At 44.0% G+C, this 121,896-nt stretch overlaps 4 long non-coding RNA genes across 6 annotated transcripts; 2 read left to right on the plus strand and 2 right to left on the minus strand.

Moving 5' to 3' along the window:
* Positions 1-5,970: 5,970 nt before the first annotated feature.
* On the minus strand, positions 5,971-47,368 carry LOC133052509 (uncharacterized). 2 transcript variants are annotated; one of them, XR_009692060.1, is made up of 5 exons: positions 46,444-47,368; positions 41,882-41,992; positions 30,275-32,084; positions 14,668-14,764; positions 5,971-7,740 (listed from the first exon to the last, which is right to left on the minus strand). It is a non-coding gene; the product is annotated as an uncharacterized LOC133052509 (long non-coding RNA). The 2 variants fall into 2 exon arrangements; XR_009692059.1 differs by lacking the exon at positions 30,275-32,084 and having other exon boundaries at positions 46,444-47,332.
* On the plus strand, positions 10,497-18,114 carry LOC133052511 (uncharacterized). Its single transcript, XR_009692063.1, has 5 exons — positions 10,497-12,625; positions 13,537-13,617; positions 14,113-14,251; positions 14,660-14,785; positions 17,962-18,114. It is a non-coding gene; the product is annotated as an uncharacterized LOC133052511 (long non-coding RNA).
* A 13,286-nt stretch (positions 47,369-60,654) lies between the features above and the next one.
* On the plus strand, positions 60,655-118,768 carry LOC133052510 (uncharacterized). Of its 2 annotated transcripts, XR_009692061.1 has the most exons (4): positions 60,655-61,053; positions 70,376-70,486; positions 109,975-110,071; positions 116,999-118,768. It is a non-coding gene; the product is annotated as an uncharacterized LOC133052510 (long non-coding RNA). The 2 variants fall into 2 exon arrangements; XR_009692062.1 differs by lacking the exon at positions 70,376-70,486 and having other exon boundaries at positions 60,657-61,053.
* Positions 106,625-114,242, minus strand: LOC133052512 (uncharacterized). Its single transcript, XR_009692064.1, has 5 exons — positions 112,114-114,242; positions 111,122-111,202; positions 110,488-110,626; positions 109,954-110,079; positions 106,625-106,777 (listed from the first exon to the last, which is right to left on the minus strand). It is a non-coding gene; the product is annotated as an uncharacterized LOC133052512 (long non-coding RNA).
* Positions 118,769-121,896: the final 3,128 nt, after the last annotated feature.

Here is a 121,896-nt window from a genome sequence, read left to right on the forward strand (position 1 = left end):
GAGTCAGTCTCCATGATGTGAAGTATCTGTGCAGTTCTCATTTCTTTCTGTCTGGAAGACTTTGGGCTGTTTGCAGGGTCTCTGTCACAGTGTGCATGCTTATGGTCTCCATTCTGTTTCACCGTCTGAGTCTCGAGCTGTGCTCTCTCTGTGCAGAGGTTCAGTGAGCTCTTTTTGGTGTCTCTGGGTATCTATGAGCTGTTTGGAGTCTTTGTGTTAGAAGTTAAACCTCTTATGTTCTTGGCTGTGAGGTCTCTGTCCGGGAACTGAGGTTTTGGAAGCTGGCAGATATGATTCTGAAGCCTGGAACCTGACATGCTGACTGTGTGTTGTTGAGTGAATCAGTTGTCTCCTGAAATCTCAGTTTGTTCATAATTAATACAGTGGGGCCAGTGCCCATCTTGGAGGGTTTCTGTGGGTGTTAGCAATGTGTGTAAAGGGCCTGGCACCAGACTGTCCCTCAGCAAATGTTTTCTGAGCACCTGCCATAGACTTGAGCACTGTTGGAGGAGTTTGGGAGAAGACAAAACTAACCAAGTCTCTCATTTCATAGACTTGGTGGTCAGTAAATAATCAAGGGTGGCAGGCACTATGAAGAAAGATATTGCTAGATCAGGGGAAAAGGTGTATGTAGGCATGATGTTATTATTTTATTCAAGATAATGAGGGAAAGACTCCCTGAAAGATGGCAAGTAGGCAGAGATCTGGAGGAAGTGAGGGAGCAGGCTGTGGGGTTATCTAAGGGAAGAGCATTCCGGGCAGAAGGAACAATAAATGCAACAGTCCTGGCATGGAAATCTACTTGGCTTGCTCCTGAATGTCAAGGAATCCTGTGATGCGCTGGTTTGGCACGTAGCTCTCATTGAAAGGGGCCTGGTGCTGCTTTTTCTGTTTCTCTCCCAGTTTGTGGTCATCGGCACTTCACAGATGAAGGACTGAGGGCTCCAACATATGGCTGCACCTTCTCTCCTACCTATCCCTGAAATTAGGAGTGAAACCTTCTGGTCCATCATGAGAGACAGAGAGCTTGAGTGTACCAGCTGCAGGGATGATAGCATCCACGATGAATGTCAGCCAAGCAGTGGACATCAGTTATAATCATGGGTCGCTCCTCTTGATGGAGGGCAGGACTTTAGAAAGAGAAAGGAACTGGGACAAAGGAGAGAGGCAGGAAGGGGAAGCTGGAGGACAATGAGAAAAAAAATGAGTGGTTTCATCACTTTGCTTGGATTTGGCCCAATTCATCTTGATTAAATGATTGGATTAGGATATGTGTGTGTGTGTGTGTGTGTGTGTGTGTATTCACCTTTTCCCTGTCCCTACCCTTTCTTTCCCTCCCCTTCTCTTTTGTGCCTGGGATACTATCTGGGGCTGGAGATTTCTTTTCTGTAAATTTTTCAACCATAAGCTCGGTTTTAATATAGATTTTATGTTTCTTTTTCACTGAACTTTGATAGTTTGTTCCACTTCACCTAAATTGCCAGATGAAGTTATGTAGAATTATTCATAAAATCCTTTTAATTTCTGTGGGATCTGTAACCTATTTCTTTCCTGATATTGGTAAGTTTTGTCTTTAGTTATCTTTTTTTTTATTCTTGTGGATGGAAATTTATGAATTCATACTGACCTTTTGAAAGAGCCAGCTTTGGGTTCTGTTGATTATCTATATATTTTTTCTAATATCTGTTCCAATCTCTATTTCCTTTATTTTGCTGACAGTCTCACTCCAAAGGGGTTTAATAAAGTCCCTGAGAGTTTCCCAAGTGTAGTGAAATCTCACAGATTCTACGGCACTGTTGTAGCCGCACTGAGTGAGATTCACTGAGTGTAGATCATGGAATCTGCACTTTTTAAAAGAATTCCTCAGTTATGATTGACATGGACAACTTGTCTAGGCACTACCGGAGCAGAGGCATGGTCTTATTTTGCCTACTGCCAGGCTCATGTCTCTGCGAGCATGTGACAGGGGTTTCCTGCCTTCTCTGATGCACAAACTCAAGACCTCCAGTCTAGGAGACTCACTGACATGCTGTCTGTTGTTCTGAGGAGGCTCTCAGACCATCATTTCCACAAAACATCCTGTCAGGCCTCCATTTGAAAGATTTCTGAAGAAATTGGATATCTATTTAGTGTGCATTTCTATGATGTAAGATCAATTTGTCTTATGTGGTTGCTGTTATTCTACATATTTTGCTCTAGCTGTTGGATTCTACCCTTGACTGAGTAAATACAGAACACACAGATTTCTACAGTGTGTCCAGACCTGTGGCTCCCTTACTGCTGGATGACACTGAACTAGTTACGTCGCACCTCTGTGCCTCATTCCTCTTTTCACCACATGGGAACACTAGCTTGGAGTAAATTTAACTACTTCATGGGGCAGTGTAGATAAGACATGGGAAATTGTCAGGACAGTATGTGCCGTATGGTATGTTCCAAGTCAATTCTAGCTGTTGTCATTACTGTTAATATTATTGCTGCTCCACATTTCCCTGGAGATTGTTCCAGAGACACAATGTCAAGACCACCTTTGACCCACTGCATGGACCTTGCACTATCATTTTGGGCCTTTCAGGGCCTAAAGATTGGAGTGTATGAGGCATGAGGGAGGAATTTTTTTAGCATAATGCATATCCCTCTCTTCTTATTGGGATATTGTGAAGCTTAAATGAAATATTTAGGTTTCATCATGTGCTCGTATGAAAAAGTTTAGTGAATTTTCTCTATGAAGTTAGAAGTTAATGACCTCTTCATAGGATTTGCACCATGACCGGAAAGCAAGTGGTCACTGAACAGTTATAGAACATGAGTATACAAATTTTAAAAAACATTGTCCAGGGAAATTAAAAGGCCAAGAAACCTCATCACATGGCCTTTTTTTTGCCATTATTTTTATCAAGTCTAATTTTCAATCAAATTCTGAAAATCTGAATCTGGTGAAGATATGAAAATGTTAATAGTCAAACGTTCATCAGCAATGTCTTCTTTCTTGTGTAGTTTTCACATTTTCAGTATTCTTGTGTTTCTTATATCTTCCACTAATACTCATGATTGTTTAATCCAAGGGTGATGATATGGATATTTTCTGAGGTAAGTCATGAGGAGTTGTTCAGCTGTGTTTTGGGATGGAAAGTCTGAAGACAGGGGCACAGATCAGAGATGACACAGATCAGTTGGGATTGGGGAGGTAAAAGCATGGGGGCAGGCACAGGGAGATATGAGTACAAGCAGAAACGGAAGTGAAAGGAGACAAGAAGAAAAGTTCACCCTTCTGGATCGTGTTTAGCTCTCCATATGTACACAATGTACATATGTACTCCATATGTACTCAAAAGTCTTTCAGTACTCATAGCAACACTGTAAGGTAAGCATTTTTCATGCTATCGTCCCTTTTGGCAGTTGAGGAGCAGAGACACGTAGACATTAATGGGTGGATGAATTTGCACAAAGTCACCTACCTGGCAAGAGCTGAGTCAGATGGGTGCCCAGGCCAGAGAGAAACAGACAGGTGTGGTATCTGACTCCCAATCTGGAATACAGTGCAGTGTCTAGTCTACTGTGGATCAGAAGGCAGATCAACATGTCCATCCGCATGAAACATTATGATGGATCTGTAGATGGATTAAACACTGTTTCTCCTAAGTTCGTGAAAGACCGTGGGGTGTCATGTCAATATGCATACATCACAGAAAACAGTTCCTAGTCCATATCAAGCTCTAAACATGTATTTTCCATGACAGACATTAGTGGAGCACCCTCATCATTCTGGAAAGTAGCCTAATCATAGTAATAATATAATGATAAACAGAACAAGAAATACAATATCATGAAGACCTTACCTCCCCCATCTCATAATTTTCTTAAATGCAGATAACAAAACCTGAAAGACAATAGACCACGTACTAAAGTTTTTTCTCTTAAGTGTGACATTCTAAATAATTTGCAAAAAAACATTTTATTAGTATTTTAATTTGCTGTATCTTCATTGTTACATAGGCAGTTTTTCTATTATAATTGAAAGATGGACTTTCTGAAAACTTGTTCTCTTCAGGTATCTTGAGGTTTCAGCATAAAAAGTTGTGTTTGTATCCCTGCCAGGTGAAAACCCAATCGGCACACTGACATCAGAAGTGATATCTTTGGTACCGTAAGTGGGGGGCTGTAGGGGAGGAGAGAGATCCTGATGGAAGGCTAGCTAAGCCTGCAAATGTGAAAAAGGTCATTGACTCTATAGGCCCAAACCAACCAACAGCTCACAGGTCCCTAGGAAGACACTGGTGTTCTATCCACATAAGTGTCTGTGTTAGGACTTTCAGACTATTGCTCTTTTGGCTCCCATGATGCAGTGGGGCAGCTTGTACACTTATAACAAAGTCCTGCTTTGACTCAGGCTGTGGATGAGAGTCACAGCCTTCCCTGCAGCACCGCCCCTTTTGTGGGTGACCTGGAGCCCTTTTTGTGATGTCGACAGATTCCAATGGGAAAGGAGAAAGAAAATACACAGCACAGGGGATACATGCACCTTCCCTGACAGAGCTGCAGGTACAGCTTGTTACAGTTACCAGTTGAGGATGAGAAGAGTTCTATTTGGTGACTCAAGGAAGAAATGTGGAAGTGAATTGAATGCAAAGGGAGAAAGCATATTAAGAGAGGGTAAACAGCTAAAACTCCCATTTCTGTAGCAGGGCAGGGTGCTCCATTACTGTTGTGAGAAGGGTCCATGCTCTGAGCTCTGGGAGGGAGTGATGAGCGTTCTAAGGATCCACCATCAACCCTAAGCAGGGGGTGCTGAGTGTGTGAAGACATAAGTCTCGGCCCTTAGCACTGACAGACACAGAAATCTTAGTCCCGCTGAGACTGGGGCTGTCGCACCTTAGTGAAACTCAAAGGTAAGGTGGTGGTGGTTCTTCTTTTTCAATCGCTCAGTTGTGTCCGACTCTTTTTTTGAGACCCCATGGACTGTCCAGGCTCCTCTATCCTCCACTATCTTCCATGGTTTGCTCAAATTCATGTCCGTTGAGTCGGTGATGCTATCTAACCATCTCATCCTCTCTACTGCCCCATTCTCCATTTGCCTTCAATCTTTTCCAGTGAAAGGTTGTTGCTGAACCACAAAGGACACCAAGATTCTTGGGCTCTGGAGGAGAGGAATTCAATCCAGGGCCAGAGATGAGGCTTGATCACTCAGAACTTTTCTGTAATAAAGTTTTATTAAAGTATACAAGAGATAGAGAAAGCTTCTGACATAGACATCAGAGGGGGACAGAAAGAGTGCCCCCCCTGCTAGTCTTTAGCTGGATGTTATATAGCTACTAGAAGTTTGTTAATTAAGGAAAGGAAATATCTCAAAACTCAGAGAATTCTCAAAACCCAGGCTCCTCACCCACAACATGCATTTTGAAATAACATTGGCACCAGGTGAGTCATCCTGGACCATAAAATGATTGACATGAATCTTGAATAAAGGCAGATTTCCATACAAATATATAGTTTCATTAACATAGATTAGATTAGGAGAACAAGGTATGAGTATAACATACTTGTTTGTCAAGTGGGTTCTGAGCCTTTAGGCAGAACCCCCTTGAAGACAGAGTCTAGGGTAAGTGCATAGAACATTACATAGCTTAAGACAAGCATTTCCATAAGAAAAATGCATTGGTTACTTCAAGGTTTGAGAAAAGTTAGGTTCAGGTGGAACCAGGGGTCATTATGGCAATACAAAATTTTAAGAGAAACCTCTTTTTATATTTGTATAGAGAAGGGGAAAATATATAGCACTACTTTGTTTCCTCCTGCCTCTTACTGCTGCTGCGGCTGCTAAGTCACTTCAGTCGTGTCCGACTCTGTGCGACCCCATAGACAGCAGCCCACCAGGCTCCCCCGTCCCTGGGATTCTCCAGGCAAGAACACTGGAGTGGGTTGCCGTTTCCTTCTCCAGTGCATGAAAGTGAAAAGTGAAAAGTGAAAGTGAAGTCGCTCAGTCATGTTCGACTCTTAGCGAGCCAATGGACTGCAGCCCACCAGGTTCCTCCGTCCATGGGATTTTCCAGGCAAGAGTACTGGAGTGGGGTGCCATTGCCTTCTCCGCCTGCCTCTTAAGAGAGAGAGAGAAAAAATGTCTGACACTTGCAGCCTATTTCCTCCATTTGGAGACCCCTCGCCTTCCTGCCTGTTATCCTCTCATTCCCCCCCCTTTTCTTTTAGGAGAATTATGTTGCCTAGGGAAAGGGGCATCAGTCTCATTCCATAACTGCTTCCAAGCTGATAAGGGGCATTGTCCCTAAATTGATGAGGCAACATATTCTCCTAACCCTCGTACTGAGGGTCTCTGATCCAGGAGCTCCAAGTAGTAGTTAGAGGAAGCTGCAGGAGTCACAGGAGTTTGAGCAACCATTTGTAACTTAAAAGTCTTCATGCAACTAGAATCAAATCCAGCTACACAAGTTACAGTTGCAGGGAGCAAACAGCAAAAACAGAACAAACAGAAGTATTGTAATTCAGATAGTTTTCCACCATGGGGAACTAGTTAACATCTCCCAAAGTGAGGCAATTGAGGCTGCAGGAGTATCCATAGCCTGAATCATCTTATTCCTGTGTTTAGTAAAATGAGTAACATTAGTGCTTATATCAGGTATATATGTACAGCACTGGGTATGAATAGTGGCACAAGTTCCTCCTCGTGCAGCTGTCAGAATATCTAAGGCCAATCTGTTTTGTAAAACCACCTTTCTAATTTGTGCTTGTTTGGCATTAAGAGCTGAAATAGCTTTTTGAGAATCTTGTAATACCTGTTGAGTAAAATTAGTCAAAGCATCCACTCATAGCATAACATCTGTGGTTCCCAGAGAGGGAACAAACACTGCAGCCAAATAATCACACCAGTGAAATACAGACCTTGCCCACCGAGTTTTAAGGTATGGTAAATTAGCAGGCTTTTCTGGAAGCTCTGAAAATATGAAGCCGTGAGTAAAAGCTAGACCTAGGGTGCATCTCCCTATCCAGCCAGGGGGAAGCCATGCCCATAGGTAAGAGCCACATATCCAATAGGTCCCATTTGGAGCAAGCCAGCGTGACTGAGATATCCAGTCCCAATTAGTGCCTGGCCAGGCAAAGGGAGGACCTGAACTGGGGTTGGGAAGTACGGGAATGATTAACTTGCATATTTCCTGAGGCAAAAATCCCAATTGTTTCCAATCATCATAATTAAGTTGTTGGCTAACTTCTGGGGATGGCTCTATTTGTTCCCAGCATATAGGGGCAGTAGATATTAGACGTCCTTTTTCAGGAGTTCGCCACATAACCTTATATCATCCCGTATTTGATAAACGTCAGGTAAAAAGCCACTAGATCTAGATGTGTAGCGAAATAGTCATTAAACCAAGACAATGTATAATCAAAATGAAAAGTCACGTTATGTACATAGTTAAAGTACAAAGTGTTGCACCAGTCCATCTTAGGGTTGTTAGATGTCATCAGATGAAGACGAGGCATCACATATGATTGTTGTCGAATGTATTTGCAGACTTGGAGAAAGTCTTTTCCTCGAAGTGGAGATGTCCCCCATGGGCAGCCTTCCACTGATGAAGAGGGGAGTGCTCCACTGATCCAGCAGTTAGACTGATTGTGGGATGCAGCGTAGGAGGGAGCCCAGGACAGGAAGGCATTGTCTTGAGGATCAAACGGCAGACTCAGGATCTTTGGAGTCAGCAGAAGTAGGCTCACATAGATTATCAGGCCCATCTGAAAAGTACAAAGTCAGAGCATAGAAAGTAAAGATGTAAAATGATGTCATTTAGTTCTGGTCAGGATGCCACCTCTTAACTCCAGTGTGATGCACCAACAAATGAATTCCTGGCACTTTGACAGCTGTGGGAGAAGAAAGAATAACCTGGTAAGGGCCTTCCCAGAGGGGCTCGAGGGATGGGCCCCCAGGGACCAGTGTTGTTATGAGGACCTCGGTTCCTGGCTCAAAGAGAGGCTTGCTTGACTCAGAGGCTGGGTCAGTAGTCGTCTCCCAGAGTTGTGTTAATGCCTGTTGAAAAGCTGAGAGCTGAGTTACATAACTAGTTAATTCCAAGGCTTCAGGGTCTATAATGATGTCTGTGTCTAAGAAAGGCTTTCCATATATACATTCAGAGGGAGACAGTCCCTCCTTTTTTGGGACAGTTTGAGCCCTCATTAAACCTATGGGTAGGACTTTAATCCAATCGTCCTGCATCTCTTGAGTTACTTTGATAAGATGTCTTTTGATAATGTCATTAGCTTTTTCAACCTTTCCCGGGGATTGGGGTCTCCAGGAACAGTGTAAGTGATATTCTATTCCTAGAGCTTTAGACATCCCCTGAGTTACAGCAGCTGTAAAGGTGGAGCCATTGTCACTCTGAAGGCTCCATGGCAGCCCAAACCTGGGGAAAATTTCATGGATTAAAATCTTTATAATCTCTTTAGCTTGTTCACTACGACAGGGGAAATCCTCAATCCATCCAGTAAAAGTATCCACCCAAGCTTGTAAGCAAGACTATCCATTAGCTTTTGGAACATGAGTAAAATCAATTTCCCAGTTCTCTCCAGAATACTTTGCACTTCATTGTAATCCAGATTTTGCTAGCTTTTTAGTCTTTGGGTTATGTTTCTGGAAAACCTCACACCTTTTGATAATGTTCTTTAAAGTTTTCATTACATTTTTACCTTCAAACAAATGAGAAGCCATTTGGTAAGTACTGTCTACAACTAAATGAAAACTCTGGTGTAAACCCTTAAGAATTTTCCACTGAGCATTTTCAGGAATTATTAATCGTCCATCCTCAGACTGTAACCATCCGTTATCAGTAATCTTTGCTCCTCTTTTCTCATATATTTCTAATTCTTCCTCAGTATATTGTGGTTTTTCCTGTTCCACAGGACCTGTCCAGATCAAAGGCAGACGTCTGCAGTGAAGGGGTTTCATAAAGTGCCACTTTTCTGGCTTGACAGTCAGCTAACTGATTACCTTCAGCTACTTTACTCCCATCCCTGCTGTGCCCTCTGAAATGCATAACAGCTACTTCTTTAGGACAATATATAGCAGTTAAAAATCTCTCGATCTCTCTGAAATGCTTAATAGGTTCTCCTGTTGCTGTTTTAAACTGTCCTTCTTCCCATATTGCAGCATGAGCATGTAAAGTCAAATAAGCATACTTAGAATCAGTGTAGATATTTACCCGCTGCCCTTTGCTTAACTCTAGAGCTCGGGTCAGAGCCACAAGCTCTGCTAACTGAGCACTGGTTCCCTGGGGGAGAGATTTTGCTTCTAAACCCTGTTCAGCAGTCACCATGGCATAACCTGCTTTACGACCAGCATCAGGGTCTTTTCCTGTGAGTTGGCTCTTCCCATCACGTGGCCAAAGTATTGGAGTTTCAGCTTCAGCATCGGTCCTTCCAGTGAATATTCACAGTTGGTTTCCTTTAGGATTGGCTGTTTTGATATCCTGGCTGTCCGAGGGATTCTCAAGTGTCTTCTCCAGCACCAGAAACCAAAAGCGTCAATTCTTTGTCACTCAGCCTTCTTAATGATCAAACTCACACATCTGTACACAACTACTGAAAAAGCCATAGTTTGTCAACAAAGTGATGTCTCTGCTTTATACTATGCTGTCTAGGTTTGACATAGGCTTCCCTGGTGGCTCAGTGGTAAAGAATTCTCCTGCATGGGTGTACCTACGACTGATTCTTGTTGATGTTTGACAGAAAACAACAAAATTCTGTAAAGCAATTATCCTTCAATGAAAAAATAAATCAAGTGGCAAAAGAAAAAGAATCCCCCTGCAATGCATGGGATGCAGGAGACATGGGTTTCACCCCTGGGTTGGGAAGATCCCCTACCATGCCCCATGGGCAGAGGGCATGGCAACCCACTAAAGTACTCTTACCTGGAGAATCCCATGGACAGAGGCACCTGGCAGGCCACAGTCCATGGGGTCATAGTCAGACCTGACTAAAGCAATGAGCATGCATGCATACTACCTTTGTCATAGCTGTACTTCCAAGGATCAAGTGTCTTAATTTCATGGCAGCAATCACCATCCACAGTGATTTTGGAGCCCCCAAAATTAAATCTGTCACTGCATCCACTTCCTCCCTTCTGTTTTGCATGAAATGATAAGACTGGATGGCATAATCTTATGTTTTTGAATGCTGAGTTTTAAGTCAGCCTTTTCACCTCCTCTTTCACCTGCATCAAGAGGTCCTTTAGTTCCTCTTTAGTTTCTACCATTAGAGTGGTATGATATGCACATCTGAGCTTGTTGATATTTCTGCCAGCAATCTTGATTCCAGCTTGCGAGACATCCAGCCCAGGATTTCCCATGATGTGCTCTGCATGTAAGTTGAAAAAGCAGTGACAATATACAGCCTTGTCTTCCTCCTTTCCCAATTTTGAACCAGTCCATTGTTCCATGTCTTATTCTAACTGTAGCTTCTTAGCCCTCATACAGGTTTCTCAGGAGACAGGTCAGCTAATCTGGTACTCTCATCTCTAAGAATTTTACAGTTTGTTGTGATCCACAAAGTCAGAGGCCTTGAGGTAGTCTAGTGAATGAAGCAGAAGTAGATGTGTTTCTGGAATTCCCTTGCTTTCTCCATGATCTGAGGAATGTTGCAATTTGATCTCTTGTTTCTCTGCCTCTTCAAACCCAACTTGTATATCTGGAAGTTCTCATTCCATATACTGTTGAAGCCTAGCTTGAAGGAGTTTACTAACCAGGAGGCTTCAGAAATATGGGACAATCTAAGCTTGAGAAATTGGAGGGTGTGAATGAAGCCCAATAAGAGAGACAAGAAGAGGATTCTCTAATTTGCATGTTGTTAGCAAGCTGGGCAAGGGCTAGACCATACCTTCAAGTTCTTGTGTAGGACAGTAGCCTTTATCTAGAAAGTCATAAACAGTTTCGCAACTGTAAGAGAGGGAGGGAGAGGGCGGTGGGTGGGAGACAGACACCCTGAGTGGATGTGAGAGACCATTAGAGGGGGTTGACAATTAAATGAGGGAGGCTTCGGACCACAGCAGATGTGGTGCACATGGGAAAACGTAGACGTATTAGATATTTTCAAAGTAAAATGGGCAGAACTCAGCAAGTATATGGACTTGAGCTGAAGGAGAGGGAATTGTAAACATGGTTAAAATCAAGTTTCTGTGTCCTGTCAGAAGAATACAAAGGTGGAATGGGGAATCCTGGAAGTTGGCCAGGTCTGGGAAAAATTCCAAATAAGATTTTTATGTTTATGAGCTCATGATCTAGATGGATATGATAACCAATATTTAAATATGTAAAATCTCCTTTTCCTTTAAAAAAGTGAGAAGTGTTGAGATATAATTTATATACGATAGAAGTCAATGGTTTAATGCATTACAGTTTGTCGAGTTTTGACATATGCATACCATCGTGTAAATGCTACCACAGTAAAAATATAGAAAATGTTCCACTGGTTCGAAAATGCTCCCTTGGGCTATTTGCCATCAGACTCCTTCCTCCACTCCTATACACCGGCAACCACAGATATATTTCTGTGCCTATACTTGTGCATTTTCCAGGAATCCATTGACATGAAATCATATAATACGTAGCTTTCTGTGTCTGACATCTCTCATTGGCACAGCTGAGATGCATCCTTGCTGTTGCATGCATTAGTAGTTCCTTTTTAAGTGACTGTGTAGTATTCTTTTGTACGAGTATATGCTTTTGTTTTTCTTTCATCTGTATACCAGTTGTTGAATAGCTGGACTGTTTCTAGCTTTGGCTATTAGGAGTACATGAGTAGAATATTTGAGTAAATGTCCTTGTGTGAGCATGTTTTCCTTTCTCTTGGGTAAAATTAAAACTCCTAGTAAGTATGAAAATTCCCACTATAATAGATGAAGAAGAAGTATGTGCTACTGGAGAAGAGTGAAGAACTAGCTACAGAAGGAATGAAAAGGCTAAGCCAAAGTGGAAACAACACCCAGTTGTGGATGTGTCTGGTGGTGAAAGTAAAGTCTGATGCTAAAAGAACAATATTGTATAGGAACCAGAGGTATATTCAGAGAAATCAGTTACCAGTTCAGAGATTTAAATGTGCAGTGCTCCAAGCAAAAAATGGAAACAGAGGTATGCATTTATGTATTTATTCCATGGAAGTGAGTAAAGCCATTGCAAGCATGATGGAAAACCCAGAAGCAGAGAAAGAAATGGTTCATCAAAGCATGTTTAAAAATAGGTATTAAAAACCTTAATATCTATTTCTGTCATGAGTGTCTTCCCGGGACACATTCTCCACTAAGGGTAACCTGGGACTACCTATCACCAGAGTTAGTGGATGCATAGGAAAGATTGCCCTGGAAGGAAAAAAAAATAGTCTTTAAGCCCTTTTCTCATCCAACAGAACCCTGCAGTTCCAGGACTCCACCTGAGTGGCGGGAAAACCTCAACCTGCACTGCACATGCCCAACTCAGGGAGCATGCGCAGTGTGTGTGCGCGCGCGCGTACCCCTTGCTGCGCATGCGCCTTGGTGCTCATACGCCTTCCTGAGCGCATTCTGTGAGAACCGTTGGGCGTGAGACGGGTGTGTTTATTCAGTCCCGGTTCTTTCTCACTACTTGAGACTCACCAGGTAGGTTCACAGATCTGTCTTGTCTGGAGTTTAAGTGTGCGTGCATGTGAGGGGGAGCCAGCGAGTTTCGGGCGGGTCGGCAGTGCCATCTGGGGCCTTTGAGGAGGAAGGCCCTCGAGGTCACCATCTTTCTCTTCACAGGTGTCACGACGCCCTAGTTCTTATCCTGGTGGCGGGAGAGGAAGGGCGGTGGGCAGAGGAGGGCAGGGGGTCAGATGACAGTGGGGGGAGACTTGGGGCTGCTGTTTGAGATATCTGGCTCATTGGGGCCCGGGAACTGACGACAGAGCACAGAATCTGGGGCCGGCAGTGGGACCTGGGCAGGGGGCAGGGTGGGCGATTAAGGAAAGGCCTAGAAAGCGGACCGCGGTGGGGTTGTGACCTTATCGCTGCTTTTGTGGTAAGATGCTAAGAGGGAAGTGGACCGGTATGCTCTGTATGCAGACTCACCTCAGCCACAGACGCTGAGAAAATCGCCATAGTCAGGCTGTAAAGACTGAGCCTTTTCTCGTGTTCCAACTGAATTCCAAGGGAGTTGGGGAAAATAGGTCTGGTGAATAGGAGTGTGACAAGAGCAATAGTCCTGAATTTTTAAATTCCTAGCAGTATTTCACTAAATATCTTCATGATGGAGAATTCTGTTGTGAAATCAAACTTGCTCACATCAATTCTCTGTCTTCCTGTGTACGTTAAGGTGATTTCTCTGCCAGCTTAGTGAAGATACAGATGGCTTTGCAAACAACTGTATTTGGTGTAATTGGAATGCGTGTACACTCATACTTAACCGGAGTTTTCTTTTGAACGTATTTTCACACTTTTGAAACATAGTAAGTCAACATATGGTCATAAAAGTGATCAAATATAGCTGTGCTCTTAAATACATTTTCTAAATCACAATATTCTACTTTCAGGGAGAAATATGAGTGGGCAAGTGGCATCAACATTGGGACCTACAGATCAAAGATTCCTCCCAGCTGGATGAACCTGTGGTTGTGAGTACCTTACCATTTGATAGTTTCTATTAGGGAGTCCCTGGGCACATTTCCAGGGAATTTACTTTTGAGAAAATGATGTTAAGTAATGCAGATGCAGTGATAAAGGACTTCCATGCTGATAAAGGGTGACAGTTTGTCTTAGGAAGGAACACTGATCCAGATATATTACAGTCTGGTGTTGCCTGGATGAGTATACTGTGAAATTCCCTGGAAATGTGCCCAGTGACTCCCTCCTCCTGCTTATTAACAACAGATTGCATACTTAAATCCTAGCATAGATTTAAATAGCTTCCGAAATCTTTCTGGGTAAATCTTATGGGAGCTAACTCTTCTCTTTGGGAAGAGTAACTTTATTAAAAGTAAGTACATAGAATTGTGTTGGGAAAACGTTGTTAGGTTTACTTATAATTAGATATATCTGTGTATTATGTATATTTATGCTGTTAGATGTATTAACAACAAAAAGTTTGATTTGCATGCACACTCCACTAGGACCAGCAGCCCAGTGTTGAGCAACCTCAACAAGAGGAAGCACCAGCTGAGAATCAGGATATCACACCTGGAAAGGAGGAAGTCAATGGAGAGGATCCAGTGAATCATGGTGAAGAGAAGGAGAAGGATGCCCCTGGAGGTAAAGTGTATGTGTGCATCATGTCTTAAGACATAACCAGTAAGAGGAGGAAAGGAAACATTAGCAAAGGACTTCAGACAGTTCCTAAAAAACTGAGGAGAGTATAGTTTGCAGGTTAGTGTGGTCGCTCAAATGTTACCTTGTTTTCATGACAAAGAGAAGGGGGCAACTGAGTTGTCTGAGGACAGCCCTGGGAAAGGAAAATGGTCATAACATCTGGAAAATTCTGCTTTCCTTTTTCTCCAGCAAAACATTCCTGGAATAATGCTCCTGAGGTTCTTATTCATCACATTTTTACCAAACTAGCCCAAGGCTTTTAATTCATAACACTGAGGGGATCAATATTATCATTCTCTTGTTTATAGTGTATGCTTTACAGCTGAATTGATACATTTTTTTTTTTTAAAGATTCTGACCTGGAAACTGATCTCCAGGAATTGGCTGTGGCAAAGACTGGGGGTCAAGGCGGAGATGGTCCCGATGTCGAGGAGGAGATTGCATCAAATACAGAGCCTGTTGAAATGTCAGAAGCAGGTATGTCATCCATTCAGAAAGTAATTTATGTGGTTTCTGTTTTTCCTGAATATTATATATCTTTAATAATATAGAGGAAATATTACTATTATTTTAATAACAGAGTTCACATATTCTTTGAAAGATAGTTCAGACTCCAGATGCCTGAGTGCCTGACTTACAGACTTGCAAATAAAGAAACAGACAGGATCAAAGCCATATTGAATTGAAAATAGGAAACCGTTTCCTTCTCTTGAGTATAAGTACTTTAACCAACAGCTAATAATTTTCAGGTTCTTTTATAATTTCTGCTTCTAAGAAGTATGCAATGCATTTGTCATAAATATCAGTTTATATGAAATATGCTCAGGCATTCAAGTAGGTTCTAGTACCAGCTTTAACATAATGTGTGTGATTCTGTGAAATCCCTTAACTTCTAAACTCAACTTTACTCATATAAGTTGTGAATTCAGAACAGATACACTAAAATGCTAATTTTTCAATGCTAATTTTTGCATTCTCTGGTTCTCTTCGATGGAATGCATACAAGAATACTCTGTTTTCCATGATTTATTTATCATAAAATAGCATCTTGAGTCAAATTATAACAGGGAAATTGAGATTTCATTTTCTGATGGGGAACGCATATACACCTGTGGCTGATTCATGACGATGTATGGCAAAAACCATGACAATATTGTAAAGTCATTAGCCTCCAATTAAAATAAATAAATAAACATTTTTTAAAAAAAGAAAATGAGCCAACATTCTGCTTAATGTTTGTTAAATTCTCTCAAATTCTGAATTCTCTAGCTCTTAAAAAGTAGTTGCATTTTAAATCCTTTCCCCAGTGAAGCATGAAATGACTGAACAATGAAATGGCAAAAGATAGTCTATAGTTTCCTGTGTCTGGCTGATCAAGTTGAGAGAGTGAATGTAGTCAGTGATATTCAAGGCAGGTGTGAGTAAGATACACATGCTAAGCACACTACCTGTCCCCACGTTTGGTCTGTTTTTTTTTGGGGGGGGGTTGCTTATTTTGGAGAAGGAAATGGCAACCCACTCCAGTATTCTTGCCTGGAGAATCCCATGGAAGGAGGAGCCTGGCAGGCTACAATCCACGGGGTCGCAAAGAGTCGGACACGACTGAGCAACTTCACTTCACTTGCTTATTTTAATTGGAGGATAATTATTTTGCAATACTGTGATGGTTTTTCGATGATGGTTTTTGCCATACATCCCACTGTCACTCTTAAAGAACTAATAAAACTCTGTGCCTCATGATATAATCATCTCTAACCATATCAAATATGTTATTTTTCCTCTTTGATGTAACAGTTTAAAAAGTTTTGAAGGTCAAAGTCTGTAACTCTAGTTCTTCCCACGTAATCAACTTACTATCTCACACATACATGTTTTCCGAATTGCTGACAATTAATTGCATGGTTCCGATTTCAAAGGAAGAACTTCATAGTTAGGGAAGAATTTACTGTGTATTAGGCTTCTAAAAATTTTCACTTTACATTTTTGTTCCATTCCATTAGAACATTTAGACGAAAATAGCACTTCCAGACTACCTCCAAGTAACTACAGAACATGATTAAAATGTTCTCATAGAAAAATCTTCGCCCTAAATATGTGTGGTACTTGAAAAGACCAATACATAAATTACAAAGTACATAAATATAAAATCCTACATCCAATATAAAAGGTAAGAAAAAGAGCAACAGAAGAAACCGAAGGGAAAAAGAAAAAGATACTTAATAAAAGACAGGTATCAATTGTTAGGAAGAAGAAAATAAATTCAACTAATAAATAAAGACAATGTGCTAGTTTACATAATTTTTTAACACACACACACACACACATATATATATATATATATGTTTTAAATATTCTTTTCCATTGTGATTTATCACAGGAGATTGGACATAGTTCCCTGTGTGGTATAGTAGGATCTTGTTGTTTATCCATTCTGAGTGTAATAGTTTGTATCTGCCAACCCCAAATTCCCAGTCCATTCCTCTCAGTTTACATAACTGTGAAGAAAATGGACAAAGCCCAAGTACACATAACAAGAAATGTGAACAAGACACTTAACAGTTAGTATATTACAGAATTAAAACAGTATAATCTGGAATTCAGATATTTTCAGAATATTGATGAAATGGCTAATAAGATAGAAAAACAAATATCATTTTGCATACCCCACAGTAACTAAATAACTAAACATCACAGATCCCGTGAATGAACTTTTGAAATCGGTCAGAGTTGTCTCTCACAAACCATTATCTTTTAGAAACAAAAAAAAAAAAAAATGTGCTTTTCCAGACTTTCTTTCTGTCTTCCTACTTGCTTTCCTGTCTCACTCATACTCCCTCTTGCTCTCCCTTTTCTTCTCTTCTCTCCTTTTTTTCTTTCTTTTTTTGGTGTGGCTGTGAGAAACAGTCCTATTTCTGCTTCACATTTTGATGTCACCATGTCGCCAGTGATAGTAATGACATAAAATTAGTGTCACCATCTAATCTATTATACCAACTTGAATGCTTTCCAGGGTAAAAAGAAACATTTAGAATTATACGAGGGCCACAAGGAAAGGGTGGGGGGGCAAATGTTGAACCAACTTAAAACAACCGTATCAAGGACAAACTAAAACAAATGAAAACTTCTATACTTTTCCACAGTAGAGAAGAAACAAATGTAATACTGGCCTTTTTATTTGCTTCACTTAAGCAGTAACAGAGGTAACAACTATTTAGCTATCCTATATTCAGAATATTATTTCAAATCAATACATGTAAATGATACTTTGGGGGGATGTTTTTGTTTCATTTTTTGTGTATTTTGTTTTCCTTAGGTTGTTGTTTGTTGTTAGATATTTTACTGAATGTGTACACAGTTTTGCCTTCTACTGAAAACTGCATTCTGATAGGTTCCATTGATTTCATTTGTTCTGAACTCAGTGTCCTTGTTTTCTTGTATAACTAGGAAGAGTAGTGTGTTTTTAAAAATACTCATAATGTGCCTGAAAAGTCTATAAAATTTCTAGAGAGGATGAGCTGAAGGTAAGCCAAAGGGTTGCCCTTAGTGTTCTTGCTTTAGTCCATTTTATAGAACTACAACTGCAGTGAACTTTGCATACCTCTCCTCTCATAGAAATAAAGTTCTGCTAAGTAAGTTTAATGTTTATATTATAGGTGAAGGGGAACCAGTTGCTTGAAAGAAGATAAACTGAAACCATCTATGCTGTTCTTATGCTGTTTATTTGACTGTTAAAAGTTCTGTCAATAAAGTTTCATTTTCTACTTGCACATTTTTTGTTAACTATTCCCTGGATATTTAATGTTATTGAAACTTCATGGTTTGTGATTTTTATTGTCTAGTTGAGGATGTATGTAGAGATAGAATGTTTGTATATAGACTTTCTGTCCACCAATTCCTCTAACTATGCATATTAATTCCACAAATTTAGATCTAGATTGTTTTTGCTTTTCAAAATATACTATTATATTTGATATCAACAATTTCTACTGGCTTAAACCTTAAACCTTTCCTCATTTTGCAGCATTGAACAAACCTAGCCAGAATAGTCTTGACTAAAACAGGTGATAATTGGCATTTTTCCTGATAGGAAATGAAAAATCTTCTCCATTTCAACCTGTTTACATTGCTTTTTTGTAGATATACTTTATCAGAGTAAGTTCCATTCTATTCCTAGCTTGCTGTCTTAAATATAGATTAATTTTCATCAAACACTTACAATGCATCAATTGTGATGATCACAGAATTCTTTTCCTTCCATTTTTCTATTACTGTGGCGAATTGCATTGGTAACCTTATACATGTAAACCACCCTTGCACTTCTAGGGTTAACAAGATTTGGTCATAACATATTCTTAGGTGTAATCTACATGTTAATACATATACATACATATATATATATACCACACATAAAAAATTCATAAAAGCCTTTGGTCTTCTCTTGAATATATGGGTTTACAAAATGTGCCACCCAGATCTCATATGGTCCCTGATGAAATCATTGACAGAGAAACATTTTTTAATACTTAATATACTTGTATTGTCCTATAGAGAAATGAAATGCCAAAGCCATTGATAAAGGTTCTAGGGAGACAGAGAATAAAAACTGCTGTCAAATTCCATGGCAAATGCCACAGCGTTATCTTTCACACACTTCTGACTTGCCTTCCAAGTTTTTTTGGGTACAGGGAGAGAGCAGCCACAAACGTCTTTTCTTTTCCGTGACATCCTCCATTGGCTTGATAGTCACCAGATCTCAGACGCCCTCCAGCTGTGCTGTGTGTGTGTGTGTGTTAGTCACACAGTTGTGTGTGACTCTTTGCGACCCCACAAACTGTAGCCCGCCAGGCTTCTCTGTCCATGGAATTCTCCAGGCAAGAATACTGGAGTGGATTGCCATTCCCTTCTCTAGAGGATCTTCCCAACCCAGGGATCTAAGCCTGGTCTCCTGCATCACAGGCAGATTCTTTTACTGTTAGAGGTACAGGGAAGTCTTCCAGCTGTCTGATTTCTGCCCTGATATCCTTATTATTACATAATAACAAAATGCTTACGTCTCTGAGCCCGCATCTGTATCCTCATGCACCAAAAAATATATTTATGCAACAAACGACCTATTCAGAATGCACTCTGCTTAGGGACTAAGAGGGGAATATAAATAGCAGCTGTTGTGCCCTTACAGAGGTGTGAAAATCCAGGTCCAAAATGACTGAAAATGGGAGGTAAAGAATGGAAAAGATGGTAAAGAATCCACCTGCAGGTTTGGAGACCTGGGTTCGATCCCTGGGTCGGGCAGATCCCCTGGAGGAGGGCATAGCAACCCCCTCCAGCATTCTTGCCTGAAGAATCCCCATGGATAGAGGTGCCTGACGGGCTACAGTCCATGGGTCGCAAGGAGTCGGACACGACTGAGCGACTAGGCACAGCACGTGACCTAATTAAGAGTATGGATACTGGCTCTGACACATAGTGTGTGAAGGTGAGAAAGGTATTTACATCCTTTGGATCCCTTTCCCTATTTCTAAAATGGAAATTACAAGTTTACACTAAATGTTCGTTACGAAGAATAAACAAAATAACATGTGAAATAAGCATTCCTTTGAAATTGGATAGCCTCCAACTAATAAAAATAATTGAGGGAAAAAAAGAAAATGGATTTGGCTTATTCTACTCCAGTTTTCATTTAAACTTTCAAAATTTTTAGTTTCATTTACCTTTACAATTCTCTCAAGTGATACAGATATTGAATTTTAAGTAGACTATAAGACTAACTTTTAAAGTGAATCGCACTTCAGAAACACACTTTGTCTAAATAAATATATTGACTCAATAGCGGTGCAGCTGGTATCAGACATAGTATCCATTCTAAGGTTGGTTTGTAAATGAGGACTGACAAGGCTACCCTAAGTCATAGTATGTAGTGAAAACTATGATCCTTGCTGTGTGTGATGACAAAGAAAATAAGCCGATATTCTGGTCACGCAACATCACACAACTCAACACCAGACTCTGTCACGTAGTCAGGCAGCCAGTCCCTAAGTAACACTGCAGGGGCTACAGGACCACACAGTGTACCAATGAGTTGTTAGTTTGTCACCTTCTAAGGGCTTGGCCAGTAAGGAGACAATGAATCCGAATGGATTCAGATTCTAACTGACAGACAGTGCAGAAGCAATATGCCCCTGGTGTCAGTTGCCTTGTCCCTAGTCCCATGGTTTGACACTGAATTGGAAGGCCTCAGTAACAGGCACTGCAGGTGGTGGGGCTCTGCCGGGAAGGAGCCCACAGCTGTGCCCTATGGACTGAGCAGCTCTGTAGTCCACAGGTGTACTCTCAGCTGGGGCTAGGGAGACCATCCTAGGTTCAACGGAAACCAGAGGTGGGTGAGTAGCAACTTTGTGTCACCTCCAGCTGGAAAAGGAGGCAGGTGAGAAATGGCCTCATAGTAGTTGTTCATCAGGCTGCTTATCTCTCCTTGCTACAAGAGCAATCAGTAGATTTTCTGCCAAGATTCAAGTCAGCCTGCAGTTTAGCCTTGCCTACGTAGCCTATGTGGGAACCTGCAAGGTCACCAGGCCACCAAGACAGAGCTACACCCCTACAGTGTCTGGAACAAGACACAAGGCTTTATGTATGGTGCTACAAATAGGACACCTATATACTGACTCCTACATGGAGGAGATGCTTTTCCTGTCAGTCATTTAAAATATCCCTTCATTTAGTAGACACACATTGATTACTAGCATGTTTCAGGACCTATCTGCAATGCTTGAAATAACAAGACCAGTGATGTGAGGTGGATGATGGGAATATCACACTGGTGGACCAGACAGACACATAAACAGAAAAGAAGTGCAAAGGAGATACACAGGGAATGGACCTAAGGGGATGGGGGGACACAGTGAGTGGGGTGGCCAAGAAGCAGGAGGAAAGCTAGAAGATAAGGTTCATTGTAAGAGTGAAAGAGGTTATACATAACACAGTCATGCTTTGACCGAGGCTGTGGATGAGAGTCACAACCTCCCCTGCATCACTGCCCCTTTTGAGGGTGATGTCTGGGAGTCTACAGATTCTGAAGGGAAAGGAGAAAGAAAATACATAGTGCAGGGGGTACATGCACCCGCCTGATAGAGATGTAGGTGCAGGTTGTTACAGTAACCAGGTGGGGATGAGCAGAGTTGGATTTGGTGACTCAAGGATGAAATGTGGAAGTGAATGTAAAGGGAGAAAACACATTGAGAGGGGTAAATAGCTCCAACTGCCATTTCTGTAGCAAGGTAGGTGCTCCATTACTGTTGTGAGAAGGCTCCCTGGTCTGAGCTCTGGGAGGGAGTGATGAGCATTCTAAGGACCCACATCAAACCTAAGCAGGGGGCGCTGAGTGTGTGAAGACATAAGTCTCAGCTTTCACCACTGGCAGACACAGAAAGCTTCTTAGCCCTGCTGAGAGTGGGGTGGTGGCACCTTAGGGAAGCTCAAAGGGAAGGTGGAGGTGGTGGTTGTTGTTCAGTCGCTCAGTCGTGTCCGACTATTTACGACCCCATGACCTGCAGCACGCCAGGCTCCTCTGTCCTACACTATCTCCCTGAGTTTGATCAAATTAATGTCCATCGTGTTGGGCGATGGTATCTAATCATCTCACCCTCTGTCGCCCCCTTCTCCTCTTTCCTTCGATCTTTTTGCATCAGGGTCTTTTCCAATGAGTCGGCTATTTGCACCAGATAGCCAAAGTATTGCAGCTTCAGCGTCAGTCCTTCCAGTGAATATTCAGACTTCATTTCCTTTAGGACTGGCGGGTTTGTTCTCCTTGCTGTCCAAGGGATTCTCAAGGCTCATCTCTAGCACCACAATTTGAAAGCATCAAGTTTTTGGCACTCAGCCTTCTTCATGATCCAACTCACACATCTGTACATCACTACTGGAAAAACCATAGTTTTGACTCTACAGACCTCTGTCAGCAAAGTGATGTCTCTGCTTTTTAATATGTTGTCTAGGTTTGTCATCGGCCTCCCCAGGGGCTAAGCAGTGAAGAATCTGTCTGTAATGCAGCACACTTAGGAGATATGGGTTCAATCCCTGGGTCAGGAAGATATCCTGGAGGAGGGCATAGCAACCCACTCCAGTATTCTCGTCCAGACAATCCCCTGGGGTCGTGAAGAGCCAGACACTACTGAAGTGACTGAGAATGCGTGCAACCTAGGTTTGTCATCGCTTTCCTACCAAAGAGCAAGTGTCTTTTAATTTTGTGGCTGAAATCAGCATCTGCAATGATTTTGGAGATCAAGAAAATGAAATCTGTCACTGCTTCCACTTCCCCCCCTTCTCTTTGCCATGAAGTGATAGGACCAGATGCCATGATCTTAGTTTTCTAAATGTTGAGTTTTAAGCCAGTTTTTTCACTCTCCTCTTTCACCCTTATCTAAAGGTTCTTTAGTTGCTCTTCCCTTTCTGCCATTAGAGTGGAATCATCTGTGTATCTGTGTATCTGAGCTTCTCGATATTTCTCCCAGCAATCTTGACTCCAGTCTGGCATTTTGCATGATGTACTCTGCATATAAGTTAAATAAGCAGCATGCCAATATACAGCCTTGTCATACTCCTTTCCCAATTATAAAGCAGTCAGTTGTTCCAACTCTGGTTCTGTTGCTTCTTGACCCACATACAGGTTTCTCAGGAGACCGGGCGAGTAGTCTGGTACTGTCCTCTGTTTAAGAATTTTGTGTATTTGTTGTGATCCACGCAGTCAGAGGTCTTAGCGTAGTCGATGACACAGAAGCAGATGTTTTTCTGGAATTTCCTTCCTTTCCCCATGACATAAGAGATGTTGGCAATTTGATCTCTGGCTGCTCTGCCTCCTCGAAACCTAAGTATATCTGGAAGTTCTTCGTTCACATACTGTTGAAGCCTAGCTTGGAGGAGTTTTCTAACCAGGAGGCTTCAGAAATTGGGGACAATCTAAGTGGAGAAGCTCAGGAAATTGGATGGTGTGAAGGAAGCCTGATAAGAGAGACAAGAAAAGGAAGATCTCCTTTCAATGTTGGTAGCAAAGTGGCCAGAGGCTAAACTATGCCTTCAAGTTCTTGTGTAGAAGAGTAGCCTTTATCTACAAAATCATAGACAGTTCTGTAAGAGAGGGAGGGAGAGGGCAGGAAGAGGGAGACAGACACCATGAGTGGATGTGAGAGACCCGTTAGAAGGGGGTTGACAATTAAATGGAGGGAGGCTTTGGACTAGAGCAGATGTGGTGGAATTGGGAAAAAGTAGACGCATTAGACATTTATGAAGTAAAATGGACAGAACTCAGCAAGAATTTGGACTTGAGGTGAAGGAGAGGGAATTGTAAACATGTTTTAGACTAAGTTTCTGTTTCCTGTCATAAGAGTACAAAGATGTCATGGGGAATTCTGGAAGTTGGCCAGGTCTGGGCAGAAATCCAAAATGCGATCTTTATGTTTTTCAGCTCATGGTCTACATGGATACAATAACCAGTATTTAAATACTTAAAATTTCCTTTTCCTTTAAAAAAAAGTATTGAGGTTTTTTTTATTATTATTACCGTGTAGTGTTCCTTTGTATACTCGTATACTCTTTGGTCTTTCTCTCATGTGTATACCAGTTGTTGAATAGTTGGATTGTTTCTAGGTTTGGCTATTAGGAATACATGTGTGGAATATTTGAGTACAGGTGTTTGTGTGAGCATGTTTTCATTTCTCTTGGGAAAGTTGTCTAGGAGTAGAATTGCTGGGTCATATAAGGCTTCCCAGGTGGCGCTAGTGGTAAAGAACCCATCTGCCAATGCAGGAGACTCAGGTCTGATCCCTTGCTCTGGAAGATCCCCTGGAGTAGGTAATAGCAACCTGCTCCAGTATTCTTGCCTGGAAAATTCCATGAGGAGGGGTCCTGGCAGGTTACAGTCCATGGGGCCCCAGAGAGTTAAACACGACTGAGCAACGGAACACACACGCACACACATACCTGGTAATTTATGTATCTTAGAATCTAAACTGTGTCCTCTGTAGACAACATACACATGGATTTTTTTTTTTAAGTGTTCTCTCAATGTCTGCCTTCTGGTTGGATTGTTTTATCTATTGACATTAAATGTTGATACAGTCTTACATCTGCCAATATATATTTCTGTCTCATGTCATTTTGTTCTATGGTCCTCACTTTACTGCTTTCTTTTGCATTCAATGGATATTTTCTAATGTAGCATTTTAAACTCTTTACTGATTTTTCCACTACTTTTAAGTTATTTCCTTAGCTGTATGCCACCGTAAACATCTTACTTCATCACAATCAGCTTGAAATTTACACAAATTCTAATGAGATACAGAAACATTACTCCCATATCGCTCTATTCGGGTTTCCCTCTTTTCCTCATATTGTCACATATATAATAAATCTATAAAGAGAAAGTCCATTAATACACTCTTGTTGTTATTATATATAACATTATGTGATGAAAAGCTGATATACGGCAGGATATCAGGTATCTATAGCTTCTGTTATATTCACATTCTTTGTCATGATTTCTGATTCTTTGCATATGTTTGTATGGATTTGACACCATCCAGACTTGTTTCCTTACCTAATACAGCTTTGCTCCCAACCACCTCCTTTGTGCTGTTACAGCGAATATATTACATTCCATGTGTCATTGGCCCAACGACAATTGGGCTTCTATGATGGCTCAGACAGTAAAGAATCTGCCTGCAATGCAGGAGACCCGGGTTCAGTCCCTTGGTGAGGAAGATCCCCTGGAGAAGGGAATGGCTAACCATTCCAGTATTCTCGCCTGGAGAATCCCATGGACAGAGGAGCCTGGCGGGCTACAGTAATGGGGTTGCCGAGAGTCAGACACGACTGAGCAACTACCACTTTCACAAGAATAATTTATGTGATATTGTTTTAGACAGTTGCTTTTTAAACACAGGAAGAAAGGAGTGGACTATGTATCCATAAAGAATTTTTGTTCATATAATTACCTTTACCTGTGCTCTTTGCATTTTCACATGGATTCTGATTAACATCTGAATGCACTTATTGCAGCCTGAAGAACTTCTTGTAGTTTTTCTTGTAAGCCATTTCTACCAACACATACCCTGAGTTTTTTTTTAAATTTGGGCATACCTTTACTTTGCTTTCATTTCTATTTTCTTAAGCCACTTTATCGTGGTGTGTATGACATGTAAAAAGCTGTGTACACACCCGTGAACTCATCACCAGCTTCAACATACAAAACTGAACTGTATTTCTATACTAGTGGTGAATACTTCTAATAAGTAAGAAAATTCCAGTTAGAATAAAAAGAACTTAGGAATTGGTTTAAGCAAGGAGGTGTAAGATTTGTACATTGAAAATGACAAAACCAGTTGAAAGAAATTAATGAGAATTTAAGTAAATGGTAACTGATTATCAGTGGGCACTAGAGTTTCCTTTACAAATTAGCTGTCATTGTACACACATCTCTGAGCATGTGGGAATATCTCCTTAAGGCACATTCATAGCAGTGTGACTGCTGGATCAAACACTTCCTTCGCTAAACACACATCTGTGGAGTACCTACTATGTGCATGTGCCTGACACTGTTCTAAACGCCAAGGAGGCATCACAGAATTGGACTAACACATGTCCCTCTTTCATGAAGGCAAGTGCTGCTGAGGGTGAGGGCAGGATGGAATGTAAATTCTGATGAGTACTGCCACAGACCCCTGCAAAGGTGTTTTACCAGTTCACACTGGCCTCAGTGGGGCAGGGGAGTGAATGTGCCTTTACTGGCATCTTGGCACCATTTGCAGGGTGGGAGGTCTAGGCAGGAGGCTGGACTCCTTATGTCCAGTTCCCTAGAAGACCTTCAAGTCCACAACTAGGAATGATCCACATAGGGATTTCAGGGGACGTGAACACCCTAGGTGTCCATACCCTCGGTTGTGACATCACAAAGTGTATTTGTCAAAGCATGGGAGGTATCTGACCCTTTGGTGGCACTGCACCCTGAGTGTGCCATCTCTGACCTGGAGATAAGTCTGTGAGCCAGGGACTGAGGGTGCTGAAACCTTGAGAGGTTTACTATGTCTTGGGCTATGAACTTTGGAGATTGGAGAATGTGGGGTACCATGGTCTGAGGTCTCTTTGTGGTGGCTGCAGGAAACATCGTGACAGAGCTGTATGCGTTCACCATACCAGTGCTCTGTGCAGTTGGTGAGACCGTGTCCTATGGTGTGAGCTGTGTGATTGCGACTTCTGTGTCCAGGGTGTGAGGTCTCTGTGCTGTCGGGTTTCTCCATGGCCGCTTATGAAGTTGCTAAAATGCATGTCGGCCTGTATTCGAATTGTGAAATCGGTGGGTGGGGAAGGGGCGAGACGGGGCGGGGGGTGGCCTCGGGAGTACAAGTGAGCACACTGGCCATCTGATGACCAGAGGGGTCTGGGTGGGTGGAATATCAAGTAGGACATGGAGCAGAAGCAGGGGGTCTGGTGAAGATCAGGCATTTGGGGGCAGACCAGACCTGCTGCGCCTAGTCCAGGAGGCTGGACAGTATCCTAAGAGCAGCAGGCAGCCCTGCAGAGTTTTGAGCAGGGGTGGTATGCCCAGATTGCACTGAAGAAAGCTTCCCTTCCTCAGGCAGCAGGACAGACCATGTGTTGGAAAGCATCAGGATTGCTGGTGCTTATCAAGGAGAGAGACGAGGGTGACCTGGCCTAGGGAACTCACTGTGCTGACGGAGAGAAGGAACAGAATCTTACTTAGACTGAGGGGGCAGAGAGGTGAGGCTTGATGACTGAGTGTGGTGAGAGAGAGGCAGCAGGCAAGGATGGCTTTCAGTATCTCTGGCCTAAGCAGCTGGGGAGAAGCTGCCTTGCACTGAGTCAGGTAACAGTAAAGGAGGTGCAGCTGTGTGGGGAGTCGGGGAGATGGGCGCAGTTTAGACATGTTGAATATTCCTTGCCTGTGGGACTCAAACACGTACTATCAGAACGACTTGGGGGAGCTGACCTAACTTCTCTGTGCCCATGATGCCTCATCTGTGATAGGGAGAATGAGACTGATAATTAAGAAGAAGACTCATTTCCTGTTTCATTGCTTTAGTCTAGGAGAATGTTCCCCTTTTACAAAGAAGTGCTGTCTTCCTGTCAGGTACTGACTGTAAAATGGGACTGTATCTACTTATCCATATATCTGCTTGGTTTTACATATCTGCTTTGTGTATTTTCATCATGTGGTATGTATTGTCAACTGTAAAAAAAAAATAAACTCAAAGGAACAAGTGTTTCTTCTCACATGCATGCAGATCGGCAGTCCATCAACCTGTCTCTCAGAGAAACAGCCCCCTTTAGAACCTCCAGTCTTCCTCCTGTAGCTCCTCACTCCCTCCAGGGGGTGGGTAGAGGCCTGTGGGACCCACTGTGTCTTACACTTCTCTTCCCTGTGAAGGCATCTCCGGTGTCCCAGAAGGTGCCTAGCACCTGATGAGTGCAGTTTCCCTGCAGACCTGTCAGTTGACTAGGGAAGTCTGTAGTCAGGAAGAGAGTGCTGAGCCTGATGTGTGGATCTGGAAACCATCACTGTGTGGTGCCGAGCTGGGAAGTGATGAAGCCACAGATAACCTAGATTGGAATCAAGGTCCCACCACTTATCCCTTCTGCGACCTTGGGCAAGTTACTTACACTCTCTGTGACTCAGTTTCCTCAATTGAAGAGGATGATCCTATTCTGTGATAATGACTCCTTTTTGCTGCCTACATTTAGATTACCAAAAACAACAACAACAACAACAAACTTTTGAGAACTATAGAGTGATGTCCAGGTGTCGATTACTTCCAGAGTCAAAACGGAACCTGTCAACAAAGACATGAAAAGATGTTCAACCTCGCTATTCAGGAGAGAAATGCAAATCAGAGCCACAATTAGGTACCGTGTCACAGCGGTCAGAATGGTCAGCATCAGAAGTCTACACATGATGTTGGAGTGGATGTGGAGAAAAGGGAATCCTCCTATACTGTTTGTGAGAAGAAAACTGATAAAGCCACTATGGAGAACAGTGTGGAGATTTCTTTAACAACTGGGAATAAAACCACCACGTGCTCTGCTGTGCTTACTTACTCAGTTGTGTCCGACTCTTTGCAACCCCATGGACAGTGGCCCACCAGGCTACTCTGCCCATGGGGATTCCCCAGGCAAGAATACCGAGGTGGGTTGTCATGCCCTCCTCCAGGGGATCTTCCCAATCCAGGGATCAAAACCCGTCTCCTGCATTGCAGGCAGATCTGTTATTGTCTGAGCCACCAGGGAAGCCCATAAATACTTGAGTGGCTAGCCTGTCCCTTCTCCAGGGGATCTTCCCGACCGAGGATTTGAACTGGGTTCTCCCACACTGGACATGTATTGGATACCAGCTGAGCTACCAGGGAAGCCCATAAAACTACCATATGACTCAGAAATCAGACTATTGGGCATACGCCCTGAGAAAACTATAATTCAGAAAGACACATGTACCCAAATGTTCCTTGCACCACTGTCTACTATATCCACTATATGGAAGAAACGTAGATGTCTGTCAATGAATGGATAAAGATGTTGTGGCACATGTATACAATGGAATATTAATCAGTTATAAAAGGGAATGAATTTGAGTCATTTCTAGTGAACTGGATGAAATAAAGCCTGTTATACAGGGCGAAATAAATCAGAAAGAGAGAAAAGATCATACATCAACACATATATATGAAGTTTAGAAAAACGGTACTGATGAACCTATCTGCAGAGCAAGATGAGAGTCTCAGACATGGACAAAAGAACTATGGACACAGCAGGCAAGGAGAGGATGGATTGAATTGAGAGAGTAGCACTGAAATATACAGATTCCCATGTGTGAAATAGATAGCTAGTGGCAAGCTTCTGTATAGCACAGGAAGCTTAGTTTGGTACTCTGTAATGACCTAGAGGGGTGGGGTGGGGGGTGGAAGAGAGGTTCAAGAGGGAGGGGATATATGTATATACTTATAGCTGATTCACCCTTGTCCTACAGCAAAACTTATATTTAAAGCAATTATAATCCAGTTTTAAAAGGTGGGGGCTGTTCAAACCTCTCTGCTTTTATACTTATCTACTGGGAATGTCATGAAAGTTGCTCATATTTACCGTGCTGACAAAGTTCAACTTCACCTGAGCTGTTAATCAAAGCCACAGAGAAGAAATCTCTGCAGACTTTCATGTCCCCAAAATGACTTAATGCAAAGCACCACCCTTCCCCGTCGGACTTCGGTAAGACTTGTCCAAAGTATCCAGTGACTCCTGGGTTTACCTACTACCAGGTCAAGTACAGCCCTTCCTACTTGTCATTAAAGGGCAGACACAGACCATCCAACTCCTTGTTTTCTGTCTCGTGACTAGGAACGGAGATTAAAAGTCAGTTCTCCTGAAACCAGTTAGTCACAAAGATCATCATTTCCTCTTTTGTCGACGAGATTCCCCCTAAATGTTTTCCCACCTGCAAAGGCCCCCACTGTAACTTCTCTACTACTCTCTGTGGAATGATGTACAATGCAAAACCACCTTGCTGACAGTCTGATCATCAGGTCTGTGGTGATCTCCCAATTGCAATCGGTAGAAATACAGTCAGTGTCTCTATTAGTTTGCTTTTACTCTTTCTTAGGGTGTTACTAGTAACAATTGGGAGAGAAACATTCAACTAACAGGAGCTGCTCCTCACGTTGACAGGCGACAACACAAATTACCAGGCAATCAGGGAAGAAGCCCCCGCCTTCCAACCCCAAGAGCCGACCATCACCAGCTGTCGTCTGTGTGGAAGGAAACTCTTCCTGCGACTCTGGCAGCGATGGTCCCTCCTAGCCTCCAAGCTGCTGGGAGATGCGCTCTGGGCAAGCGGTGGAGAGGGCCGGGCACTAACGCCTCTTCTCCGAATCCCCCCCGCCCTACTGCCGCCGTCCCCGGGGAGGAACCTACTTTTCTTCAGGCCATTCCAGGCTCCCTCTCAATCCACTACAACGCAGGGAATACGCAGGAAGGTCCTTCTATAAGGAGGGGAGGGGTAAATGTCCCATCTTTGTGACGTTAAAACCAGGCCCGCAGACTCCTCCCCGCTGAAGGCCGGGTAGGCTCTATAGGACGCTGGAGGACTCCTCTCGGTGGTCTTTACCATTTTATTCCACACGCACTAAGGATGGGAGGCCGAGCCCCGCCCATTCCCAGCTTCTCGCATGGGCTGAGGATGGGAGCCACTGCATTGGCGTCCTGCTGTTGAGAACCTGATCCTGAGAAAGAAGGTGTGAGAGCCAGGGGTAGAGAGAGGGACAGACGCAGAGGGAGACATCGATCTCTCTAGGACCCACCAGGTGTGCTTTTGTGTCACAGGACCAGAATCCTCTTTAGCCAAGTGGGATCCGTGTTCTCTCAGGACAGTTATTTTTCGCAGATGCCCCACCTCTTCAGTATCAGATGGCGGTTGGACAGTCTTCAGTTAGTTCAGTCGCTCAGTCGTGTCCCACTCTTCGACCCCATGGACTGCAGCACACCAGGCTGCCCTGGCCATCACCAACTCGCAGATCCTACTCAAACTCATGTCCATTGAGTAGGTGCTGCCATCCATCCATCTCATCCTCTATTGTCCCCTTCTCCTCCCACCTTCAGTCTTTCCCAGCATCAGGGTCTTTTCCAATGAGCCGGTTCTTCTCATCAGGTGGCCAAAGTATTGCAGTTTCAGCTTCAGCATCAGTCCTTCCAATGAATATTCAGGACTGATTTGTTCTAGAATGGACTGGTTGGATCTCCCTGAAGTCCAAAGGGCTCTCAAGAGGCTTCTCCAACACCACAGTTCAAAAGCATCAGTTCTTCTGCACTCAGCTTTCTTTATAGTCCACCTCTCACATCCATACATGACTACTGGAAAAACCAAAGCTTTGACTAGATGGACCTTTGTTGGTAAAGTAATGTCTCTGCTTTTTAAAAGTGGTCTAAGTTTGTCATAGCTTTTCTTTTGAGGAGAAATCGTTTGCCATGAAGTGGTGTGTCCGGATGCCATGATCCTAGTTTTCTGAATGTTGTTTTAAGCCAACTTTTTCTCTGTCCTCTTTCACTTTCATCAAGAGGCTCTTTAGTTCTTCTTCGCTTTCTGCCACAAGGGTGGTGTCATCTGCATATCGGGAGTTATTGATATTTCTCCCATTAATCTTGAATCCAGCTTGTGCTTCATCTGGCCCAGCATTTCGCATGAGGTACTCTGCATATAAGTTAAATAAGCAGGGTGACAATATACAGCCTTGACATACTTGAGAACCCCATGAGCAGAATGGAGAGTCTATATGTGAGTTATTTCTCTTTCTCTCCTTGCTGATTGGCATTTTTGAAACAATATCGAAACATCCTGTGGACATCAGTCGATGACCAGGATAACTGGGCTCAAATCGGTGTTCACCAGGTTCAGAAGTAGGCATCTTTCCTTGGCATCACCTTCCTCCATGCCTCCTGTCCCACGTCACAAAGTGAGACAAAATAATGAAGTATTTTCAGGGGAAATGTTTCCCATATTGAAATCATCACAGGTGTTCTTTCTCAAGAGTGTGTGAGTTAGATCTTGATGTGACATAGGCATAAGTACATACTTTTAATAGTCTCTCTGAGTCCTGCCTTGGTGTGCAATGTGTTTGAAAACTTTTATCTCCTGAATCGTCCAGTGGCAGTGTATAGTAATTTAAAAAGGAACGTATCTTTGGTTGTCTGGTTTCCTGGAGTACAGCTGATCCTGGACAGTAGACCTCTGCTGTGGTCAGAAATTTGGATATATGATTAGTGAGGGGTTTCCATTTGTATTTCGATTGTTGTTGATTAGTCCCCAAGTCGTGTCCCATTCTTTTGTGATCCCATGGACTGTACCCACCAGGTTTCTCTGTCCATGGGATTTCCCATGGGATCTTCATGACCCAGGGATCAAACCCCAGTCTCCTGCATTAGCAGGTGAATTCTTTACCACTGAGCCACAAGGGAAGCCCCTGTATGTCCAATACAATTGCCTTATGTTTGACATACATCTATTGGATGTATTACATAAGTCTATGCACCTGTGTGTTAGGGTTGCTTTGCTTGTTTGTTTTTTCAGAAACAGAAAAGTGAAGTGGCTTTGCTTGCTTAAGTCTCTCAGTGAACGAGCAAGAGTGAAAATGTATTTTTTAAAAAAGGATTTCCATATCTTAAGGAAATGAATTTCCACAGCTCCCTATGCAAGGGGTTTAGTCTCCTGTCTAGAAAGTACTGACATTGAATGAACTCTTTCATGAGTCGTCATTTTAGGAAAGAGGTGGTTCTACTGTTTTTAATTGAATATTGGCTACATTTCAAATTATGCTTGAGATTCTGTGAAATAGGTAAGTAAAACTACAGATCCCAGTGATCCATTTTTTTACCCTGCATATGGGTGGAGTACAGACTCAGTGTAAACCATCAGAATGGGTGGGGCCAATGTGTCCTGCAAGGAAATTTTGTTTACAAGGTGGACAGACTGGATGTGCTAACAGGAAATCTATACTTTGCTCAGCAGATTATTTATCTAATAAATGAGGACATAGAGCCAAGGGAATGTGTAACGTGGTGATTGTGAGCTAAAATAGGTGACAACATTGAGAGAGAGAGAGAGTGGTATAATGAATAGTGCAGAAACCTGCACATTTTAACCCACACAGATGAAAAATGGTCAGCACCACTACCAAGCAGTGTGACCTTGAGTAAGATGCTGACCCTCTCTGATCCTCGGTTCCCATGTCTGCAAATGTGGACAATATTATATGTTATGCCACCCCCAGGTAAGCCCATTCCTGACCCTCTGATCCCGGCCTCTGCTGGCTCCTGAGGCCAAGGCTCTCATCACACTTGTTTCACCATGGTCTTCAGTCTGGCTCCCTGCCCACCCCACGGTGAGCTCCTTGAGGACTCTTTTGCTGCATGAAATATTCCTGTCCTCACAAAGTCTGGAAAGCACCCGTCTGGGAGTCTGGTGCCCCACGGGTGCTCAGAACACGATCACCATCTTATGAGTGATGACAAGGTGAGGTACACAGAGCAGTGCTGCTGTTGATATGCTGTCGATTTGTTTGCTGCAAACAGCACACAGGAAAAAAGTGGCTAGAGCAAACCTCTCGGCTCAGTTTACATAGGTCCAGGGCTGTTCCTGTCTTTTATTCCCACATTGTCAAGAACCTTATTGTACCAGAGCAACACTCGCCTTTCCCCTTCCTAGTGCATCACCATCATAGCAGCTGTTTCTCAACTGAATTGCCAGTGAGTGAACCCTGAAAATTCTAGGCTCACATTTCTGTTCCTTCGAGCGGGTGTGGGACATCCTGTCTTCTATCCCCACTCGGACAGGAGTGTCTAGTGTCCGTCTCTTCCCACTTGGCTTCCCCTTTATTCTATATCTTGGACAGTCCTTTACCTCCTGAGACTGAGTTCTGTCCTAGGCTATAGCTGCTTTCAGCACTGTGCTGAGGGCATTGATGACCAGGTGGGCGCTGGGGGGATACTTGTGGGATGAATACAGTTCGGAGAGCCGGGCTACTTTATTTCACGGGTGAGAGGTGGAACTTCCACTCAGGCTGCCATCAGCAAGATGGACGGTTTGAAGGTGCTGATCAGTGTCCTTGGGAAAGCCCACAGGAGCTCTGTCAACTCTGCTCTCCTCATCTTCCTCTTGCTCCCATAGCTACTTCTACTCCTTGCCTTCCCCCGTGCCCTCCTTTCTTCTCTCACTGCTCTCCATGTACATGTACACTGTGCCTGAGCCTCTCCTGTCTCCTGACTCCATGCTGTGTGATTGTCAGTTACCTTTCTGATTAGGTTCTTTGAAAAGTTTTCCCTTTACTCACAGTCCAGGGTGGATGCCGCAATACAGTAAGCATCATGGGTCTCCTTTTATTCTTTTCCCCTCATTTTCTCCATTTTCTTCCTTTCCTCCCTTTGATGAGGAAACAATACAGTGTGTGGGTATGGACACTAGCTCTGATTCTTGACAACCTTCCTTGCACCCAGTTCTCCCACTTGCTATCATCACATCTTGAGAAATTAAATTGGCTCACTGTGCGATACCAGCCTCACCTGGAAATGGGTGAATTATTCTGAATAAAAACCTGAACTGAGCAGGTTGTTTTTGTGAGTATGGAATGGGGTTATTAGAGATGTGCTGGCACCTTCCCTGGCGTAACAACTACTGAGTTGCCACAGGGCAGATTACAGGTCAGGCCTTACCTTCAAGCTTCACAAAGCACTTCAAGGTCACATTAGACATCTGTTTCCAGCCCTAGAGGCTCCTTCCTTCTCAGCCACAGTCCTCGAGCTTTGCCCTCACAGCTAGACAAACCCTCACCAGGAGGCTGACTTCTCTGTTACACCTCTCCCACCTGGAAACCACTCACAGACTTCATCTTCTTTTGCGTGCATGATGCTGTTCCTGGTAATTTTCGCTTCAGATGGATTGGGGCTGCTCCTATTGCAAGGAGATGCCCAGAACTGATAACAAGGGTGTGATGTTTCCTTGCTCCCCTAATGGCATAGAAATGATCTGCGACCTGTGCCCAAACTCCTCTCCCCATGTCACCTCCCTCCATCCCACAGTTCACAGTTTACACTCAAGCTGGGTTCCAGTGCAGGCCCTACCAGCCCAGTCACTCTCCTTCAGCCTCAAATTCCTTATCTGTAAAATGGCAATAACTCTACCTGTTGGTGAGGTTTATTGGGAGAGCTAGTGGAGAGAACAGATATAAAACACCTAGCGCCCATGACCTGGCAGGTGGAAGGCACTAAATAAATGGCTGTATCCTCTATCAGCTTCTTTAATGCACAGCATCTGGTGTGGGATGATACAGTGACTCAGTCACTGTCTTTGGATTGGATTGAGAAAGATGTGACATATTAGGGGTGTATTAGTCAGGCTTCTCCAAAGAAACACACCCAATAGAGAGAGACTTATTTTAGGGAATTGGATCATGGGCTCGTGGGTGCTGACAGTTCTGATATCCTTAGATATCAGTCAGCTGGCTGGAAATCCAGGTTGCAGTCTAGAGGCCCAAATCTGCAGAACAGGCCAGTAACTTTGAGCCTCATGCAAAGTTCCTCAGGCTGTATTCTTGAGGCTAAACTGTTTCATGCTCAGGAAGCTTCCGTCCATGCTCTTAAGCTTTTCAACTGACTGCATGAAGAAACTGCCCCCCGCCCACACCCCATTATGCTGGGTAATACAATCCCCTTAAAGTCTACTGGGAGAAAAGTTATGACCAACCTAGAAAGCATATTAAAAAGCAGAGGCATTGTTTTGCCAACAAAGGCCTGTCAAGTCAAAGCTATGGTTTTCCCAGTAGTCATGTACAGACATGATAAAGAAAGCTGAGCGCCAAAGTATTGATGCTTTTCAACTGTGGTGTTGGAGAAGACTCTTGAGAGTCTTTTCATTGCAGGAGATGGGACTGAGGAAAACTTCTTTTCCTTCCCACACTCAGAGCCCAATGTTGCATAGCCAGCAAGTGCCCGTGAGAGTCTTCAGAAGTGAACATGAATTCTGCTGTCTGTCAGTGTGTGTTCTCAGCTAGTCCCCAGAGCTAAATTTCTCATCTCTGATTCCCCTACCTGAAGGGAAAATATAATAGAACTGTCTAAGGACAGGTGCTATATCTTTTGCTGTGTTTTCCTCACACCAGTATTTGCAGTATCAACCAAGCAATGACCAGCAGTCTGTTCTCAATATGCAACTGTAGACCCAATGAAAAGTACCTGATTTGTTCCAGGTGCTTTACTTTGTCATTGTCTTGTGTCACAATACTGATAACAGTGGATGAATCGTTTTCTATGTGGTCCTCTCCGTCTTCATTTAGCATCTTATTGTAATAACCATGTTATTATACATTTTTTAAAGTTTCCAGGCTATTTTTACATTCATTTGGGCTTCCCTGGCGGCTCCAATGGTAAAGAATCTGCCAGCAATGCGGGAGACCTCGGTACAATCCCTGTGAGACCCAGGGTCAGTACCTGGGTTGGGAAGATCCGCTGGAGTAGGGAAAGGCAACCCACTCCACTCTTCTTGCCTGGAGAATCCCCATGGACAGAGGAGCCTGGCGGGCTACAGTCCAGGGCTTCTCAAAGAGTCAGACAGGGCTGAGCGACTACACTTTGACTTTACCCTCATTCCCATTATTTTATTTCCTTCTCCTATTGGGGATAGGAAAGCATCCTGCAAACCAGTGTGCAGACTACAATCTGACAGACTTGAGACCTGAATGGAGGGACACTCTTGGAGGAACCCAGAGAACCTGGACAGCTGACTCTTCTTCTGTGGGTTACAGTTCCCAAAGGCAAAAATGAGGGTAGTAATACCACCTGCTTCTGGGTGGTGTCCAGCATCAATGAGCCAGCAGGATCTTAGCTTGCCACTTGTCCCTGTCATGTTATTATTGTAGGAGGCTCAGATAGTAAGGAGTCAGCCTGCAATGCAGGACACCCAGGTTCAATCCCTGGGTTCGGAAGATCTCCTGGAGAAGGAAATGGCAACCCATTCCAATATTCTTGAATGGAAAATCCCATGGGCAGTGGAGCCGGGCAGCCTACACAGTCTAGTTCAGCTCAGTCGTTCAGTCGTGTCTGACTCTTTGCAACCCCAGGAACCATAGCATGCCAGGCCTCCCTGTCCATCACCAACTCCCGGAGTGCACCCAAACCCATGTCCATCGAGCTGGTGATGCCATCCAATCATCTCATGCTCTGTCGTCCCCTTCTCCTCCTGCTCTCAATCTTTCCCAGTATCAGGGCTTTTTCCAGTGAGCCAGCTCTTCGCATCAGGTGGCCAAAATATTGTAGTTTCAGCTACAATATCAGTCCTTCCAGTGAACACGCAGGACTCATCCCCTTTAGGATGGACTGGTTGGATCTCCTTGCTGTCCAAGGGACTCTCAAGAGTCTTCTTCAACACCACAGTTGAAAAGCATCAATTTTTCAGTGCTCATCTTTCTTTATAGTCCAACTCTCACATCCATACATGACCACTGGAAAAACCATAGCCTTGACTAGACGGACCTTTGTTGACAATGTAATGTCTCTGCTTTTTAACATGCAGTCTACGTTGGTCATAAGTCTCCTTCCAAGGAGTAAGCGTCTTTTAATTGCATGGCTGCAATCACCATCTGCAGTCATTTTCAAGACACCCCCCCCCCAAAATAAAATCGGCCACTATTTCCACTGTTTCCCCATCTATTTGCCATGAAGTGATGGGCCCAGATGCCATGATCTTAGTTTTCTGAAGGCTGAGCTTTAAGCCAAGTTGTTCACTCTCCTCTTTCACTTTCATCAAGAGGCTCTTTAGTTCTTCTTCACTTTCTGCCATAAGGGTGGTGTCATCTGCATATCTGAGATTATTGGTATTTCCCCCGGCAATCTTGATTCCAGTTTGTGCTTCATCCAGCCCAGCATTTCTCATGATGTACTCTGCCTATAAGTTAAATAAGCAAGGTGAAAATATACAGCCTTACATACTCTTTTTCCTATTTGGAAGCAATCTGCTCTTCATGACCAGTTCTAACTGTTGATTCCTGAACTGCATACATGTTTCTCAAGAGGCAGGTCAGGTGGCCTGGTATTCCCATCTCTTTCAGAATTTTCCACAGTTTATTGTGATCCACACAGTAAGGGCTTTGGCATAGTCAATAATGCAGAGATAGATTTTTTTTTTTTTGGAACGCTCTTGCTTTTTCGAATATCCAGCGGATTTTGGCAATTTGATCTCTGTTTCCTCTGCCTTTTCTAAAACCAGCTTGAACATCTGGAAGTTCACGGTTCACGTAACCGTGGCTTGGAGAATTTTAAGCATCACTTTACTAGCGTCTGAGATGAGTGCAATTGTGCAGTAGTTCGAGCATTCTTTGGCCTTGCCTCTCTTTGGGATTGGAATGAAAACTGACCTTTTCCAGCTCTGTGGCCACTGGCGAGTTTTCCAAATTTGCTGACATATTGAGTGCAGCACTTTCACAGCATCGTCTTTCAGGATTTGAAATAGCTCAACTGGCATTCCATTACCTCCACTAGCTTTGTTCATAGTGATGCTTCCTAAGGCCCACTTGACTTCACATTGCAGGATGTCTGGCTCTAGGTGAGTGATCACACAGTCATGATTATCTAGATCGTGAAGATCATTTTTGCACAGTTCTTCTGTGTAGTCTTGCCGCCTCTTCTTAACATCTTCTGCTTCTGTTAAGGCCCTACCATTCCTGTCCTTTATCGAGTCCATCTTTGCATGAAATGTTCCCTTGGTATCTCTAATTTTCTTGAAGAGAGCTCTAGTCTTTCCCCTTCTATTGTCCAAGGGGTCTTAAAGAATCTGACAGGACTGAGCAACTTTCATTTCCACGTCACTTAAACATTTTCAAGTCGAAACTCACTGTCATAATAAAGTTCTATTTAAATACTACATTTCCTCTAGGATCAGAAGACGGACAAGGGAGCTCACTCTCTCCACCATTATTCAATATATCAGTTTATATTATTTTATTGTAATTTTCAGTGTCAATGGCCTTGTTCAAAGTTTTCACAAGGGGCTCTCTGAAGGGCTCAGATGCAGTTTGAAGCAGCCAACCTGATCAAGCAGAGAAAACAATGGAGTCCTTCTTCTGGCAAAAGGTTTCCTGGCATTTTTTTGAATCACAAAGGGCGGGGGAGAAACGGGATGGTGACAGTTGGAGCAACACTGCCACCTGCCGACCAGAGAAACCAAAACGCCACAAGCCCAGAAGAAAACCCAACGTTTTACTTGGGTTTTCGCGGAGGACTGGACACCGTGGATGCGGAAGTTAAGGGGGATTCCCATGAGGACCAGAGAAAGGAAGGCAAGCTCTGGAAGGGGCCAGGCCAAACCACCCGTGGACCGCGGACTCCAGAGGCTCGTGGAACCGAGGTAACACAGGCAGGAAGTCAGGGAGTCTCAGAAATCAGGAGCTTGGTGGGCGGTACTGCGCCCCCATTGGCTGGTTCTGGGCATGCGCGGAAGAACCCACTGAGGCCCGTGCCAGTGTCCTGGCAGGGGTTGGTTGGAAGTTTTCTCCTGGACCCGGTTTCAAAGTCTTCACTGAAGAACCTGACCGTGTATGTCCGGGTCCTGTCGCCCACTGCCGAAGCCTCACAAGTGCGGAACACGTACAAGTCCCCTGTATTTCCCCTTCCGCCCACCCCAGCCCTGTGAACATGTTCCTCCTGTGGTATACTCACTGTTCTCTCAGCCCTCACTCTTCTGATCCGTCCTCAGTGCCCACAAGGCTCCCACGGTCACCCTGGAGACTCTCCGTCCTCGTCGATGTTCCCCTCCTCCCTACCCGAGCATCCCCCTGCCCAAGGTCTCCCCGCCCCTGCCCCTGGCCCCGGGCATCAGGAAAGACCTCGCCCCGCATGGTCTGCGGTTTCTAGCCTTCTTCCCTCTCATCACCCTCAACATGATGTCCTGTCCTCCAGCTCCCTAGCTCTAGTGCCAGTGTACTGATACCAGAATATCCTGGAAACCCTCACCTCCACTACCACACGTCCTTCCATTACCATCCACCAGGCCCCGCCCCGATCGGATCCGCTGAGCCAGGGCTGGAAGTTGTCCCCCACAAACACACCTCCTGTGCTCCTTGCACACTCCTGACTACTCACTCCCTGCCTGTGTCTGAGCACCTGAGCGTTGAGCACACAACTTTACAAACTTTACACAAGTGTTTTATCTTAAACCCGTGGCCAGAGTAGAACTGCTGTTCATTTTCATTCTCACCTACCTACACTACACTACACAGTACTAACCTTCCTCCATCCTAATGACTACCAGCCCCACCCGCCAATAATTCGTGGAGAAGAAAGAAGCAATCCCGTGGGATTTCTCAAGTCTCCCAATCCCAAAGTGCATGTTTCTGCCCTGGCAGTCTGCTGCCCATCTGCCCGAGTGCTCCTGACTGCACCCAGCCCCTCACCTCTGCCCGGGATCCCATCCCTTGCACCTTCCCAGGGACATCCAACCTGCAGTTATCACCCCCTCTCGCCTGAACCAGGACCTGCTCCCTCTACATCACAGCATTCCACAACACAGGGGGGAACCCATCCTCTTCTACCACCCTCTTCTGCAGCTACTGGCACATCACCGGTTGTCCTTCAAAGCAAAACTGCTTCAAAGTCTGCTGAGACATTCTTTACTCAGCCCCCTTCCATGAAGCTTTTGTCCCAGTCACTCCACTGTAACTGGCCTTGCCAAGCCCATCATTAATATCCATTCTTCCTGATCCCACAGACACTCTTCAGTGCTCATCTTAGCCAACATCTCTGGCATCTTTGACTCTTGTGTTCTTTATCCTTGTTTTTATATTTCAGGGGTGTGGGGCTTATGTGACACCAAAGTATCCTAACTGTACTTGACAAGGTACACATTCTACCCTATGCCCCCTTTGACCTGGATATTGTATTGGAAGTCTTGTGTCAAATGAAAGAGAAGCCAAAGAAAAGAGCGTCCCAGTCACAGCGGGGGAAACGGCCCACAGAGGCAGTGGCAGGCAGAGGTGAGAGGGCTCAGACAAGGGAGGTGTGAGAAGAAATGAAGAGGAACACCAGGGAAAGGAGGATTCCACCCCATTCACACTTGGGACTCACAGGGGGCACACTGTGCAATGACCCAATGTTGTCTTTGGGCAGATGGGTGGCTGTCGTTTAGGAATATCGTTTTCTGGAGCTGATCTTGGCGCTTGCTTTGCTGCAGGTGAGATCCAAGGGAGGGCTCTGAATCAACTGAGGGAGACATGTGGAAAAGGACAGAATCCACACGAAACCTAAGCAGGCAATTGGCTAGGAGACCTTGCAGCTGAGGCTGAGGAGTGGACATCCCTGCCCAGGGATGGGCTGGACGATGAGACCCAGATTCAGAGGGGTCTGCAGATGCCAGCAGAGTGGCTGAGGCTCAGTCAGCCAGGGAGCACTGGATCCACAGCAAGAGGACGGAGACAGAAATGCAAGTTTCACCACCCCCACCCACGGGCCGTGCAGGTGAGCATCAACAGCTGGAGCCAGGAGAGGACAGTCATCTTTCCCTCAGGGACCGCTGAGGCCACTGTGAGGAACAAAGGTGTTATAGACTACCCCTCCCACATTACCACAAGCCTTGTAAGTGACACATACCCCTGCTCCATGGCTGAAAGAAGTAGAGAGCATTTTCACCAGAATAGACTGAGCATTTCTATCTATGGACATTCAGTTGGTTGCATGCAACCACACTTTCCATGTTAGAAGTAACTTCAGTAGGAGTTTTCTGGTTACTAACCAGTATGAAGGGTGAACACTCATGAGGAAGATCAGATCAGCCAGGGAGAACAAATACACTAAAGTGTCCATGGAATCTGAGGAGCATACACTGAGACTGTGATCTCAGCAACCCATGTCCCCCCCCTCCACCATGGCTCTTCCTGTGACCATGGGTCGCAGAGGCAGAGTGGGGCCCAGAGGGAGAGGAAGGTCTTCCTGGAACTCCAATGCTGCTTTGAAACCACCACTCTCCTTGACTGCAACGTGAATACTCACCTGTGAAGATCATTCCAATTCTCCATTCTGTCTTCTAGTCAACAGTCCTGATGATTCCTTTGGAACTGGCATCCTGGTCTCTTTGGTTTGGAGAACAGAAAATAGCATACCCTGCAAGCACACAGACCTCTACTTCCAATACGCTGCGTCTTTGATTCCTTTCAAGCCATGCTTCTTGAAAGTACAGACTCCAGGAGCATCCTTATCTGGTTAATCTCTTGATTCCTCCTCTGAGTACCCATCCACAGAACATCCCCTTGCTAACACATCCCAAGAGCTCCGTGGGCCAAACCGTAGTACCCGGTGGTGTCTTGGCCACAGACACATTCTGTCTTCAAAAAGTTTCCTTGGTCAGAGTCTCTGACAGAAGCACATCCTGGCTTTCCTCCTCCCTCTTAGTCCATTACTTCTAAGACTCCTTGTCTGTCCATTTACTTTAACCCCCTCCTAAATTTTGGTTTTGCTTTCCTCTGGTTTCCTACCTCTGCCCTGTGCTCTTCCATTCTACACATAATCCTTGGGTGACCACGTCACCCCCCACACCTTTTACCCATCTGACTTGTTTTCATCCGTTATCCCTCTGTATGCTGATGGCTTTTCCTATCACCAGATCTACCTAAGACGTCCCAACTGGGCCCCACTTCCCCCACAGGCTGAGACGTATAGGCCATCTGCACTCAGATGTCCCATAAGCCCTGCAGACCTGCTAGTAGCCCCAGGCCAATGTTCCCTGGGGTGTCACATGGATGGGCATGGCCATCCACCCAGTTCCTTCAACCACAATCTCGGACATGCTGCTGGGTGTGATCTTCACCGAGCCATGACATCCCTGGAGCTGCTCTGGAAAAGGCTGACCCGAGATAGTCCTGTTGCCACAGGTGGGGATCCGTTCCTCTCAGAGGCCCTGTTCCTACACACACACTCTGAAGGTGTCCTGAGCACAGGCCATCACCCTCTTTTGGATCTCCGAGAGAACCTGGCCATTGTAATCCATCTGAGAGGATGAAAGCCTTGTCTTTAACAGGACGGTGAGTCAGGACACAGCAGTGTAAGCCCATCATTGGGGAACATGCCAAAGAATGTCCAGAAGAGATTCCTAAATTAGAACGTTTCGAGAGGTGGGTCTTAAAGGGTGTGCATCAAACAAGGGATTGCTTAACTGTATTTTTCCCAATAAACGTCCTGTTCTTATTTGGTCTTCACCTGAGCATGGGAGTTAATTTGATGACACAGGAAACAGTTTAAGAATACAGCTGAGCCCAGGCAGCAGATATGCTGACAGCCGATCCTTCCACATCAACATCAACAGCGACAATTCTCAGCCATCTTGAATATTTTTTTGAAGCACTCTTTTGATCTGTCAAATGCAGTAATCTCCACAGTGTTTTAGAAATGTATTCAACTAACTAGGCACAAGGGATCCTGACAAGAACTAAAACATACTGAGTTTCACTAACAACAGCAGGATTTTAACTGTAAAACTTTGGATTCAGGAACACCCAGCAGAGCAAGCACAAGGTCAGTTTTGAAGCAAGTATTTATTTGGGCAAGTTGTCCCTTTCCTCAGCCTAAGGTGCCTCTCAAGCATAGCGGGCCACGATGAAAGCCTGCTTTGCTTGTAGAGAGTTGGAAGTTTTCGATGTTCGATTTCTTCCAGTAAGAATGGGTTCTGTTTCCACAGCTGCAAGCTCGGCTTTTGTAAGAGAACTTTTTCAGATGATGCTCATGCCAGGGCCACACACCAACCCTACTACATCAGACTCTCCTGGGATGTGCTGCCAGCATCAGCTGTTGTAAAGCCTCTCCAGGGAAGATTTGATGCACGGTTAAGATTGAGAAGCACAATCACATGATGCTTCACCTGTCCTGGTTTTAAATAGAATCCTGAACTGAAGAGCCATGTTTGCTACTAATGAAATTTTTAAAAAATTTGTAATCAAAAATTCCCTTCTGAGGGATTTTGACATATTTATTCACAGCCATATTTAGAACAATTTCAATGACTCAGTGGTGTGTCATGCCTCCAAGTCACCTTCCTTACCAGACACTCAGGAAGATGGAGGGGAGGGAACACACCTCAGTCCTGGTGGCAGAAGAAGGATAGATCAAGTTCCGTTGTCTTGGTTACTGCTCTGCTGAGCATCCCTCCTGGGTTGCTGAGCTCAGGCAGGGGGCCTCACACCAGGCTACAGGTATTCCTGTGACCAGAGGTTGGAGCTAGGGGCTGACATCCGTTACCAGGGAAACGGAATCTGGGTCCAAGTGATTTGAGAAGAATGGGAAAACAACTAAGTGGAATTTCAGATGCAGGGTGGGTTTTGGGAGCCCGTCCAGAGTCACTGACTTGTGGTCACACAACGGGCCCCTTGAGTCAACACAGAGACACATTAGACGTGTGTGCTCCCTGGGGATTCTGTCCTGACGTGCACAGTGACTGTTTCTGGAGGGAGCATCTAGCACTCGTGGAGGAGGCTAGACCCAGAACGTGGAAGGAGCAGGGGCACTCCTCGTTGTGACAAAGCAATGGCATGTCTTTCCCCACATGTCTCACTTGGACATCTGCATTACCTTCCTAAACTGCTTTCCTGAGGTATAATTACGTACCACAAATCACACCCATTACTTCCAGGGCAGTGACATTTAGCACCTTCACACAGTGGTACAACCCCCACCACAGTGCAGGTGTGGAACACTGCCAGCGCCACTAAAGGTTCCGTGTACCCATCAGCAGTGGATCCCCAACAGGACCTGCAGGCCCAGGCATCATCTCGTCTGATCTCCCTCTCTGTAGATTTGCCCTTTCTGGGCATTTCATATCAACAGACTCCTGCAGGAAGTGGCCTTTTGTGTCTGGGTTCTTTCACTTAGCGTAATGCTTTGGAGGCTCACCCATGTGGCAGCAGAAAGCAGAAGTCCATCACTTTTCATCCATGTATGCTATTCCACTGTATGGCTACAGAATACTTTGTTTACCACTCTCCAGCTGACAGACTTTTAGGCTGCTCCACTATTTGGAAATTAGAAACAGTGCTGCTGTGAAAGACCTGGAAGGAGAAGTATTTGTGTGGACCTAGGTTTCGCTTCTCATTTCCCAATGATGTCATTTCTCCTTTTGCACGGTGCACAGGCTAGACCCTTCCGGCAGTGTGGAAGAGAGGTGGTTGAAGCAGACCCCCTGTCCTTGGTCTGGATCTCAAGAGGCAAGCATTCACTCAGACACTACTCGATGTGACGTGACGAGAGCAGGATGGTTCTCGGGGATGTCCTTCAGCACCACGACGACGATCCCTTCTATCCTGAGTTGGTTGACCGTGTTTATTGATTTAATTATTTACTGATTTGTCATGAACGGGTCTTGAACTGTGTCAAATGCATTTTCTTTGTCTGTCAAGGTGACAGGTGGTTTCCGTCCTTCCTTATATCAATACACTGTTTCCCATAAGTTGAGTGTTGGTCCAATACTGCAATCCTGGGAAAAATCTTGCACAGCCCTTTGCAAAATATTTCTCCATTTGGTTTCCTGATACTGTGTTGAGGGTGTATGCATCGCTATTCATGATAGGTATGGATCTGTAGCTTTCTGGTGATGTCAAGTCTGGCTTTGGTTGTGGGGTAATACTGTGCTTATAGGATGAATTAGGAAATGTTCCCTCCTCCCTCCTGTCTATTCAGGAAGAATCTGTGAAGCATGCGTGCTATTTCTTCTTCAAACATTTGATAGATTTCATTGATGAAACCAGGAGTCCCAGGACTTCCCTTTATGGGAAGGTCTTTAAATGAATGGTTCAATATCATTGCTTGCTATAGGTACATTCAGATTTGTTATTTGGCCACTGCATTTAAGCCAACTCCCATCCAGTATTCTCTGGCCTGTTGGTTCCTATGGCTCAGTCTCTGGTCTAGGATTTGACATGTTGGACATCTCTGCACATCACAGGATTCTGGCTCCTACTCTGTAACTGGGGAGACTATGCTGTCTAAGAAGTCACCCCCAGACCACCAACACCCAATAGGCAGGTTGGGGATACAGACTTTGAGGTGGGGAGGGGGTGGCACTGCTGATATCCTCATTTACAGCCGCCATCCATCCTCCGGGTGCCCTCTTGCAGTCTGTGGGTAATTCTGCAGTCGGGACTGGCACAGCAAGGACCCAGAGTACCCTGTCCCCTCCCCCGCCATGTCCACTTCATCTACCCTGATCCGCCTCACTCCTCTCATCTCCTAGCAATGCAGCCTCACAGGGGATCCATGACGCACTCGCCACCACATCTAAGGGTGTCAGATCTCCTCTCTGCTTAATGACTCAACTCTCAAGGGCAGGGAGTGGTTATGCAATTCCTCCTCACCTCGCCCATCTGAAAAGCCAGCCTGGCACGGCATGGAGGGGATGTAACATCAACAGTGAAAACGTTCGTGATTGGCTAATTGAGGGACTGTGGATGGTGGGATCAACCTGGGTTGGCTGCTGGAGTGAGCCCATCGCATCCCACCCTGGGGAACTTGTGCCAGGTGGGGATGACCATCCCTGCCCCAGTGCATTGTGGCTAGCATCAATGACGTACCTCATCCAGACTTGGTGTGCCACCAGCAGTGGACGGACATTGAAGTCACCGGGTCTTCTCACTTCACCCCAGCCTTTACAGAGGGTAGAGTTGGGGATGCTCTGTCAGAAATAAACCTGCGCTCATATGGCCTATTAGTCTATGACAAGGGAGCCAAGAACATCCGTCAGGCAAAATGCTGTCTCTTCAATAAATGGTTATGGGAAAACTGGACCCCTTTCTTATACAACATTCAGAAATCAACAACAACAAGGGAAGATTAAAGACAAAATTGATAGACCTTAAACCATAAAGCTCCTAGAAGAAGACGTAGCCAGGACACTCTTTGACATAGGTCTTAGCAATAGTTTTTTGACATGTCTCCTCAGGCAAGAGCAACAAAAGCAAAAATAAACAAATGGGAGTTCATCAAACTAAAAAGCTTTTACAGAGCAAGGGAAATCATCAACAAAAGAAAAAGGCAACTTGCTGGTGGGAATGTAAACTAGTACAGCCATTATGGAAAACAGTGTGGAGATTTCTTAAAAAACTGGAAATAGAACTGCCATATGACCCAGCAATCCCACTTCTGGGCATACACAATGAGGAAACCAGATCTGAAAGAGACACGTGCACCCCAATGTTCATCGCAGCACTGTTTATAATAGCCAGGACATGGAAGCAACCTAGATGCCCATCAGCAGACGAATGGATAAGGAAGCTGTGGTACATATACACCATGGAATATTACTTAGCCGTTAAAAAGAATTCATTTGAATCAGTTCTAATGAGATAGATGAAACTGGAGCCCATTATACAGAGTGAAGTAAGCCAGAAATATAAAGAACATTACAGCATACTAACACATATATATGGAATTTAGAAAGATGGTAATGATAACCCTATATGCAAAACAGAAAAAGAGACACAGAAGTACAGAACAGAGTTTTGAACTCTGTGGGAGAAGGTGAGGGTGGGATGTTTCGAAAGAACAGCATGTATATTATCTATGGTGAAACAGATCACCAGCCCAGGTGGGATGCATGAGACAAGTGCTCCAGCCTGGTGCACTGGGAAGACCCAGAGGAATCAGGTGGAGAGGGAGGTGGGAGGGGGGATCGGGATGGGGAATACGTGTAACTCTATGGCTGATTCATATCAATGTATGACAAAACCCACTGAAATGTTGTGAAGTAATTAGCCTCCAACTAATAAAAAATAATAATAATAATAAAAAAAAGAAAAAGGCAACTTGCTGAGTGGGAGAAGATATGAGCAAGTGATACACATCCGAAAAAAGATAGATATCCAAAACAGCTAAAGGACTCTTAGAATGTATTGGCAATGGGAAAACATCCAAAACTCAATTTTAAGATGGGGCAAAGCAGTGAATAGACATTTCTGCAAAGAAGAGGTACAGATGGCTAATACACATATGAAGAGATGCTCAACATCTCCTCATCAGGGATTAGAAAATGAAGACCTCAGTGAAGTACTTCCTCATACCTGTCAAGTAGCTATTATAAACAAGACAAGAAGTAAGAAATGTTGGCGAGGATGTAGACAAAAGGAAACCCCCGTGCGATGTTGGTGGAAATGTATATTGGTGCAGCCGCTATGGAGACAATGAGGGTTTCCTCAAAAACTGAAAACAAGAACTACCATAAGATCCCGCAGTTACACTTCTTGGTGTTTTTTTCAAGAATAGAAGAAACACTTGTCACAAAGATATATGTGCTCCTCTGTCCACTGCAGCGCTATTTACAGCCAAGGGGATCCAAGATATGGAAGGAACCTAAGTGCCCATTGATACATGAGTCAAAAAGGAAGAAATGGTGTAGACACACACACACACACACAGTGGAATATTACTCAGAAAAAAAAAAAAAGTGAAATCTTGTCAATGTCGACAACATTGATGGACCTAGAGAGAGGGTATGATGCCAAGTGAAACTAGGCACACAGAGAAAGACAAATACCACACAGTTTTATTTATATGTGGAACCTCAGAAATAGGTAAGAGAGCATGGGAAACAAGACAGAAATAGAGTCAGAGACAGAGAACAAACTGGTGGTTACCAGAGGAGGAAGGAGTAGGGAGATGTGTAAAACAGGGAAGGGGTTAGGAGATACAAACTTCCAGTTATAAAATAAGTCAGGGAAATGAAATGTACATACAGGGAATATAGTCAATCTGATAATAAATCTGTGTGGTGACACATGGTAACCAAAATTATCATAGCAAATCATTTCATAAAGTTTAAAAATATGGAATCACTTTGTTGTGCACTTGAAACAAATATAATATCATATGTCAACTTTGGGCCTCCCCAGTGGTTCAGCAGTAAAGCATCCTCCTGCATTGCTGGAGCTGCAGGAGGCATAGGTTGGATTCCTGGGTGGGGAAGATCCCCTGGAGGAGGGCATGGCAACCCACTCCAGTATTCTTGCCTGGAGAATCCCATGGACAGAGGAGCCTGGCGGGCTACAGTCATGTGGTCACAAAGAGTTGGACATGACTGATGTGACTTGCCATGCAAGCACGCGTGGCAACTTTACTGAAGAAATAAAGAGTGGGGGCTCTGAATGGAGGATGCCAAGGTTTGTGGGTCACTTTTCCTCTGGCGGCCTATATGACTCTGAGCAATCCCCCTGACTTCTCTGTCCTCTGCTTTCTCACCTCATCAATTAGGATTGAAATCTTCCAAAATAATGGGTCTTTGAAGGAGGAGTAAATAAGGTGACAGAAAAAAATACATTGAATGTGGTCTGATACCTGGTAAAGGATGAACAACCTTGAAATGCCATGTTCGCCCTGCTAAACATGCCCACACTGACTAAATTCACGCCTCTGAGTTTCAAGAAGAAAAGCTCCCTTGGGAGACAAGTCCTGCAAGATGGGTTGAGCTCTGAAGCTCTCTGATGAGATCACAAGTTCAGACTCCAATAAATATACCTGTTCTCAAGCGCCTCTGTCTGCAGAAGACTCGTGGATTTCTGCAGAAATACAGCTCGGGGGGCTAGCTGAGAGCACAGACTGACTGACAGACAGCAAAATTCATTTTTACTTCTGAAGAATCTCACAGGCACTTGCTGGCTACACCACATTGGCCTCTGACTGTGGGGAGGAAAAGAAGATTTCATCACTCATGTCTCCTGTAATGAAAACGGAAGCTATTTGTTATTAGGGGAAAGATGATCGTGAATCACAGATCTGAGAAAGGTATTATACTCAGAATACGTAAGGAAAGTTAAAATTGCAGAGGACAAAATGTAGTGAAGGAGGACAGATCCTTGTGACAGGGGTTGGGGTGTGGGAGAGGAAACCAGAAAAGTGCAGCACATGGGCGTTTTGGGGGTGACGGACATGGCCTGTGTCCTGGTCGTGACGGTGATCACTGGAATCTCTCTGTGGGTCAGAGCCCAGACAACTGCACATGCAAGGACAAGCAGGCCAGGAATTTCCTGGTGGTCCAGTGGTTAAGAATGTGCCTGCAATATTGTAAAGTAATCAGCGTCCAACTAATATAAATAAAATTTAAAAATTAAAAATAAAAAAATTTAAAAAAAAGAATGTGCCTGCCATATAAAATGAACGCACAGAAATCCCTTGCACTCCTATAAAATAATAAGGAAAAATCAGAAAGAGTAATTAAGGAAACTATCCCATTCACCACTGCAATGAAAAGAATAAAATACTTAGGAATAAATGTACAAAAAGAAACAAGAGATCTGTATACAGAAAACTATTAAAAAAAACTGATGAAAGAAATCAAAGATGACACAAAGAGATGGAGAAATGTACCATGTTCTTGGATTGGAAGAATCAGCATAGTGAAAATGACTCTACTACCCAAAGCAATCTGTAGATTCATCACAATCCGGATCGAACTACCAAAGGTATTTTTCACACAACTAGAACAAATAATTTCTCAGTTTGAATGGAAACACTAAAGACTCTGAATACCCAAAGCAATCTTGAGAAAGAAGAATGGACCTGGAGGAATCAATGTTCCTGACTTCAGACTATACTACAGACCATACTACAAAGCTACAGTCATCAAGACAGTCCTCAAGACAGTATGGCAGAAAGACAAAAATATAGATCAATGGAACAAAATAGAGAACCCGGAGATAAATCCACATACCTATGCACAGGTTATCTTTGACAAAGGAGGCACAAATATACAATGGCGTAAACAAAGTCTCTTCAACACGTGATGCTGGGGAAAATGCTCAACTACATGTAAAAGAATGAAACTGGAACACTTTCTAACACCACACACAAAAATGAACTCAAAATGGATTAAAGATCTAAACGTGAGACCAAAAATTATAAAACTCTTAAGAGGAAACCATAGGCAGAACACTCTCTGACATAAATCACAGCAAGATCCTCTATGGCCCACCTCCCAGAGTAATGGAAATAAAAACACAAATAAACGAAAGACACCAAATTTAACTTAAATGCTTTCACACAATGAAGGAAACTGTAAGCGAGGTGAAAAGACAGCCCTCAGAATGGGAGAAAATAACAGCAAATGAAATAGCTGACAAAGAAGGAATCTCCAAAATATACGAGCAGCCCATGCAGCTCAATACCAGAAAAACAAACAACCCCACAAAAAGGGGCAGAAGATCTAAACAGACATTTACCCAAAGACACAGAGATGGCTACCAAACACATGAAGAGATGCTCAACATCACTCATTATTAGAAAACTGCAAATTAAAACCAGAATGAGGTATCATCTCACACAGGTCAGAATGGCCATCATCAGAAAGTCTATAAACAATAAATGCTGGAGATGGTGTGGAGAAAAGGGAACCTTCTTCCACTGTTGGTGGGAACGCAAACTGATACAGCCACTATGGAGAACAGAGTGGTGATTCCTTAAAACACTGGGAACAGAACTGCCACACGACCCAGCAATCCCACTGCTGGGCATACACCTCGAGGAAACCAGAAGTGAACAGACACATGTACCCCAATGTTCACAGCAGCACTATTTACAACAGCTAGGACATGGAAGGAACCTAGATGTCCATCAGCAGATGAATGGATAAGGAAGTTGTGGTGCGTATACACAATGGAATATTACTCAGCTATAAAAAGAATGCATTCAGATCACTGCTAATGAGGTGGATGAACCTGGAGCCTGTTACACAGAGAGAAGTCAGTCAGAGAAAGACAAATACTCATATTAATGCATATATATGGAATTTAGAAAGACGGTAGCAACGATTCTACATGCAGGGAAGCAAAGGAGACAGAGACATACAGAACATACTTTTCGACTCGGGGAGAGAAGGTGAGGGTGGGATGATTTGAGAGAATAGCAGTGAAACATACACATTCCCATATGTAAGACAGATGACCAGTGCGAGTTCAATGAAGCAGGGTATCCAAAGCCAGTGCTCTGGGACAACCCAGAGAGATACGGTGGGGAGGGAGGTGGGATGGGGGTTCAGGAGGGGAGGACACATGTATACCTGTGGCTGATTCATGTTGATATATGGCAAAAAGCCATCACAATATGGTTTAGTAATTCTTCTCCGATTAAAATAAATTAATGATTAAAAAATAAAACAGAACCCACCTGCCAATGCAATGGGGCAGGCGTTCTGTCCGTAGTTCAGGAATATTCCACGTGCCACAGGGTAACTAAGACTGTGTATCACAACTACTGAACCCACCTGCTTCGACTACTGAAGCCCTCGAGCCTAGACTCCATGCTCCACAACAAGAAAACTCTCTGAAATGAGAAGCACATGCACCGCCACTAGAGAGTAGTCCTCCTTCTCCACAACTAGAGAAAGCCTCGTGCAGCAACAAAGACTCAGTGCAGCCACCAATAAATAGATAAATAAGAAAGAAAACCAGGCCAGTCTTACTGTATGTTCATTTGAAAAATCCAATGGTAGATACCGAAGTAGGTGCATCTCTCTAGATTCTTTGAATGATCATATCTTGGGTGAAGCTAACAAAAATTAAATCACAGGCTATATTAAAATTTTAGATCAGCTTCCCAGGCACTGCTCTTTTCTAGAGAGCTACATTTCTCAGAGAATTGTTACTTAGGAACTTTAGTATCGGAACTGAGGCCTCCACCACATTCAAGGGCAGAAAGCAAAAGACATTAGGAAGACACAGTTCAAGTTCTATGACTTTTAAGAGTTGCCTGTGACCACTGGCTAGGATGAACACACATCCCAGAGTCTCTTCACATTTCAGAAACTGAAACCTGTATTTCAACCACTTAGTTCAGTTATTTAAGGGCACTGCTATCCCCTTAAACAAACACTTTATGTGAAACACTTGGAAAATGTTGGAAAACCTTTGGAAAATCTTGGAAAACACTTGGAAAATGACCTTAACCCAATTCACTCCCACCCTCTTGTCACATGTCACAAGGAGTCTCTCACAATGATATTTCCTCACCTAGAAAGCCAATTCTCAGATAAAGAAAAGAATTTGCACACACACCCCTTGTGAAGAAATACTGAGATTTTAGAAACTGACTCACAACTAACCCATGGTTCATCATTCTTTTCTCTCATCTCCCTCCATCCACTCTGAGAAATGAGTATTTGGCCATGCTGTCTGATTTGCCCACCAAGTTGCTCATACCACACACAGGATGTTGTTACAAGTGAGCCTATAAACTCGCCATTGACACCAGCCAGCCCTACTTAAGTCATCTACCTGGGGGCAGGGAGGTGGCTGGGGCAATAAATTCATCATCTCATTTCCTTCATCACCCTACCCCATTTCATTCCCTGCAGTCACTTGGCCCAAACGAATAAAGATCTCGCACCAAATCGCTGCTTAAAGCACCACTGCCTCAAGTTTCCTTTGTTATCTCACGTGGCTTCTGAGGCCAGGGAACAGATTTTACTTGAGATGAGTAAAGCTAGAGAGACAGCCCATTGGCCAGAGATTCTGTTTGGGAGGTGATGTCTCTCAGCATACTCTTTACGAGCCCATGGACCAAGGCCCGCCAGGCTCCTCTGTCCAGGGGATTCTCCAGGCGAGAATACTGGAGTGGATTGCCATGGCCTCCTCCAGGGAACCTTCCCGACCCAGGGATTGAACCCAGGTGTCCTAATTCCCCTGCACTGCAGACAGATTCTCTACCGCTGAGCCCCCAGGGAAACCCATGACGAACCTATACCACATACTTAAAAGCAGAGACGTCACTTTGCTGACAAAGGTCTGCAGAGTCAAAACGATGGTTTTTCCAGTAGTTGTATACAGATGTGTGAGTTGGATCATTAGGAAGGCTGAGTGATGCTTTCGAATTGTGGTGCTAGAGAGATGACCTTTTAGAATCCCTCGGACAGTAAGGAGCACAACCCGGCCAATCCTAAAGGAAATGAATACTGAATACTCTGCATCCTCACTGGAAGGACTGATGCTGAAGCTGCAATACTTTGGCCACCTAATGAGAATAGCTGACTCATTGGAAAACACCCGAGTGCTGGAAAAGATCGAAGGCAGGAGGAGAAGGGGGAGACAGAGGGTGAGATGGTTAGATAGCATCACCAATACAATGGACATTAATTTGATCAAACTCAGGGAGATAGTGTAGGAGAGAGGAGCCTGGCGTGTCATGGGGTCATAGGGGTCGTAAATAGTCGGTCATGGGGTCGTAAATAGTCGGACACGACTGAGTGACTGAACAACCACCACCACCACTTTCCCTTTGAGCTTCCCTAAGGTGCCACCACCCCACTCTCAGCGGGGCTAAGAAGCTTTCTGTGTCTGTCAGTGGTGAAGGCTGAGACTTATGTCTTCACACACTCAGCGCCCCCTGCTTAGGGTTGATGGCAGGTCCTTAGAATGCTCATCACTCCCTCCCAGACCTCAGACCAGGGAGCCTTCTCACAACAGTAATGGAGCACCTCCCTGCTACAGAAATGGGAGTTGGAGCTGTTTACCCCTCTCAACGTGTTTTCTCCCTTTACATTCACTTCCACATTTCTTCCTGAGTCACCGAATCCAACTCTGCTCATCCCCACCTGGTCCCTCTAAGAAGCTGCACCTGCATCTCTAGCCCATCTCTAGCACCACATGCACGGGGTGGGTGCATGTACCCCCTGCGCTATGTATCTTCTTCTTTCTCTTCGGAATCTGTCGACTCCCAGACAGCACAAAAAGCACTCCAGATTGCCCACAAAGGGGTCAGTGCTGCTGGGGATGCTCTGACTCTGATCCACAGCCTGGGTGTGGATAACAGCAGGACTGTGTTATAAGCACCACAAGCCACCGCACTGCATCATGGGAGCCAAAGGAGCAAAGGTCTGAAACTCCTAACACAGACATTTCCGTGGACAGAACACCAGTGTCTTCCTTGGGACCTGTGAGCTGTTGTCTGGTTTGGGCCTATGGCGTCAGTGACCTTTTTCTCAACGCTTGCAGGCTTAGCTAGCCTGGATCAAAAGACCTGCCTTTTGATCCAGAGTACACATCAGGACCTCTCTACTCCCCACAGCCCCCCACCTACGGTACCAAAGATATTATTTCTGAATTCAGTGCACTGATTGGGTTTTCACCAGGCAGGGATACAAACACAACTTTTTTATGCTGAAACCTCAAGATACCTGAGGAGAACGAGTCTTCAGAAAGTCCATTTTTCAATTATAACAGAAAAACTGCATATGTAACAATGAAGATACAACAAATTAGAATACTAATAAAATGTTATTTGGAAATTATCTAGAAAGTTACACTTCAGAGAAAAAAACTTAGTATGTGGTCTATTGCCTTCCAGGTTTTGTTCTCTGTATTTAAGAAAATTACGAGATGGGGGAGGTAATGTCTTCTTGATACTGTATTTGTTGCTCTGTCTGTGTATCATTATATTATACTATGGTTATGCTACTTTCCATAATGATGAGGGTGCTCCACTAATGTTGGTCAGAGGAAACACTGTTTAGACCTTGGTATGGACCAGGAACTGTTCTCTGTGATGTGTGCCTGTTGACATGACACCCCACAGTCTTTCACGCACTTAGGAGACACTGTGTCCAATCCATACACAGATCCATAGTAATGTTTCATGTGGATGGACATGTTGACCTGCCTTTTGATCCAGAGTACACCAGACACTGCACTGTATTCCAGATTGGGGGTCAGATCCCACACCTGGCTGTTTCTCTCTGGCCTGGCCACCAATCTGACTCAGCTCTTGCCAGCTAGGTGACTTTGTGCAGATTCATTCACCCATTAACATCTACATGTCTCTGCTCCTCAGCTGACAAAAGGGATGATAGCATTACAGATGCTTACCTCAGAGTGTTGCTAAGAGTACTCAAAGACTTCATTATGCGTATATGTACGGAGAGCTACGCACGGTGCAGAAGGGGAGCTCTTCTTCTTGTGTCTCTTCACTTCTGTTTCCACTTGTACTAGTAGCCCCCTGTCCCTGCCCCCACGCGTTCACCTCCCCCACCCCTACTCTGCTCTCTCTCCCCTTTGTCCCTGTCCTCAGAGTCTCCATCCCAAAACACAGCTGAACATCTCCTCATGATCTACCCCAGAAAATACCCATACCGTCACCCTTGGATTAAACAATCATGAACACAATAAACAGGCAATGTAAAAACTACAGAAGAAATAAAGCATTACTGATGAACGTCTGACTACTAATATTTTCATATCTTCATCAGATTCAGATCTTCAGAATTCGATATATGAGAATTAGATTTGATAAAACAATGGCAGATAAGGTAATGCAATGTGGCTCCTTAAATAAGACCTAAGAAAATGGGGGCACATGGTGTATTCATGGGTTGAGAAATTCAATACAATTAGGATGTCAGTAGTCCCCAGATACATCTATCAATTTCACACAATTCCAGTCAGAAATTCCAGCAGGACTCTATTGTACATATAGACTAACTGATGATGAAATTTCTGTGGTAAGGCAAATGAACTAGAATAGCCAAATGATTCTGAAAAACAACATTGGAGGAGTAACACTAACTTGAAATTTACTTTGCAGCTTCAACCAAAAGTTGTAAGCAACTATGAGTCTATGAAGGGATGAATGGATACAGAAAACGTGGTGACACAGATCAGAATGGCCACCATCAAAAAGTCTACAAACAACAAATGCTGGTTAGGGTGTGGAGGAAAGGGGAACCCTCTTACACAGTGGGTGGGAATGCAAACTGGTCTAGCCACTACGGAGAACAGTGTGGGATTCCTTTAAAAACTAGGAATAGACCTGCCATGTGACCCAGCAATCCCACTGCTGGGCATACACCCTGAGGAAACCAGAAGTGAAACAGACACATGGACTCCGATGTTCACCACAGCACTGTTTACAATAGCCAGGACATGGAAGCAACCTAGATGCCCACTGGCACACAAACGGAGAAGGATGTTTTGGTACATATACAATAGAATGTTACTCATCTATAAAAAGGAACGCACTTGAGTCAGTTCTAATGAGGTGGATGAACCCAGAGCCTATGACACAGAGTGAAGGAAGTCAGAAAGAGAAAGAGAAATACTCTATATTAACGCTTATATATGCAATCTAGAAACACGGTACCAATGACCCTACATGCAGGGCAGCAAAGGAGACACAGACGTAAAGAAGAGACTCTGGGACTCAGTGGGAGGAGTGGGTGGGATGATTTGAGAGAATAGCATTGAAACATGTATATGACCATAGGTAAAACAGATGACCAGTGTTCAGCTCCATGCATGAAGCAGGGCACTCAAAGCCGGTACTCTGGGACAACCCAGAGGGAAAGGGTGGGGAGGGAGGTGGAAGGGGTGTTCAGGATGGTGGGGACACGTGAATCACTATGGCTGATTCATGTTGATGTATGAAAAAACATTACAATAGTGTAATTAAACTAAATTAATTTGAAAAGAGGAAATGTGGTGATAGACATAATGGAATATTATTCAGTCACAAAGAAGAAAATTCTGCCTTTTGCAACATGAATGGACTTCAAAGGCTTTATGCTAAGTGAAAAAAGTGAAAGAGAGAAAGACATATATTGTATGTTCTCAATCATATGCAGAACCTAAAAATGTCAAACTTACAGAAATTTCCAAGAGTTTAGAATGGTGGTTTCCAGGGCCTGCGGAAAATGCTGAATACAGGGTACAAACTTACAGGTAAGAGAAAAATAAGTTATGCGGATCTAATGTATAGCATGGTGAGTATAAATAACAAAACTGTATAATACAGTGAAAGCTAAGAGGGTAGTTCTGAGATATTATTTCGTCAACAATTTTTAAAAAGGATTATGTGAGGGCATAGAGTGCCAACTCTGCTGTGGTAAACGTTTTGCCAAATATGTGTGTATCAAATCATCACATTGGCATCTTAAACGTACAGGTTATATGTCAATAATACCTCAAAAAAGGTGGAAAAAATAAGAGAGTCCTGAATGTGTCCGGGAGAGCATTCAAGCTATATTCTGTGTCCCTCTGACATCTCCCCATCATTCTTGAACTTTCCCTAGTTACTGACATGACAAGGTGAACCCGGCTCATTTATCCTTTCCTTCCTCAGCCTGGGAACCCGTCATTTAGTGGAGAAAGGTGTTCAGAAGCTAGGATCTGGGGACTGGTGAAATTATTGCCGTTGGAATGTTGCTATTTCCAGTAACTTGGGAATATATGTGCGTACACAATCACACACACAAACACATAGATACACATCTATAGCTATATATCAGTCTAGCCACATACGCACACCTATCGAATACAAGAAGTTTGTATGGAGAACTTTAATTCCAGTAGAATTCCTCAGAATTTATTCTAGTTTACTTCATTTCCATATTGGAAATTCCCTTTTCCAAAAATGAAAGACGTGGCTCTCAGCATTCTTATGTATTTGCTGAGTTGATGAATCCCAATGCATATAAGTGATCCCTCCTCCACAAAAGGGTCCTCCTCACAATCTATGCAGAACCATGCCTTGCCCTTGAGTTCCACACCTCACTCAAACTAGAATCCATGAAGCCGTTAGCCTCCTTCACACTCAATCCCCAGGGATATTCTTTCCACCTTGGGCTCTGACTCTCCAGGCAGGGATGCCCCTTTACACATACACATGCCTTACCTGGCGACACCTAACGGTTTTAGGACTGACTTGCTCAGGCACAAAAAAGGGAAGGGAAAGAAAGGGTAGGGACAGGAAAAGGTGACTATGTCTTAATACAGTCAATCAACGTGAACTGGGACAAACCCAAGCAATGTGATGAAGCCAGTCGTTTTTGCTTTTCTTTCTCATTGTCCTCCAACTTCCCTTCCTGCCTCTGTCCTTTGCCCCAGTTCCTTTTTCCTTCTTAAGTCCTGCCCTCCATCAAGAGTACCAATGTTACGAGGCATGATTCCCACATTATAAGTGATCTCTGCTGCTTCGCTGACATTCAGCGTGACATCCCTGCAGCTGGGACACTCAAACTCTCTCTCTCTCTCTCTCATGATGGACCAGAAGGTCTCAATCCTAATTTCACGGATGGGTAGGAGACGGTGCAGGGCACACATTGGAGCCTTCAGTCCTTCATCTGTGAAATGCAGATAATCTCAAATTGTGGGAGAAACAGAGACATCAGCAACCAGACCACTTTCGATGAGTGCTACATGCCAAAGCCAGTGCATCACAGGACTTCTTGACATTGAGGAGGACGCCAAGTAGATTTCCATGCCAGGACAGTTGCATTTGTTGTTCCTTCTGCCTGGAATGCTCTTCCCTTAGATAACGCCATGGCCTGCTCCCTCACTTCCTCCAGATCTCTGCTTACTTGCCATCTTTCAGGGAGACTTTCCCTCCTTACCTTGAATAAAATAATAACATCATACCTACATATACCCTTTCCCTTGATCTAGCATTATCTTTTTTCACAGTGCCTGCCACCTGTGATTTATTTACTGACCAACAAGTCTATCAAAGGAGAGACTTGGTCAGTTCTGTCCTGTCACAAACTCCTCCAACAGTGCTCAGGTAGATTACAGGTGCTCAGAAAACATTTGCTGAAGGATAGTCTGGAGCCAGGCAACACACATTGCTAACATGCACAGGCACCCTGCAAGACGTGCACTGGCCCCATTGTAATAATTATGAACAACCTGAGATTCCAGGAGACAACTGATACATTTAAGAACACACATACACACATGCTGCATGTCAGGTTCCATGTCTTGGAATCATGTCTGCCAGCTTCCAAACCCTCAGTTCCTGGACAGATACCTCACAGCCAAGAACATAAGAGGTTTTATTTCTGACACAGAGACTCCAGACAGCTCAGATTGATACTCAGAGACACCAAGAGCTCACTGAATCTCTGCACAGAGAGCACACAACTCCTCTCAGACCCTCAAACACAACTGAGACCATCACCATACACGCTGTGACAAAGACCCTCCAAACAGGCCAAAGTCTTCAAGACAGAAACAAATGAGAACTGCACAGATACTTCAAACCATGGAGACTGACTCCCAAACCACTCGACACTTACCAAGCTAATACAAAAACCCTAAACGGAAAGAGAACCTTTCATAACTCAAGAACATCATACGACCTTTAGATAAAGTGCCCAGACAAATGGAAAACCTGCACCCTGTGCACAGATCCCCAAGCAGCTGAGACTTCACATCTTTAGACAAACCCATCCTTAAAGCAGCTCAGAGACATCACAACTTGGGACCAGAATAAAAAATTCACAGGTCTCACAATCTCAGGTGCACACGCCTACAAAGGGATCTCACACCCAGGGACTGAAAGGCCAGAAAGCTCCAAAAATGCACACCCCGGAATACAGGCACACATATCTTAGGGGCGTTGTAGTATGGCTCACAAAATCCACTCAGATCAAATATCCCATCACTCACGACTCTGCCCAAAGGCTCAAGGAGATCAAATGTACCGAAATAGGACCTGTGTTGCAACACGTAGTGATACACAAACCCAGGCTCCCTGGCACAGGTTAGTCTCCAGGGAGAGACAGCCAACACAGAGACCTATCCCTGGACATGAATTGCATGCATTTGTGCGAATATCCGTGCGCTGCCACACAATCCAGACTGAGCGAGAGCTAAACAAGACCGAAACGCCGTCAGCATGCACAGCCAGCGACTGCGCCAAACCTCGCCACTAACCAGGGCAGCTATTCGACCCCTTCGGGAAAAGCAATACAACTCGGAGAAAAACTGTATGCTCTAGAAAGCCGCGAACGGCAACATGCCTCTCGTCCTCAGGTCCAGCTCTGCCATCTCACTCCTGTAACAGCCAGCCAGCCAACTGGAACTGGGCCAGAGACGAAGCAGGGCGGGACTCGCGGGACTTCCGGCGCCTATGCGCGCCCCGGAAGAGCTCATTCCGGCGACCTCGCGGTGACCAATCAATGCCCAGAACGCTTCCTGACGCTAGACCCCAAAATGGCAGCCCAGCACGCTCCGTAGCCGTCCCCCCTTGGATGTAACCATGTAGAAGCGAAGGGGTGGAATTGGAAAAGAGACGAGGACAGCTGCAGCTTAATTCCGGTGTCTACTCGGACTCAGATGCAGCGGGAAGACGGAATGGAGCGAATGGGGATGGAGCCAGTGGTGCCATGGGTGCCTCCGCTAGGAACTCTGGTCGATGCCCGACGCGGTTTAAAGGTACTCTCTTAATTGTCATACGCCTTCTACATGGTACCTTCCAGAGTGGGTGGTCCTCAGTGCCACATCCCTGGACCGAACTGTTTCATGTGGCGCGCCCCTTGGTGGTGAGCCTGGGGAACAGCCGATGTAGATGCCGGTGGACCGTTAGAGGGTGGATGATCCTCCAAGGGTGGAAGGGCAACGTGAGGATGAAAACCCCGCGGATTGCCGCAATCTTGGACTCAGAAAAATGTCTCCATAAACTGAAGATTACTTCTGTGTAGTGGCCACTATCATAACAGGAAGCATGGAAAGCATTTTCTGTGTGCTGGGCATTGTGCTTGTTTGTGCTTTCCTGTTTAATACAGAATAGGTTTCAATGGGGAAAGCCAGCCACAGGCCCCCAGCGGGCAGGGCAGAGAAAGCTTCGGACTGGGATCTGAAGGTCTGGGGTGGGGAAGGCCTCTGTCGTTGACTCCGAGTAATATGTGAGATGGACAACAGGACATTCCATTCTGTTCGGAAAGGGGTCAACTCTGAGGGGAGCCAAGGATAGTGCATAGGTGAGATAAAGACCATGGCTTTGTCACCATCTTGTCATCCCTGAATATGTTTTCTAGCAGAATCCTCAGCCTGTCTAGCTATGCCTCTCTCAACAAGTTTAAATTTGCTTATTCATTCCGACTTTCATCCATCCTCTCCACAGTTTCTGTCAATCACAACAATGTGTGTTAGGAAAGAGAAAATCAACCTTGGCTTCATGGAACTTACATTGTGTTGGGGTCATACAGCCCCAAAAGATAAGTAATTTATCGGGTGTTCATAACTGCTGTGGTTAACATTAAAGCGGGATAGTGAAATAGAGAGAGGGGATGATATCTAGAAAGAGTGGCCAGGGAAGTTCCTTCTAAGATTGTGACATTTGAGCAAAAGCCTAGAGGAGATGCTTGTCTGGGAGAAAAGTGTCCCAGACAGATTTAAGGCCAGTGGAAAATCTGGGGAGTGGAAGTCAGTGTAGTGTGTATGAAAAGAATGTGGAGAGCTATGTGACTGTCACAGCATGATGGAGGGAGAGCCAGGAGATCCGATGAGAGTGGTGATGAGGGGCGGGTCCCCTAGGGCCTTCTGTCCATAGGGGGGACTATGACTTGAGCCCAGGAGGGTTCTTGCCAGAGAAGCCCCCAGGGTTCTTTCAGAGGCCCAGATCACTCAATGATTGTTGAGGAATTCTAGATTCATCCCGGGAAAACCATAGACCCTCTGCAGTTGAACATACCTTTCCTAGAATCCCCTACACTCAAGTGGAATCCCCCCTACTGCTCCCAGTGGACATCCGTGTTGATTGATGATACCCTCAGGAGAGACAGAGGAAGGACCCTCACGGTATGAGTGAGGTCACAGTCAGTTTCATAAAGGCAAACAGGGAGGATGTAATAGGCACAGAGATGGCAGGGAGAAAGACAATGATAGAACATTGGACAGGGACAGAGAGACCATTTCTGGCAGCAAAGGATCCCCAATTAACACCCACCTATGGGCCCCCAGCCCTGCTACTGGATGAGGTACTATCTCTACAGGAGAAAAGAAGCTGCTCCCCTTCCCTGCACCCCCCCACCAGGGACTGTCTCTAGGAAATGACTCAGCTGCCCATGGCCTGGGTCTTAATCTTGCTCCCTTGGCACACATCAGGGTCCTCTGCCCTGATCAAGACATGGAGATGATCCAGTCATGGGGAGGCTCATGCTGTACACAGGGTCCCTCACAAGGTGTCCAGCCCTGACTGCCCTCCTGCTGACCTCTGTGCCAATGAATGCTTTAGTGGGGGAAAGAGAGGCAGGGATCGCTGCATTTGTGGTGGAGCCTCATGCAACTTGGTGAATGTGAGGTTTCTCCCACCTGCTTGGAGGCTCACCTCTGTATTTTCTACCACCACGTCCCCCGGGAAAGTGCGGATTACATTCAATACATTAGGTAAGCAGCTGGGCATGTGATGGGGAGACACAGAGGCATATCGTGACAGTGAGACAGTCACGGGGTCCTTGTGGCCCTGTGCCAATGCCCCCTTCCCCCACTACATGGCCAGGGTTCTGCTGAGTCTTCCCTGCCTCCTCCAAGGAACCCAAGCCTGCATCCAGTTCCTCCTGTCCTCATGAGCCGAGACCTTCCATCTGCACTGAGCCTTGGGCTCCCATCTACCAATGGTGGCCACTTTGTCATGGGTTAGGCAGATTGTCTGAGTGAGTGTGTGTACACAGATTTTTCACAGGGCCCCTATCAAGGGTGGTAGTCTTGTCAGGAAGTATTGTTCTTCCCAGTATTATTACTGTGGGCTCCTGTGTACTGCACATGACTTGCCCTCCCTGAGGATGGGGCTACAAGATTTTATCTCTGTAGGGAGGCATGGTAGAAATCATAGCAAATGTGATATCATAGGTCTACTTCTAAGACCCATGAGAGTGGGGTCCATCCAGCCTTCCGCCTAAGACCACTCTCATATGCAGATACATGAACAACTCAGAGACCCAACCCTCTGGACAAAACCCTCCCAAATAGTTCAGAGACTTCATGTCTGGGACACAGATCCATGAACATTTCAGAGAGCACTCATCCTGGACAGCACCCCAAAACACCTCAAATATGTCACACCTAAGGACACAGACCCTAACCATCTTAGGCAATTCCAACTCTCAGTTCAATTCAGTCATTCAGTAGTGTCCAACTCTTTGAGAGCCCATGGACTGCAGCATTCCAGGCCTCCCTGTTCATCACCAACTCCCGGAGTTTATGCAAACTCATATCCATTGAGTCGGTGATGTCATCCAACTATCTCATCCTCTGTTGTCCACTTCTCCTCCTGCCTTCAATCTTTCCCAGCATCAGGGTCTTTTCAAAACGGTCAGTTCTTCGCATCAGGTGGCCGAAGTATTGGAGTTTCAGTTTCAGCATCAGTCCTTCCAATGAATATTCAGGACTGATTTCCTTTAGGATGGACTTGTTGGATCTCCTTGCAGTCTAAGGGACTCTCAAGAGTCTTCTCCAACACCACAGTTTGAAAGCATCAATTCTTCGGCACTCAACTTTCTTTATAGTCCAGCTCTCACATCCATAGATGACTACTGGGAAAACCATAGCCTTGACTAGATGGACCTTTGCTGGCAAAGTAATGTCTCTGCTTTTTAATATGCAGTCTAGGTTGGTCGTAATTTTTCTTCCAAGGAGCAAGCATATTTTAATTTCATGGCTGCAGTCACCATCTACAGTGACTTTGGAGCCCCCCAAAATAAAGTCTGTCACTGTTTCCCCATCTGTTTGCCATGAAGTGATGGGACCAGATACCATGATCTTAGTTTTCTGAATGTTGAGTTTTAAGGCAACTTTCCCACTCTCCTCTTTCACTTTGTTCAAAGGATCCTTTAGTTCGTCTTCAGTTTCTCCCATAAGGGTGGTATCATCTGCATATCTGAGGTTATTGATATTTCTCCTGGCAATCTTGATTCCAGCTTGTGTTTCATCTAGCCCAGAGTGTCTCATGATATACTCTGCATCAAAGTTAAATAAGCAGGGTGACAATATACAGCCTTGAGTTACGTCTTTTCCTATTGGGAACCAGTCTGTTGTTCCATGTCCACTTCTGGCTGTTGCTTGCTGACCTGCATACCCATTTCTCAAGAGGCACATCAGGTGATCTGGTATTCCCATCTCTTTCAGAATTTTCCAGAGTTTGTTGTGGTCCACACAGTCAAAGGCTTTGGCATAGTCATTAAAGCAGAAGGAAATGTTTTTCTGGAACTCTTTTGCTTTTTATATGATCCAGCGGATGTTGGCAATTTGATCTCTGGTTCCTCTGCCTTTTCTAAATCTACCTTGAACATCTGGCCACTGGTAAATTCAGATCCTTAAGACAAACAGCATTACTCACCGCCAGTACTACAAGTGTTAAGTTGTAACCACTGTGGTTGCTGACCTAAAGTGCATTCTGAAGGAATTTACGGTGAAAAACAGTATGAGGCACTCTGTGCTTTGGACAGGTTTGCCTTTATTTATTTACCGATACCTCAGGAAAAGTTTCAGTGACCCTAGATTCTTGCATCTTCCCCACACAGAAAAGCATGAAAATAATGAACTTGTGACATCTGATCTCTGTGTTTCACAGCACTCTTTAACCAATGTGCACGCCTGACTGCGTGTACTTCCTAGGCAACAATCATACTGACTTCTCCGCTACCTCCTCCAAGCAGTTTCCTCAGAGCTAACGGAGAAGCTGTGTCCTGGGTTGTAGTTCCCAGAAGACTCCAAATCCAACTTAAACTCACAACTCGCCTGGTATATGCTTTTCTTTAAGTAGACACTACTCTAGCTCACAGCTCTCCTTTAGCTCAGAGGCTTCACCCCTCTCCCCCAGAGCCTACAGCCTGCACCCTGGGACACAAAGCCCCACATCTTTCCCTCTGGGGTGCTGTGTTGGCATTTGGACTGAGTCTCTGTTCAGTCAACCCCAAGGGAGAGAGGCCTCCAGTCCTGCAGTCCCTGCAGTCTGCATTCACCAGCATGTCATCCTGAGGAAGGCAGATTCATCCCAGGGGTGGGGATTGCCTGAGAGCTGAGGGGTTCTGAAATCGATTTCCCATGTCTGGGTCCTCAGAATGGACTAAACCCACCCTGGTCACCTCCAGTTGTGGTGACTTGATATCCTGCCCCACGGGACGTTCAGAGTGAATCCCAGATCCACAGAAAGAGTCCAAGGGACCTTGTTCTCTCTGTCATGTCTCAGCACACACTGTGGGCTACTGAATTCTGGAGATAGGAAAGGTCTTCCCCTCACTGTGCCTATGACAGCTCCCGTACATCCCTCTAGTCATCTGTCATTTTCCAGAGTTCCTCCCCTGGTGACAGTTGCCACAAATCCTCTCTATCCCCAAATCCCCACCCTCTCCCCTCACCTTCCACCAGGCCTCCCTCCCACTCCAGGAGCCTCTTTAGCCCCTCTCTAGCCCTGCTCACAGGGCCTCAGTTACATCCTCACCCCATCTGTGGCCTCTCACCCAGCACCCTCACTGCCTCAGACGATCCCCTGTGGACCTTGCCTGCTCCCTGCATTCTGCAGGACACCTCTCTACTGCCCACACACAGGTGTCTGTCTTAATGTCCTGCTGAGGGCTGAACTGAAAATCTCTCTAGGATCCAGAGAAAGTTCAGACCCAGTCCAGGCATTCAAGGCACTTCCCTCAGGGCTGGGGGAAAAGGTAGGGCATCTCTGAGAGAAAGAGCTGGACTCAAGGTCCTGCAGGGGTGACAGGGTTTTCTTCAAGTGAGATGACACCTTAGAAGTGGTTAGGACACTGCAACTCAGATGACTGATTATCTAAAACTCAGAGGTGCGCCCACGGATGCCAGCTGACTCCTAGAGTGACCTCACTAAAGCACCCACTGACTGGGGAAGCGTCTCCAGCCTGTTTACTGGGCAGTGAACACTCCTGGACACTGGGTTCCACTGGTCCTCCAGTGCTCAGGCCCAAGACCCCCACTGTGAACTCTTGCCCATCAACCTCAGCACCTGACTGTGTGAGCCCCGGTCTGATCTGGGGTCTCTGTCCCTGTACCCCGTGAGAGCCTGAGCCTGTGTTTTCCACGTGGGCTCCCCAGAGTGGTCTGGGATTCCTTGCCTCCAAATCCCCACAACCAATCACTGCTGCTTGTGTATTCAAATCTGCACGGTGTTGGCATGACCAAAATGGGCCTGGAGTGTCCTCCTGGACATCTGAGAAAGGGGACTCCCCTCGGTCCAGGTTTGAGGCCTGGGTCGCCAGGGTAGCATCTTCCCCATGTGTGTCAAAGGCTGCGGTTGGTCACCCTGGGCAGTGGTGGACAGTTTGTCCTTCCATCCACAGTACTTGCATTGTTACCAAATGGAACCCTCTCCCCTGTAGTACCTTCTACTTCCTGTGGTTGTGCTTCCCATCTCTGCAGCCACAATGGTGTGTTTGTCTCATACCTCACCCTCCAACACCCCCAGGAGGTGAGACCCCCATGGGGAGCCATTTTTCACTGAGTCTTGTTGGTCCTGGGTGGGATCCGACTATTTGCATTTCTAACAGTGCTCAGCCTCCCTCCTACACAACTCTGGTTTCATTTGCTGTTATTTTCTCCCTTTCTGAGGGCTGTCTTTTCACCTTGCTTAGGGTTCCTTCATTGTGCAAAAGCATTTAAGTTAATTTGATCCCTTTTGTTTATTTGTGTTTTTATTTCCATTACTCTGGGAGGTGGGCCATAGAGGATCTTGCTATGATTTAAGTCAGAGAGTGTTTTGCCTGTGGTTTCCTCTTAAGAGTTTTATAGTTTTTGGTCTTACATTTAGATCTTTAATCCATTTGGAGTTTATTTTGGTGTGTGGTGTTAGAAAGTGTTCCAGTTTCATTCTTTTACATGTAGTTGAGCATTTTCCCCAGCATCACTTGTTGAAGAGATTTGTTTACGCCATTGTATATGAACTTGGGTTTCCTTTTCTCTTCATCCTCACCAACATTTCTTACTTGTCTTGTTGATAATAGCTACTTGACAGGTATGAGGAAGTACTTCAGTGAGGTCTTGATTTTCTAATCCCTGATGAGGAGATGTTGAGCATATCTTCATATGTCTATTAGCCATCTGTATCTCTTCTTTGCAGAAATGTCTATTCACTGCTATTCCTGTTGGGGATCGACTGCTGATGGGTACACGGAACCTTTTTGTGGTGCTGGCGGTGTTCCACACCTGCACTGTGGTGGTGGTTGCAGCACTGTGTGACAGTGCTAAAAGTCACTGCCCTGGGAGTGATGGGTGTGATTTGTGTTACGTAATTATACCTCAGTAAAGCAGTTTAGGAAGGTAATGCAGATGTCCAAGTGAGACATGTGGGAAAAGATATGCCATTGCTTTGTAACAACGAGGAGTGCCCCTGCTCCTTCCACGTTCTGGGTCCGGCCTCCTCCACGAGTGCTAGATGCTCCCTCCAGAAACAGTCGCTGTGCACGTCAGGACAGAATCCCCAGTGAGCACACATGTCGAGTGTGTCTCTGTTCTTACGTACAGGTGCCCTTTGTGTGACCACAAGTCAATAGCTCTGGACAGGCTCCCAGAACCCACCCTGCATCCTAAATTCCACTTAGTTGTTTTCCCATTCTTCTCAAATCACTTGGACCCAGCTTCCGTTTCCCTGGTAACGGATGTCAGCCCTTAGCTCCAACCTCTGGTCACGGGAATACCTGTAGCCTGGGTGTGAGGCCCCCTGCCTGAGCTCAGCAACCCAGGAGGGATGCTCAGCAGAGCAGTAACCAAGACAACAGAACTCCATCCATTCTCCTTCTGCCACCAGGACTGAGGTGGGTTCCCTCCCCTCCATCTGCCTGAGTGTCTGGTAAGGAAGGGGACTTGGGGACATGACACACCACTGAGTCCTTGAAATTGTTCTAAATATGGCTGTGAATAAATATGTAAAAAATCCCTCAAAAGGAAAGTTCCCTCAGAAGGCAATTTGTAATTACAAATTTTTTAAAAATTTCATTGTAGCAAACATGGCTTATCAGTTCAGGATTCTATTTAAAACCAGGACAGGTGAAGCATCATGTGATTGTGCGTCTCAATCTTAACAGTGCATCAAATCTCCCCTGCAGAGGCTTTAGAACAGCTGATGCTGGCAGCACATCCCGGGAGAGTCTGAAGTAGTAGGGTTGGTATGTGGCCCTGGTGTGAGCATTATCTGAAAATGTTCTCTTAAGAAAGCCGAGCTTGCAGCTGTGGAAACAGAACCCATTCTTACTGGAAGAAATCGAACATCAAAAACTTCCAAGTCTCTACAAGCAAAGCAGGCTTTCATCATGGCCCGCTATGCTTGACAGACACCTTAGGCTGAGGAAAGGGACAACTTGCCCAAATAAATACTTGTTTGAAAACTGACCTGGTGCTTGCTCTGCTGGGTGTTCCTGAATCCAAAGTTTTACAGTTAAAACCCTCTGTTGTTAGTGAAACTCAGTATATTTTAGTTCTTGTCAGGATCCCTTGTGCCTAGTTAGTTGAATACATTTCTGAAACACTGTAGAGATTACTGCATTTGACAGATCAAAAGAGTGCTTCAAAAAAAGAGTAAAGATGGCTGAGAATTGTAGCTATTGATGTTGATGTAGAAGGATCGGCTGTCAGCATATCTGCTGCCTTGGCTCAGTTGCCGTTTTAAACTGTTTCCTGTGTTAACAAATTAACTCCCATGCTCAGATGAAGACCAAATAAGAACAGGACGTTTATTGGGAAAAATACAGTTAAGCAATCCCTTGTTTGATGCACACCCTTTAAGACCCACCTCCCGAAACGTTCAACTTTAGGAATCTCTTCTGGATATTCCTTGGCATGTTCCCCAATGATGGGCTTACACTGCTGTGTCCTGACTCACCGTCCTGTTAAAGACAAGGCTTTCATCCTCTCAGATGGATTACAGTGGCCAGGTTCTCTTGGAGATCCAAAAGAGGGTGATGGCCTGTGCTCAGGACACCTTCAGAGCGTGTCTGTAGGAACAGAGCCTCTGAGAGGAATGGATCCCCACCTGTGGCAACAGGAATATCTCGGGTCTGCCTTTTCCAGAGCAGCTCCAGGGGAGTCATGGCTTGGTGAAGATCACACCCAGCAGCATGTCCGAGATTGTGGTTGAAGGAACTGGGTGGATGGCCATGCCCATCCATGTGACACCCCAGGGAACATTGGCCTGGGGCTACTAGCAGGTCTGCAGGGCTTATGGGACATCTGAGTGCAGATGGCCTATACGTCTCAGCCTGTGGGGGAAGTGGGGCCCCGTTGGGACGTCTTAGGTAGATCTGGTGATAGAAAAGCCATCAGCATACAGAGGGATAACAGATGAAAACAAGTCAGATGGGTAAAAGCTGTGGGGGGTGATGTAGTCACCCAAGGATTATGTGTAGAATGAAAGAGCACAGGGCAGAGGTGGGAAACCAGAGGAAAGCAAAACCAAAATTTAGGAGGGGGTTAAAGTAAATGGACAGACAAGGAGTCTTAGAAGTAATGGACTGAGAGGGAGGAGGAAAGCCAGGATGCGCTTCTGTCAGAGACTCTGACCAAGGAAAGTGTTTTTGAAGACAGAATGTGTCTGTGGCCAAGACACCACCGGGTACTACGGTTTGGCCCACGGAGCTCTTGGGATGTGTTAGCAAGGGGATGTTCTGTGGATGGGTACTCAGAGGAGGAATCAAGAGATTAACCAGATAAGGATGCTCCTGGAGTCTGTACTTTCAAGAAGCATGGCTTGAAAGGAATCAAAGACGCAGCGTATTGGAAGTAGAGGTCTGTGTGCTTGCAGGGTATGCTATTTTCTGTTCTCCAAACCAAAGAGACCAGGATGCCAGTTCCAAAGGAATCATCAGGACTGTTGACTAGAAGACAGAATGGAGAATTGGAATGATCTTCACAGGTGAGTATTCACGTTGCAGTCAAGGAGAGTGGTGGTTTCAAAGCAGCATTGGAGTTCCAGGAAGACCTTCCTCTCCCTCTGGGCCCCACTCTGCCTCTGCAACCCATGGTCACAGGAAGAGCCAGGGTGGTGGTGGGGGGCATGGGTTGCTGAGATCACAGTCTCAGTGTATGCTCCTCAGAATCCACGGACACTTTAGTGTATTTGTTCTCCCTGGCTGATCTGATCTTCCTCATGAGTGTTCACCCTTCATACTGGTTAGTAACCAGAAAACTCCTACTGACGTTGCTTGTAACTTGGAAAGTGTGGTTGCATGCAACCAACTGAATGTCCATAGATAGAAATGCTCAGTCTATTCTGGTGAAAATGCTCTCTACTTCTTTCAGCCATGGAGCAGGGGTATGTGTCACTTACAAGGCTTGCGGTAATGTGGGAGGGGTAGTCTATAACACAGCATACCTTTGTTCCTCACAGTGGCCTCAGTGGTCCCTGAGGGAAAGATGACTTCCTCTCCTGGCTCCAGCTGTTGATGCTCACCTGCACGGCCCGTGGGTGGGGGTGGTGAAACTTGCATTTCTGTCTCCGTCCTCTTGCTGTGGATCCAGTGCTCCCTGGCTGACTGAGCCTCAGCCACTCTGCTGGCATCTGCAGACCCCTCTGAATCTGGGTCTCATCGTCCAGCCCATCCCTGAGCAGGGATGTCCACTCTTCAGCCTCAGCTGCAAGGTCTCCTAGCCCATTGCCTGCTTAGGTTTCGTCTGGATTCAGTCCCTTTCCACATGTCTCCCTCAGTTGATTCAGAGCCCTCCCTTGGATCTCACCTGCAGCAAAGCAGGCATGAAGATCAGCTCCAGAAAATGATATTCCTAAACGACAGCCACCCATCTGCCCAAAGACAACATTGGGTCATTGAGCAGTGTGCCCCCTGTGAGTCCCAAGTGGGAATGGGGTGGAATCCTCCTTTCCCTGGTCTTCCTCTTCATTTCTTGTCACACCTCCCTTGTCTGAGCCCTCTCACCTCTGCCTGCCACTGCCTCTGTGGGCCATTCCCCACTGTGACTGGGATGCTGTTTTCTTTGGCTTGTCTTTCTTTTTTTTTTTTTTTTTCACTTTTTTTTTAATTTTTATTTTTATTTATTTATTTTTTTTATTAGTTGGAGGCTAATTATTTCACAACATTTCAGTGGGTTTTGTCATACATTGATATGAATCAGCCATAGATTTACGCGTATTCCCCATTCCGATCCCCCCTCCCACCTCCCTCTCCACCCGATTCCTCTGGGCCTTCCCAGTGCACCAGGCCTGAGCACTTGTCTCATGCATCCCACCTGGGCTGGTGATCTGTTTCACCATAGATAGTATACATGCTGTTCTTTTGAAATATCCCACCCTCACCTTCTCCCACAGAGTTCAAAAGTCTGTTTTGTATTTCTGTGTCTCTTTTTCTGTTTTGCATATAGGGTTATCATTACCATCTTTCTAAATTCCATATATATGTGTTAGTATGCTGTAATGTTCTTTATCTTTCTGGCTTACTTCACTCTGTATAAGGGGCTCCAGCTTCATCCATCTCATTAGGACTGGTTCAAATGAATTCTTTTTAATGGTTGAGTAATATTCCATGGTGTATATGTACCACAGCTTCCTTATCCATTCATCTGCTGATGGGCATCTAGGTTGCTTCCATGTCCTGGCTATTATAAACAGTGCTGTGATGAACATTGGGGTGCATATGTCTCTTTCAGATCTGGTTTCCTCAGTGTGTATGCCCAGAAGTGGGATTGCTGGGTCATATGGCAGTTCTCTTTCCAGTTTTTTAAGAAATCTCCACACTGTTTTCCATAGCGGTTGTACTAGTTTGCATTCCCACCAACAGTGTAAGAGGGTTCCCTTTTCTCCACACCCTCTCCAGCATTTATTGCTTGTAGACTTTTGGATAGCAGCCATCCTGACTGGCGTGTAATGGTACCTCATTGTGGTTTTGATTTGCATTTCTCTAATAATGAGTGATGTTGAGCATCTTTTCATGTGTTTGTTAGCCATCTGTATGTCTTCTTTGGAGAAATGTCTGTTTAGTTCTTTGGCCCATTTTTTGATTGGGTCATTTATTTTTCTGGAATTGAGCTGCAGGAGTTGCTTGTATATTTTTGAGATTAATCCTTTGTCTGTTTCTTCATTTGCTATTATTTTCTCCCAATCTGAGGGCTGTCTTTTCACCTTACTTATAGTTTCCTTTGTAGTGCAAAAGCTTTTAAGTTTCATTAGGTCCCATTTGTTTAGTTTTGCTTTTATTTCCAATATTCTGGGAGGTGGGTCATAGAGGATCTTGCTGTGATTTATGTCGGAGAGTGTTTTGCCTATGTTCTCCTCTAGGAGTTTTATACTTTCTGGTCTTACATTTAGATCTTTAATCCATTTTGAGTTTATTTTTGTGTATGGTGTTAGAAAGTGCTCTAGTTTCATTCTTTTACAAGTGGTTGACCAGTTTTCCCAGCACCACTTGTTAAAGAGGTTGTCTTTTTTCCATTGTATATCCTTGCCTCCTTTGTCAAAGATAAGGTGTCCATAGGTTCGTGGATTTATCTCTGGGCTTTCTATTCTGTTCCATTGATCTATATTTCTGTCTTTGTGCCAGTACCATACTGTCTTGATGACTGTGGCTTTGTAGTAGAGTCTGAAGTCAGGCAGGTTGATTCCTCCAGTTCCATTCTTCTTTCTCAACTTTACTTTGGCTATTTGAGGTTTTTTGTATTTCCATACAAATTGTGAAATTCTTTGATCTAGTTCTGTGAAAAATACCGTTGGTTGCTTGATAGGGATTGCATTGAATCTGTAGATAGCTTGGGGTAGAATAGCCATTTTGACAATACTGATTCTTCCAATCCATGAGCATGGTATGTTTCTCCATCTGTTTGTGTCCTCTTTGATTTCTTTCATCAGTGTTTTATAGTTTTCTATGTATAGGTCCTTTGTTTCTGTAGGTAGATATACTCCTAAGTATTTTATTCTTTTTGTTGCAATGGTGAATGGTATTGTTTCCTTAATTTGTCTTTCTGTTTTTTCATTGTTAGTATATAGGAATGCAAGGGATTTCTGTGTGTTAATTTTATATCCTACAACTTTACTATATTCATTGATTAGATCTAGTAATTTTCTGGTAGAGTCTTTAGGGTTTTCTATGTAGAGGATCATGTCATCTGCAAAAAGTGAGAGTTTCACTTCTTCTTTTCCTATCTGGATTCCTTTTACTTCTTTTTCTGCTCTGATTGCTGTGGCCAAAACTTCCAACACTATGTTGAATAGTAGTGGTGAGAGTGGGCACCCTTGTCTTGTTCCTGATTTCAGGGGAAATGCTTTCAATTTTTCACCATTGAGGGTGATGCTTGCTGTGGGTTTGTCATATATAGCTTTTATTATGTTGAGGTATGTTCCTTCTATTCCTGCTTTTTGCAGAGTTTTAATCATAAATGAGTGTTGAATTTTGTCAAAGGCTTTCTCTGCATCTATTGAGATAATTATATGGTTTTTATCTTTCAATTTGTTAGTGTGGTGTATTACATTGATTGATTTGCGGATATTAAAGAATCCTTGCATTCCTGGGATAAAGCCCACTTGGTCATGGTGTATGATTTTTTTTAATATGTTGTTGGATTCTGTTTGCTAGAATTTTGTTAAGGATTTTTGCATCTATGTTCATCAGTGATATTGGCCTGTAGTTTTCTTTTTTTGTGGCATCTTTGTCTGGTTTTGGAATTAGGGTGATGGTGGCCTCATAGAATGAGTTTGGAAGCTTACCTTCATCTGCAATTTTCTGGAAGAGTTTGAGTAAGATAGGTGTTAGCTCTTCTCTAAATTTTTGGTAGAATTCAGCTGTGAAGCCATCTGGTCCTGGGCTTTTGTTTGCTGGAAGATTTTTGATTACAGTTTCGATTTCCTTGCTTGTGATGGGTCTGTTAAGATCTTCTATTTCTTCCTGGTTCAGTTTTGGAAAGTTATACTTTTCTAAGAATTTGTCCATTTCATCCAAGTTGTCCATTTTATTGGCATAGAGCTGCTGGTAGTAGTCTCTTATGATCCTTTGTATTTCAGTGTTGTCTGTTGTGATCTCTCCATTTTCATTTCTAATTTTGTTAATTTGGTTCTTCTCTCTTTGTTTCTTAATGAGTCTTGCTAATGGTTTGTCAATTTTGTTTATTTTTTCAAAAAACCAGCTTTTAGCTTTGTTGATTTTTGCTATGGTCTCTTTAGTTTCTTTTGCATTTATTTCTGCCCTAATTTTTAAGATTTCTTTCCTTCTGCTAACCCTGGGGTTCTTCATTTCTTCCTTCTCTAATTGCTTTAGGTGTAGAGTTAGGTTATTTATTTGGCTTTTTTCTTGTTTCTTGATGTAAGCCTGTAATGCTATGAACCTTCCCCTTAGCACTGCTTTTACAGTGTCCCATAGGTTTTGGGTTGTTGTGTTTTCATTTTCATTCATTTCTATACACATTTTGATTTCTTTTTTGATTTCTTCTATGATTTGTTGGTTATTCAGAAGCGTGTTATTTAGCCTCCATATGTTTGAAGTTTTAACAATTTTTTTCCTGTAATTGAGATCTAATCTTACTGCACTGTGGTCAGAAAAGATGACTGGAATGATTTCAATTTTTTTGAATTTTCCAAGACCAGATTTATGGCCCAGGATGTGATCTATTCTGGAGAAGGTTCCGTGTGCACTTGAGAAAAAGGTGAAGTTGATTGTTTTGGGGTGAAATGTCCTATAGATATCAATTAGGTCTAGCTGGTCCATTGTGTCATTTAAGGTTTGTGTTTCCTTGTTAATTTTCTGTTTAGTTGATCTATCCATAGTTGTGAGTGGGGTATTAAAGTCTCCCACTATGATTGTGTTGCTATTAATTTCCTCTTTCATACTCGTTAGTGTTTGCCGTACATATTGCGGTGCTCCTATGTTGGGTGTGTATATATTTATAATTGTTATATCTTCTTCTTCGATTGATCCTTTGATCATTATGTAGTGTCCTTCTTTGTTTCTTTTCACATCCTTTATTTGAAAGTCTATTTTATCTGATATGAGTATTGTGACTCCTGCTTTCTTTTGGTCTCCGTTTGCATGAAATATTTTTTTCCAGCCCTTCACTTTTAGTCTGTATGTGTCTCTTGCTTTGAGGTGGGTCTCTTGTAGACAGCATATATAGGGGTCTTGTTTTTGTATCCATTCAGCCAATCTTTGTCTTTTGGTTGGGACATTCAACCCATTTACATTTAGGGTAATTATTGATAGGTGTGGTCCCGTTGCCATTTACTTTGTTGTTTTGGGTTCACGTTTATACAACCTTTCTGCATTTCCTGTCTAGAGAAGATCCTTTAGCATTTGTTGAACAGCTGGTTTGGTGGTGCTGAATTCTCTCAGCTTTTGCTTATCTGTAAAGGTTTTGAATTCTCCTTCATATCTGAATGAGATCCTTGCTGGATACAGTAATCTAGGTTGTAGGTTATTCTCTTTCATTATTTTCAGTACGTCCTGCCATTCCCTTCTGGCCTGGAGGGTTTCTATTGATAGATCAGCTGTTATCCTTATGGGAATCCCTTTGTGTGTTATTTGTTGTTTCTCCCTTGCTGCTTTTAATATTTGTTCTTTGTGTTTGATCTTTGTTAATTTGATTAATATGTGTCTTGGGGTGTTTTGCCTTGGGTTTATCCTGTTTGGGACTCTCTGGGCTTCTTGGACTTGGGTGGCTATTTCCGTCCCCATTTTAGGGAAGTTTTCAGCTATTATCTCCTCGAGTATTTTCTCATGGCCTTTCTTTTTGTCTTCTTCTTCTGGAACTCCTATGATTCGAATGTTGGGGTGTTTCACATTGTCCCAGATGTCCCTGAGGTTGTCCTCATTTCTTTTGATCCTTTTTTCTTTTTTCCTCTCTGCTTCATTTATTTCCACCATTTTATCTTCTACCTCACTTATTCTATCTTCTGCTTCCATTATTCTACTCTTGGTTCCCTCCAAAGTGTTTTTGATCTCATTCATTGCATTATTCATTTTTAATTGACTCTTTTTTATTTCTTCTAGGTCTTTATTAAACATTTCTTGTATCTTTTCAATCTTTGTTTCCAGGCTATTTATCTGTAACTCCATTTTGTTTTCAATATTTTGGATCATTTTTATTATCATTATTCTAAATTCTTTTTCAGGTAGATTCCCTATCTCCTCCTCTTTTGTTTGACTTGGTGGGCATTTTTCATGTTCCTTTACCTGTTGGGTATTTCTTTGCCTTTTCATCTTGTTTAGATTGCTGTGTCTGGAGTGGACTTTCTGTATTCTGGAGGTCTGTGGTTCCTTTTTATTGTGGAGGATTAACCCAGTGGGTGGGGTTAGACGATTGGCTTGTCAAGGTTTCCTGGTTAGGGAAGCTTGCGTCAGTGTTCTGGTGCGTGGAACTTGATTTCTTCTCTTTGGAGAGCAATGGAGTGCCCAGTAATGAGTTTTGAGATGGGTCTATGTGTTAGGTGTGACCTTGGGCAGCCTGTACGTTGATGTTCAGGGCTATGTTCCTGCGTTGCTGGAGAATTTGTGTGGTATGTCTTGCTCTAAAACTTATTGGCTCCTGGGTGGTGGTTGGTTTCAGTTTAGGTATGGAGGCTTTTGGACAGTCACTTATTACTTAAAGTTCCATGTAGTCAGGAGTTTTCTGGTGTTCTCGGGTTTTGGGCTTAAGTCTCCTGCCTCTGGATTTCAGTTTTATTCTTCCTGTAGTCTCAGGACTTCTCCAACTATACAGCACTGAAAAGAAAACTTCTAGGTTAATGGCTAAAAGATTCTCCCCCGTTAGGGACACCCAGAGAGGTTCACAGAGTTACATGAAGAAGAGGAGAGGGAGGAGGGAGATAGAGATGAGCAGGAGGAGAAAAAGGGGGACTCAAGAGGAGAGAGACAGATCTACGCAGCTGTCTGTTCCCAGAGTGTTCTCCGTAGCCCAGTCACCTACAAAGATTCACAGAATTGGATTGGGAAGAGAAGGGGAAAGGAGGAAATAGAGGTGTTCTGAGGTAGAAAACAGAGAGTCAAGATTGGGAGAGAATAATCTTCGGTTTAAAAATAGGGCTTCTCTTTTTTTTTTTTTTTTTTTTGGTAAGGTTATAGTGTATTGAAAATGAAAATTAAGGAGTAGTAGAGGAGTATTAGAGGACTTTAAAAGAAATAAGAGAAAAAGAAAAATAGAAAATAGAAGAGAAAAAGGAAAGAAAAAAAAAGAAGAAAGAAAAAAAGGAAAAAAAAAATTTTTTTTCCCTAATTAAAAAAATCTTAAAAATCTATGGAAGTGAAAGTTAAGGAGTAATGGTGGAGTAATAGGGGATTTTAAAGGAAAATAAAAGAGAAAAAATAAAAAAAGAAAAAATAATAAAAAAGAAAAAAGAAAAAAAAAGAGAAAAAAGTAAAATTATATCTAGGAGTTTCTCTGGAGCTGTTGTGGTCAGTGTGGGTTCGGCTCAGTTTCAGATAGCGGCTCAGTTTCAGATAGCTCCTCATTCCAGCTTACACTTCTCGATATCTACAGGCCCCTTCCGGTGTAGTCTGTGTTTTCTAGAGGGATTTTAATCTGTTGCACCAGTCCCTTCTGAGGCGGTTCCCTTTGTTTATTTGGCTTCTGTTTGCCGGTCTCTTCAGAGCCTCATTTCCGCCCTGACACAGGCGGACGGAGGTGGACTCTTTTTAAGGTAGCTAGTTCCGTCGCTCTGCGGGGAGGGGCTGGCGCTGCGGGGAGGGGCTGGCATTGTGGGGAGGGGCTGGCGCTGCCGGGAGGGGCTGACGCTGCCGGGAGGGGCTGACGCTGCTTTCTCCGTCTGCGCTGCTCAGGCTCCGGGCTGTTCTATATGGAGCGCGCCCCGCGCTGCGCGAGGTTCCAGCCCTCGGGTGTTCCACGAAAGCGCGGAACGAAGAGCTGCGCCTGCTCTCTGTGCCTTCCCCGTCAGAGCGGTCCAGGCAACCAGGGGCTTGGTGGGCGCACTCTCCCCAGGTGTGGCGCGCCCACTCCCTTCCGCGGACCCAGTCTCAGTTTCCGCTGGCGCCAGTCGGGTGCCTGCGCCTTCTGCCCTCCGCGTCCCCAGCCCCAGTCCCCGCCCGCGCCGGTCGGGTGCCTGCGCCCTGTGTCTCGCCGCGACCTTCCCCTCCCCCCTGCCTCCTGCCTCCGGCGGGGCTGGACCGGTCCGCAGCCTGCGAGCTCTTCTCTGGATTTTCTCGGTCTCTTTGTTCTGCGAACTGCCGGCAGTGTGGTTGGGCCGGTTAATTTACTCTCTCTCTTTTGGTCTCCCACAGTTCAAGTTGGCAACTCACAGAAGCTCCCTCCGATTGTCCTCAGGGCACTCAGGCCCGGACCCTACCCCAAGCAATGCCGCCTAAGATTCTCTTCCCGGGACGGATCTCTGTCCTTAGCTCTTTTGTCTCACTTTTTATCTTTTATATTTTGTCCTACCTCCTTTCGAAGACAATGGGCTGCTTTTCTGGGCGCCTGATGACCTCAGCTAGTGATCAGAAGTTGTTTTGCAAAGTTTGCTCTGCATTCAGTTATTCTTTTGATGAATTTGTAGGAGAGAAAGTGGTCTCCCCGTCCTACTCCTCCGCCATCTTGGCTCGCTCCCTTTGGCTTGTCTTTCATTTGACCCAAGACTTCCCATACAATATCCTGGACAAAGGGAGCATAGGGTAGAATGTGTACCTTGTCAAGTACAGTTAGGATACTTTGGTGTCACATAAGCCCCACACCCCTGAAATATAAAAACAGGGATAAAGAACACAAGAGTCAAAGATGCCAGAGATGTTGGCTAAGATGAGCACTGAAGAGTGTCTGTGGGATCAGGAAGAATGGATATGAATGATGGGCTTGGCAAGGCCAGTTACAGTGGAGTGACTGGGACAAAAGCTTCATGGAAGGGGCCTGAGTAAAGAATATCTCAGCAGACTTTGAAGCACTTTTGTTTTGAAGGACAACCGGTGATGTGCCAGTAGCTGCAGAAGAGGGTGGTAGAAGAGGATGGGTTCCCCCCTGTGTTGTGGAATGCTGTGATGTAGAGGGAGCAGGTGCTGGTTCAGGCGAGAGGGGTGATAACTGCAGGTTGGATGTCCCTGGGAAGGTGCAAGGCATGGGATCCCGGGCAGAGGTGAGGGGCTGGGTGCAGTCAGGAGCACTCGGGCAGATGGGCAGCAGACTGCCAGGGCAGAAACATGCACTTTGGGATTGGGAGACTTGAGAAATCCCACGGGATTGCTTCTTTCTTCTCCACGAATTATTGGCGGGTGGGGCTGGTAGTCATTAGGATGGAGGAAGGTTACTACTGTGTAGTGTAGTAGTGTAGGTAGGTGAGAGTGAAAATGAACAGCAGTTCTACTCTGGCCACGGGTTTAAGATAAAACACTTGTGTAAAGTTTGTAAAGTTGTGTGCTCAACGCTCAGGTGCTCAGACACAGGCAGGGAGTGAGTAGTCAGGAGTGTGCAAGGAGCACAGGAGGTGTGTTTGTGGGGGACAACTTCCAGCCCTGGCTCAGCGGATCCGATCGGGGCGGGGCCTGGCGGATGGTAATGGAAGGACGTGTGGTAGTGGAGGTGAGGGTTTCCAGGATATTCTGGTATCAGTACACTGGCACTAGAGCTAGGGAGCTGGAGGACAGGACATCATGTTGAGGGTGATGAGAGGGAAGAAGGCTAGAAACAGCAGACCATGCGGGGCGAGGTCTTTCCTGATTCCCGGGGCCGGGGGCGGGGGCGGGGAGACGGTGGGCAGGGGGATGCTCGGGTAGGGAGGAGGGGAACATCGACGAGGACGGAGAGTCTCCAGGGTGACCGTGGGAGCCTCGTGGGCACTGAGGACGGATCAGAAGAGTGAGGGCTGAGAGAACAGTGAGTATACCACAGGAGGAACATGTTCACAGGGCTGGGGTGGGCGGAAGGGGAAATACAGGGGACTTGTACGTGTTCCGCACTTGTGAGGCTTCGGCAGTGGGCGACAGGACCCGGACATACACGGTCAGGTTCTTCAGTGAAGACTTTGAAACCGGGTCCAGGAGAAAACTTCCAACCAACCCCTGCCAGGACACTGGCACGGGCCTCAGTGGGTTCTTCCGCGCATGCCCAGAACCAGCCAATGGGGGCGCAGTACCGCCCACCAAGCTCCTGATTTCTGAGACTCCCTGACTTCCTGCCTGTGTTACCTCGGTTCCACGAGCCTCTGGAGTCCGCGGTCCACGGGTGGTTTGGCCTGGCCCCTTCCAGAGCTTGCCTTCCTTTCTCTGGTCCTCATGGGAATCCCCCTTAACTTCCGCATCCACGGTGTCCAGTCCTCCGCGAAAACCCAAGTAAAACGTTGGGTTTTCTTCTGGGCTTGTGGCGTTTTGGTTTCTCTGGTCGGCAGGTGGCAGTGTTGCTCCAACTGTCACCATCCCGTTTCTCCCCCGCCCTTTGTGATTCAAAAAAATGCCAGGAAACCTTTTGCCAGAAGAAGGACTCCATTGTTTTCTCTGCTTGATCAGGTTGGCTGCTTCAAACTGCATCTGAGCCCTTCAGAGAGCCCCTTGTGAAAACTTTGAACAAGGCCATTGACACTGAAAATTACAATAAAATAATATAAACTGATATATTGAATAATGGTGGAGAGAGTGAGCTCCCTTGTCCGTCTTCTGATCCTAGAGGAAATGTAGTATTTAAATAGAACTTTATTATGACAGTGAGTTTCGACTTGAAAATGTTTAAGTGACGTGGAAATGAAAGTTGCTCAGTCCTGTCAGATTCTTTAAGACCCCTTGGACAATAGAAGGGGAAAGACTAGAGCTCTCTTCAAGAAAATTAGAGATACCAAGGGAACATTTCATGCAAAGATGGACTCGATAAAGGACAGGAATGGTAGGGCCTTAACAGAAGCAGAAGATGTTAAGAAGAGGCGGCAAGACTACACAGAAGAACTGTGCAAAAATGATCTTCACGACCTAGATAATCATGGTGTGATCACTCACCTAGAGTCAGACATCCTGCAATGTGAAGTCAAGTGGGCCTTAGGAAGCATCACTATGAACAAAGCTAGTGGAGGTGATGGAATGCCAGTTGAGCTATTTCAAACCCTGAAAGACGATGCTGTGAAAGTGCTGCACTCAATATGCCAGCAAATTTGGAAAACTCACCAGTGGCCACAGAGCTGGAAAAGGTCAGTTTTTATTCCAATCTCAAAGAAAGGCAAGGCCTAAGAATGCTCAAACTACTGCACAATTGCACTCATCTCAGACGCTAGTAAAGTGATGCTTAAAATTCTCCAAGCCAGGCTTCAGCATTACGTGAACCGTGAACTTCCAGATGTTCAAGCTGGTTTTAAAAAAGGCAGAGGAACCAGAGATCAAATTGCCAAAATCTGCTGGATATTTGAAAAAGCAAGTGTTCCAAAAAAAATCTATTTCTGCTTTATTGACGATGCCAAAGCCTTTGACTGTGTGGATCACAATAAACTGTGGAAAATTCTGAAAGAGGTAGGACTACCAGGCCACCTGACCTGCCTCTTGAGAAACATGTATGCAGTTCAGGAATCAACAGTTAGAACTGGACATGGAACAATAGACTGCTTCCAAATAGGAAAAGGAGTACGTCAAGGCTGTATATTTTCACCTTGCTTATTTAACTTATAGGCAGAGTACATCATGAGAAACGCTGGGCTGGATGAAGCATAAACTGGAATCAAGATTGCCGGGAGAAATATCACTAATCTCAGATATGCAGATGACGCCACCCTTATGGCAGAAAGTGAAGAAGAACAAAAGAGCCTCTTGATGAAAGTGAAAGAGGAGAGTGAACAACTTGGCTTAAAGCTCAACCTTCAGAAAACTAAGATCATGGCATCTGGGCCCATCACTTCATGGCAAATAGATGGGGAAACAGAAGAAACTGTGGCTTACTTTATTTTCTGGGGCTCCAAAATGACTGCCGTTGGTGATTGCAGCCATGCAATTGAAAGATGCTTACTCCTTGGAAGGAGAGTTATGACCAACCTAGACTGCATGTTAAAAAACAGGGATATTACATTGTCAACAAAGGTCCGTCTAGTCAAGGCTATGGTTTTTCCAGTGGTCATGTATGGATGTGAGAGTTGGACTATAAAGAAAGCTGAGCACCAAAGAATTGATGCTTTTGAACTGTGGTGTTGGAGAAGACTCTTGAGAGTCCCTTGGACTGCAAGGAGATCCAACCAGTCCATCTTAAAGGGGATGAGTCCTGCGTGTTCATTGGAAGGACTGATGTTGTAGCTGAAACTCCAGTATTTTGGCCACCTGATGCGAAGAGCTGGCTCACTGGAAAAGGCCCTGATGCTGGGAAAGATTGAGGGCAGGAGGAGAAGGGGACGACAGAGCATAAGATGGTTGGATGGCATCACCAACTCGATGGACATGGGTTTGGGTGCACTCCGGGAGTTGGTGATGGACAGGGAGGCCTGGCATGCTATGGTTCCTGGGGTTGCAAAGAGTCAGACACGACTGAATGACTGAGCTGAACTAGCCTGTGTAGGCTGCCCGGCTCCACTGCCCATGGGATTTTCCATTCAAGAATATTGGAATGGGTTGCCATTTCCTTCTCCAGCAGATCTTCCAAACCCAGGGATTGAACCTGGGTGTCCTGCATTGCAGGCTGACTCCTTACTATCTGAGCCTCCTACAATAATTACATGACAGGGACAAGTGGCAAGCTAAGATCCTGCTGGCTCATTGATGCTGGACACCACCCAGAAGCAGGTGGTATTACTACCCTCATTTTTGCCTTTGGGAACTGTAACCCACAGAAGAAGAGTCAGCTGTCCAGGTTCTCTGGGTTCCTCCAAGAGTGTCCCTCCATTCAGGTCTCAAGTCTGTCAGATTGTAGTCTGCACACTGGTTTGCAGGATGCTTTCCTATCCCCAATAGGAGAAGGAAATAAAATAATGGGAATGAGGGTAAAGTCAAAGTGTAGTCGCTCAGCCCTGTCTGACTCTTTGAGAAGCCCTGGACTGTAGCCCGCCAGGCTCCTCTGTCCATGGGGATTCTCTAGGCAAGAAGAGTGGAGTGGGTTGCCTTTCCCTACTCCAGCGGATCTTCCCAACCCAGGTATTGACCCTGGGTCTCACAGGGATTGTACCGAGGTCTCCCGCATTGCTGGCAGATTCTTTACCATTGGAGCCGCCAGGGAAGCCCAAATGAATGTAAAATAGCCTGGAAACTTTAAAAAATGTATAATAACATGGTTATTACAATAAGATGCTAAATGAAGACGGAGAGGACCACATAGAAAATGACTCATCGACTGTATCAGTATTGTGACACAACAGAACTATAAACTAATGCACCTAGAACAAATCAGGTACTTTTCATTGAGTCTACAGACACATATTGAGAACAGACTGCTGGTCATTTCTTGGTTGATACTGCAAATACTGGTGTGAGGAAAACACAGCAAAAGATATAGCACCTGTCCTTAGACAGTTCTATTATATTTTCTCTTCAGGTAGGGGAATCAGAGATGAGAAATTTAGCTCTGGGGACTAGCTGAGAACACACACTGACAGACAGCAGAATTCATGTTCACTTCTGAAGACTCTCACGGGCACTTGCTGGCTACACAACATTGGGCTCTGAGTGTGGGAAGGAAAAGTAGTTTTCATCAGTCCCATCTCCTGCAATGAAAAGGGAAGCTGTCTGTTATTAGGGGAAAGATGTTTGTGAATCACAGGTATGAGAAAGGTCTTATATTCAGAATACATAAGGAATTTTAAAATTGCAAAGGCCAAAATATAGTGAAGGAGGACAGATCCTTTTGTCAGGGATTCAGGTGTGGAAGGAGAAACCAGAAAGGGTCAGCACCTGGGCATTTTCAGGGTGATGGACGTGGCCTGTTCCTGGTTATGGTAGTGATCACTGGGATTTGCCATCTGTCAGATCTCAGAGAGCTTCACACCCAAAGACAAGGAGTCCAGAACTTCCCTGGTCGTCCAGTGGTTAAGAATGTGTCTGCCATATAAAATTAACAGACAGAAATTCCTTGCATTCCTATACACTAGCAATGAAAAATCAGAGAAATTAAGGAAACAATTCCATTCACCATCGCAACAAAAACAATAAAATACTTAGCAATAAATTTAGCTAAGAAACAAAAGACCTGGATACAGGAGACTATTAAAATAAAACTGATGAAAGACATCAAAGATAGCACAAATAGGGAAATGTACCATGGTATTGGAGTGAAGGATCAATATAGTGAAAATGACTCTACTACCCAAAGCAATCTATAGATTCATCACAATTCTGATCGAACTACCAATTGTATTTTTCACAGAACTAAAACAAATAATTTCACAGTTTGTCTGGAAACACCAAAGACCCAGAATGCTCAAAGCAATCTTGAGAGAGAGGAATGGAACTGGAGGAATCCACCTTCCTGACTCAGACTATACTACAAAGCCAGAGTCATCAAGATGGTATGGTACTGGCACAAAGACAGAAATATAGATCAGTGGGACAAAACAGAAATTTCAACGATAAATCCCTACATCTATGAACAACTTATCTTTGACAAATAGGCATTCATATCAATGTATGACAAAACCCACTGAAATGTTGTGAAGTGATTGGCCTCCAACTAATACAAAAATAAAAATAAAAAAACAAATATACAATAGATGAAACACAGTCTCTTCAACACGTGATCCTGGGAAAACTGGTCAACTACGTGTAACAGAATGAAACTGGAACACTTTCCAACACCATACGCAAAAAGAAACTCAAAACGGATTAAAGACCTAAGTGTAAGACCAGAAACTACAAAGCTCTTAAGAGGAAAACATAGGCAGAAGACTCTCTGACATAAATCACAGCAAAATCCTTTAGGATCCACCTCCCAGAGTAACGGAAATAAAAACAAAAGTAAACAAATGGGACCTAATTAAACTTAAAAGATCTTGAACAACAAAGGAAACTATAAGCAAGGTGAAAAGACAGCGCTCAGGACAGGAGAAAAAAATAGCAAATGAAACAACTGACAAAGAATGACCCTCCAAAATATACAAGCAGCTCATGTGGCTCAATACCAAAACAATGAACAATCCAAAAAAAGGAGGCAAGTGACCTAAGCAGACATTCCTCCAAAGACATAGAGATCGCTAATAAACACATGAAAAGATGCTCAGTATAGAGATTATTAGAAAAATGCAAATCAAAACCACAATGATGTATCATCGAACGCTGGTCAGAATGGCCATCATCAAAATGTCTACAAACAATAAATGCTGGACAGGGTGGGGAGACAAGGGAACCTTCTGCCACGGTTGGTGGGAATGCAAACTGGTATAGCCACTATGGAGAACAGTGTGCAGATTCCTTAAAAAACTGGGAATAGAACTGCCATGTGACCCACTGCTGGGCATACACCCCAAGGAAACCAGATTTGCTTGTTTGTTTCTTTGTTTTCCACTTATTTTTATTAGTTGGAGGCTAATTACTTTACAATATTGTAGTGGTTTTTGCCATACATTGACATGAGTCAGCCATGGATTTGCGTGTGTTCCGCATCCTGATCCCCCCTCCCACCTCCCTCCCCATCCCATCCCTCTGGGTCATCCCAGTGCACCAGCCCTGAGCACTTGTCTCATGCATCCAACCTGGGCTGGCGATCTGTTTCACACTTGATAATATACATGTTTCAATGCTATTCTCTCAGATCATCCCACCCTCACCTTCTCCCACAGAGTCCAAAAGTCTGTTCTATATATCTCTCTCTCTTTTTCTGTCCTGCATATGGGGTTATCATTACCATGTTTTAAAATTCCATATATATGCGTTAGTATACTGTATTGGTGTTTATCTTTCTGGCTTACCTCACTCTGTATAATGGGCTCCAGTTTCATCCATCTCATTAGAACTGATTCAAATATATTATTTGAATGGCTGAGTAATATTCCACTGTGTAAATGTACTGTAGCTTTCTTATCCATTCGTCTGCTGATGAGCATCTAGGTTGCTTCCATGTCATGGCTGTTATAAACAGTGTTGTGATGAACATTGGGGTACATGTGTCTCTTTCAGATCGATTTGAAAGAGACACATGTACCCCAATCTTCACTGCAGCACTATTTACAATAGTTACGACATTGGAGCAACCTAGATGTCTATCAGCAGACGAATGGATAAGGAAGTAGTGGTACATATACACAATGGAATATTACTCTGCTATTAAAAAGGAACACACTGGAATCAGTTCCAATGAGGCAGATGAACCTGGATCCTGTTATACAGAGAGAAGTAAGTCAGAAAGAGAAAGACAAATGCTTATATTAATGCATATATATGGAATTTAGAAAGGCAGTAGCAATGATTCTGCATGCAGGGTAGCAAAGAAGACAGACACCTATACAACAGTCTTTTCAACTCGGTTGGGGAAGGGGAGGGTGGGATGATTTCAGTGAATAGCACTGAAACCTATACATTACCATATGTAAAATAGATGACCAGCGCAAGTTCAATGCATGAAGCAGGGCACCCAAAGCTGGTGCTCTGGGACAACCCAGAAGGACAGGATGGGGAGGGAGGTGGGACCCCCGATTCAGGAATGGGGGATCACATGTATAGCTATGGCCGATTCGTGTTGATATATGGTAAAAAGCCATCAGAATATTGTAAAGCATTCTTCTCTGATTAAAATAAATTAATGATTAAAAAAAAAAAAAAAAAGAATCCACCTGCCAATGAAACGGGCATTCAACCCCTAGTCCAGGAAGATTCCACGTGCAGCAGAGCAACTAGGACTGTGTGTCACACTCCTGAACCTTCCTGCTCCAACTACTGAAGCCATGAGCCTAGAGCTCATGCTCTGCAACAAGAGAAGTCTCTGCAATGAGAAGCCCGTGCACCACCGCTAGAGAGCAGTCCTTCTCCACAGCTAGAGAAAGCCCTCATGCAGCAACAAAGACTCAGTGCAGCCACCAATAAAGAAAACAATAAGAAAGAAAACCAGGCCGATCTTACTGTATGTTCATTTGGAAAATCCAATGGTAGATACTGAAGTAGGTGCATCTCTATATTCTTTGAATAATCATATCTTGGGTGAAGCTAACAAAAATTACATCTATGTTATGTTAAAACTAGGCTATGTTAAAACTTTAGATCGGCTTCCCAGGCATTGCTGTTTTCTAGAGAGCTACTTTTCTCAGAGAACTTACTTTGAAATTTTAGTAACCGCAACTGCGGCCTCCAGCGTGTTGAAGGGCAAGAAACAAATGACGTTAGGAAGACACGGTTCAAATCCTATGAGTTGCCTGTGACCGACCACAGGCTAGGATGAACACCCATCCCAGAAAGAGTCTCTTAACATTTCAGTAACTGAAACCTGTATTTCAACCACTTGGTTCCGTTCTTTAGGGCCACTGCTGTCCCCTTAAAAAATCAACACTTAGTGTGAAACATTTTGAAAATGACCTTAACCGAATTCACTCCCAACCACTTTTCACATGTCACAAGGAGTCTCTCACAATGATATTTCTTCATATAGAAAGCCAATTCTCAGATAAAGAAAAGAATTCACACACACCTTGTGAGGAAATACTGAGATTTTAGAAACTGACTCCCAACTAACCTGTGGTTTATCATTCTTTACTCCTCTTCTTCTCCCTCCATCCACTCTGAGAAATGAATATTTGGCCATGCTATCTGATTTGCCCACCAAGTTTCTCGTACCACACACCTGATGTTAATAGTGAGCCTACACACAAAGGCATTAATACCAGTCAGACCTATTGAAGTCGGCTACCTGGGGGCAGGGAGGTAGTGAGGGCAATAAATTCATCATCTCCTTTCCTGCAGTCACTTGGCCCAAATGAATAAAGATATTGCACCAAATCTCTCCTTAAATCACAATTGCCTCAAATTTTCTTCGTTATTTCACATGGCTTCTGAGGCCAGGGAGCAGATTTTACTTGAGATGAGTAAAGCTAAAGAGACATCCCATTCGCTAGAGATTCTGTTTGGGAGGTGATGTTTGTCAGTGTATTGCTCACCCACTGTGATGAATAAAGGAAACGTCATCTTGGCTTGGCTCTGGTGCCCGGTTTTTGAGATGTTAGCCACTAGATGGCGGGCTAGAAAGGTACTTGAATACTTGATTCAAGTTATCAGTAGACTTTCAGTTGAGTTCAGTTGCTCAGTCATGTCCAACTCTTTGTGACCCCATGGACTGCAGCACAGCCAGGCCTCCCTGTCCATCACCAGCTCCGGGAGCTTACTCAAACTCATGTCCATGAGTCACTGATACCATCCAACCATCTCATCCTCTGTTGTCCCCTTCTCCTCCCGCCTTCAATCTTTCCCAGCATCAGGATCTTTTCCAATGAGTCAATTCTTCACATCAGATGTTCAAAGTATAGCAGTTTCAGTTTCACCATCAGTCCTTCGAATGAATATTCAGGGCTGATTTCCTTTAGGATGGACTGGTTCAATCTCCTTACTGTCCAAGGGACTCTCAAGAGTCTTCTCCAACACCACAGTTCAAAAGCATCAATACTTTGGCGCTCAGCTTTATTTATCATCTCTGTACATGACTACTGAGAAAACCATAGATTTTACTTGACAGGCCTTTGTTGGCAAAGCAATGCCTCTGCTTTTTAATATGCTTTCTAGGTTGGTCATAACTTTTCTCCCAGTAGACTTTAAGGGGATTGTATTACCCAGCATAACGGGGTTGTGGGTGGGGGGCAGTTTCTTCATGCAATCAGTTGAAAAAGCTTAAGAGCATGGACGGAAGCTTCCTGAGCATGAAACAGTTTACCCTCAAGATAACAGCCTGAGGAACTTTGCATGAGGCTCAAAGTTGCTGGCCTGTTCTGCAGATTTGGGCCTCTAGACTGCAACCTGGATTTCCAGCCAGCTGACTGATATCTAAGGATATCAGAACTGTCAGCACCCACGAGCCCATGATCCAATTCCCTAAAATAAGTCTCTCTCTATTGGCTGTGTTTCTCTGGAGAAGCCTGACTAATACACCCCCAATATGTCACATCTTTCTCAATCCAATCCAAAGACACTGACTGAGTCACTGTATCATCCCACACCAGATGCTGTGCATTAAAGAAGCTGATAGAGGATACAGCCATTTATTTAGTGCCTTCCACCTGCCAGGGCACGGGCGCTAGGTGTTTTATATCTGTTATCTCCACTAGGTCTCCCAATAAACCTCACCAACAGGTAGAGTTATTGCCATTTTACAGATAAGGAATTTGAGGCTGAAGGAGAGTGACTGGGCTGGTAGGGCCTGCACTGGAACCCAGCTTGAGTGTAAACTGTGAACTGTGGGATGGAGGGAGGTGACATGGGGAGAGGAGTTTGGGCACAGGTCCCAGATCGTTTTTATGCCAGAGGGGAGCAGGGAAACATCACACCCTTGTTATCAGTCCTGGGCATCCCCTTGCAATAGGAGCAGCCCCAATCCATCTGAAGTGAAAATTACCAGGAACAGCATCATGCACGCAAGAGAAGATGAAGTCTGTGAGTGGTTTCCAGGTGGGAGAGGTGTAACAGAGAAGCCAGCCTCCTCATGAGGGTTCGTCTAGCTCTGAGGGCAAAGCTCGAGGACTGTGGCTGGAAGGAAGGAGCCTCTAGGCTGGACACAGATGTCTAATGTGACCTTGAAGTGCTTTGTGAAGCTTGAATGTAAAGCCTGACCTGTAATCTGCCCTGTGGCAACTCAGTAGTTGTTACACCAGGGAAGGTGCCAGCACATCTCTAATAACCCCATTCCATACTCACAAAACAACCTGCTCAGTTCAGGTCGTTATTCAGAATAATTCACCCATTTCCAGGTGAGGCTGGTATCGCACAGTGAGCCAATTTAATTTCTCAAGATGTGATGATAGCAAGTGGGAGAACTGGGTGCAAGGAAGGTTGTCAAGAATCAGAGCTAGTGTCCATACCCACACACTGTATTGTTTCCTCATCAAAGGGAGGAAAGGAAGAAAATGGAGAAAATGAGGGGAAAAGAATAAAAGGAGACCCATGATGCTTACTGTATTGCGGCATCCACCCTGGACTGTGAGTAAAGGGAAAACTTTTCAAAGAACCTAATCAGAAAGGTAACTGACAATCACACAGCATGGAGTCAGGAGACAGGAGAGGCTCAGGCACAGTGTACATGTACATGGAGAGCAGTGAGAGAAGAAAGGAGGGCACGGGGGAAGGCAAGGAGTAGAAGTAGCTATGGGAGCAAGAGGAAGATGAGGAGAGCAGAGTTGACAGAGCTCCTGTGGGCTTTCCCAAGGACACTGATCAGCACCTTCAAACCGTCCATCTTGCTGATGGCAGCCTGAGTGGAAGTTCCACCTCTCACCCGTGAAATAAAGTAGCCCGGCTCTCCGAACTGTATTCATCCCACAAGTATCCCCCCAGCGCCCACCTGGTCATCAATGCCCTCAGCACAGTGCTGAAAGCAGCTATAGCCTAGGACAGAACTCAGTCTCAGGAGGTAAAGGACTGTCCAAGATATAGAATAAAGGGGAAGCCAAGTGGGAAGAGACGGACACTAGACACTCCTGTCCGAGTGGGGATAGAAGACAGGATGTCCCACACCCGCTCGAAGGAACAGAAATGTGAGCCTAGAATTTTCAGGGTTCACTCACTGGCAATTCAGTTGAGAAACAGCTGCTATGATGGTGATGCACTAGGAAGGGGAAAGGCGAGTGTTGCTCTGGTACAATAAGGTTCTTGACAATGTGGGAATAAAAGACAGGAACAGCCCTGGACCTATGTAAACTGAGCCGAGAGGTTTGCTCTAGCCACTTTTTTCCTGTGTGCTGTTTGCAGCAAACAAATCGACAGCATATCAACAGCAGCACTGCTCTGTGTACCTCACCTTGTCATCACTCATAAGATGGTGATCGTGTTCTGAGCACCCGTGGGGCACCAGACTCCCAGACGGGTGCTTTCCAGACTTTGTGAGGACAGGAATATTTCATGCAGCAAAAGAGTCCTCAAGGAGCTCACCGTGGGGTGGGCAGGGAGCCAGACTGAAGACCATGGTGAAACAAGTGTGATGAGAGCCTTGGCCTCAGGAGCCAGCAGAGGCCGGGATCAGAGGGTCAGGAATGGGCTTACCTGGGGGTGGCATAACATATAATATTGTCCACATTTGCAGACATGGGAACCGAGGATCAGAGAGGGTCAGCATCTTACTCAAGGTCACACTGCTTGGTAGTGGTGCTGACCATTTTTCATCTGTGTGGGTTAAAATGTGCAGGTTTCTGCACTATTCATTATACCACTCTCTCTCTCTCTCAATGTTGTCACCTATTTTAGCTCACAATCACCACGTTACACATTCCCTTGGCTCTATGTCCTCATTTATTAGATAAATAATCTGCTGAGCAAAGTATAGATTTCCTGTTAGCACATCCAGTCTGTCCACCTTGTAAACAAAATTTCCTTGCAGGACACATTGGCCCCACCCATTCTGATGGTTTACACTGAGTCTGTACTCCACCCATATGCAGGGTAAAAAAATGGATCACTGGGATCTGTAGTTTTACTTACCTATTTCACAGAATCTCAAGCATAATTTGAAATGTAGCCAATATTCAATTAAAAACAGTAGAACCACCTCTTTCCTAAAATGACGACTCATGAAAGAGTTCATTCAATGTCAGTACTTTCTAGACAGGAGACTAAACCCCTTGCATAGGGAGCTGTGGAAATTCATTTCCTTAAGATATGGAAATCCTTTTTTAAAAAATACATTTTCACTCTTGCTCGTTCACTGAGAGACTTAAGCAAGCAAAGCCACTTCACTTTTCTGTTTCTGAAAAAACAAACAAGCAAAGCAACCCTAACACACAGGTGCATAGACTTATGTAATACATCCAATAGATGTATGTCAAACATAAGGCAATTGTATTGGACATACAGGGGCTTCCCTTGTGGCTCAGTGGTAAAGAATTCACCTGCTAATGCAGGAGACTGGGGTTTGATCCCTGGGTCATGAAGATCCCATGGGAAATCCCATGGACAGAGAAACCTGGTGGGTACAGTCCATGGGATCACAAAAGAATGGGACACGACTTGGGGACTAATCAACAACAATCGAAATACAAATGGAAACCCCTCACTAATCATATATCCAAATTTCTGACCACAGCAGAGGTCTACTGTCCAGGATCAGCTGTACTCCAGGAAACCAGACAACCAAAGATACGTTCCTTTTTAAATTACTATACACTGCCACTGGACGATTCAGGAGATAAAAGTTTTCAAACACATTGCACACCAAGGCAGGACTCAGAGAGACTATTAAAAGTATGTACTTATGCCTATGTCACATCAAGATCTAACTCACACACTCTTGAGAAAGAACACCTGTGATGATTTCAATATGGGAAACATTTCCCCTGAAAATACTTCATTATTTTGTCTCACTTTGTGACGTGGGACAGGAGGCATGGAGGAAGGTGATGCCAAGGAAAGATGCCTACTTCTGAACCTGGTGAACACCGATTTGAGCCCAGTTATCCTGGTCATCGACTGATGTCCACAGGATGTTTCGATATTGTTTCAAAAATGCCAATCAGCAAGGAGAGAAAGAGAAATAACTCACATATAGACTCTCCATTCTGCTCATGGGGTTCTCAAGTATGTCAAGGCTGTATATTGTCACCCTGCTTATTTAACTTATATGCAGAGTACCTCATGCGAAATGCTGGGCCAGATGAAGCACAAGCTGGATTCAAGATTAATGGGAGAAATATCAATAACTCCCGATATGCAGATGACACCACCCTTGTGGCAGAAAGCGAAGAAGAACTAAAGAGCCTCTTGATGAAAGTGAAAGAGGACAGAGAAAAAGTTGGCTTAAAACAACATTCAGAAAACTAGGATCATGGCATCCGGACACACCACTTCATGGCAAACGATTTCTCCTCAAAAGAAAAGCTATGACAAACTTAGACCACTTTTAAAAAGCAGAGACATTACTTTACCAACAAAGGTCCATCTAGTCAAAGCTTTGGTTTTTCCAGTAGTCATGTATGGATGTGAGAGGTGGACTATAAAGAAAGCTGAGTGCAGAAGAACTGATGCTTTTGAACTGTGGTGTTGGAGAAGCCTCTTGAGAGCCCTTTGGACTTCAGGGAGATCCAACCAGTCCATTCTAGAACAAATCAGTCCTGAATATTCATTGGAAGGACTGATGCTGAAGCTGAAACTGCAATACTTTGGCCACCTGATGAGAAGAACCGGCTCATTGGAAAAGACCCTGATGCTGGGAAAGACTGAAGGTGGGAGGAGAAGGGGACAATAGAGGATGAGATGGATGGATGGCAGCACCTACTCAATGGACATGAGTTTGAGTAGGATCTGCGAGTTGGTGATGGCCAGGGCAGCCTGGTGTGCTGCAGTCCATGGGGTCGAAGAGTGGGACACGACTGAGCGACTGAACTAACTGAAGACTGTCCAACCGCCATCTGATACTGAAGAGGTGGGGCATCTGCGAAAAATAACTGTCCTGAGAGAACACGGATCCCACTTGGCTAAAGAGGATTCTGGTCCTGTGACACAAAAGCACACCTGGTGGGTCCTAGAGAGATCGATGTCTCCCTCTGCGTCTGTCCCTCTCTCTACCCCTGGCTCTCACACCTTCTTTCTCAGGATCAGGTTCTCAACAGCAGGACGCCAATGCAGTGGCTCCCATCCTCAGCCCATGCGAGAAGCTGGGAATGGGCGGGGCTCGGCCTCCCATCCTTAGTGCGTGTGGAATAAAATGGTAAAGACCACCGAGAGGAGTCCTCCAGCGTCCTATAGAGCCTACCCGGCCTTCAGCGGGGAGGAGTCTGCGGGCCTGGTTTTAACGTCACAAAGATGGGACATTTACCCCTCCCCTCCTTATAGAAGGACCTTCCTGCGTATTCCCTGCGTTGTAGTGGATTGAGAGGGAGCCTGGAATGGCCTGAAGAAAAGTAGGTTCCTCCCCGGGGACGGCGGCAGTAGGGCGGGGGGGATTCGGAGAAGAGGCGTTAGTGCCCGGCCCTCTCCACCGCTTGCCCAGAGCGCATCTCCCAGCAGCTTGGAGGCTAGGAGGGACCATCGCTGCCAGAGTCGCAGGAAGAGTTTCCTTCCACACAGACGACAGCTGGTGATGGTCGGCTCTTGGGGTTGGAAGGCGGGGGCTTCTTCCCTGATTGCCTGGTAATTTGTGTTGTCGCCTGTCAACGTGAGGAGCAGCTCCTGTTAGTTGAATGTTTCTCTCCCAATTGTTACTAGTAACACCCTAAGAAAGAGTAAAAGCAAACTAATAGAGACACTGACTGTATTTCTACCGATTGCAATTGGGAGATCACCACAGACCTGATGATCAGACTGTCAGCAAGGTGGTTTTGCATTGTACATCATTCCACAGAGAGTAGTAGAGAAGTTACAGTGGGGGCCTTTGCAGGTGGGAAAACATTTAGGGGGAATCTCGTCGACAAAAGAGGAAATGATGATCTTTGTGACTAACTGGTTTCAGGAGAACTGACTTTTAATCTCCGTTCCTAGTCACGAGACAGAAAACAAGGAGTTGGATGGTCTGTGTCTGCCCTTTAATGACAAGTAGGAAGGGCTGTACTTGACCTGGTAGTAGGTAAACCCAGGAGTCACTGGATACTTTGGACAAGTCTTACCGAAGTCCGACGGGGAAGGGTGGTGCTTTGCATTAAGTCATTTTGGGGACATGAAAGTCTGCAGAGATTTCTTCTCTGTGGCTTTGATTAACAGCTCAGGTGAAGTTGAACTTTGTCAGCACGGTAAATATGAGCAACTTTCATGACATTCCCAGTAGATAAGTATAAAAGCAGAGAGGTTTGAACAGCCCCCACCTTTTAAAACTGGATTATAATTGCTTTAAATATAAGTTTTGCTGTAGGACAAGGGTGAATCAGCTATAAGTATATACATATATCCCCTCCCTCTTGAACCTCTCTTCCACCCCCCACCCCACCCCTCTAGGTCATTACAGAGTACCAAACTAAGCTTCCTGTGCTATACAGAAGCTTGCCACTAGCTATCTATTTCACACATGGGAATCTGTATATTTCAGTGCTACTCTCTCAATTCAATCCATCCTCTCCTTGCCTGCTGTGTCCATAGTTCTTTTGTCCATGTCTGAGACTCTCATCTTGCTCTGCAGATAGGTTCATCAGTACCGTTTTTCTAAACTTCATATATATGTGTTGATGTATGATCTTTTCTCTCTTTCTGATTTATTTCGCCCTGTATAACAGGCTTTATTTCATCCAGTTCACTAGAAATGACTCAAATTCATTCCCTTTTATAACTGATTAATATTCCATTGTATACATGTGCCACAACATCTTTATCCATTCATTGACAGACATCTACGTTTCTTCCATATAGTGGATATAGTAGACAGTGGTGCAAGGAACATTTGGGTACATGTGTCTTTCTGAATTATAGTTTTCTCAGGGCGTATGCCCAATAGTCTGATTTCTGAGTCATATGGTAGTTTTATGGGCTTCCCTGGTAGCTCAGCTGGTATCCAATACATGTCCAGTGTGGGAGAACCCAGTTCAAATCCTCGGTCGGGAAGATCCCCTGGAGAAGGGACAGGCTAGCCACTCAAGTATTTATGGGCTTCCCTGGTGGCTCAGACAATAACAGATCTGCCTGCAATGCAGGAGACGGGTTTTGATCCCTGGATTGGGAAGATCCCCTGGAGGAGGGCATGACAACCCACCTCGGTATTCTTGCCTGGGGAATCCCCATGGGCAGAGTAGCCTGGTGGGCCACTGTCCATGGGGTTGCAAAGAGTCGGACACAACTGAGTAAGTAAGCACAGCAGAGCACGTGGTGGTTTTATTCCCAGTTGTTAAAGAAATCTCCACACTGTTCTCCATAGTGGCTTTATCAGTTTTCTTCTCACAAACAGTATAGGAGGATTCCCTTTTCTCCACATCCACTCCAACATCATGTGTAGACTTCTGATGCTGACCATTCTGACCGCTGTGACACGGTACCTAATTGTGGCTCTGATTTGCATTTCTCTCCTGAATAGCGAGGTTGAACATCTTTTCATGTCTTTGTTGACAGGTTCCGTTTTGACTCTGGAAGTAATCGACACCTGGACATCACTCTATAGTTCTCAAAAGTTTGTTGTTGTTGTTGTTGTTTTTGGTAATCTAAATGTAGGCAGCAAAAAGGAGTCATTATCACAGAATAGGATCATCCTCTTCAATTGAGGAAACTGAGTCACAGAGAGTGTAAGTAACTTGCCCAAGGTCGCAGAAGGGATAAGTGGTGGGACCTTGATTCCAATCTAGGTTATCTGTGGCTTCATCACTTCCCAGCTCGGCACCACACAGTGATGGTTTCCAGATCCACACATCAGGCTCAGCACTCTCTTCCTGACTACAGACTTCCCTAGTCAACTGACAGGTCTGCAGGGAAACTGCACTCATCAGGTGCTAGGCACCTTCTGGGACACCGGAGATGCCTTCACAGGGAAGAGAAGTGTAAGACACAGTGGGTCCCACAGGCCTCTACCCACCCCCTGGAGGGAGTGAGGAGCTACAGGAGGAAGACTGGAGGTTCTAAAGGGGGCTGTTTCTCTGAGAGACAGGTTGATGGACTGCCGATCTGCATGCATGTGAGAAGAAACACTTGTTCCTTTGAGTTTATTTTTTTTTTACAGTTGACAATACATACCACATGATGAAAATACACAAAGCAGATATGTAAAACCAAGCAGATATATGGATAAGTAGATACAGTCCCATTTTACAGTCAGTACCTGACAGGAAGACAGCACTTCTTTGTAAAAGGGGAACATTCTCCTAGACTAAAGCAATGAAACAGGAAATGAGTCTTCTTCTTAATTATCAGTCTCATTCTCCCTATCACAGATGAGGCATCATGGGCACAGAGAAGTTAGGTCAGCTCCCCCAAGTCGTTCTGATAGTACGTGTTTGAGTCCCACAGGCAAGGAATATTCAACATGTCTAAACTGCGCCCATCTCCCCGACTCCCCACACAGCTGCACCTCCTTTACTGTTACCTGACTCAGTGCAAGGCAGCTTCTCCCCAGCTGCTTAGGCCAGAGATACTGAAAGCCATCCTTGCCTGCTGCCTCTCTCTCACCACACTCAGTCATCAAGCCTCACCTCTCTGCCCCCTCAGTCTAAGTAAGATTCTGTTCCTTCTCTCCGTCAGCACAGTGAGTTCCCTAGGCCAGGTCACCCTCGTCTCTCTCCTTGATAAGCACCAGCAATCCTGATGCTTTCCAACACATGGTCTGTCCTGCTGCCTGAGGAAGGGAAGCTTTCTTCAGTGCAATCTGGGCATACCACCCCTGCTCAAAACTCTGCAGGGCTGCCTGCTGCTCTTAGGATACTGTCCAGCCTCCTGGACTAGGCGCAGCAGGTCTGGTCTGCCCCCAAATGCCTGATCTTCACCAGACCCCCTGCTTCTGCTCCATGTCCTACTTGATATTCCACCCACCCAGACCCCTCTGGTCATCAGATGGCCAGTGTGCTCACTTGTACTCCCGAGGCCACCCCCCGCCCCGTCTCGCCCCTTCCCCACCCACCGATTTCACAATTCGAATACAGGCCGACATGCATTTTAGCAACTTCATAAGCGGCCATGGAGAAACCCGACAGCACAGAGACCTCACACCCTGGACACAGAAGTCGCAATCACACAGCTCACACCATAGGACACGGTCTCACCAACTGCACAGAGCACTGGTATGGTGAACGCATACAGCTCTGTCACGATGTTTCCTGCAGCCACCACAAAGAGACCTCAGACCATGGTACCCCACATTCTCCAATCTCCAAAGTTCATAGCCCAAGACATAGTAAACCTCTCAAGGTTTCAGCACCCTCAGTCCCTGGCTCACAGACTTATCTCCAGGTCAGAGATGGCACACTCAGGGTGCAGTGCCACCAAAGGGTCAGATACCTCCCATGCTTTGACAAATACACTTTGTGATGTCACAACCAAGGGTATGGACACCTAGGGTGTTCACGTCCCCTGAAATCCCTATGTGGATCATTCCTAGTTGTGGACTTGAAGGTCTTCTAGGGAACTGGACATAAGGAGTCCAGCCTCCTGCCTAGACCTCCCACCCTGCAAATGGTGCCAAGATGCCAGTAAAGGCACATTCACTCCCCTGCCCCACTGAGGCCAGTGTGAACTGGTAAAACACCTTTGCAGGGGTCTGTGGCAGTACTCATCAGAATTTACATTCCATCCTGCCCTCACCCTCAGCAGCACTTGCCTTCATGAAAGAGGGACATGTGTTAGTCCAATTCTGTGATGCCTCCTTGGCGTTTAGAACAGTGTCAGGCACATGCACATAGTAGGTACTCCACAGATGTGTGTTTAGCGAAGGAAGTGTTTGATCCAGCAGTCACACTGCTATGAATGTGCCTTAAGGAGATATTCCCACATGCTCAGAGATGTGTGTACAATGACAGCTAATTTGTAAAGGAAACTCTAGTGCCCACTGATAATCAGTTACCATTTACTTAAATTCTCATTAATTTCTTTCAACTGGTTTTGTCATTTTCAATGTACAAATCTTACACCTCCTTGCTTAAACCAATTCCTAAGTTCTTTTTATTCTAACTGGAATTTTCTTACTTATTAGAAGTATTCACCACTAGTATAGAAATACAGTTCAGTTTTGTATGTTGAAGCTGGTGATGAGTTCACGGGTGTGTACACAGCTTTTTACATGTCATACACACCACGATAAAGTGGCTTAAGAAAATAGAAATGAAAGCAAAGTAAAGGTATGCCCAAATTTAAAAAAAAACTCAGGGTATGTGTTGGTAGAAATGGCTTACAAGAAAAACTACAAGAAGTTCTTCAGGCTGCAATAAGTGCATTCAGATGTTAATCAGAATCCATGTGAAAATGCAAAGAGCACAGGTAAAGGTAATTATATGAACAAAAATTCTTTATGGATACATAGTCCACTCCTTTCTTCCTGTGTTTAAAAAGCAACTGTCTAAAACAATATCACATAAATTATTCTTGTGAAAGTGGTAGTTGCTCAGTCGTGTCTGACTCTCGGCAACCCCATTACTGTAGCCCGCCAGGCTCCTCTGTCCATGGGATTCTCCAGGCGAGAATACTGGAATGGTTAGCCATTCCCTTCTCCAGGGGATCTTCCTCACCAAGGGACTGAACCCGGGTCTCCTGCATTGCAGGCAGATTCTTTACTGTCTGAGCCATCATAGAAGCCCAATTGTCGTTGGGCCAATGACACATGGAATGTAATATATTCGCTGTAACAGCACAAAGGAGGTGGTTGGGAGCAAAGCTGTATTAGGTAAGGAAACAAGTCTGGATGGTGTCAAATCCATACAAACATATGCAAAGAATCAGAAATCATGACAAAGAATGTGAATATAACAGAAGCTATAGATACCTGATATCCTGCCGTATATCAGCTTTTCATCACATAATGTTATATATAATAACAACAAGAGTGTATTAATGGACTTTCTCTTTATAGATTTATTATATATGTGACAATATGAGGAAAAGAGGGAAACCCGAATAGAGCGATATGGGAGTAATGTTTCTGTATCTCATTAGAATTTGTGTAAATTTCAAGCTGATTGTGATGAAGTAAGATGTTTACGGTGGCATACAGCTAAGGAAATAACTTAAAAGTAGTGGAAAAATCAGTAAAGAGTTTAAAATGCTACATTAGAAAATATCCATTGAATGCAAAAGAAAGCAGTAAAGTGAGGACCATAGAACAAAATGACATGAGACAGAAATATATATTGGCAGATGTAAGACTGTATCAACATTTAATGTCAATAGATAAAACAATCCAACCAGAAGGCAGACATTGAGAGAACACTTAAAAAAAAAAATCCATGTGTATGTTGTCTACAGAGGACACAGTTTAGATTCTAAGATACATAAATTACCAGGTATGTGTGTGCGTGTGTGTTCCGTTGCTCAGTCGTGTTTAACTCTCTGGGGCCCCATGGACTGTAACCTGCCAGGACCCCTCCTCATGGAATTTTCCAGGCAAGAATACTGGAGCAGGTTGCTATTACCTACTCCAGGGGATCTTCCAGAGCAAGGGATCAGACCTGAGTCTCCTGCATTGGCAGATGGGTTCTTTACCACTAGCGCCACCTGGGAAGCCTTATATGACCCAGCAATTCTACTCCTAGACAACTTTCCCAAGAGAAATGAAAACATGCTCACACAAACACCTGTACTCAAATATTCCACACATGTATTCCTAATAGCCAAACCTAGAAACAATCCAACTATTCAACAACTGGTATACACATGAGAGAAAGACCAAAGAGTATACGAGTATACAAAGGAACACTACACGGTAATAATAATAAAAAAAACCTCAATACTTTTTTTTAAAGGAAAAGGAAATTTTAAGTATTTAAATACTGGTTATTGTATCCATGTAGACCATGAGCTGAAAAACATAAAGATCGCATTTTGGATTTCTGCCCAGACCTGGCCAACTTCCAGAATTCCCCATGACATCTTTGTACTCTTATGACAGGAAACAGAAACTTAGTCTAAAACATGTTTACAATTCCCTCTCCTTCACCTCAAGTCCAAATTCTTGCTGAGTTCTGTCCATTTTACTTCATAAATGTCTAATGCGTCTACTTTTTCCCAATTCCACCACATCTGCTCTAGTCCAAAGCCTCCCTCCATTTAATTGTCAACCCCCTTCTAACGGGTCTCTCACATCCACTCATGGTGTCTGTCTCCCTCTTCCTGCCCTCTCCCTCCCTCTCTTACAGAACTGTCTATGATTTTGTAGATAAAGGCTACTCTTCTACACAAGAACTTGAAGGCATAGTTTAGCCTCTGGCCACTTTGCTACCAACATTGAAAGGAGATCTTCCTTTTCTTGTCTCTCTTATCAGGCTTCCTTCACACCATCCAATTTCCTGAGCTTCTCCACTTAGATTGTCCCCAATTTCTGAAGCCTCCTGGTTAGAAAACTCCTCCAAGCTAGGCTTCAACAGTATGTGAACGAAGAACTTCCAGATATACTTAGGTTTCGAGGAGGCAGAGCAGCCAGAGATCAAATTGCCAACATCTCTTATGTCATGGGGAAAGGAAGGAAATTCCAGAAAAACATCTGCTTCTGTGTCATCGACTACGCTAAGACCTCTGACTGCGTGGATCACAACAAATACACAAAATTCTTAAACAGAGGACAGTACCAGACTACTCGCCCGGTCTCCTGAGAAACCTGTATGTGGGTCAAGAAGCAACAGAACCAGAGTTGGAACAACTGACTGCTTTATAATTGGGAAAGGAGTATGACAAGGCTGTATATTGGCATGCTGCTTATTTAACTTATATGCAGAGTACATCATGCAAAATGCCAGACTGGAGTCAAGATTGCTGGGAGAAATATCGAGAAGCTCAGATACACAGATACACAGATGATTCCACTCTAATGGCAGAAAGGGAAGAGCAACTAAAGAACCTTTAGATAAGGGTGAAAGAGGAGAGTGAAAAAACTGGCTTAAAACTCAACATTTAGAAAACTAAGATCATGGCATCTGGTCCTATCACTTCATGGCAAAGAGAAGGGGGGGAAGTGGAAGCAGTGACAGATTTCATTTTCTTGATCTCCAAAATCATTGCAGATGCTGATTTCAGCCACAAAATTAAAAGACACTTGCTCTTTGGTAGGAAAGCGATGACAAACCTAGGTTGCACGCATTCTCAGTCACTTCAGTAGTGTCTGGCTCTTCACGACCCCAGGGGATTGTCTGGACGAGAATACTGGAGTGGGTTGCTATGCCCTCCTCCAGGATATCTTCCTGACCCAGGGATTGAACCCATATCTCCTAAGTGTGCTGCATTACAGACAGATTCTTCACTGCTTAGCCCCTGGGGAGGCCGATGACAAACCTAGACAACATATTAAAAAGCAGAGACATCACTTTGCTGACAGAGGTCTGTAGAGTCAAAACTATGGTTTTTCCAGTAGTGATGTACAGATGTGTGAGTTGGATCATGAAGAAGGCTGAGTGCCAAAAACTTGATGCTTTCAAATTGTGGTGCTAGAGATGAGCCTTGAGAATCCCTTGGACAGCAAGGAGAACAAACCCGCCAGTCCTAAAGGAAATGAAGTCTGAATATTCACTGGAAGGACTGACGCTGAAGCTGCAATACTTTGGCTATCTGGTGCAAATAGCCGACTCATTGGAAAAGACCCTGATGCAAAAAGATCGAAGGAAAGAGGAGAAGGGGGCGACAGAGGGTGAGATGATTAGATACCATCGCCCAACACGATGGACATTAATTTGATCAAACTCAGGGAGATAGTGTAGGACAGAGGAGCCTGGCGTGCTGCAGGTCATGGGGTCGTAAATAGTCGGACACGACTGAGCGACTGAACAACAACCACCACCTCCACCTTCCCTTTGAGCTTCCCTAAGGTGCCACCACCCCACTCTCAGCAGGGCTAAGAAGCTTTCTGTGTCTGCCAGTGGTGAAAGCTGAGACTTATGTCTTCACACACTCAGCGCCCCCTGCTTAGGTTTGATGTGGGTCCTTAGAATGCTCATCACTCCCTCCCAGAGCTCAGACCAGGGAGCCTTCTCACAACAGTAATGGAGCACCTACCTTGCTACAGAAATGGCAGTTGGAGCTATTTACCCCTCTCAATGTGTTTTCTCCCTTTACATTCACTTCCACATTTCATCCTTGAGTCACCAAATCCAACTCTGCTCATCCCCACCTGGTTACTGTAACAACCTGCACCTACATCTCTATCAGGCGGGTGCATGTACCCCCTGCACTATGTATTTTCTTTCTCCTTTCCCTTCAGAATCTGTAGACTCCCAGACATCACCCTCAAAAGGGGCAGTGATGCAGGGGAGGTTGTGACTCTCATCCACAGCCTCGGTCAAAGCATGACTGTGTTATGTATAACCTCTTTCACTCTTACAATGAACCTTATCTTCTAGCTTTCCTCCTGCTTCTTGGCCACCCCACTCACTGTGTCCCCCCATCCCCTTAGGTCCATTCCCTGTGTATCTCCTTTGCACTTCTTTTCTGTTTATGTGTCTGTCTGGTCCACCAGTGTGATATTCCCATCATCCACCTCACATCACTGGTCTTGTTATTTCAAGCATTGCAGATAGGTCCTGAAACATGCTAGTAATCAATGTGTGTCTACTAAATGAAGGGATATTTTAAATGACTGACAGGAAAAGCATCTCCTCCATGTAGGAGTCAGTATATAGGTGTCCTATTTGTAGCACCATACATAAAGCCTTGTGTCTTGTTCCAGACACTGTAGGGGTGTAGCTCTGTCTTGGTGGCCTGGTGACCTTGCAGGTTCCCACATAGGCTACGTAGGCAAGGCTAAACTGCAGGCTGACTTGAATCTTGGCAGAAAATCTACTGATTGCTCTTGTAGCAAGGAGAGATAAGCAGCCTGATGAACAACTACTATGAGGCCATTTCTCACCTGCCTCCTTTTCCAGCTGGAGGTGACACAAAGTTGCTACTCACCCACCTCTGGTTTCCGTTGAACCTAGGATGGTCTCCCTAGCCCCAGCTGAGAGTACACCTGTGGACTACAGAGCTGCTCAGTCCATAGGGCACAGCTGTGGGCTCCTTCCCGGCAGAGCCCCACCACCTGCAGTGCCTGTTACTGAGGCCTTCCAATTCAGTGTCAAACCATGGGACTAGGGACAAGGCAACTGACACCAGGGGCATATTGCTTCTGCACTGTCTGTCAGTTAGAATCTGAATCCATTCGGATTCATTGTCTCCTTACTGGCCAAGCCCTTAGAAGGTGACAAACTAACAACTCATTGGTACGCTGTGTGGTCCTGTAGCCCCTGCAGTGTTACTTAGGGACTGGCTGCCTGACTACGTGACAGAGTCTGGTGTTGAGTTGTGTGATGTTGCGTGACCAGAATATCGGCTTATTTTCTTTGTCATCACACACAGCAAGGATCATAGTTTTCACTACATACTATGACTTAGGGTAGCCTTGTCAGTCCTCATTTACAAACCAACCTTAGAATGGATACTATGTCTGATACCAGCTGCACTGCTATTGAGCCAATATATTTATTTAGACAAAGTGTGTTTCTGAAGTGCGATTCACTTTAAAAGTTAGTCTTATAGTCTACTTAAAATTCAATATCTGTATCACTTGAGAGAATTGTAAAGGTAAATGAAACTAAAAATTTTGAAAGTTTAAATGAAAACTGGAGTAGAATAAGCCAAATCCATTTTCTTTTTTTCCCTCAATTATTTTTATTAGTTGGAGGCTATCCAATTTCAAAGGAATGCTTATTTCACATGTTATTTTGTTTATTCTTCGTAACGAACATTTAGTGTAAACTTGTAATTTCCATTTTAGAAATAGGGAAAGGGATCCAAAGGATGTAAATACCTTTCTCACCTTCACACACTATGTGTCAGAGCCAGTATCCATACTCTTAATTAGGTCACGTGCTGTGCCTAGTCGCTCAGTCGTGTCCGACTCCTTGCGACCCATGGACTGTAGCCCGTCAGGCACCTCTATCCATGGGGATTCTTCAGGCAAGAATGCTGGAGGGGGTTGCTATGCCCTCCTCCAGGGGATCTGCCCAACCCAGGGATCGAACCCAGGTCTCCAAACCTGCAGGTGGATTCTTTACCATCTTTTCCATTCTTTACCTCCCATTTTCAGTCATTTTGGACCTGGATTTTCACACCTCTGTAAGGGCACAACAGCTGCTATTTATATTCCCCTCTTAGTCCCTAAGCAGAGTGCATTCTGAATAGGTCGTTTGTTGCATAAATATATTTTTTGGTGCATGAGGATACAGATGCGGGCTCAGAGACGTAAGCATTTTGTTATTATGTAATAATAAGGATATCAGGGCAGAAATCAGACAGCTGGAAGACTTCCCTGTACCTCTAACAGTAAAAGAATCTGCCTGTGATGCAGGAGACCAGGCTTAGATCCCTGGGTTGGGAAGATCCTCTAGAGAAGGGAATGGCAATCCACTCCAGTATTCTTGCCTGGAGAATTCCATGGACAGAGAAGCCTGGCGGGCTACAGTTTGTGGGGTCGCAAAGAGTCACACACAACTGTGTGACTAACACACACACACACACACAGCACAGCTGGAGGGCGTCTGAGATCTGGTGACTATCAAGCCAATGGAGGATGTCACGGAAAAGAAAAGACGTTTGTGGCTGCTCTCTCCCTGTACCCAAAAAAACTTGGAAGGCAAGTCAGAAGTGTGTGAAAGATAACGCTGTGGCATTTGCCATGGAATTTGACAGCAGTTTTTATTCTCTGTCTCCCTAGAACCTTTATCAATGGCTTTGGCATTTCATTTCTCTATAGGACAATACAAGTATATTAAGTATTAAAAAATGTTTCTCTGTCAATGATTTCATCAGGGACCATATGAGATCTGGGTGGCACATTTTGTAAACCCATATATTCAAGAGAAGACCAAAGGCTTTTATGAATTTTTTATGTGTGGTATATATATATATGTATGTATATGTATTAACATGTAGATTACACCTAAGAATATGTTATGACCAAATCTTGTTAACCCTAGAAGTGCAAGGGTGGTTTACATGTATAAGGTTACCAATGCAATTCGCCACAGTAATAGAAAAATGGAAGGAAAAGAATTCTGTGATCATCACAATTGATGCATTGTAAGTGTTTGATGAAAATTAATCTATATTTAAGACAGCAAGCTAGGAATAGAATGGAACTTACTCTGATAAAGTATATCTACAAAAAAGCAATGTAAACAGGTTGAAATGGAGAAGATTTTTCATTTCCTATCAGGAAAAATGCCAATTATCACCTGTTTTAGTCAAGACTATTCTGGCTAGGTTTGTTCAATGCTGCAAAATGAGGAAAGGTTTAAGGTTTAAGCCAGTAGAAATTGTTGATATCAAATATAATAGTATATTTTGAAAAGCAAAAACAATCTAGATCTAAATTTGTGGAATTAATATGCATAGTTAGAGGAATTGGTGGACAGAAAGTCTATATACAAACATTCTATCTCTACATACATCCTCAACTAGACAATAAAAATCACAAACCATGAAGTTTCAATAACATTAAATATCCAGGGAATAGTTAACAAAAAATGTGCAAGTAGAAAATGAAACTTTATTGACAGAACTTTTAACAGTCAAATAAACAGCATAAGAACAGCATAGATGGTTTCAGTTTATCTTCTTTCAAGCAACTGGTTCCCCTTCACCTATAATATAAACATTAAACTTACTTAGCAGAACTTTATTTCTATGAGAGGAGAGGTATGCAAAGTTCACTGCAGTTGTAGTTCTATAAAATGGACTAAAGCAAGAACACTAAGGGCAACCCTTTGGCTTACCTTCAGCTCATCCTCTCTAGAAATTTTATAGACTTTTCAGGCACATTATGAGTATTTTTAAAAACACACTACTCTTCCTAGTTATACAAGAAAACAAGGACACTGAGTTCAGAACAAATGAAATCAATGGAACCTATCAGAATGCAGTTTTCAGTAGAAGGCAAAACTGTGTACACATTCAGTAAAATATCTAACAACAAACAACAACCTAAGGAAAACAAAATACACAAAAAATGAAACAAAAACATCCCCCCAAAGTATCATTTACATGTATTGATTTGAAATAATATTCTGAATATAGGATAGCTAAATAGTTGTTACCTCTGTTACTGCTTAAGTGAAGCAAATAAAAAGGCCAGTATTACATTTGTTTCTTCTCTACTGTGGAAAAGTATAGAAGTTTTCATTTGTTTTAGTTTGTCCTTGATACGGTTGTTTTAAGTTGGTTCAACATTTGCCCCCCCACCCTTTCCTTGTGGCCCTCGTATAATTCTAAATGTTTCTTTTTACCCTGGAAAGCATTCAAGTTGGTATAATAGATTAGATGGTGACACTAATTTTATGTCATTACTATCACTGGCGACATGGTGACATCAAAATGTGAAGCAGAAATAGGACTGTTTCTCACAGCCACACCAAAAAAAGAAAGAAAAAAAGGAGAGAAGAGAAGAAAAGGGAGAGCAAGAGGGAGTATGAGTGAGACAGGAAAGCAAGTAGGAAGACAGAAAGAAAGTCTGGAAAAGCACATTTTTTTTTTTTTTTGTTTCTAAAAGATAATGGTTTGTGAGAGACAACTCTGACCGATTTCAAAAGTTCATTCACGGGATCTGTGATGTTTAGTTATTTAGTTACTGTGGGGTATGCAAAATGATATTTGTTTTTCTATCTTATTAGCCATTTCATCAATATTCTGAAAATATCTGAATTCCAGATTATACTGTTTTAATTCTGTAATATACTAACTGTTAAGTGTCTTGTTCACATTTCTTGTTATGTGTACTTGGGCTTTGTCCATTTTCTTCACAGTTATGTAAACTGAGAGGAATGGACTGGGAATTTGGGGTTGGCAGATACAAACTATTACACTCAGAATGGATAAACAACAAGATCCTACTATACCACACAGGGAACTATGTCCAATCTCCTGTGATAAATCACAATGGAAAAGAATATTTAAAACATATATATATATATATATGTGTGTGTGTGTGTGTGTTAAAAAATTATGTAAACTAGCACATTGTCTTTATTTATTAGTTGAATTTATTTTCTTCTTCCTAACAATTGATACCTGTCTTTTATTAAGTATCTTTTTCTTTTTCCCTTCGGTTTCTTCTGTTGCTCTTTTTCTTACCTTTTATATTGGATGTAGGATTTTATATTTATGTACTTTGTAATTTATGTATTGGTCTTTTCAAGTACCACACATATTTAGGGCGAAGATTTTTCTATGAGAACATTTTAATCATGTTCTGTAGTTACTTGGAGGTAGTCTGGAAGTGCTATTTTCGTCTAAATGTTCTAATGGAATGGAACAAAAATGTAAAGTGAAAATTTTTAGAAGCCTAATACACAGTAAATTCTTCCCTAACTATGAAGTTCTTCCTTTGAAATCGGAACCATGCAATTAATTGTCAGCAATTCGGAAAACATGTATGTGTGAGATAGTAAGTTGATTACGTGGGAAGAACTAGAGTTACAGACTTTGACCTTCAAAACTTTTTAAACTGTTACATCAAAGAGGAAAAATAACATATTTGATATGGTTAGAGATGATTATATCATGAGGCACAGAGTTTTATTAGTTCTTTAAGAGTGACAGTGGGATGTATGGCAAAAACCATCATCGAAAAACCATCACAGTATTGCAAAATAATTATCCTCCAATTAAAATAAGCAAGTGAAGTGAAGTTGCTCAGTCGTGTCCGACTCTTTGCGACCCCGTGGATTGTAGCCTGCCAGGCTCCTCCTTCCATGGGATTCTCCAGGCAAGAATACTGGAGTGGGTTGCCATTTCCTTCTCCAAAATAAGCAACCCCCCCCCAAAAAAAAACAGACCAAACGTGGGGACAGGTAGTGTGCTTAGCATGTGTATCTTACTCACACCTGCCTTGAATATCACTGACTACATTCACTCTCTCAACTTGATCAGCCAGACACAGGAAACTATAGACTATCTTTTGCCATTTCATTGTTCAGTCATTTCATGCTTCACTGGGGAAAGGATTTAAAATGCAACTACTTTTTAAGAGCTAGAGAATTCAGAATTTGAGAGAATTTAACAAACATTAAGCAGAATGTTGGCTCATTTTCTTTTTTTAAAAAATGTTTATTTATTTATTTTAATTGGAGGCTAATGACTTTACAATATTGTCATGGTTTTTGCCATACATCGTCATGAATCAGCCACAGGTGTATATGCGTTCCCCATCAGAAAATGAAATCTCAATTTCCCTGTTATAATTTGACTCAAGATGCTATTTTATGATAAATAAATCATGGAAAACAGAGTATTCTTGTATGCATTCCATCGAAGAGAACCAGAGAATGCAAAAATTAGCATTGAAAAATTAGCATTTTAGTGTATCTGTTCTGAATTCACAACTTATATGAGTAAAGTTGAGTTTAGAAGTTAAGGGATTTCACAGAATCACACACATTATGTTAAAGCTGGTACTAGAACCTACTTGAATGCCTGAGCATATTTCATATAAACTGATATTTATGACAAATGCATTGCATACTTCTTAGAAGCAGAAATTATAAAAGAACCTGAAAATTATTAGCTGTTGGTTAAAGTACTTATACTCAAGAGAAGGAAACGGTTTCCTATTTTCAATTCAATATGGCTTTGATCCTGTCTGTTTCTTTATTTGCAAGTCTGTAAGTCAGGCACTCAGGCATCTGGAGTCTGAACTATCTTTCAAAGAATATGTGAACTCTGTTATTAAAATAATAGTAATATTTCCTCTATATTATTAAAGATATATAATATTCAGGAAAAACAGAAACCACATAAATTACTTTCTGAATGGATGACATACCTGCTTCTGACATTTCAACAGGCTCTGTATTTGATGCAATCTCCTCCTCGACATCGGGACCATCTCCGCCTTGACCCCCAGTCTTTGCCACAGCCAATTCCTGGAGATCAGTTTCCAGGTCAGAATCTTTAAAAAAAAAAAATGTATCAATTCAGCTGTAAAGCATACACTATAAACAAGAGAATGATAATATTGATCCCCTCAGTGTTATGAATTAAAAGCCTTGGGCTAGTTTGGTAAAAATGTGATGAATAAGAACCTCAGGAGCATTATTCCAGGAATGTTTTGCTGGAGAAAAAGGAAAGCAGAATTTTCCAGATGTTATGACCATTTTCCTTTCCCAGGGCTGTCCTCAGACAACTCAGTTGCCCCCTTCTCTTTGTCATGAAAACAAGGTAACATTTGAGCGACCACACTAACCTGCAAACTATACTCTCCTCAGTTTTTTAGGAACTGTCTGAAGTCCTTTGCTAATGTTTCCTTTCCTCCTCTTACTGGTTATGTCTTAAGACATGATGCACACATACACTTTACCTCCAGGGGCATCCTTCTCCTTCTCTTCACCATGATTCACTGGATCCTCTCCATTGACTTCCTCCTTTCCAGGTGTGATATCCTGATTCTCAGCTGGTGCTTCCTCTTGTTGAGGTTGCTCAACACTGGGCTGCTGGTCCTAGTGGAGTGTGCATGCAAATCAAACTTTTTGTTGTTAATACATCTAACAGCATAAATATACATAATACACAGATATATCTAATTATAAGTAAACCTAACAACGTTTTCCCAACACAATTCTATGTACTTACTTTTAATAAAGTTACTCTTCCCAAAGAGAAGAGTTAGCTCCCATAAGATTTACCCAGAAAGATTTCGGAAGCTATTTAAATCTATGCTAGGATTTAAGTATGCAATCTGTTGTTAATAAGCAGGAGGAGGGAGTCACTGGGCACATTTCCAGGGAATTTCACAGTATACTCATCCAGGCAACACCAGACTGTAATATATCTGGATCAGTGTTCCTTCCTAAGACAAACTGTCACCCTTTATCAGCATGGAAGTCCTTTATCACTGCATCTGCATTACTTAACATCATTTTCTCAAAAGTAAATTCCCTGGAAATGTGCCCAGGGACTCCCTAATAGAAACTATCAAATGGTAAGGTACTCACAACCACAGGTTCATCCAGCTGGGAGGAATCTTTGATCTGTAGGTCCCAATGTTGATGCCACTTGCCCACTCATATTTCTCCCTGAAAGTAGAATATTGTGATTTAGAAAATGTATTTAAGAGCACAGCTATATTTGATCACTTTTATGACCATATGTTGACTTACTATGTTTCAAAAGTGTGAAAATACGTTCAAAAGAAAACTCCGGTTAAGTATGAGTGTACACGCATTCCAATTACACCAAATACAGTTGTTTGCAAAGCCATCTGTATCTTCACTAAGCTGGCAGAGAAATCACCTTAACGTACACAGGAAGACAGAGAATTGATGTGAGCAAGTTTGATTTCACAACAGAATTCTCCATCATGAAGATATTTAGTGAAATACTGCTAGGAATTTAAAAATTCAGGACTATTGCTCTTGTCACACTCCTATTCACCAGACCTATTTTCCCCAACTCCCTTGGAATTCAGTTGGAACACGAGAAAAGGCTCAGTCTTTACAGCCTGACTATGGCGATTTTCTCAGCGTCTGTGGCTGAGGTGAGTCTGCATACAGAGCATACCGGTCCACTTCCCTCTTAGCATCTTACCACAAAAGCAGCGATAAGGTCACAACCCCACCGCGGTCCGCTTTCTAGGCCTTTCCTTAATCGCCCACCCTGCCCCCTGCCCAGGTCCCACTGCCGGCCCCAGATTCTGTGCTCTGTCGTCAGTTCCCGGGCCCCAATGAGCCAGATATCTCAAACAGCAGCCCCAAGTCTCCCCCCACTGTCATCTGACCCCCTGCCCTCCTCTGCCCACCGCCCTTCCTCTCCCGCCACCAGGATAAGAACTAGGGCGTCGTGACACCTGTGAAGAGAAAGATGGTGACCTCGAGGGCCTTCCTCCTCAAAGGCCCCAGATGGCACTGCCGACCCGCCCGAAACTCGCTGGCTCCCCCTCACATGCACGCACACTTAAACTCCAGACAAGACAGATCTGTGAACCTACCTGGTGAGTCTCAAGTAGTGAGAAAGAACCGGGACTGAATAAACACACCCGTCTCACGCCCAACGGTTCTCACAGAATGCGCTCAGGAAGGCGTATGAGCACCAAGGCGCATGCGCAGCAAGGGGTACGCGCGCGCGCACACACACTGCGCATGCTCCCTGAGTTGGGCATGTGCAGTGCAGGTTGAGGTTTTCCCGCCACTCAGGTGGAGTCCTGGAACTGCAGGGTTCTGTTGGATGAGAAAAGGGCTTAAAGACTATTTTTTTTTCCTTCCAGGGCAATCTTTCCTATGCATCCACTAACTCTGGTGATAGGTAGTCCCAGGTTACCCTTAGTGGAGAATGTGTCCCGGGAAGACACTCATGACAGAAATAGATATTAAGGTTTTTAATACCTATTTTTAAACATGCTTTGATGAACCATTTCTTTCTCTGCTTCTGGGTTTTCCATCATGCTTGCAATGGCTTTACTCACTTCCATGGAATAAATACATAAATGCATACCTCTGTTTCCATTTTTTGCTTGGAGCACTGCACATTTAAATCTCTGAACTGGTAACTGATTTCTCTGAATATACCTCTGGTTCCTATACAATATTGTTCTTTTAGCATCAGACTTTACTTTCACCACCAGACACATCCACAACTGGGTGTTGTTTCCACTTTGGCTTAGCCTTTTCATTCCTTCTGTAGCTAGTTCTTCACTCTTCTCCAGTAGCACATACTTCTTCTTCATCTATTATAGTGGGAATTTTCATACTTACTAGGAGTTTTAATTTTACCCAAGAGAAAGGAAAACATGCTCACACAAGGACATTTACTCAAATATTCTACTCATGTACTCCTAATAGCCAAAGCTAGAAACAGTCCAGCTATTCAACAACTGGTATACAGATGAAAGAAAAACAAAAGCATATACTCGTACAAAAGAATACTACACAGTCACTTAAAAAGGAACTACTAATGCATGCAACAGCAAGGATGCATCTCAGCTGTGCCAATGAGAGATGTCAGACACAGAAAGCTACGTATTATATGATTTCATGTCAATGGATTCCTGGAAAATGCACAAGTATAGGCACAGAAATATATCTGTGGTTGCCGGTGTATAGGAGTGGAGGAAGGAGTCTGATGGCAAATAGCCCAAGGGAGCATTTTCGAACCAGTGGAACATTTTCTATATTTTTACTGTGGTAGCATTTACACGATGGTATGCATATGTCAAAACTCGACAAACTGTAATGCATTAAACCATTGACTTCTATCGTATATAAATTATATCTCAACACTTCTCACTTTTTTAAAGGAAAAGGAGATTTTACATATTTAAATATTGGTTATCATATCCATCTAGATCATGAGCTCATAAACATAAAAATCTTATTTGGAATTTTTCCCAGACCTGGCCAACTTCCAGGATTCCCCATTCCACCTTTGTATTCTTCTGACAGGACACAGAAACTTGATTTTAACCATGTTTACAATTCCCTCTCCTTCAGCTCAAGTCCATATACTTGCTGAGTTCTGCCCATTTTACTTTGAAAATATCTAATACGTCTACGTTTTCCCATGTGCACCACATCTGCTGTGGTCCGAAGCCTCCCTCATTTAATTGTCAACCCCCTCTAATGGTCTCTCACATCCACTCAGGGTGTCTGTCTCCCACCCACCGCCCTCTCCCTCCCTCTCTTACAGTTGCGAAACTGTTTATGACTTTCTAGATAAAGGCTACTGTCCTACACAAGAACTTGAAGGTATGGTCTAGCCCTTGCCCAGCTTGCTAACAACATGCAAATTAGAGAATCCTCTTCTTGTCTCTCTTATTGGGCTTCATTCACACCCTCCAATTTCTCAAGCTTAGATTGTCCCATATTTCTGAAGCCTCCTGGTTAGTAAACTCCTTCAAGCTAGGCTTCAACAGTATATGGAATGAGAACTTCCAGATATACAAGTTGGGTTTGAAGAGGCAGAGAAACAAGAGATCAAATTGCAACATTCCTCAGATCATGGAGAAAGCAAGGGAATTCCAGAAACACATCTACTTCTGCTTCATTCACTAGACTACCTCAAGGCCTCTGACTTTGTGGATCACAACAAACTGTAAAATTCTTAGAGATGAGAGTACCAGATTAGCTGACCTGTCTCCTGAGAAACCTGTATGAGGGCTAAGAAGCTACAGTTAGAATAAGACATGGAACAATGGACTGGTTCAAAATTGGGAAAGGAGGAAGACAAGGCTGTATATTGTCACTGCTTTTTCAACTTACATGCAGAGCACATCATGGGAAATCCTGGGCTGGATGTCTCGCAAGCTGGAATCAAGATTGCTGGCAGAAATATCAACAAGCTCAGATGTGCATATCATACCACTCTAATGGTAGAAACTAAAGAGGAACTAAAGGACCTCTTGATGCAGGTGAAAGAGGAGGTGAAAAGGCTGACTTAAAACTCAGCATTCAAAAACATAAGATTATGCCATCCAGTCTTATCATTTCATGCAAAACAGAAGGGAGGAAGTGGATGCAGTGACAGATTTAATTTTGGGGGCTCCAAAATCACTGTGGATGGTGATTGCTGCCATGAAATTAAGACACTTGATCCTTGGAAGTACAGCTATGACAAAGGTAGTATGCATGCATGCTCATTGCTTTAGTCAGGTCTGACTATGACCCCATGGACTGTGGCCTGCCAGGTGCCTCTGTCCATGGGATTCTCCAGGTAAGAGTACTTTAGTGGGTTGCCATGCCCTCTGCCCATGGGGCATGGTAGGGGATCTTCCCAACCCAGGGGTGAAACCCATGTCTCCTGCATCCCATGCATTGCAGGGGGATTCTTTTTCTTTTGCCACTTGATTTATTTTTTCATTGAAGGATAATTGCTTTACAGAATTTTGTTGTTTTCTGTCAAACATCAACAAGAATCAGTCGTAGGTACACCCATGCAGGAGAATTCTTTACCACTGAGCCACCAGGGAAGCCTATGTCAAACCTAGACAGCATAGTATAAAGCAGAGACATCACTTTGTTGACAAACTATGGCTTTTTCAGTAGTTGTGTACAGATGTGTGAGTTTGATCATTAAGAAGGCTGAGTGACAAAGAATTGACGCTTTTGGTTTCTGGTGCTGGAGAAGACACTTGAGAATCCCTCGGACAGCCAGGATATCAAAACAGCCAATCCTAAAGGAAACCAACTGTGAATATTCACTGGAAGGACCGATGCTGAAGCTGAAACTCCAATACTTTGGCCACGTGATGGGAAGAGCCAACTCACAGGAAAAGACCCTGATGCTGGTCGTAAAGCAGGTTATGCCATGGTGACTGCTGAACAGGGTTTAGAAGCAAAATCTCTCCCCCAGGGAACCAGTGCTCAGTTAGCAGAGCTTGTGGCTCTGACCCGAGCTCTAGAGTTAAGCAAAGGGCAGCGGGTAAATATCTACACTGATTCTAAGTATGCTTATTTGACTTTACATGCTCATGCTGCAATATGGGAAGAAGGACAGTTTAAAACAGCAACAGGAGAACCTATTAAGCATTTCAGAGAGATCGAGAGATTTTTAACTGCTATATATTGTCCTAAAGAAGTAGCTGTTATGCATTTCAGAGGGCACAGCAGGGATGGGAGTAAAGTAGCTGAAGGTAATCAGTTAGCTGACTGTCAAGCCAGAAAAGTGGCACTTTATGAAACCCCTTCACTGCAGACGTCTGCCTTTGATCTGGACAGGTCCTGTGGAACAGGAAAAACCACAATATACTGAGGAAGAATTAGAAATATATGAGAAAAGAGGAGCAAAGATTACTGATAACGGATGGTTACAGTCTGAGGATGGACGATTAATAATTCCTGAAAATGCTCAGTGGAAAATTCTTAAGGGTTTACACCAGAGTTTTCATTTAGTTGTAGACAGTACTTACCAAATGGCTTCTCATTTGTTTGAAGGTAAAAATGTAATGAAAACTTTAAAGAACATTATCAAAAGGTGTGAGGTTTTCCAGAAACATAACCCAAAGACTAAAAAGCTAGCAAAATCTGGATTACAATGAAGTGCAAAGTATTCTGGAGAGAACTGGGAAATTGATTTTACTCATGTTCCAAAAGCTAATGGATAGTCTTGCTTACAAGCTTGGGTGGATACTTTTACTGGATGGATTGAGGATTTCCCCTGTCGTAGTGAACAAGCTAAAGAGATTATAAAGATTTTAATCCATGAAATTTTCCCCAGGTTTGGGCTGCCATGGAGCCTTCAGAGTGACAATGGCTCCACCTTTACAGCTGCTGTAACTCAGGGGATGTCTAAAGCTCTAGGAATAGAATATCACTTACACTGTTCCTGGAGACCCCAATCCCCGGGAAAGGTTGAAAAAGCTAATGACATTATCAAAAGACATCTTATCAAAGTAACTCAAGAGATGCAGGACGATTGGATTAAAGTCCTACCCATAGGTTTAATGAGGGCTCAAACTGTCCCAAAAAAGGAGGGACTGTCTCCCTCTGAATGTATATATGGAAAGCCTTTCTTAGACACAGACATCATTATAGACCCTGAAGCCTTGGAATTAACTAGTTATGTAACTCAGCTCTCAGCTTTTCAACAGGCATTAACACAACTCTGGGAGACGACTACTGACCCAGCCTCTGAGTCAAGCAAGCCTCTCTTTGAGCCAGGAACCGAGGTCCTCATAACAACACTGGTCCCTGGGGGCCCATCCCTCGAGCCCCTCTGGGAAGGCCCTTACCAGGTTATTCTTTCTTCTCCCACAGCTGTCAAAGTGCCAGGAATTCATTTGTTGGTGCATCACACTGGAGTTAAGAGGTGGCATCCTGACCAGAACTAAATGACATCATTTTACATCTTTACTTTCTATGCTCTGACTTTGTACTTTTCAGATGGGCCTGATAATCTATGTGAGCCTACTTCTGCTGACTCCAAAGATCCTGAGTCTGCCGTTTGATCCTCAAGACAATGCCTTCCTGTCCTGGGCTCCCTCCTACGCTGCATCCCACAATCAGTCTAACTGCTGGATCAGTGGAGCACTCCCCTCTTCATCAGTGGAAGGCTGCCCATGGGGGACATCTCCACTTCGAGGAAAAGACTTTCTCCAAGTCTGCAAATACATTCGACAACAATCATATGTGATGCCTCGTCTTCATCTGATGACATCTAACAACCCTAAGATGGACTGGTGCAACACTTTGTACTTTAACTATGTACATAACGTGACTTTTCATTTTGATTATACATTGTCTTGGTTTAATGACTATTTCGCTACACATCTAGATCTAGTGGCTTTTTACCTGACGTTTATCAAATACGGGATGATATAAGGTTATGTGGCGAACTCCTGAAAAAGGACGTCTAATATCTACTGCCCCTATATGCTGGGAACAAATAGAGCCATCCCCAGAAGTTAGCCAACAACTTAATTATGATGATTGGAAACAATTGGGATTTTTGCCTCAGGAAATATGCAAGTTAATCATTCCCGTACTTCCCAACCCCAGTTCAGGTCCTCCCTTTGCCTGGCCAGGCACTAATTGGGACTGGATATCTCAGTCACGCTGGCTTGCTCCAAATGGGACCTATTGGATATGTGGCTCTTACCTATGGGCATGGCTTCCCCCTGGCTGGATAGGGAGATGCACCCTAGGTCTAGCTTTTACTCACGGCTTCATATTTTCAGAGCTTCCAGAAAAGCCTGCTAATTTACCATACCTTAAAACTCGGTGGGCAAGGTCTGTATTTCACTGGTGTGATTATTTGGCTGCAGTGTTTGTTCCCTCTCTGGGAACCACAGATGTTATGCTATGAGTGGATGCTTTGACTAATTTTACTCAACAGGTATTACAAGATTCTCAAAAAGCTATTTCAGCTCTTAATGCCAAACAAGCACAAATTAGAAAGGTGGTTTTACAAAACAGATTGGCCTTAGATATTCTGACAGCTGCACGAGGAGGAACTTGTGCCACTATTCATACCCAGTGCTGTACATATATACCTGATATAAGCACTAATGTTACTCATTTTACTAAACACAGGAATAAGATGATTCAGGCTATGGATACTCCTGCAGCCTCAATTGCCTCACTTTGGGAGATGTTAACTAGTTCCCCATGGTGGAAAACTATCTGAATTACAATACTTCTGTTTGTTCTGTTTTTGCTGTTTGCTCCCTGCAACTGTAACTTGTGTAGCTGGATTTGATTCTAGTTGCATGAAGACTTTTAAGTTACAAATGGTTGCTCAAACTCCTGTGACTCCTGCAGCTTCCTCTAACTACTACTTGGAGCTCCTGGATCAGAGACCCTCAGTACGAGGGTTAGGAGAATATGTTGCCTCATCAATTTAGGGACAATGCCCCTTATCAGCTTGGAAGCAGTTATGGAATGAGACTGATGCCCCTTTCCCTAGGCAACATAATTCTCCTAAAAGAAAAGGGGGGGGAATGAGAGGATAACAGGCAGGAAGGCGAGGGGTCTCCAAATGGAGGAAATAGGCTGCAAGTGTCAGACATTTTTTCTCTCTCTCTCTTAAGAGGCAGGCGGAGAAGGCAATGGCACCCCACTCCAGTACTCTTGCCTGGAAAATCCCATGGACGGAGGAACCTGGTGGGCTGCAGTCCATTGGCTCGCTAAGAGTCGAACATGACTGAGCGACTTCACTTTCACTTTTCACTTTTCACTTTCATGCACTGGAGAAGGAAACGGCAACCCACTCCAGTGTTCTTGCCTGGAGAATCCCAGGGACGGGGGAGCCTGGTGGGCTGCTGTCTATGGGGTCGCACAGAGTCGGACACGACTGAAGTGACTTAGCAGCCGCAGCAGCAGTAAGAGGCAGGAGGAAACAAAGTAGTGCTATATATTTTCCCCTTCTCTATACAAATATAAAAAGAGGTTTCTCTTAAAATTTTGTATTGCCATAATGACCCCTGGTTCCACCTGAACCTAACTTTTCTCAAACCTTGAAGTAACCAATGCATTTTTCTTATGGAAATGCTTGTCTTAAGCTATGTAATGTTCTATGCACTTACCCTAGACTCTGTCTTCAAGGGGGTTCTGCCTAAAGGCTCAGAACCCACTTGACAAACAAGTATGTTATACTCATACCTTGTTCTCCTAATCTAATCTATGTTAATGAAACTATATATTTGTATGGAAATCTGCCTTTATTCAAGATTCATGTCAATCATTTTATGGTCCAGGATGACTCACCTGGTGCCAATGTTATTTCAAAATGCATGTTGTGGGTGAGGAGCCTGGGTTTTGAGAATTCTCTGAGTTTTGAGATATTTCCTTTCCTTAATTAACAAACTTCTAGTAGCTATATAACATCCAGCTAAAGACTAGCAGGGGGGGCACTCTTTCTGTCCCCCTCTGATGTCTATGTCAGAAGCTTTCTCTATCTCTTGTATACTTTAATAAAACTTTATTACAGAAAAGTTCTGAGTGATCAAGCCTCATCTCTGGCCCTGGATTGAATTCCTCTCCTCCAGAGCCCAAGAATCTTGGTGTCCTTTGTGGTTCAGCAACAACCTTTCACTGGAAAAGATTGAAGGCAAATGGAGAATGGGGCAGTAGAGAGGATGAGATGGTTAGATAGCATCACCGACTCAACGGACATGAATTTGAGCAAACCATGGAAGATAGTGGAGGATAGAGGAGCCTGGACAGTCCATGGGGTCTCAAAAAAAGAGTCGGACACAACTGAGCGATTGAAAAAGAAGAACCACCACCACCTTACCTTTGAGTTTCACTAAGGTGCGACAGCCCCAGTCTCAGCGGGACTAAGATTTCTGTGTCTGTCAGTGCTAAGGGCCGAGACTTATGTCTTCACACACTCAGCACCCCCTGCTTAGGGTTGATGGTGGATCCTTAGAACGCTCATCACTCCCTCCCAGAGCTCAGAGCATGGACCCTTCTCACAACAGTAATGGAGCACCCTGCCCTGCTACAGAAATGGGAGTTTTAGCTGTTTACCCTCTCTTAATATGCTTTCTCCCTTTGCATTCAATTCACTTCCACATTTCTTCCTTGAGTCACCAAATAGAACTCTTCTCATCCTCAACTGGTAACTGTAACAAGCTGTACCTGCAGCTCTGTCAGGGAAGGTGCATGTATCCCCTGTGCTGTGTATTTTCTTTCTCCTTTCCCATTGGAATCTGTCGACATCACAAAAAGGGCTCCAGGTCACCCACAAAAGGGGCGGTGCTGCAGGGAAGGCTGTGACTCTCATCCACAGCCTGAGTCAAAGCAGGACTTTGTTATAAGTGTACAAGCTGCCCCACTGCATCATGGGAGCCAAAAGAGCAATAGTCTGAAAGTCCTAACACAGACACTTATGTGGATAGAACACCAGTGTCTTCCTAGGGACCTGTGAGCTGTTGGTTGGTTTGGGCCTATAGAGTCAATGACCTTTTTCACATTTGCAGGCTTAGCTAGCCTTCCATCAGGATCTCTCTCCTCCCCTACAGCCCCCCACTTACGGTACCAAAGATATCACTTCTGATGTCAGTGTGCCGATTGGGTTTTCACCTGGCAGGGATACAAACACAACTTTTTATGCTGAAACCTCAAGATACCTGAAGAGAACAAGTTTTCAGAAAGTCCATCTTTCAATTATAATAGAAAAACTGCCTATGTAACAATGAAGATACAGCAAATTAAAATACTAATAAAATGTTTTTTTGCAAATTATTTAGAATGTCACACTTAAGAGAAAAAACTTTAGTACGTGGTCTATTGTCTTTCAGGTTTTGTTATCTGCATTTAAGAAAATTATGAGATGGGGGAGGTAAGGTCTTCATGATATTGTATTTCTTGTTCTGTTTATCATTATATTATTACTATGATTAGGCTACTTTCCAGAATGATGAGGGTGCTCCACTAATGTCTGTCATGGAAAATACATGTTTAGAGCTTGATATGGACTAGGAACTGTTTTCTGTGATGTATGCATATTGACATGACACCCCACGGTCTTTCACGAACTTAGGAGAAACAGTGTTTAATCCATCTACAGATCCATCATAATGTTTCATGCGGATGGACATGTTGATCTGCCTTCTGATCCACAGTAGACTAGACACTGCACTGTATTCCAGATTGGGAGTCAGATACCACACCTGTCTGTTTCTCTCTGGCCTGGGCACCCATCTGACTCAGCTCTTGCCAGGTAGGTGACTTTGTGCAAATTCATCCACCCATTAATGTCTACGTGTCTCTGCTCCTCAACTGCCAAAAGGGACGATAGCATGAAAAATGCTTACCTTACAGTGTTGCTATGAGTACTGAAAGACTTTTGAGTACATATGGAGTACATATGTACATTGTGTACATATGGAGAGCTAAACACGATCCAGAAGGGTGAACTTTTCTTCTTGTCTCCTTTCACTTCCGTTTCTGCTTGTACTCATATCTCCCTGTGCCTGCCCCCATGCTTTTACCTCCCCAATCCCAACTGATCTGTGTCATCTCTGATCTGTGCCCCTGTCTTCAGACTTTCCATCCCAAAACACAGCTGAACAACTCCTCATGACTTACCTCAGAAAATATCCATATCATCACCCTTGGATTAAACAATCATGAGTATTAGTGGAAGATATAAGAAACACAAGAATACTGAAAATGTGAAAACTACACAAGAAAGAAGACATTGCTGATGAACGTTTGACTATTAACATTTTCATATCTTCACCAGATTCAGATTTTCAGAATTTGATTGAAAATTAGACTTGATAAAAATAATGGCAAAAAAAAGGCCATGTGATGAGGTTTCTTGGCCTTTTAAT

The sequence above is a fragment of the Dama dama genome, chromosome X, assembly GCF_033118175.1.
Source record: "Dama dama isolate Ldn47 chromosome X, ASM3311817v1, whole genome shotgun sequence".
Lineage (NCBI taxonomy): Eukaryota > Metazoa > Chordata > Mammalia > Artiodactyla > Cervidae > Dama > Dama dama.